Genomic DNA, 144,179 nt, shown 5'->3' with positions numbered 1-144,179 from the left:
AAGGACCAGATGAGTGAAACAGTGGGTAGGCGTAGCAATGTGAAGATTTCCCGGGGCATCAGGGACAGTGCGTGTAAAGGTGCATTTATAAGAGAAGAGAGAACACATGGGGTGAGCAGTGTGAACATTTCAAAGAAAGTCCTTTCCTCTTTCAACCAGGTCAAAATACTTATTGGGCATGATTATGATTAAGACGTGAAGCAATATCACTTCCCCAAAGTTGCCATCTGAGTCTGAGGCATGGAGAATAAGTAAGCTGTGTGGAGGTGGAGTGCGTGTCGGGGGCGGGGTGAACTTAAAGAGCAAAGAAAGGAAAAGAAGCTGAATATTGCAATAATGTAGAGAGAAATCAGTGAGGTCCGATGATAAAAGATATTAAAGAAAAGAGCAGGTCCTGGTAATTTGGAGGTAGGGCCAATGTGATGCGATTGTGGTTCATGAAGGAGGGGCAGAACTAAGCATGATCTCCTGTTTGGAGTCTGGGCAACTGGAGAGAGAGGGATCGTCATTTCTTAAATAAAAACTCCAGAAAGCTTATAAGGGTGTGCGTATGTGCGCAGGAGTGCGCACAGGTTACAGCGGGTCAAAAATAAAGCTTATATTTGGCTGTGGCAAATCTCAGGTGCATTTTATAAATTTGTCATTAGGTCGATCATACATATAACCCCACTTAGTGGAGTGGGTTAAAAAAAAAGACTGAAAGAAATGAATCTGTGAAGACATAAATGGATGTTTTTCTTTAAAAGCAAGCATGAAGCGAGAATGAGCAAACAGGCCTATTCCTGCCCGAAGCAGGAGTTTTCCTGTTGGCCCACTCAGAACCTCCTTAGGACTGCTCTGTAGTCTGAGGCTTTATCCCTCACATCTTTTATTCCCAGCTTATGATATCAGAACTCTTTCTGGATCTGAGGATCTTCTCATCTAATTTTTCCTTAATTTTTATAGGCATTTCTCACTCATAATTTCTAATGCGTCTAACTGTGTTTTGGCAGCTACTTCAAGGAAGGCATGCAATAGTGCCTGAGGGACAGCCGAGGGGCTATGGAGCTTGGAGCTCAGCGTTCCAGGTTTCTCAGGAACTCACCGAGTTCGTAGGCCTTCCTTTGGTTCTTGGGTCTGATCAGAGATTTTCTGGCTTACCAGAAGGGATGGTTTTCCATACACCAGTCCTGTTACCACAGGGATAAGGTACCTTGTACACCAAATTAGGATTGCCATATTAATAACACAGAAGAAAGTCAGGAAAATGCACTGAAGTTTTATTCCATACCAGGCATTAGTTTGGGAGCTCTCTTAATTGTTCAGAAGACTTTTCCTTATCATCGGGAGTGATGGATGGGACACCATCCTGAGTCGAAATCAGACCAAGTGATTTTTTTTTCTGGAAATGTCTTCCTGCCTTGCTTATAGCAGCCCCATGTATAAAGTCAGCGTGCTCACCATCTACCATCTAAAACGAATTCTCTGTGCTGTTCTGCTGACTAGACTTCCCCTGCTTCTCTCAGCTGCATCGCAATTTTCCTCCCTGAATGGCGCTAACAAAGAGTCTCTCTCTTGCCATTGCATGTTGTGGATGTTTCAAAACTGACAACACACCTCCAGGATGCTTGACTACGTGGAAATCAGCACCTTCATAAAAGGGGCTTCTTGTGTAGCCCACTTCAGGAGTGCCTGTGTGACAGGTATTTCTGCTGCTTTCCCAGTTGGCGGCACAGCCTGAGTGAAAGCAGGTAAACATTAGCCTCTACCTCACAAGAAACAGTGCCTAGATTATAGACTCCTTCTAACTATTGGATTACGTATTTGACCTTTTTCTGCCCTCTTTTGGCAAGGAGGCTGTTTAAAATCTCAAACATCTGCCCACCCTTTTATTTATCCCCTTAGTGGAAGTCTTAATTGGAAGCAAAATGTCTTTGCATCATAATCACATTTTAGGAGTTAACAGGAGTGCCTAGACCCTACTCGGTGCTAGCAAAATGTGTTATAGGCAGCAATTTGCCATCTCCTAGAACACAGATGGAGAACCGGGAAGGGGGCAGTGAAGGGATGTCTCCCAGGCAGAGAGCCTAGCAGGAAATCGTACTCTGGGAGATTTGTGTCCATGCAAACAACAAAATAGGAAGGGGAGTGACAATCTGAGTGAGATAAAAGATCGATCATATAGGAAACCAACACAAGCTGGGCACAGAAATGATAAGGGGCTACCAGTACATGCAATAAAAAGTGATGATGTAAGACTTGGCCAGGCAGAAATTGGATTTACTGATCTTAAAAATCTACTCAAAGCTCACTGGGACAAATGTTCGTGTGTGTGCTCTGCCATAATGTTAAGTGTTTAGTAAATCCACCGCTAAACACTTGGAAGTCATTTGTTATGGATGCTAGCCATAACACTACATAAACAGACCTTTCACCTTGACTTGCCACTCCCAAAAGCATGTGAATAAATTTGGATTATTAATGTCAGCATTAACTGCAATGACCGAACATTTTCAACCAATGGAAATTATTTGGGGGTTTACAATACTAACTCAAAAGGTATTATGAAGACTGTATTTAGAAAGTTATTTTTATGTTGCATCACATTAAGCAACTCTTTACATCTTGCCTTCTAAAATTCTATAGATGAGAAATACACTACAAATAAATATTTGACTTTCAGAAGAGACAGATGGTAGATTTAGAGGCTGCATCTGTGTTGCCCAGTAAAGGGAAGTCAGTTTGAAAAGGATAGATTCTATAGACTCTATTCGTACAAGAAAAAGAACTGAAGAACTACCCAGAATCACACAAACAGGTTGGCTAGATGGCTCAGGGGAGAAATGCACTTGCCTGGTGACCCGAATTTGATCTCCATGATGTACTTGGTGAAAGAAGAGAAGTGACTACAAGAAGTTGTCCTCTGAGGCCAATACATGTGTGCCTGGGCATGGTGTCACACGCCTGTAATCCCAACAGAGGCAGGCAGATCTCTGAATTAAAGGCCAGCCTGGTCTACAAAACAAGTCCAGGATGGCTGAGGCTACACAGAGAAATTTTGTCTTGAAGAAAACAAAAGTAAGTCCCATACATGTATATCACTTGCATGCCCAGACACATATGCCCGCACACATAATAGATAGATGATAGATAGATAGATAGATAGATAGATAGATAGATAGATAGATAGATACTAGGATTTTTAAAGGAAAAAAACTACCCAAAGAAGAGTAGGAGATGATGGAAAAAGTAAAGATAGATAACACAGAAAATGGAAACAAGCCAGGGTAAGATACACAAACTCTTCCAGGGAAAAGTAGACAGTTGAGGCCACCAATTTGTACCCAGTCATACTGTGCTGCCCGTGACCCACTCAAGTAAGCAATAGCTGTTAGGGATGTGTAGATAAAGAAAAACAGGCCAAGCTGTGGAGAAACTACCGGGGTGAACACAAGGTGAGCAGAGAAACAGCCAGAGAGGCGCTGTGAAGCCACACAGTGGCAACAAGGTGCAGGTGGCAGAAGCTGAGATTCTCTCAGAATAGCATGGCATGAGTAACTGAGAAGTGTGTGGAGGCACCAGCAACAGACAGCACAGAATATGAGAAGTGTGCAAAGGCAGACGCAGCATAGAATGCTTCTCATGTCCCTCAGGCCCATCACTGAAAGCCATGTGGAGAAAGTGGGTACTTTCAGACTGTGGGATTCATGCCTAAAATGGAATCCCACAAAGACTCCCCTGTCAGCACTGAGGACATGCTGATATAACTACCTTGAGTTATTAGACCAGTGTCCACACTCAACCTCAACCAGTTACAGAAGATGATCAAACCAGTGGGGGAAGTTCTGTTCATCTCAACGAGGAAGACTGCCCTTCTCCTGTCTGCACCTGTCCTACAATGGCCTCACTAATATTTCTCTGACCTTTAATCCACATTTAATCTCGCCGTTCTCTTCTCTTTTTACTTTTAATTATCAATACCCTTAGCTCTAAAATACTATAAACTACATTTCCAGTCAACGCCTAGTACTGCCGTGCCAAACTTTAGTAGGTATACAACAGAAGTGCGTACATAACTTCTACTGTACGTTAACTCTGGGATTTCCATCAGATCATTGTGTCTGTTAGTATAGTCAGCTTTTCCCACAAACAATAGAAAGCATAAACCTAAGCCATGACAACTCAGCAGGGATACACACTGAAATAAAAAGAAATGAATGGGGGAAGAAATGACAACTGGAAGACACTTTCCTCCCAACAGACATTCAAAACACAACAAAGAAACCTGGGGGAAAATATGAGGAAGCAAGTATTACATTTCCATAGCTCCCGACTCCACAAAACCAAAGACCAAAGACTAGGAATAGATGAAAGGCCAGGAAAAGATTTTATAATTCTACTGTCTTAAAAAAAAAAAAAAGAAAGAAAGCTGTGTGTGTGTGTGTGTGTGTGTGTGTGTGTGTGTGTGTGTGTGTGTGTCATGTATATGTGAGTTCCGATAGAGGCCAGGAAAGGGTATCAGATCCCTTGGACCTAGACTTGTAGGCATTTGTGAGCCACTGAATGTTGGTGCTGGAACCTGAACTTAATTCCTCTGAGAGAGCAATAGGCATTCTAAACCACTGAGCCATCTCCCCAGTCCCTCGCAATTCTACTTCTAAAATCTCTAAGTTACCCTGTACAAATTAGATATTAATTAAGCAAGGAAATCAATTCAGACCTAGATAAGAAAGTTAGCTATGTAGATGGAGCATACAGAATTTTTAGGACAAATTTGAAATAGAAGGGAAAACTCAAGCAAGAAAATTGAGATTCTGAAAAAATAACCAAACAAGTTCTAGGGGAAAAAAAAAGAATAAGTCAGATTTAAAAACACAAGACATCAGGGATGGATGACAAAGTTGAGGCAACAAAACATTTATACTTATTTAATTAAAACATCCTAGAATCTAGGACATATTTCAGAGGCCAAACTTAAGAATTCCCACATGCATGATAAAATCTAACAGACAAATTACTCAATAAAATTATCATGGAAAACTCCCAAATAAAGACAGGGGGCATCTAAGCACAGAATCATTTAAATCCAAAATGGGCAGGACCAGAGAAGAAACTCTGCATCACTAATAGATCAGAATTATAGCAGATGTCTTATCAGTGACATTCAAAGCCAGGAAAGCATGGAACATCATTTCTAGCTCTGAAGTAAATGTCAATCAAGACTGCTATACCCAGTGAGGCTATCCTTTTTATGTGATGGCAAAATAAGAACATTTTAAGACAAGCACATACCAAAGCAATTCATACCAACCAAGCCAGCACTGCAGAAAATACTTAAAAGGATACTGCTTAAATGTATAAGAAACATAGAAGCCAACAGTTTCTATTCCTCTATCTCATTAAAGGAATAAGTGTACAAGGAGAGTTAGGAAAGAGTTTACCATGCCCAACATAATAAGTGAGGACAATGGACTACCAATATAAAAGAAAAGAGTTAAGAAGAATCCAAGCAACCAAAACCACCACCACCAAAATCATAGATTAGCAAACCCCACTCCATAATGACTTAATTTTTTATATTAATTTATTTATCATGTACAGGAGTCAGAGGAACATGTGTCGGAATCAGTTATTTCCTTCCACCATGTGTTCCAGAGATTGAACTCAAAGGGTTAAACACCTGTACTTTCTGAGTCACCCCATCAGTCCTTGATAATAGCTTTAAACTATAATTTCCTCAAACCATCTCTTTAAAGACCAGCTAAGATACAACTAGCTGTTGTCCCAAAAAAACAGACCTAATATCTAATACGTATATAAGTCAACCTACCAAGCAAATAGAAACTGGAGAAAAAAACTGGCCTCTGGTTTTAATGTTGGTCGTAAGCCTGACACACCTAGAAAGACGAAAACTCAGCTGAGGAAATGCCCCTATCAGATTGGCCTAAGGTCTTGTTTGTGATGCTTTTTCTTCATTGCACTGGTGTCAGAGGACCCAGCTCACTGTGAGCTGCTCTTCCCCTGGAAGTGGGCCTGAGCTGTTTAAAGAAGCTAGTTAAGCAGGCCAGTAAGCAGCATCCCTCCATGGCTTTTGCCTCATACTCCTGCCTTGAGTGTCTTGGCTTCCCTTGATGATGGACTGTCATTTGTCACAGGAAATAAACCCTTTAGTCAGTATTTTTTCACAGTGATAGAGAAGCGTCTAGAGCAGCAACCAAACCAAAAAGTATAAAAATGCCACTATCTATTAACAAAAGGAACAATTCATCGAAAAGATGTAACAATTGTAGATATACATGTGCCAAATATTGGGGCTCGTAAGTTCATAAAACAAATCCTAGAGTCTAAAGAGATGGCTCAGTCAATAAAATGCTTGTTATACAAGCATGAAGGCATGAGTCTGAGCCCCATGACTCGTAAAACAGCCAGGCACCATAGCTTGCTCTTGTAATCTCAGCACTGGGGGGGGGGGGGGGGGAGACTAAAATGGGCAGATGCCACTGGCTTGATGGCCAAATAGGCCAGCCTAAACAGTGAGCAAATCTTGTCTGAAAAAATAAATTATACCCAAGGTTGTCCCTAGCAACCACACAGATGTGTAGACAAACCCGAGTGCACCAGTACATGTGTGCACAGGCATATCCAAGAATGCACACACAAAACAAATGAATTCAAAATAGGTTGTATAAGGCCCACCAGTTTCCTCTGCAGTAATAGTGACTTTAAGACCATCCTTATTCTTAGGTAGACCATGCAAACTAAGACCCAGCAAAGAAAGTTCAGAGCTCCATTACTCCACAGATCAGTAGTAGTTACCAGATATCTACAGAATAGCCCTCTAATGTATACAAAATGGACATTCTCAACAGACCAGGAATTGTCTTTAAAACTGATCACACTGTGGGCTATTTGTTAGCCAAGTTTTAACAAACAAAAGAATGACAATAATTCTTTGTCTCTTATAAGATCATGGTGAAACCCAGATTGTGTATGCGTGTGTGTGCGCGTGCCTGTGCATGCATGCGTGTGGGTGGGTGTGAGTGTGTGTGTGATTGTTTAAACAGGAAAGGGAACCAGAGGAGGAGGGGGCACCTAGGGAAGGCTAATGTGAGAGGATAATGAAATACAGATGACCGAAAAGCAGAAAGTGGAGCTATGAAGAGAGCGAGAGGACCATTAGGAAGGAAAGGATGGAGGAGGAGGGGGGCAAATAAGAACAAAGTATGCATAAAACCACCATAACGAAACCGCTGTTTTGTATGCTCACCCTTGGTTGTTGAGAGGAGACCACAAAAATCTTCACACAAGGATACTTAGCAAGTGAATTTTTAGAAGAATGTCAAGTGGAAATTTCTGATCCTAACTTAATAAGAATTGAAGGAAGATTAGTGTGTCATCACCCTGAACATGACAGCTGTGGTGTCTTTAGGAATTTAGATTGTCAGGTAAGGGTGTCAAAAGACTCAAACAAGTAACTCTGAACATCTCATTTCCTAAATCAAGAACATGTAACATTGTATGTTTCAAAGATGTGAAAGTAAGTATGCGCTCTAAACTACAATTTTCTTTCCTTTTGTAAGTTGATGTTCTTTTACACAATCAAGAAAGCCCATAATTTCAGCTCAAAGCAAGGAGATATAATTTTAAAATATTAGCAATATAAAAACTCCAAAGGGCGTGTAGAATGTGGCTGAGTGACTTATACCAAAGCAATGCTTTGCAAAGTGTTCTTTCATGGAACACTGTAAGATGTCCTATTGCAAAAAGAAAAAGAGATACACAGTCATGGGCCTGAGCGGTTTGTATTTATTGTCTTCATAGAGATTCACATTTGCATTGCTGGAAGTTTGGGAAGAGAAGCACTTCAAGTTGGAAACTTGATAATGTTGGCAGCACATGTGATATACCTGCCAACAGCATCCAGTCTGAATTCCATGATGAGATCAGCAAACACTGTGAAGTCTTTGGTATGTCTTCATAAAGCTGGGAAACCCTCCTTTCCCTTTTCTGCCTGCCTTCCCATCTTGTTTACAGTGACCAAAGTTCATAATAAGAAGCTGGATATGCTAAATGGAAGATTAGAACCAAACTTGTATAGAAAAAGAAAAAAAAATGAGGAGTTATCCCAATGTGCAAGCTGAGTCAATTTGTCTCCAGACCCCATAAGATGAACATGTGAGTCAAGCCTTCACCTAGGAGGAGAGCCTCAGCCTCAGCCTCAGCTCAACTGCCCACTGAGAAACTTAGCAGGAAGACTGGCTGAAGACACAGCTGACCCACTGGCGACCCAGGAAGTTAAATAGAAAGAGACATTCATACAGGCTGCAGATGAAAACAGGCATTGTCTAGCTCTGGATTGGGGTGGAAAGGAGAGACGGTTCTTCAAACTTCCCAGGGGGAAAAAAGGTATCCTGCATTTTCTATCATGGGGAAACAGACACCAGCCTCGTTTGCAGGCAGGGTGTAAAGTGAGAGTGTGAAATAGCATGAGGGGAGGAACAGGAAGTGTGCCTGAGTGGACTGAAAAACTGCTTGCCAAGCTCCATGGAGCACTGGTATATCAAATGAGCATCGAAGGCCCAGGTCAGTGGGCTCTACTCCCTTCAGAAGCAGCAGATGTTAAAGATTCATCTATGCCGCATCAAAATGCACAAAACCTCAGCCTCTCTCCAAAATTTACAGACGGGAAGGTGTGAGGTTTTCCTCCAAGGATATGGCAAATAGCAAGGTCTGCCGTTCAAGATCCATCCTGGTCTAAATCTGGCTGAAAGGAAATGACTTCCTGATTAGTATATTGTAGCTTTTACCTGTTTGATTCTGTTTTTTTCTTTTTCTTTTTTTCAGATTTATTTATTAATTATATATACAGTGTTCTGTCTGCATTCCACCAGATGTCACTATAGATGGTTGTGAGCCACCATGGTGGTTGCTGAGAATTGAACTCACAACCTTTGGGAGTCCAGGCAGTGCTCTTAACCTCTGAGCCATCTCTCCAGCCAAGGAAATGGCTTCCATTTGACTACCCATAAAGCACATGTGCTTGCTCGTTTCTGGTGTGCTTCATTTTGTGATGAGGTCCCATTCTTTAGGCCACACCGGTGCACACTCACTTTGTATGCCCGGCTGCCCTTTAACTCGGCTTCCCATGTTCTACGGGTTTAAGCGTAACCACGCCCAGCTGCGAAATCTGCTCTATGTCTACTCATGCTCTGTCTCAAAAGAATAAAAAAAACAAAACAAAAAACAAAAAAAAAAACACCTTAGTCTGCTCATTGGCAATGTCATCCTCAAAAAACCTACACATGGAGGCAGCTGCTTTCCTCATGCCGTATTTATAGATGAGTAAGTTAAGCAAAAAGAATAACTAAAAGGGAGGCCAGAACTGAGGAAGCAGTCCTTTTTCTTTGCTTCAGTTATGTGAAGGGAGATGATGTTGGCATCTGGAAAGTGCAGGTCAGGAACAGTTCAAGGCATCCTATGACAATAGGGAACACGGCAGCCTTCATACCAGAATTATCCAGCCCCCAAACCCAATCGTGCTAAGACTGAGAAACTCCAGCTAAAATGAATCCTGTCATTTTACACAGGAGAACACTGGGATGCAGACAGTCTAAAGTATCACAGTGGCAGAGAGCTTGGGCAGTTGGGCCCACAGAGTTAGCTCAGTCAGTATGCCAGGCATGTGAAAGTGAAAAAATATGTTCTCACCCCAAGCACCCACATAAGAAGCCTTGTTACCCAAGACAGGCAGATCTCGGGGCACTTGTGGTCACATAGCCTGGCCAACTGCTGATTGCTGGGTTCACAGGAGACCTTTCTCAAAAAACAAGGTGGAAGGCAAGAGAAGAGGACACTGAATGCCAAGTCAAACTCTGGCTCCACACATGGGCACATGCGCGCGTGCACCATACACACACACACACACACACATACACACACACACACACACACACACACACACACACTTGTACAATTCCTTTATTTCTCCGATCATCTACTGCCACATTTATAAGTAGGAATAACAGTGAAAACATTTGGTAAGGTCACCTAAGCTCCATAAAATGCTACCTGAATAAAGAGGTAGCACTGAGACTGGCCTGCAGTCACAGTGAGGAACCATTTTCTGACCCAGCTCCTACGTTTTTGTTTTTGTTTTTGTTTTTTTAGGCATGGGTGTTTTGCCTGCATGTATGTCTGTCTACCACTGGTGCCTATGGAGCACAGAAGAGGGCGTTGGGTGCCCCAGAACTGGAGTTACTGATAGTTGTGAGCTGCCTAGTGAATGCTGGGAACTAAACTTACATCCTCTAGAAGGGCAGGCGGTGCTCTTAACAACTGAGCCATCTCTCTAGCACCTACATCCTACATCTTTAAAGCTCCTAGGGAAAGCCACCAACAAACACTATTCTGAAGCACCTACCTCTTTCATTGGTTTAATCTACTTGTTGGCATCAAAAGCAGAGCGAAAGGCTGAGCGTCGTGGCGTACAACTGTTACCCTCAGCACTCAAGAAGCAAATACGCAAGACTTGTGACTCTGAAGCCAGAGTCTGCACTTCACAGTGACAAGACCTTGTCAAAATAAGAAAAGGAGGAAGCAGGGGGGGGGGGGGGAGCTGGTAAACCGCGCCTGGGAGCTGAGTGACACTCAAGTAAACTTAACAGGTTTGAGCAAGACCAGGCCAGCAGAGAGGAAGAAGATTGGTAGGACAGGAAAGATTGGGGGGCGGGGGGGGGGGGCCGGGGGGGGGGGGCGGGGGAAGGCTAAAAGACAAGAGAGAGGAGCTGTGATGTGGCTGGAGATCGGTAGCAGAATGCAAAGAGTCACCAGCTAAAGCTGGTCACAATCTGGTTGGGGGGGAGGGGGGGAAGCAAGGCAGACACACCCGCCAGGTGAATCCAGCTTGGAGTTGGCAGCGCTCCGGGAACAACAAGAGGCCCTATGCATTTTGAGACAAGGGAGACGCCATGTAAACACACTCGCCTAGCGCATCAAAGTGCTATTTACTCGCCTTCCTGAGGAGGAGGGAAAAAAATCACTGAGGCCCCCTGGTGGGTGTGCTTAAACATGCGTTTGAACAGCCCCTTCAAAGGACAAGACTTTTGCTTTGATAAACCGACTGGGGTGAAGCGGCCCCTTTCTGATTACACTGCACTCTCCATTCCCTCGTTGATACCAAAGCACATTTCTTGCCCATTAGAATAGCAGCCATTTTTTTTCTGACTCTGAGGAGCGTTTCTAAAAGGTTTTCTTTTCTTTTTCCCAACCAGAGTTCAATTTGAACAGAAATCTTTCAGATTAAAAAAAAAAGTCTGAAAGCTGCCTTTCCACGACTAGTAACCCCGCGCTTTCCCCCCGGAGCTGTGCTGAGCAGCACAGCCCTCACAGTAAGGTTAGAGTGTGGTGCATTATTCCGGGGTCCTCACCTGAAAACAGGACCAAAAATCCCTGAACCAAACCTCTGTGGGTATTCACTGCGGCTTGTCTAGGAGACTCTGAGCCCAGTAGCTCACGGAGCCGTCCTTTCTTGGAGGTTTCCCAGTGGTGTTTGTGGTGCCGTTTTTATGCAAAAGGCGGGATTAGGCGCTGCAGTGAACGCCTTTTGATGATGGCCGGCATTGTATGACAGCTAAATCTTTAGAGGAAAGCCATGCTAAATGGCAAGAGAATAACTCCACGAGGTAGACGTGCTGTCTCTACCTAAATAAGGGCTGAAATTTGAGTAGGAAAATCCATCACACATTGTCCTCTCTGAATCAGGCCAGTTATGATTTCTTCAGGTAGAGATACAAATGCAATGAGTCATGCGAATGACTTTACCTTTAGGAACTGATTACTAGTAGTAGCTAGCACTTACTTGGTCCTATACTGAGCAGGAACGTGCTAAGAGCTCTAGGCAAGATCCTCACAATGAATACTCCCAACAGGGGAGACTGGCAACAGTTAACAAGCTTTTCTGTTCCTTTGGTGACTTTTGGTTCATTTATTGGTATTATTTTCTGAGACCAAATTTCATTATGCAGCCCAAATGATCTTAAAGTGACAAGTGCTGGCCGACAGATGTGTGCCACTATAGCCAGCAAGAGGTAGTTTGAAGGGTGCTTCATAAATACTTCAGGTTTCTTCTGAAGCTCATATATAAAACTTTATTTCTGGGTTGGAGAGATGGCTCAGAGGGTAAGGGCATTGACTGCTCTTCTGGAGGTCCTGAGTTCAATTCCCAGCAATGATATGGTGGCTTATAACCATCTATAATGTGATCTGATGCCCTCTTCTGGCCTGCAGATGTACATGCAGACAGAACACTGTATGTAATAATACACAAATAAATCTTTTTAAAAAATATTTACTTCTGCCTCTTAGAAATTAAGCACAGCCTTGTGACTTATCTTAGACAAGGAATAGGTAGGCAGGTTGTTGGATATCCCCTAAGCAGACCTGTCAGAGGCCAGAATTCTGTTTCCGAGTTCTCTTTGGCTTCAGAGCGTAATGGATGAATGGCAATGAATGGGAGGATCAGAGGATCTAGGGGAGCAGGGCGTGGTGGTTAGGCTCAAGTGTGCTGGACTCAAAGGATAAGAACGCCGCTCTAATTAATGTGAGTCAAGGCAAACTTGGTGTTAGGTTCTAAGTCTCTTGGAATCTAAAGCAGGAAAAATTTTTTTAACTATTTTCCTGTAAGCTACAAGTAGCCTGCAAAGTTATCAATTCATTTGTTTGCTAAGATTGTGTGTGTGTGTGTGTGTGTGTGTGTGTGTGTGTGCGTGTGTGTGTGTGAGCGTGTGTGCGTGTGTGTGTGTGTGTGTGTGTGTGTGTGCGTATCTGTGTGTGTGTATGTGTGTGCGTGTATTCATTTCCTTTTCTTCAGCATTCTTATTCCCCTTATTTCTCAACTGTCCTGCCTCGACCAGTGTCTCTCTCAGTCTCACACTCGACCTCTCCTTCTCCCACTACTGGAAAGGCTGTGTGTCGCTTACTTCAGATTACTGAGGGAGAGAATCTGTTTGGCTCTAATAGGTTCCCTTTGGCCAGACATAAAGTGCTGGTCCAATTAACTGACAAGGAGAGGCTGCCATGGATCATAGTGATGTCTAGGCCAATCTCTTCAGCAAGAATAGGATGAGCTGATAACTCCAGAGGAAAAAGGATGTGGTTAGTGGAGAAGAGTGATTTAAAAGGAAAGGGGTGAGAATGTGGTTTAGATAAGCATAAGAAATATGGGCCAGAGCACGGCGAGAGGAAACAGCAGAGAGGATACAATCCATGCCAGCTCTGCTTGTTTGCAAGCAGCTAGCCAGCCCCCGGTGGATTCAGAAAGATGGAGCATGCAGCTAAGGCGGTGGGGACGGGAGAAGAGGCCTCAACAGTGGTGACCTCCACCTCTACCTAAGCTTCTTTTCCATGTCAGCTCTCTTCAGCATGGCAGCTCTCTTCAGCATGGCAGCTCTCTTCTGGATGGTTTCAAAGTTGTGCTGTGATCTCTAGATCAAAGGGTTCCTTAAGTCTCACCTCCAAACCAGGCCGCTTCCTTCACTTGACTGTTTCTTTGTCATATTCAATTACCCTTTTTAAAGAAACTGAATACTCATACGCCCTACACCTTGAAGGAAAGAACTGTTTTACACCTGTTCCCAGCACCTAGCTCAGATTCTTTCACATGGCAGATATTCATATATGCTTATTGACAGAGTAATTAAAAGCAAATAAAACTTACATTGAGAAGAACAAAGAAAAATACTGGCTTATGAGTTCTTTGAGGAACCCCAGCTTAAACTGCCTTTGAAGAAAAGAGGTTTCTATCACACTGCAGAGACCCCCTCCTCTTCAGAGCTCCTCCTAGAGATCCCTCCTCCTCAGAGCTCCTCCTAGAGACCCCTCCTCCTCAGAGCTCCTCCTAGAGACCCCTCCTCCTCAGAGCTCCTCCTAGAGACCCCTCCTCCTCAGAGCTCCTCTTGAGACCTCTCTTCCTCAGAGCTCCTCCTAGAGACCCCTCCTCTTCAGAGCTCCTCTTTTCCTTAGCACCTATGCATAGGGTAGACATAGGGCTCCCTGCTAGTTCCCTAAAATTAATAAAACACTTTTTAAAACATTGTGTTGTTTTTTAATATTGTCCTAATTACTTCTTAATAGGAAGCATGCATATATGTAAAGACCACAGAAAGAACATCCTTTTGAATGCTTTATTAATAAAATCTGTATGCCAAAGAATATAATTTTAGTCATGTTGAGAGTAATATTTGAATGAATTGCTGAGTACAGAAAAGTATATAGATAAAACATAGGAGATATTTTCTACTGTTTCAGATTTGGAATATATTAAAACCTATTTCTCAATAATTCAACATCTCTAAAAGTAGTTGAACAAATTAATAATGCCATATATAAAGCTTTAAACAATAATTTTAGTAGCTATATTAACAAAACAAATTAAAGTAGGCGTGTTATGTGCCCTGGGGTTGGGGTCACTATATTTTTATTGTGTTATACAGTAGTGTACAGTTACTATAAAAAAAGCCTTAAAAGAAACCTCAGTTGTGTTAAAACAGAGAAATAATCCACAACACTGGGGGAGTAACTTCAGAAAATTAAGTACTCGCAAAGTACTAATTAAAACAGAATTATACTTTGAAGATAGAACACCAAAATGTTTTCAGTTTTAAAATAGTGCATTGTGTCAATCATCCGGTTGGAGTTTATAGTGGAACACCATGGTCTATTTTTCCGTTATTAGCACTTTTGACATGTGTTGCTATAGTGTCTAGAAGTACTAGGAGACTTTTGAGCCACGGTATGAATCCCCCAGCTTGACTTCATCCTTCGTAACTTACTCTCATTTTAAAAAAATGGAATAAAATAATATTTCTTATATTTAGTATGGAGAGTATATAGGTAAGAAAATAATTCATAGTGCTTTGGCGTACAGATGTTAAGGAAAGCTTTATTCCTCTGTTCCTTTTCCTTTGATGGTCTTTTGCTATGTGAGTGATATTACATAACTATGTACCATATTGCTCTCAGGACAGATGGACCAGCTGCAATTTAGACTGCTGAATAGAATCCCCAGTGCTAAATTGTACAGCCACTCGGGTTCTGACGGCCTTTGATCTCTCCACAGAGCTTCATCTTCTCTGGTCAGTGGCTGTGCCTCCTGATGGGTCTGGAATAACAGAAGGTCAGAGGAAGGCCTCACACTATTGCAAGTGACAGACCAGCCTCGGCATTGCAATTAGGCACATTACACATATGACAATGATGCTAACAAGAACTGAAAATGACACAATGTAAATCTGTTCTTCTGTCTAAATTTTTAATAAAAATGACAAATTTTGCCGGCGCTGTTTTCTCCAGGAAAGGCTTCTTGTTAGAATTGTGTGGAGTTTTATTTTTCTTTATATCCTATTTTCTACAATCTTGCATTCAGACCTTGGTATTGGTATTTGGTGTGTTTGGACAGTCAGGAAAACAAGACGTTCATCTAGTAACAGAGATGGACACTTGAATAGATTAAGATAACAATACCAGCAACATTTTCCTTTGCAGAACTAACTTGCCTACATAATACATTTTAACCTATTAAGTAATAGAACATTCTAGTCCATTCTGTCAGAGCTGTGTTTCCCAGTGGGAGCGATTTTGCATCTCTCCACATCCAAAAGACATTTGGTAACATCTAGTGATTTTCTCTTTCTTGTTAAATTTTGGGGGGAAAGGGTACAACTGTTGTTAGAGGCTAAGATTGCTAAGAAATATCCTGTAATAAACAGGTTAGATTCCATATCAAATAAAATTTTCTGGCCCCAAATCATGTGTCTACATTGACAAGTTTAAAAGCTTGTGTTCAGTAGGCATGACAGCACAGCCCTGTAACACCAACATTTCCAGAGTGGCACTTACATACCAAGTTCAAACCCAGCCGAAACTTGTCTCAAAAGCCTAGCATAGCTGTCCTCTGAGAGGTTCCACCCAGCAATGGATCAAAACAGAAGCTGAGACTCACAACCAAAGATTGAGCAGAGCATAGAGTGTTTTGTAGGTGAGTGGGGGAGATGAGAGAAGGACTCAGAGAGAACTAAAACTCCACAAGAAGACCAACAGAGTCAACAAACCTGGGCCCAGGGGGCCCTTGCGGGACTGTGTACGGACTCGACCTAAGCCCCCTACACAGATGCAGCCAATGGAAAGCTTGGTGTCTATGTGGGTCCCCTAGAAAGGGGATCAGAGACTGTCTCTGACATGGTCTCTGTTGCCTGCTTTCCTAATAACTTCCCCCAAGGCGGGAGTGCCTTGCAAAGACACTGTGAAAGAGAAAATGCTTGGTCCTGACGCAACTGGATATGCTGAGATAGGTAAGAGGGGGGTGGCGTGGCAGGCAGTGTTCCCCTTTTCTGAAGGGCTGGGGAAGGGCTATAGGGGAAAGAGGGAGGGAGGGTAGGGATCCAGAAAGAGAGGAGGGAAGGGGCCATGATTAAGACGTAAAGTGAATAACTAAATAATAAATTTTTAAAAGTTAAAATTAAAAGGGGCTGGAGAAATGTCTCAGCGGTTAAGAGCACTGGCTGCCCATCCAAAGGTCCTGAGTTCAATTCCCAGCAACCACATGGTGGCTCACAGCCATCTATAATGTGATCTGATGCCCTCTTCTATCTGATGTTCTCTTCTGTCATGCAGGCATACATGCAATAGAGTGCTTAAATACATACATAAATAAATATTTTTAAAAATTAAAAAATTGAAAAACACACTAAGCTGGGCGTAGTAGCACACACCTTTAATCCCAACACTTGGGAGAGAGGGAGAGGCAAGTGGATTTTTCTGAGTTCAAGGCCAGCCTGGTTTACAAAGGGAGTCTAGGACAGCCAAGATAACATAGAGAAACCCTGTCTCAAAAACAAAACAAAACAAAAACCCATGAAAAACAAAATAAAAACTTGTAAACAAAACAATAAACAATTTAAATATCTGATTTTCAGTAGCCACTCTGAATAATGTAAGCATATTAGTTAACATTTCATTAGTATGTTCATAAAATTGTCATTAGCATATTCATACTTTCTAGTGCTTATACTCTACACCTCCCTTGATCGCCCCAGAAGACCTGTGGGGTAGATAGAATTACTCACAATTTAAAAGGGACAGAGTAAGATTGAGACCATAAGTGACTGTCCCATGAACCATGGGTAATAGGAAGAGCTTGGAACAATGAGAAAAGCCAATGACTGGGCCAGGCTGAGCTTTCCAGTACCTACTATCAGCCAACCCAGATTTCTTTCTGTACCTGCTAAACCTTGGCAGCTGAGCTGTCTCACCACAGTGATGATGCTGGCTGGCTCCGGGGGTCACTACAAGGACTATACAGCCTGACGAGTGTCTAATGAAGTGACTTGAACTATACAAACAGACACAGGGCTAGCAGAGCACCACAGCTGAGCCAAGTGTCCGATTTCCAGCCCAGTGTCCTTTCCTATGTCCTACAAGGGCCCACCATGTGTGTTTAATACAGAAGGCATATGAAGTCACAAATTTCAGTAGCCAATTTGTATATAACACTTAAAGGAAGGAAAAAGAAAAAACAGAAACATCCTAAAATCACTTACTAAACCTTTACTTTCAACAATATTATTCAGAATTGCCAAGATATTTCTTTCTCATCCAGGACAAGATGAGCAGAGTCACTGCATTTTCATGGTTGACTGAGCTGCACATACGTAGTGTTGAGGAGTTGTAGGGAGGGGAGCCATGAGAGCATTCTAAAGGGAAGAAGACTTAAGAGAAGAACACACTTCTACTTTTTGGAGGGAGTTCCCAAGGAAGTATAATTTTCACAACTTCCAGCAAAATCATCTTAAGCCTAAATAAAAAAGAAGCAAGAATTTTTAAAAATATATATTGAAATATTGAACCAGTGATTCCTCTTCAGGGAATTAATCCGAAGAGAAAAGTGGGGGGGGGGGGTTAGCATATAATAATTAAATGTTTAGAGACAAGTACAAAAATTATAGAATCTTTAATAAAAATAAAACTTATGAAACAAAGTACACAGAAGAAACAATGGAACAGTCATTAAAAGTTATGCTTAAAAAGAACTAGGACGTCACAACTGATGACTACTGTAACCGTGCAAATAACACTACAGATACAAAATCAACTCAATCGTACTTTTTAAACTTGAATTAGCTGGTGAGAAATAACAAAAAGTGTTACCATGCTAGGACGATGAATAATTTTCCATCTTTCTTGTTAATCATATTTACCTTGTCATCTTTTGAAAAAGAAAATTATGATGAAATTAAATGGACTTGATAAAAATGAGAGAGGACTATGTAGAGAATTGTATATGGAAAACATGCTACTGTGAGTAGCATTGTTCAGTAAGTTGTGGGAAAGAAAGACCTGATTGTTATACTCCTGCAAAGCCCTAAAGACCAAATTCCTCTCAGCCCATCCATTTCATATTGATTTCATCTTGACATGTAACATGCCCCTTGGTACTACAAGAAAAGAAATCATGAAATATCAATGGTGGCTTCCAGAGGACATATATACACATGTTGATTGAAGATTAATTTCTCAACAGGATGACTCATCGTCAATATCCTTGCCTTTTCTGTGGTGTGGGTCAAGTGACCTTAATGATTATTAAAGGAACTTATTTGAGTTGGCTCAAATTTCTAGAGAATGTGAGCTATTGAGAATTATAAGTCAAAGAAAAGTCTGTGACTTGACTATATATTTTATTGTGGGAAATTCCAAGGAAGAGATTATGTGTTCGTCTTAAAATCTACTGAAAGCTTCTAATTGTATAGCCTTTGATAAGAACTAATTTTTAATTTAAGGATAAGCTTCCCAGATAATGGTTTTACTACCTGTTGGCTTGAACTGTGTTCATGGCATAGCTGCATCCACTACCAGCCCCCTCCTTTCTCTCTCCCTCTTTACATAATTTCCCAGCAAAACATTAAGTAGCACTTACATATCTTTTAAGGAAATGAACATGATTGTTTAACTAGATAGTTTTCAGAACTCCATATGGGGCATATAAACAGCTCTAAGAAGTTGTAACTTAGATGAAATGCTGACTCATGGCAACAAGGAGAGTGCCGCCATGACAAAGCCACTTTTTGATCAGCTTAATGAAAGAGGGTTCTTGGTCCAGAATACCCAGGCCCTACCATAGAAGACTTCTTCAGGCAGTTAACAACCACCTCACTTTCTAACTACTATTTCCTAACCCAGTTCATATCTATTTATATACCAAGCACAGGCACCCTTCCCCAGGGCTTCACGGTTTGCTCAGCCAAAGGTCACATCCAAGCAAAGACAAATCAATCAGTAAACTGCTGTATGGATTTGGATTTGTGATTCATAGGCAGCCACTCAGTTGCTGCCAGTGGCTACATCTAAAGGGTGTAAATACGCTGATCCTTGCCATACATATGGATGATCAGAAAGGACTAAACTGTAGTAGATATGGAGGAGAGAGAGAGAGAGAGAGAGAGAGAGAGAGAGAGAGAGAGAGAGAGAGGATGTTCAGAAGGCACCATATGAATACCTCTCTCTCCTACCCAAATCCTAAACCAATTTGTATATACGTGAATGAAAACTGTTTCTTGGTCCAGAATATCTAACACCGTGTGTGTGTGTGTGTGTGTGTGTGTGTGTGTGTGTGTGTGTGTGTGTGTGCATGTATTAAAATATAGTCTTTCAATATACAGTTTAGAGATTATGGTTATAGATATGTGACAAGACTGCCTTTCCAGTCCTTAGCCCCAGGTTATGATGTCTCATCCAATAGTGATTGGATGCCACAGTGCTACAATGCTACAGGTTTTCTCTGGAGGTGCCTCTCAGACACTGAGCAGAAGAAAATGCCTGTCTTCTTCAAGAATACAGATTTCTTTTTTGAAAGGCCAAACAAGTCAAGCATGTTCTTCCAAATTAACTTACTAGATATGTCTCCCTTCCCAAGGAAAGAGCAAGTGAGGTGTAGAAAATAGGCCAGAGTTCTGCATTAATTAAGCTCTTTCCGTATAGGTACAAAATGAGCAGTAAGTAATAAATGGTGGTGGTGATGATGTCGATGATGAAGACGGTGGTGATGATGATGATGTTAATTATGATGGTGGTGGTGATGATAACGATGATGATAATTCACTTACTGTAGTGTAGCCAGCTTAACCTTGGGTTCCAGGAGATACTATAGTAACCACCTTGTGAGTTCCCATTGCCCGGATTAACTGAGTTGTTTTCTATTGCTTGTAATCAAATTCATCCAGAGACTGTTTTCCATGATCGTCACACAGCCCTGGAATACCAAAGGGCAAGACCAATGCTAGGCCAGTAGGCACATAACTTCTACCTTTTCCACTCTTTCTTTTTATTTTTAAAGAGACTTTATTTTATCGCAGAGATAGGAGATCTGTGACTTCACCATTATTTACTTTTGCCTTGCTAGGACCATCATTTGAGAGACAGATAACAACGATACTGCGAATCTCTTAAAGCCCTGCTTGAAAGAATCATTAGAAGAAAAGTGTGCTGGGTCACCAGATCCTTTGGGTATCAGCAGCGAGCAAGCACAGCATAGCTGCGCAGAGCCACGCAGTGGATGGTGTCGGATGCCACCCTTGAGGAATAACCAGTGTTAGCAGCTGACCTCTCATAGCTGAATCCTTCCCAGTTTCCCCTCCTTTAAAGAAATCTATTTCCCTCAAGTGATGTCTCTTCTTCTGTAGGAGGACAGAGGAAAGCAATAGTCAATGGTTGTTCACATAGGGCACACCAACCTGCCCCCTTGCCTCAGTTCTAGATCCTACTGAAGGACTATCCCAATACAGAACTGTGCACGATATACCGAGGTTACTTTTGTAACTATATAATTGTTCCATCACTTCCTTTGCCTAATATTGCTTCCCTCACTCCCTTACAGATGCGTTCCCCAAAGCATCTCCCAATCAATTTCCTAAATGTAAACTGCCACCTCAAATTCTATTTCCTAGGGGACCCAATCTATGATAGTTGAGATCTGAGAAATAATGTCGCTAGTCAGGTTTGCTATCCTAGTAGAAGCTGCTAACCCCACGCGTGGCTATTGAGTACTTGAAGTCTCTCTGCTGCAGCTGCAAACAAATAAATAAATAAATAAATAAATAAATAAACCTTTTAAATTTGTATTTACACAGCCATATCTGGATAGTAGCTACCGTGCTAAGCAGAGAAAATCCAGAATGTTTGAATGTGAGTGACAGTTTTTGTGCCAAGTCATGGTCATGAAAAAGAAGTCAGACAAAATTGGGAAGGAAAAGAGGTATTGGGCACGGAAGAACACAATTGTCCAGGTCTGAAGACAGATAGTAAGAAACATAACTATAACTACTGAGCCCCTGTGATGAGTAATATGATCCCCATTCACAAACTGAGAAGAAGATGGCTCAGAAATTTTCACATATGCAGGAAAAGTGAAACCTTAAACTGACACTGAAGTTTATGCTTCTTCTCGTGTGTTCCAAACAGGATCTCTGACAGGAAGAGCGTGAACCCAAGGCTACCTGAGCATCTGATGTCTTCGCATAGTCTTATTCTCGCCCTCTTATTGCTTTCAACGCATAGCTGAGTAAGAGGTGTGTAATAGGGAGGACATCCAAATGGAATTTTCCAGCCTCTACACAGTGAATAGCTCCCATGTACAGAGCATCCCAGTGTTGCAGGTGCTGGATGAAGAAGAGGTAAAGGCACAGCTGTAAATAATGAGAAATGTCTGGAGATAGTGTCCTCCCTGCTAACTGTGGAGCCTGGGCCATTGCTCAAAGATGTACAGGCATAAAAGGCTGTGCTTCCAGATCCACCGCATTTCCTTACCCTGGCGGACTGGCCACCCCTTGGCACACAGGTGACCTCTGATGAGGGAACAACAGGCATTCATAGAAGTAGCTCCAGGGTGCACAACTCATTCTCTGCTATGATAATGGTGTCCCCTGACTCTGCAGTGTTTGCCGCTGTATGGACTGACTCATCCTTGTGTCTGATTGCCCTGAGAATCAGTCTGGTTCTTCTTTGACAGTGTACAATGAAAGATAAGGAGGGCTCGTGGGCATGTCTCAGAAAATTAGAAGCACAGAAGATGTGATAAAACCAGAAAGGTCCTTTTTGTGTAAAACAACCAAAAAAAAAGTGGGAGTCAGAGGTTTCACTGCATCTTTTTCCCCAGGAAAGCTTCCATTCCTAGGATCATGGCTTTTAGCAACTCTTACATGTGATTTTGAGCCACCTATGCTATTAGCAGTCTGTGCGCACTAAAAAGTGCACACCAAGTAGAGGCTTAGCAATATTTGTATAATATTGCTCTACAATGGTGGCTTTTATAAGAAAGTGATGTGCCCAACTTGAGGGAGTGCACCATCAGAAATGGCCAGATTTCTTTCTGTTATAGAATTCAGTGTTCAGAACTGTACTCGAAAATTAGGTATGGGAGCCATTAAACAGTGGCCCAGCCCACATGTTTGACCCATGGTAGTCTTGAGACGCTCCCACCAGTCAATCTCACTTTAGGAAGTCAGTGCTTACTAAGGGCCGGGCTTGATTGATGAGTGTTTTGCTCTGACCCAACCTGAGCCATCTGTCAAACAAAAGGAGAAAGCATAAAATGCAGACTTCAGGGTTCCATGTCCTGTACAAAAGAATGTACGAAGGAAGCCAATAGCTATGCACCTTCTAAGGATATATATATATTTTTTTTTTTTTAAAGTATTCTCCAAACAGTGCTGTGAAGCTCCATAAGGTCATTAGTCATGAACTTAAAAATAAGGCAAAGGGTGAATTTCCCAGATCATCCTCATTGGTGGTACATGAGGAAAGACCTGAGTAAATTTGCTACTGCATCTTCAGTTTCCCAGATGCCTGGTTCCAATACACTCTCATCATGTGCCGCCTCCTTCCCCAAGTGCTGTTCAATCAAGTGCATAAACATGTATGGAGTCTTTTTGTACATAGCGTCATCCTAAGGACTGAAAATAGAGAAGGAGGGCATGCTGGTTCGCTATTGTCCATTGCCAAACAAGCAAAGGGTACTCATTAAATAGTCCTTGAGTTGAATCACTGACTTGAGTGGTCCAGCACGGTCAGGCTCAGAACTATCCATCAGTTTAAACAGCAGTCTCCAGTGACCTGAATCCAAAAGACGGAACTCAAGATACAAATGTTCCTCAGTCAAAACCAACATGGCTGAAAATGCTCTTGCTACATCTAACTTCCCCAAACAGCCCAGCTTAGCCACACAGCACTCGGCAGAGGCCAGTCGATTGAGTATTACCTTGCCATCATGAGACTGAAAGGCAGGCAAATCATGCTGCTGCTGCCGCCGCCGCCGCCGCCGCCGCCACCGTCACTACTGCCGCCACCGCCCAGCATCACAGGAGAGAATGTTACTGCCTGCTACAGGCCTATGAAAAGGTTAAAATTCAAATTTTAAAGTATGCTTTCTGCTGGATGGATATTACTTTTGACTTCTTTTTATAAAGCCAAAACATTTCCAAGTCAAATCCGTACTACGTCGGGGACCCCCCCCCAAAGATCTGAAGGATAGTAATTATGCATGCCACTTAAATTTCATAACCACTCTAGTGTAACAAGCTGTCTTAATCCACCAGTGCTGCTGCCTTTCTCCCTCTACCCTCTCCCTGCTCTTTTCCCAGCAGTGAACTCTGAGATGAAGACTTCGGCCGTATGACACACAGACACATGGGGCTACATGGGATTTGAACCATGTCCTTCCTTCGATAACGTCACCTTCTCGGCAGCTGGGCCCACTCACTGACCGTGTGCCAAAACAGTCACCCTCATGCTAACACAGCCTTGCTGCAGCCTCCTCACTTTAACCTAGAATTGCCCTTCTGCATTATATTGAAGTATCATTAAAGCAGTTTCACTTCTGTGTTTCCTGACTTGGTGAGAGTGCCTGTAAATTAACATCATGGAGGTTACAGGGGACTTCTGTTCCCCCCCCCCTCCTCCTTTGGCACTTTTGTCTATAAATCATGCTGTTTTTATATGTTTGCCCCTAATTGTCAAAGGATACTGTCCTTGTCACTGGAAAATAAGGATGAATGGTCATATGGTAGCACAACACAGCCAATCACAAATGCTCAGGGAAACAAAAACTAGCAGCAAGATGAATGTTCTGGAAGCAAGCGGAACAAAGAGAGGTGGCAGTGAGCACGGATCAATGATTGCTTCCGCTAGGCAGCCAGTGCCCGTGCACATAAATGCTCAGCAGGCTTCAGAGGGAGAACTGGAAATAAGTTTATACCTGAGGCGAAACAGACTGTCAGACTCAACTCAAGGCCCAGTCGAAGAACAGGGGAAGGCAGGGGGAAGTGATTGGCAGAGGCTGCCTGGTTCCGACTGCATCACACCCAGTCTATGCCTCTCAAGAGACACAGGCCTCCTGAGCACCAGCCAGTGAGTGCATAAGGCCTTTCCTGTTGCTCTCTCTCTGTGCCTCCCATGTATCCGTCTAAATAAGGTGATCATGCATCAAGCAGATGTTTCAGGGCTCAGAGTTCAGTGATAACCTGTGACCCACAAAGAAGCTGGTGCATGTTCTTTTGTAATTAGATCACAAGACAGAGAGGTGAACCATTTCCCATCCTGGCCCTGGATGGAGCTGCCAACATTTAGCTTGTTTTGAAGCCTGAGCAACTTTGATGTTTCCTGAACACTGGCAGGTGCTTCGTTAAAGCACCACAGAGTATACCAGCTATAGTTTTCCCTGGGGTAAGACGGATGCACGCCAAGCTGGGAAATCACACAGACACACACACACACACACACACACACACACACACAGAGAGAGAGAGAGAGAGAGAGAGACAGACAGACAGACAGACAGACAGACAGACAGACAGACACAGACACAGACACAGACACAGAGACACAGAGAGAGACAGAGACAGAGACAGAGACAGAGACAGAGACAGAGAGACAGAGAGAAACTGGACTTCCAAGTGAGACAGGCAGGAACTTCCTCCAATGACAGCAAAAGAATTATTGCAAAGAAAAAAAAAACATACAAAAACCTTTGCTCCTACTAAACACACTGGGAAAACTTAGTTTGGGTGAAAACTGTCCTACTAGAGTTAGAATTGTCGTAATTGAACTGGATTAAAACAGAGGCAGTCATCAGGGAAGGGTAAAAAGAATGTCCTCAAATTACACATTCCAGGCTTCACTCAGGACTGTACCAACACAAGGAGTTGCATCAATTCGACATTTCCCTTTATTTCATATGGTAATTTCTGACTCATTTATCTATTTATTCTTTCCATATGCATTTATTTTCATTGTGTTAGGCCCTAAGGACATAGTAGTAAATACAACAGGTGTGGTTCATTTTCTTCCATTCCCAATCTGTTAACACAAAACACTGTGGGATTTAATGAAAGAGTGCACACAGAAAGAAACACACATGTGGATGGGAGGATGATGCGACTTACTTAAGGTAATGAGGATGCCGTCCCAAAAAAAATGAGGGGAGGGGGGATCATTGGACATAACAGCCCTAAAGCTCAGAGATTTAAAAAGACAAATGTTTATGCCTTGTTAATTTTAGATATCTACTGTGGCTCAGTAGAGAGAGACCTCTACAAATATGGCTACTTGGAAACCCAGGCTGATGAAGCAGGTCCATGGATGCCAATGGCATCATATACTAAGTCAGAAGGACCAAATGGTCTCTCTGGTTCTAGCCTTGCCACTGAGTACTCTCCCAACAGAGTGGCATATCTGACTGTGCTCACATCTCGTTGGATAGGACCAATTGTGCGGTCCCACTAAGCTAGGAAGTACAATCCTCCCAGGAGCTCAGTAATCATTGGAACTGTAATGACTCTACTGGTTATGATATCTGGGTACTAGTTAGTCCTATAGAGAGTGGCAGGAGCCTGAAGAAAAGAAATTGAAAGCAAAATAACATTTGTGAGTTGCGTGCTGGGTCACAGTTCTCTTCTATAAATACAAATGGACACCTACCCTTAGTTCAAACTGTAAGTTCCTAGCTCAGAGCTTGGCATGAAAGAGGTGCTCAATTCATGTTTGTATGTAAAGAAACCAAGATTACATTCCAGGTCAGGTATAATGGATCAGATACACAGAGATATACATAAAACTTGTTTATAAACCCTTAACCGAGGACTGAAGAGATGGCTCAACAGTTAACAAAACTGACTGCTCTTCCAAAGGACCCAGGTTCAAATCCCAGCACTCACATGGCAGCTCACAACTGTCTGTAACTCCAAGATCTGACACCCACAGACAAATATGCAGGTAAAACACCAATGCTCATAAAATGAAAATAAATTATATTAAAAAATAAATAATAAACCCTTAACCACTGGAGCAGATTTTATGCAAAGATTTTTCTGAATTCCCTCAACCCCACACCCTGTAATATAGAACGGCCCTTCCTCCCTCCCTTTCTCCAAATATATGCTCTAAAACCTCTTTTTGTAGCATTGTAACTCCTTTTCTCTTGAATGTGTTTGTCACACTTACCTATTACTAGGTGCTGAGGCCAGAGTCGGATCTTATTTATCTCTGTACCAAAACATGAGACAGAGCCCAAGACATGCGAGGCATTCTCTAAATATCTTTTGAGTAAACAAATCAATCCGAATTTCAAGCCATCAATAGAAGGGTAGTTGAACAGCAATGGAAGCGTGGAAAACCTAGGTGAGTCACTCATTATCTAACGGAGCAAAACAGGAAGGTAAACATGATGTTTGGGCACCAGTGTCTATTAAGGAGAAGTGAATGCTGCAAGTTATCATGGTCTAGTTTGAACTGGGCTGAAATTACCCTTTAATGGTCTGTGTGTTGTTACATATGACACTTGGGACAGAACATTCTTTTAGCTGGTCATTCTGATCTCTCCAACACACTGTTTTCTTTCCTCTTCCGTTTGCTTAGATGCACCATTTCTGCCAGAAGCCAGCCACTGATAGCCAGATTACTCCAAGATGGCTAACAATAGCACCGACCTTGCCTTTGTTCAGCACTTGGGCATCGTATCCCCTGTTACACCACCCAGAAAAACAACTTTTGTGTTGTTCACCCATAAACAGCAACTTGTCATCATTATCAATCAGAGGAAGAGGGGACAATGTGTGCACTCTTCTTCATATCTCTTTCTGGTTTGAGATTACAGGATGACTGAGGTTATTATGCAGTGTGCAGCTCTCCCTCCCTCCCCTCCCTCCCCTCCCTCCCCTCTCTCAAAGTGAACACACTATTCTGATTTTCAGGCATCATGCACGCTCTTAGGAGACCTGCCGCTGGTCCGTTATTGTCAGCACAGTTCCTCAAACTATGACTTGTGAGCTACAATTTTCCATGTCATTGACACCTTGCTTACACCAAAATACAGCTAGCCATCTGTGGGCCATGTTTGAGCTTTTGGTGAGAAGCCTGGAGACTTCCCTGCAAAGGCCATGAAAGGTGATCCTTGGGGGACCCTGGTGAGGAAGTCTACACAGGAAGCCAAAATTACGTGCGTGTTTACCGTAGCTATGCTTCCTATTGTAATGAGGCCCCTGATGGCTTGAAGGATTTTTGCATTGCTGCACTTCAGTGGAATGAGAAGGATGGCAGCATCCGCTTTCAGTGTCTTTCCTAATGACCCATGAACAATGGTTTCCTGCACATGCGCCTCGAGACTACGTGACTCACTTTGAAACTGATGCTCACAACTTTCTACAAATGCTCACCTCCGAAAAGCCCAAGGCGTGCTGAGTTTCTGTCATGAGTTCTGTACCGTGTGTTGATGGTTAACATTTACTTTCGAATTTTGCTGCTTACATCTGAAGTCTCTGCTTCTTATGTTTCTAATTCTAAGACTTCAAACAAGCTACACTCTTTCAAAGGCTCAGTTTGTTCACCTTTAAAATGGGGATAAATAATAGCAGCTGCATATAGTAGAGGCTAAAGGAGAAAGCAAAGCACAGTACCAGACTCGGTAGATTATATTTAGTTTCATTACTTCCTTCATAGGGTTTCCCAAGACAGAAGACAGAAGTAGAAGTTGCCAGAAGAGATATTTTAGGACAGAGCGCTACCAAGTGTGGAATACTGCCCTAGAAGAGGGCACGACTCCAATAAACACTTACTGCAAAGCTGCTAGAGATGAGATACTCTGCTCCACGTAGAAAAGTTGTTTGATAATGAAGATAGACAAGTGCTCAGTGAGAGCCAAGGCACAGTGCATCCTCCGCTGCGGGATGCTCAGTGCAACCAAGGCAACTCTTCTAGGGAGACATGTAATCAGATTTCAAAGCTAAATAATCAGCTCGCACCTACGCAAGTCAAGCCGGCATGGGCCAGTTTATTATGAGAGGTACCTGTATTAGTAAAACAGAATGAAGGTGAGGAGATGGGGAACAGCAGGAAAATTACATAATTGCCTCTTCTGATTTATTTGAAAGCTTCACCTGAAGAACTATACATCATAATTAAGGCCTCTGGGTTCCATTTAAGAAAGTTCTGAAACAGCTCAACTGCCTTGCAACCTCCAAGCACTCTGAGTGTTTCTTTCTACCCTTGCCATCATTATTTATTTATTTTTGCAGTCTCTGTGGCTTTTACTTAAGCACAAATAAAGTATGCACATGAGCCATCTACTTGTTCTCTTCACTGTACAGCCTGGTGTTGGGATTAGTGGCTCTGAAGGCTGGCTGTGCTGTTCTTTCCACAATGGCTTTGCAGCTCTCGGAGGAACCGTTGCAAGAGACCTCAGCAGAGTGAGATTTGTTGCACACTAGCAGAACTTCCACTTCCTTGACCATGGGGATCAGGAACTTCCTGAAGTCACTGAGCAGGATGTGATTTGTTTTCTTGTTGCTCGCATAACCAATGCTGAGCGCCAGGATCTGGCCCTTGCGTCTTCTCCACAACCCATTGTCCATACCTGTGGGTTTCCACCATTTTGACTTCTCAGTGGAGCTTGTGATGGATAAAATTCTTGTTCTTCTTTCTGATGATCTTTGGCTCTACCACAGGCCAGAGGGCAGCTTTGATGATGAGAAAAATCTGGCGGACACCTCTCAGGCATCACCAAGAAGGAAGCTCATTGCTATTACCATAGTGCTTAAACTTGTGATAATTATTGCAGACTCTTCCATAGGCCAATATGCAAGGAGAAATGGCCTCTGTGCCTTGAAATGCCTTTTCCATATATACATTTGACTCTTGAGAGAGGTGCTGCCGCAGAGGGAGTGGGTGATGTGCTGGGATGCCCTGTAAATAAGGCATGCCATGTATTCAGCAGAGCTGCGAGCAAGCCAAACCTTTCTCATCTGACAAGTTCCCAACGACCTCCCATGAGGACCCAGGAACTGGGGAATGAGCAGCTGCTCGGCTAAGGAGGTGGCAAGGCAAGCTGACAGCCGAAGCAGAGCGTGCGGTTAGTGGGTGAGGATGCGCCAAGGGAAGAAAAGGCTCACAAGTTACATTCTGAGAACACAGCCAAACCCAATAAGCACGACACAGTATCCTCCCAGATGTCTCGCATGTGCTAGCCATCTGCAGCCATGGTTTCACAAATATAAATACATATGAATCTCCTGGAAGTCTGATCCTGATACAGCAAGCCTCGGGTAGAGCCAGAGCCTGTACTTTGCAAAGACTCCCACATGAGGATAAAAATCTTAGCTTCTGCAGACCGCAGTTTTAAGAAGCAATGTGCTAAGTAAGAGGATGACAATGGCAGCTGGAGATACAGCCAGCAGGCCAAATCCATCCAATCACTTGCTTCTGCAAAGAAAATATAATCAAAATGAAACCACATTGTTTCATTTTGTAACACACATACACACACACACACACACACAAATGTATGTATGTATGTATGCATGCATGTATGTATACCTAGGGATGCTTTGGCACTATGACAGCTGAGTAAGAAGTTGGTAACACAGACCTTATGTTCCACAATGTCTAAAAAAAATTCACTATTTGTTCTTTCACAGAAAGAATTTCTAACCCATGTCCTGAAGAATGTTTAATATTAATGCTAAAGGAAGAAGAGGAGGACAAGGAGGAGGAGGAGGAAGAAGAAGAAGAAGAAAAAGAAGAAGAAGAAGAAAAAGAAGAAGAAGAAGAAAAAGAAGAAGAAGAAAACCGTGTTGTATTTAGTTTTATTGTGAATTTCAGTGCATAAGGAGAAAAGTTTTTGCTTTGGCATCAACAACAAAAGGGTTTTTCAGAGAAACATAAAGAAAAATTCACCATCTGTATATGGCTTGAAAGAGAAACATTTCAGAATTCCATAGTCCTAAAGGACATGCCATAGTCTTCTAGAAGCATTCTAGATGGTTGGAAAGAACCACAAAAGTCTTGGGAGTTGTTAAGTGTTGATCACTAGCTGTGCTCAGAACCACAAAATATCATGAAGTATTTTATATCAGTTTCAAATAAAGTTTCTGCTCTTCATTTTCTTTCTGTGGTTTTTTCAGCTGCTAAGAGGGTTTTCTTCATGAGGAACTATAAAACAATAATTTAACCTTTCATGGCACAGCCTTTCCAAAGTATGAATATGACAATACCTTTCCAAAAGTATTGTCATATTCAATGTATAATATGCGTTTTCACATTAACCTTTAATGTAGCTAATATAACTCAATCTGAAAGCAAAGTCACTGGGACTCGCCATGCAGAGGCCATAATAGTTGCCCTATAGGAAGCAATGAGGAGGCAGGAATGTCCTGTTTCTAAACCATTTGAATTGGGTCAATGTTTTAAGCAACAGTGACTCTCTGGGGGACAGGTTCATATAAGCCATTAGAGTCAGGTAGTTACTGCTGCCTGAAGTCCCCATGAATATCAAAGATGAGAAACAATAGAGGAAAGTCAGCCATTACTACAGTAACTTGGTATTAGAGGGGCAACATGTGGTGCCCAGGGAATTAGGACAGATAGGACTGTGTTCAATGGCGAGCTCAGGTTGACTCCACAAGGGCCTCAGCACTACTGTGAGGCCTAGATAGTATTTCTGGGCCCTATAGTGAGTGAGACATGACTTCTGCAATATAGCAGAGAGGAGTGAGAGGAGGAGGGGTGAGAAGAGAAGGAGGAGGGGGAGGAAGGGGAGGAGGAGGAAGAGGGGAAGGAGGGGGAGGAGGGGGAGGAGGAGGAAGAGGGGGAGGAGGAGGGGGAGGAAAAATCAGAGGATGGGAAATCAAACAAGGGAGTCTGTCCAGATCACTCAAAGTAAATGTGACATGATTTACAAGGAACCAGAATTCACAGAGAAAAGAAGAACAGAAAGTCAGACACTGTGCTAATGAGCTTCTGAAAGGCTTCAAGCCTACGCAACAAAAGGCGTGAACCAGTACAGGTAGAAAAACTTCAGCTTGTCCTAGGAGTGGGTAATTGTCCCCCAAGAGTATGCAGTTTTCATTTTTCCCTGGCAAGAAAATATACGGGAGATAGAGGTTGCTCATCCAGCCTGGAGCCCTTTCAAAATCCAGTCTGCGGCCAGTGGAAAGGAAGGGTCACAGTGATGGACCAGAGCCTATCAGAACCAGGGAAACAGCTCCCGTGAAAGGCACAGCAGGCTAGGATATAACCTTGCCTGCCCTTGGGCTTGACTCAGGCAGAGCAGTGAAAGCCACCCATAGCTGAGACCATTAGAGCTGGAAAGACACACAGAAGCCCTGCGGCGGTGACAGCAACACCCAGGATGCAGAGACCAGATGGCTCCTCGTAGAAAATGACTACAGACTGTGGAGGCCTAGCTGGGCTAGTGTCCCCAGTCTGCTCCATTACGCCCCCAAGGTTATACTTTTGAGGAAACAAATGGTAAGATCTTTTTGCGATTTTTTTATTTGCTATTTTTAAAAACCCTCCCCTGCCCCCACACCCTCCTCTCCCCCCCCCCCACCCCACCCCCAGCCACACAAGAACAGTTAGAGCTTGCTTTGAGCTGAAAGTAACAGACCTTCAGAGATATTGCCACCCTCTGGAATATTGGAAGGTAGTGAAGATAGCAGTTGAAGAGTGTGAACAAAGGCACCCCACACTGGTAGAAAGACGCGCCTCCTTGAGCCCCAAATTCTTTTGAGTAAAAATTCTAAAGTCAGAGCTAGCCTACCTTCCTATGAGTTAATAACTAGTCAGGCTATTGCCTCTACTGTTATTTACATGTTAAAACTAGGTAAGTACCTTTTGCTGCACAGATCATATGCTTTGCCTGTAGGACATGGAGAAGAAATAAGGCTAGGATTGATCAAGAAGCTCGCTCTCTGCTGGCTGGCTTTCACGGTGTCAGAAGGTCTTGTTTAAGCTGCTAGGGGAGAGTTGTTACCAATGGTTCTGCTCAGCTATGGTCCCCGCGTGTTATGTACTACCAACATCCAGGCTAAAGCTTATCGAAGTATGAAATAGCAGCATGACTGTTACGGATGCAAGCAGGAAAGAGCTCACATCTGATACTGTAAGCCAAGGCAAAAGCCCAGGACCATAGATGACATCAGTTCCAGCGAGGATCAAATGGATACGATGTATCTGTCAAAATCTCTTCTAACGACCTATGTTGAAACCTACAAATTCGCAGTGCTGTCGTCAGTCTTGGTCAGTCTTGGTCAGTCTTGGTCAGTCTTGGTCAGTCTTGGTCAGTCTTGGTCAGTCTTTGTCAGTCTTGGTCAGCAAACAGAACTGTATAACTAGCCGGCTTCTGAGAGTAGTGACGGTGGCTCTGACACAGTAACCCAGCGCTCAGCCTCAGGCAGACAAAAGTGGTGAGACATAGGTGTTCGCCCTCTCCAAGGCTCAGGGGGCATAACGGAAGAAGGGGCAGGAAAAAGTATAAGAATCAGAGGAAGGATGGGGTTTTGTAGAGTTACTTCTTCAAATTAAAGCATTCCTTCTGGGAGGCAGGAGGGGAGCTCCTAAGACTGACCAGCCAAGCTGCATGTAAGTGGTGTTGGGGTCCCAGAGGTACAGCTCTTTTCAGTTGACACCCATGCCGGGGCAGGCTTTCAGTGGTGCCACTGCTGCCAATAAACTACTGTCTTAACCCTAATACACACACGGTTCGCCAAGGTGGAGTTGAGCTTGGGCGGAATTGCTCCCTTGGTCATTTATTGCCCGCCCCCCACGGTCTGAGATGAATAATAATCATTTGTTCACATTTTCTCAGGAAAAGTCACACTGCACCAATAGACTGATATCACATGTTAAATTTTAACTTGGTATAATTAGAATCTATCAAATCTTTCCAGCTGTCGAACAAAAGACTACGCTGCTTCAGAAACAACGAACAGTCTGTCTTAAAGAGAGCACCTCCACTGAAGCTGAATTCACAGAGGTGCTACAATAGAGGATGCTTTGTGCCGACTACAGTCAGGCCCTGTGTATTCTCCGAAATGTCCCAATGCGTTTGCCAAGCCCGCACACTGCTGCTCAGTAACTCATCCAAAGCCGGAACCTGCACCTCCGAATTTCCCTCAAGAAACCTTCTTCTCCTGTCACTATCGTAACAACGTCACCAGCACACGACAGAGCGGTGCAAGAAGGCAGCTGCATTGTATCCCTGCAGCAGAGACAGTAATGAATAAATAGCTGGCATTTTCAGTGCAACCCCGTAAGGGGCCTACTGAGCCTGAACTGAACACCCGGGAAGTTTCCACTGATGTTATTAAGGTCCCATACTCAACGGTGATGTATATATCCCAGGACTTAGGACCCTCATGAGTTCAAGGCCAGCCAGATCCTTTCTCAAAAACAAAACAAAATAAGATAGCATCTTTCAATTGTTTTCCCACTCAGAGTCATTCTCGGTTCTTATTTAAGAAACCACACAAGCAAGCAGCATACATTATGTTTAGGCTTTATTTCATTGCTACTGTAAAAACAAAACAAAAAAATCAGATACCATCAAACAAAGCTTCCTGTGTGGTTGTAATTTAGCTATGGAATATGTATGAGGAAGCTGAGTATATATGAAACACGATAGAGAGAAACCCCAGGGAATGTTGTAGTCTTTCATTTTACAGTGTGTTGAAGCACTTTGTAATACCATGGCATCAGCTGCATGTTTTCTTTATGGAGTGACCTCTCAACCCAATGCTCTTGCCAACATAATTCAAAAAGCACTTACTGCACGTCTCAGCCCTGCACCCCGTATCCCACCAGGTATGTAAGTAAAGGAAAAGCATTGTATAATGAGCTTGGCACTGCAGTCTCTAGGGGTTCTATTCTCATGGAGGAGATTTGCCAGCAACCACCAAAGGAAAAAGTAACATCTTGTAAAGCAGAGGGCTGGAAGTGAAATGGAAAACGAGCACTATGGTAGGGGAGTCCATGCTGAACAGGAATTTAAATAGCATTAATTTTCATGTTCCAGCCACATTGTAGGTTGACTGAAATACCCCCTGATAATCAATTAATTCACTCTCTCTAGACAGCAATCCAGCTTTGCATCACTTGTCAAGCCATGTAATCAGCATACAAGAGCCGCGTTCCATTTGACTGAGATTAGCTGGTCTTTTGTGGCTGCATTATGGTTTCAACCCCTGCTCCCCTATAATACTTCTGTAATGCAAAGCCTAATGATTTTTTTTTCTTCAACCTGCATGGTCTCCAGAGGTAGGTGCATCTGATTCAGCCTCTAAAGTAACATAAACAGTGTGGTTTGGGGGTCACAGGGCAAGTTCAACAGCAACAGAAACAGCTGTGCCGCTGAGTGTGCTTAAGACTCTTTTGAAGCCGGTGTTTTTTTTTTTAAGTGCTAGGGGGAAAAAATTAAATCAAAGGTATCGGGTACTCCTCACCCTCACGCTAAATATAGATTTTCATAAATTAGTCAAACACGGCTCCAAGAACTGCTTTATCTTGAGGTTAATATCAGATGAGAAATTAATGTTTAATTAATTTTCTTCAAGTTAAGAGGTGGAAGATATGCTTCCTTTATTTTTGCTTAATTGGAATCCAATTACAAACAGGTCACTCATTCCTTTATTTACTAGGCAAATATTTGTTTATCTGAAGCCATTTTTTTTAATATACTAAAGTAACACCCATTAGACGGTTTTATGTTGTGTTTTTTTCCCCCCTTAGTTCTAAACATTTGCCCGTCTCTACAGTGATAGCCCTCTACTTAAGTGAATATTGGAAGAAATGCACACAAAAGGATTTGCTTGCCACCTGTGCATTTGGCACTCTATGTGACTTTTGATAGGTTGTCTTTCTTTTCGATGGTGAAATGAGCTAATTAAAGACAAGTTTATTTATATGCAGGTTCATCGGGAGCAGCTCTCAGCACGTTCACTGGTCCCAAAGAATGGGACCAGAGAAGTCACCACGCAGAGGGAGACAGGGAAGTGTGCACGCAAAGAGAGAGGGAGGGAGACAGACAGACAGACAGAGACAGAGACAGAGAGAGAGAGACAGAGAGACAGGAAAAGAAAAAGAGAGGGGGGAACCAAACTATCTGGATAATACAGTGATAAGCCTCTGGGGGGGGGGGGGGGAAGCCCCGCCCCTGGGCTAGGGAGTTCCCAGCGGAGGGCAGGGTATGCCAGGCACGCCCCGCTGCCGCTGCCGCTAGGGACCTAGGGAATGCTGGGAGAACCCGGAGGTCAGGTCTGCCTTGCTTCAAAAAGCATCTTTGCTGCTTGTCCCGGCTCTGAAGCCCAACATCTTTGGCATACCAAGCTGCCCTGACGGTTAGTTGAAGTAATCCTCAGGCTGCAAAACTTTCTCGAATGCTGTGCTCTATTGGAAATTTAACACTCATCATTCTACACTTTTATGTTTTTTCTTTCTGAAGATCGAAGATTCGAAAATGTCATTTGGACAACTTTACCTAAGACCCAAAACAATTGATGAAACCGGTTGGCACTTTAGTCCACTGTTCTAGTCCGCCCGGGGTGACGCAACAAATATTTCAAACTAGGTAACATAAAGAACGGAAATTACCCTTCCAAGCCCTGGAGGGTGGAAATTCCATCAGGCAAGAAGCCAGCAGACAATGTGCCATCACATGATGGGGAAACATGGGAACTCCCTCAGATCTCTTTTCCTGAGAGTGGGCCCTTGATTGCTTAAGCAGTGCCCCAAGTCCCAATGCTACTAGACCCCAAGATATGGATTTCAGTTTTGTTTGGAGACAGGGTTTCATTATTCAGCCCAGTCTGACCTCTAATTCATGGTCCTCCGGGGTCAGGCTTCAGGTAGTAAATCGTAGGTTTGTGCCTCCACAACCGAGCAGGCATATGAATTCTGAGATAGCACCCACATTCAGATCGTAGCGCCCAGGTTCTTTTAAAGCACCCTGTGTCTTTCAGATATAGATTGAGACTAGGAACTGCCATTCTGAAGACAGAGATACTAAATATATGATCCTAGACCCTTTTTTTGTTAGCACACCTTCAGTGTTCCCTGGGCATGCTGGGTAAAGTCCCGGAACTCCTAGTGGGACTGAGCACACTTAGAGAAGAAGCCAGTGTTCATCTCTCCTCTTCTATCCAGTCCAGCTTTCCATAATGCAGTCCTTACACCATGCCATTCTGAAGTCTAATCCCAGCTCCTAACCAAACTGAAGGGCTGATGACCCCAAAGCCTCAGGGGGGGATAAGACACTCCAGGCAGGAAAGCTGACACACTAACTTCAGTAGGATGTTAGGACCTGTGCCGCTCCTGACGAGAATCAACATACTAAGCGCGCCTTAGTATGTACAGCTCTAGAGATGCAAGGGAGCAGGACACACGATGGGATCTTCCACCTCCTGCCCTGTAGAAGCCAAGCCCCAGTGACTGGGTGCACATCGCTACTCGCAGAGAGATTGCTCTTCTTCACTGTCTGAGGAAAGGCTAGCCTGCTGAAGTCGGGGTAAGGGCTTTCCTCTTTTGATTGTCACATCACCTTGATCCATCCCAAGTTAACACTAGCTGTTCTGGTTGCTGGGACAGTCTCCTCTCTTTCTCAATTTCTATGGGCTTTTTGTTTTCAATAAAGCTTCCTTAGTTAGAACTATTTCTATCCTACCTTGTGTCGCTCAGCCTAACAGTGCTCCCCTGTTGTACCCGGCACCTCACCTGCTTATAACATGGGAATAGAGGGGTGTTGAGGAAAAGAACCTTGTGTAGAGCAGTGGCTTTGCTACTGTTTGTCTGGGGATGTGATAGTTTGATTATGAAATGCCAGCCGTGTTCAGAGGCGTGAGTCTGAGGAAGTGGTTGGCTCAGGAGGGCGTGGCCTTCATCAAGGAGCTGATCTGTTGATGGATTCGGATGTTGACTTGAATTTTGGGAGATGATGGAACTGTGACTGAAGCGGCCTGATTGGGCATGGGATGATTTGTGTTTGCCGTCTGCCCTGGGGCTTTGCCACATGACCCTGCTTTCTGGCTGTTCCCCTGTCATACACTCCTGCCTCACCATAGGGCACAGCAATGCAGTAAGGGAGCCAAGGACTGGTGTTGGCTCTGTTTTTTAACAATTAAACTTTATTACACAACCCAACTAGCTTACACAAGAGGGGAAAGAGGTTAAAGGGAAAAAAGAGTGAACCTTCCCGTATCCATTCCACGGGACAGGTCCCTTGGTGTCTCTGGCCTGCGCGCTGGTCCGGCCTGTTCACTGATCCTCTTCCTGATCCACCTGTGCTCAAGCCCTGTCTGAACCTGCTGCTCCTCTCTGTCCTCTCCGCCTGCCTGTCTCTCACGTGCAAGGGGGAGGTCTCCCTCTCCCATTGAGGGTTTATTAGAAACACAATAGTCCAGGTGGAGTCCCCAGGTTGGCTTCCTGCATTTCAGGCCCATGATGACTCCACTCAGTCTATCTTAAGGTTAACCTCAGGGAGTATCTGTGGTGTGTCCTAGGGCAAAGCCCGCCAAGACTGCTTTTGTAAGACCCCCAGCACGGTGGTCTTAACGTGGAGACCCCCACCAAGAACCAGCGAGACCAAGGTTTCGGTTGTAACACGCAAGAGGCTTTATTGCAGGGGGTCGGGTACCCGGGCGTCTCAGTCTCTGGAGAGGCTGGCGCGCCGAGCGAGTCTTTCGGGGGGCCTTTTATAGGGATTTTAGCGGGAAGCGCGGGTACAGAAGCGAGAAGCATAGTTACAGGGCTCTGATTGGTAAATTTAAATGAGGCGAGGTTATGGCCCGGTCATCAGATGGGCTCTAGGAACAGGGGAGTTTACCCGTTCCCTGGGCCAGATGGCCGACCATAAATACCCTGTTTGACAAGGACAAACTGTTTCTGTTATCTCTGGGCCCCAGGCCTTATCTTATTCCGGGAACCTATTATTCTAGTCTTGCCTTGCAAGATAGCGTTACTGCTGCTATGCTTGCTATGGTGGGTGCACAGGGGAGGGGGTCTTACAGCTTTCACCTGTGACAAAGCTTACAATCCTTCCCACAGACTGGAGCTTCTGAAACCCTGAGTCCAAATAAACCTTCTGTTCTTTGTTTCTCTCTTGTGCTTTTCACAGCAGTGACAACTGGAATGATGCGAGCGGTCTCCCACTGTGTTGGCAACGAAGCCAGCGTCCATGGACTATTTGGTATTGACTCAATCAGGGCCTAGTCTCGAAAAACAAAACAATCCAAGAACCAGATTTTCAGTAGGAAAATTTTAGATAAAAACATCTTAGCCAGTGAAAAAGATTACCTATTAAACAAGCTATAAAGCTCCCATGGAAAATGCTGGAAGCACAGCTCTACAGTGAGAGAAGATCTAAAGCTCCAGAAGAGCACCCGCTCTCAACAAAAGGTAGTGTTTAGTCCTGAGCAGAAAGGTAAAGCCAGACCTGCTGAAAAACACAGTCTATCACGGGCACTGTGGGCTGAAGCTGATCCGCAAGGGACATTTCTGGAAGTTGACAAACTGGGCTGGGGTGCACTGAGGTACAGCTGGCCGGTAGGAAACTATTTGCTGGGTAACAGTAGATCACAAGGTTCTGTCACGAGAATCTCGTGGGGTGTTGGAGGAGACTCCTGGGCCTCTCACTCGCTACAGAGGGGGATGAGGAGAGCCCAGAGCGCTTCTTTGCAGTGCCTGTTTAAGCTTTTCCCCTCCCAGTGACAAAACCTAAGCTCCCAAAGCTGACAGCTCTAACCCCAGAATCACAAAGTAAGGGGGAAGGCAGAGGTATTAGAGCAGAAAGGCAAGTTAACACTATTCTAGATGGAGAGAGAGAGAGAGAGAGAGAGAGAGAGAGAGAGAGAGAGAGAGAGAGAGAGATCCAGTAAAAAATGAAGAAAACACACTAATTGCTTCACACATATAACCAACCATATAGCCTACTCCATAGAAAGGTGAAAGGCCGACCTCACCTTTCCCTATCTCATTTCCCTGGCGTCTTTTCTATCCATATTCAGAGTCGCAAGCCACCTTGGCGACCGCAGTTCCACTTATCCTTGTTAGAATTGCACCTCTCTAGCCACAGATCCAAAAAGCTATTTACCTTGGATGAAGGAAAATCTTGGATTAGGGACTAGATGGTTGTGCTTAATGGAGAGATGGACACTAAATCCCCTTCCATTCCTGTTTTTTGTTTTGTTTTGTTTTGTTTTTCGGGAGACTTAGACAGCAACATCTCAAGGAGTGAAAAGCATATGCCAGAGAAAATAAATTAATCAGGATGTTACCAGTCATACTTTCACATAATTAGGAATATCCAAGTGCCAAATGAAAGCTCTGATGAAAAAATTGGAGCAGAGAAGTACAGGACTCTTAGGGTTCCTAATCAGTGCTCGTAGCTTCTCCAGGAGACCAACTGTAGCAAGCAACGATTAGTCTGCCGCTGTACTTAAACTTCTGCTTTATTTAATAAGCAAATAGTGAAGATAGAATGTACACAGCAAAAAGATGATCCTCAGCTAGTGTCAAGGACTGAATCAATAACCATCCATTCAGCCTTACGCATCACACAACCATGTCATTGACTCACAATCAAGCCAATTTCTGAAAGCGATTACATTTTCTTTAAAAGACTCACACATTTCTGCAAGTACAATCTATGGCACACCCTTTCGAAAACCTTTTTCAAAAGCAATTAAGTAATATCCATAAATAAGAAAACAATCTTATAAGGAGAAAAAGGCTTTATTATAAATGTATCAGCCCTGAACTACTGAAAACTTACTCTCATCCCATCTCATGCAAAGAAATTAATTCACCAATAACAAAAGAATTCTGTTGCCATCCCATGCTGGACATTAACACTGCATTGAAACTGACACATAAAACCTAAGGATCGTGGGTGTGGTGACGCACACCTGTCATCCCAGCCCTTGGGAAGCTAAGACAGGAAGGTCACATCATGTCTTCAAAGCCAGTCTGGCCTACCTAGCAAGGTCCTGTCTGAAAAAGGAGGAAAAGGTTTAGGAATAAGAAGGGGTGTGGGGAGGCGCGGCATGAGGGTGGGACTGAGGGGGGGGAAAGGGGGCTGGGATCAGGCTGTAAAGTAATTAAATGAATAAAGAAATAAAAGAAAAATATTAAAAGAGAAAAATATCCCAAAAAGACTGTTTTAGGTGGGGGGAAAATGGATTCAAGACTATGTCCCTTGTTTAATCAGAAGGGACATAGCACATTCTTTAAGAGCACAGAAGAACCTGGTAGACCTTTAAATCTTTGTCATTTCATAGAATTATGGATATCAGGAGTGGGCGAGTGTGTGCGTGTGCGTGTGTGTGTGTGTGTGTGTGTGTGTGAGAGAGAGAGAGAGAGAGAGAGAGAGAGAGAGAACAATTAAAGAAGTAAGAGGCCAGAGGTCATTAGTTTGAGGAAGGGGATGATGACATAATATTTTCATTTGAAAAAATACAAAATAAATAAATGGTAGGAAATTTTTAACTGACAAAATTTCTCCCAAAAAGCTTTTATCTCATATGTACTTACTTGTTAGCAATACACTTCCCATATCTTTTTCATGTTATATAATGTATAGCTAGTTACACGTAAGTATTATATTGAGTATATATACATATATAATTAATATGTAAATGGAATATATAATTATAAATAGCATATGTTGAAGAAATATAATTTATACTTTGTTTTAAAGCTTTTACTCTTCAGTTCTAATGATAACACCAGTCCTCTCATGCACTGAGTAAGAATAACTTTTGATGTCTTAAGTAGCTCAGAATTTTTGAGAATACAAGATCATATGTTGGGCATCAATCTGTGCAACTTTTTCCAAATACCACGTTAAATTAAGCTATATATGCAAGTTGGGAGGGGACAAAAATGAATCACAACTAGATTCTACCCTTAAATAACTCATAGTCTAGCTAGCTAGAGAGAGGCTCCCCACGGAGGTGATGCACCTACAGATGTTCACCATGACTTGAAAGGCAGTTAGCGGCCTGGGAATCTGCAGAAAATCCTGGAGAATCTCTTGCCAGAAATTCAAAGAAAACCGTGGCAAAGCTAGGAAGGTGCTGTTACAGGATCCTCGTCTTTGTTTTGTTTTCTTTTGTTTGTTAATAGTACTCCTTGGTGTGATGTTCCAATTCAGAAATATGTTGTTGTTTACTTTCATTCATGGGACTCAACTTCTAAGTCCAAGATGCAAGAACTGATCCTCATGGTAAGACAAATCCTTTAAGGAAAAAAAATAAATCGAAAAGAAGCCAACAGTGCTCATGTGTTGTAGACAGATTCGTTGGGCAGCACTGCAAGCCACGAGACACCGAGAGCCCCCACCGCACCAGCAGGACCACGCACAGTGTGAAGGCTGAACTCACAGGGGAAGAGATTTCTTGACCAGTTAAGGCTAGTGTATACCTTACCTAGATGTGCATCAATGGCAGGGTTTGTCCCGGTAGTGGGAAGTCTGTAAGTACCTGTTACATGCTAAGAGGTCTGGCATCTTTCTTCCTCCTCCTCCTCTTCCTCTTCCTCCTCCTCCTCTCCTACCCTTCCTTCCCTTCATTTTGGTTCATGGGCTTCCCTCTCCCCAGCTGCTCATTCTCCTTATAACCTTCTTATTTCTGCTATTCTCTCTCTCTCTCTGTCTCTCTGTCTCTCTGTCTCTGTCTCTCTGTCTCTCTCTCTCTCTCTCTGCCTCTCATATGCCCTGGCTATTTCCAGTCTACTGGCCACATTTAGTTTACATTATTCCGTTAGCTCCCTGCTTTGGACTCTTTCAGATGCCTCTGGCTGTTCATTCTCTCTCATATCCACAATTAAAAACAAAACAAAACAAAACAAAACAAACCTTCTCCTTAACCACACCATGGAGCGGTCATGTCATCAGATTATACAGTTTCCAGTTTTACTTCAATAACATTCATACACATTTTAAGAAAAGTGACGGTGGAGACGATTACAGCCTGCAGTGCTGAGAGAGGCATGGCTCATGGGCCAAGGAAGGCTTCCGGAAAGGACTGGCACTGACGCTAAGCTTTGGAAAAGTAGGTAAGAGAAGAGGATGCTTGTGCCAACCACCTCACATCCTGGACTTGGGTGAACCTTCGAACCGTGCCCAGTCTTCTCTCCCCGGGGCCGACATGTCAGCTCGTCCTGCTTTCTCACGTTCTGCACTTGACTACGTGGCATTCATGCATCACAGGGCGAGCTGTCTTAACTGTAGTTCCTGTGTTTCTGATGCCCTGCGATGGAGCCCTAAGGAATGCTGGGAGAGACTTCCCCCTCCCAGAAATAGCTAATTCCTAAAGAGGATAGCTTGTTTAAGAGTATGCCTTTCATGTGCAAACCAGCCGAAAACCTGTGCAAAACCCTGTCTTTACTGTTTGTTTGTTTGTTTGTTTGAAACAGAGTTTCTCTCTGTAGCTCTGACTGTCCTGGAACTTCTTGTAGACCAGGCTGACCTGGAACTCAGAGATCCACTTGCCTCTGCTTTCCAAATGCTGGGATTAAAGGCACCTGCTACCGCCACCCAGCCATTACCTTTTATCTCATTCATCAGGTCAGTATTTCTTCTACCTTAAAGATCCTACCTTAAAGATTCAGACAACTAGAAAGACTACTATTTCTACAGCTCAAGCGCACAGGAGCCACTCAGTTCAGCCGTCTAGGCTGCCACTCTGCCCTGCCTTCGTTTTCAAAGCAAACAAAGAAACAGACAAAAAAGCTGCATCCGTTTAAAAAGCAAAACAAAACAAAAACCCCAACAACAACAAAACAGAAAAGACCAGAGCCCTGCACACACACACACACACACACACACACACACACACACACACACACACACACACCACCACCACCACCACCACCACCACCACCACATCCCTGCTTCCTCCGTGCTCCTCTTGCGCCCTCCCTACCTACTGGGCCAGAACTCCAGGTTCCTAGAACTGTAATAACACTGAACTTCTCTTTCAGTGGTTCTGACCTCTTCTCTTGCATTGTTGGTTATTCACCTCTACAAATTAAGAGCAACCTCAGTCATTCTTGGCACAGCGTTCAGTAAAAGCTGCTAACATTTTCTTGGCATTTGTGGAATATCAGTTATGCTGGTAACTAAAAGGCCCTGAGAACTTAGAATACTGTTTTAAACTCTGGTTCTCCCTTACTCTATCAAAAAACAAAACAAACAAATGAAAAACATAGGAGCTGCTTAACCACAAACTACAGTTGTTCTCAAGGTCAATTCTGGTTGAATTTCCTAAATGAGCCGCAGGTAGGAATGTTCCAGGAAACTGACTGAGCAGTTGTCCTCGGGACATAGGAGGCAAGGAAGCACAGCAGGCCCCAAAGGGCAACTAATAAAGCCGCCTTCTTTGCTGGAGTCTCTGCTTGAATCAGACCCTTCCTAGGGCCTGGAACAAAAGTGCACAGTAGATGCCTCTCACCTTTGCATCCTGGGATCAGTCTCTGGCTGTGCGTGCCAGGTGTGTGAGCTGGGAAATGCCTATTGACGGCCCACAGCTTCCAGGAAGAAAGGAGAAAGGAGGGCTGTGATCTATTAATAACCAAAGGGTCCTCTGGCACCAGGACACCTGGCATTTGGCAGCACCTCACTCCTTTCTCCCTTCCCCTGTCAGATTCTGATCTTAAAGCTTTAGGACAGGGTGGCGTCCGTGCCTGTAGGAAAAGGCAGACAGATGAGTAAGATGGCCAAATAGTAGACATGTATTCCTTGCGGTGTGTGTGTGTGTGTGTGTGTGTGTGTGTGTGTGTGTGAATAACAAAGTACACAAGAGTGGGGGGCATTAGGGAGACAGAGAGGCTGGCTCACTGGAAAGCATATTTAGCTTGGTCATGTGTTTTCACACAAGGGTGACATCAGTAGATCTTTGAAATGTTTAAGAGAAATCACCAATCTCCATTTTAATGTGAATGTTACAAATTCCTGACTGTAGCACCCAACTGCAAATAATAATTATATGAACACACTTTGGAAATTAACCTATGAGGAAGAAATAGGGCAATTTCTACCTTAAGAAAGTAAGGAAAACATAGTCATTCTCCACAAAAAGTTTCTTGCATTATTGGAGTCAGTATTTGTAAGTAGGCGGTGTGCAGGCATCTTGTTTGTTCACTCTGTTGTATAAACTAAGGATCGAGTGGAAAGTGACATGAAATGGAGACAGAGTTATAGAGTGGTCTCCAAGCATATCAGAAATGACCTTCTTGCCTCAGGAAACTTCACACTGCCATGTAACCTAACTTCCCCATGAGCCATATGACCTCCTTGAGAATCCATGTAAGTCCCAGCTTGTTTTCAGACACACGTGGAAGTACACTCGTCAGATTTGCACACAGCCCCTGAGAGGCTGGGAAACGCTGGAAGGCCTGAGTCCACCCCAGGCCCTGAACTGCTGACTCGGAAGTAGACAGAACTAAAAGCCAAGCAGATGAAGAAGGGAAACAATCAAGGGTCCTTTCTATTTGCAGAAAAAGATGGTTTCAAAAGGCTGCTAGGAGTCTTAGGCCTCCTCTAAGGCCTTACCGTCTACACAGATGGTGAGGAAGCTGTGAAAAAATGCTCTCAGATGAGCATCACCTTGGGAAGATGACTCCAAGGAAGCCTAGACCTGCAACCTCACGTGCAAAGAAAGAACATTCTGGGTTAGTGTTTAAGTATCATGGGAGAAAAGGCTTCTTTGTGACGTAGCTGTTGATATTTACTTCATTTCCAAAACTTACCTATGTAAACTCAAGTGAATTTTCCATTACAGTGTCAGGAGTAAGGAGAGGGTTGAGCAGGCTAGCACCAGCCAGGTGTGTGAGGTGAAATGTCTGTCATGGTGCTAAACACCAGCGCTACACTGCTGTCGTGATGGGACTCCTGCAGGAGCCCTGCGTCCATGGAGAGGCCTGAGCCCAGAGCCCTGAGCCCAACTGTCAACTCTGGAGCCCATGCATGGCTTACTCGGGATCGAGTGCAGAAGTGTGGTGCTATAAGCAACCAATCATTAGCCATGACGGTGTGCCCCTCCATCGTTCTGTGCCTTAAAGTTCAAATGTGTAAGATGGAATGACAGTGATCATAGAACTGAATCTGAGGCACACAGCCCCAGGGGTAAGGAAGGATGCTCCCAAAGGAGCATGCCACAGCTTGAGTAAATGTGCTGGGAAAGCAGTGGTGTTGCCTGGCTATTTTACAGACAGTCTGCTGTTGTGGTCACCAGTGGGGGGTCCACTGGTTCCTGTTATTCCATACCATCCCTTTCCTTTTAAAGTGTGTGAACTAAAGCGCTGGTTTCTTTCTTTCTTTCTTTCTTTCTTTCTTTTTTTTTTTTTTTTAAGCAGAAACCAAGACTCTTTATCACTATTTGGTGTATCCTTATTGAGACCCAAACATATAGATTTCCTCGGGCTTTTTAATTGAGGAAGCAATTTTAAACTCTGTCAACATCGGCCTTATTAACCCAGATGGTGTTAATTTGCACAGCTCTACTTAGCATCAGTGTGTTTCCTGTGCATTAAGCAGTAGCTGCCTCCTTATTCCAAGCCTCGCTGTCGCCCACTCCTAAGATACACACTGTGCTAGCAGCAGCCTGCATAGTATGGTGAGGAGCTCATAGAGCTGAATTGAAATCTCTTGGAAGGTACAATAATGTAGCCTAGAGATGCCTGTATCCCACACATCTGTACACATCTGTATGTATCCAGAGGGCCAGGGGCATTAAGAAACAATACAACTCACACTGTGATTCAGTGTCACTGTGCTCTCACATTGTTTCTGAGTAAACGCCACTCCTGACAGTCACCTGTAATTGATGATTCTTCTTTGGCCAGCAGATTCTATTGTTTTTATTTGTAATGAAACAGGGAGCCCAATTCTCAGCAACACCTTAGGGTCTCTTAGAGACTATTTTATGAAATTAGGGATTTTCTTCTATTAAAAAAAAGGGGGTGCTTTCTAAGTGCAAAAGTCTGAAGTAAGCCTGGCTTGGTAATTAACTGGGAGGCATTAGTCTGCATACATTCTTACTGCTTAATGAGCATGTAAAGATAAACTGACACTGCTAAGCATGCAGTACCCACAAGGCTGTGTTCAAACGGCTTTATATATATGCAGAGGCCTTTCTATTTGTATTGTCACAACCAACTTTGCACAGTGGTGCTGCTGTTAATTCTCGCAGTGCAATGAAACCAAGTTTGAGGCTGTTGTACACCTCGCTCTGCCTCTTATGGGCGAAGTGAGTAGAGTATCATGTCCCTCCTCCCTAAGATGGAGAAATGTGGTACTCACTGCAGCCAGATCCCTTCCACTAAGATTGTAGGAGCATGCAGGCAGCCATCACGCTCAAAAAGGCAGTTCCCCTGGGATCTCTTGACCTAAACCTTGAGGAGTGTATGGGGGTTGGAGAGGGTGGGGCACGTATGCACACACCACACACACACACGTGTGTGTGTGTGTGTGTGTGTGTGTGTGTGTGTGTGTGTGTGTCTGTGTGTGTGTGTCTGTGTGTCTGTGTGAAGTGCACATATTTGAATTATTTCTTCACCTCACTCTCAAATACACACCCCCTGTATTTTTACCCTTCCCTTCCCCCCCACCCCCACCCCCGGCCTCCCTTGTCCACTCTTCTGCCCACTCCCTTTCATCTTCCCAAGCAAAGGTTATTTCCTTTCAGGCTGCCAACTTCCTTTCCCCAATTTTGTGACACAAAGAACATGACAGCTGTAAGAAGTCACTGGGCCCTGTGGAAGGCTGGACCAGTATTATAAATGTTTTTCTCTTTAAAACTTTAGTTTGATTTTTCCCCCCTTGGAGAGACTGCATATGCATGTACCACAATCCAGCTAATGTGAACCCTGCGGATCTGAGATGAAAACCTGTGCCCAATGACTCCCAGCCAGCCTGTTTCAAGACCAGGAAGTGACGACCAGCACCAATACCCTAAGAGGGGCTGATAATTACACGTGTGACTCCTTTTGGTTCCACTCAATTACTGCAATCACCTTGTTTCTCTAAGAATCGACACACAATTTTCCATGCCTGTTTTCTTTCTTGGTCTTTGTCTGCTTATTGGCTAGAAAAATCAATGTATGCGCTCCACTCGTACACCTCATGAATCTGAGAAAACTGAGGAAAGTAGCACTTCTGTGGCACAATTCCTGTAACTGCTTAAAGGTGTAGTTGCTCACTGTCACTGTGGTTTTGTTTTCCATTCTGTGACAGACATCAAAGTAGGGAGGGTCCCAGCATCCGGGCTACTTTCTCTGCGTTAATCTCTACACGGACTCACTTTCAAAACCCTGAAAGGCAGGCACTGTCCTCTCTCTGTAGATGAGGAGACTGAGAAGCATTGTCAAATAGGAATTGGAAAGGAATGAAATCACTTCGTAGCAAAAGAGATGCGGGAGTTAAAGTGGAAATGCTGTGGGCTTCACTTCGAATAAGGCTGAACTCACGCACGAGGCCCTCACCAACTGAGTACCCAAGAAGGCTTCGCCTAGTGAGAGCTCAGGTTTTTTGTCATCTCTCAAATACGATCAATAATTCCTATTGCATGCAGGTTACTGTAAGAGTCACTGTGAAGACCATAGAGACCTCCACGCATGCTCATGCCCTTCCCTCCCACATTTAGCAGATAGACAATTTGGGTATATTATGTATCTCAGCCAACTAGCCTTCCAGGGTAGAGTTGACTTCTGTCTCCCGACCAGCTTTGAAAATATGTATTTATCATACAGATGCTCTTCAGGGCTGTTATAGCTTCGTAGAGACCTGCGGCTTATAAGTCTTGGCTCATAGACCATTGGCCCAAGTAATCGCTGAAAGCTTGATAAGAGTGTATTTTGTCAACCTGATGTCCTGCGTGAGCACTAAGTCTTTGCACTACAAATCTTCTTGCAGGAACAAAAACATAACAAAAACCAAAAAAAGAAAAGAGAAACCCACCTCATTCCAGCAGCAGATTTTTAAACGTCTGCTGTCTTTCGGAATAGTAATAAAAGCCAACCCCAATGACCCACCCCTTTTCCAGAGGTTTTGGTGTGGTGATGCAGAAGCCCGTGGGGACCATGCATGTATGCATGTGTGCGTGTGTGCATGTGTGCATGTGTGCGTGTGTGCATGTGTGCATGTGTGCGTGTGTGCATGTGTGCATGTGCGCATGTTTGCATGTGCGATCCTCCGGCTGAACCCGCATGTCCCAGGCAAGCTCACATCCTCGAAAAATAAAGGCTTAAAATAGGAATGCTGACACCACCTTAACTCAGACAGCACAAATGCAGGGCTGTAATTTTCTATGCTACTTAGTCTCCTGGTACAAAAACCTCTGCTGCTCAGGGGAATTCTTCATCTAGTCTGAGGAAGAAAGAAAAAAAATATTCTCTCAAGGATGTAATAAGTTAACAAACCAAATTAGTATGTGGTGGGGTCTGTGGCTTTTATCATCCACATTAACCTCGGGGCTCTCCAGGGCTAATATCTTTAGTTGTGCTGTTTCTTGCTTGCTGTCTCCAGACCACTAACCTTATTTCTCTGTTTCTCTATGGGAGAATTGAAAGCTCTGGTCTTGCCAAATATCTCTCTCTCTCTCTCTCTCTCTCTCTCTCTCTCTCTCTCTCTCTCTCTCTCTCTCTCTCTCTCTCTCTCTCTGATTTTCATTCTCTTTGGTAGAGCTCAGCCTCGGTTTCCAAGGTCAAATAAGCTAAGCCCCTACCAAGAGAAGCTTACATCTGACTGACACAAAAAGGGGCTACACTTTTTAGAGGACCCTTTGCACCCGCATCATTAAAATACTTCGCCATTAGAAATGCAACTTCCTTTTATGCACGCGAGGTCGTCTTGAAGAGAAGTAACGCATGGAGCAGCAGCGCCACCTACTGGCTCACTCATAGCAGCAACCTGATCTTTGCTGCAGCATTGTCTGAGGATCGGCCTAGATTGTAAGCAATACCTCACCTCAGTGTGGAATACTGATGCTCACACGAGGGCCAAAACCATGCCACGTTAATATCCGTTATTTCCCCCTCTCCAGTTGCTTTATTTATCCAGGGTCCATTTTTTTCACATAGAAGGGAAAATAGAAGAGGCAAACCTGAAACACAAACTGTTTCCTGTAAATCCCTGAACGGCGTCTTCTCCAAGATCCTGTGGGCACTGCTGTTCAACTTAATATGTATTCAACCCCTACTGGCTTATCAAGGGTCTGTCTGCATAGTGGACGCCATGGCATATTGTCAGCTTCTGTGTCTGTACATAGAGGCAAACAATAGTTCGCTAAGTGGTTTTCACCTCTGGCAGAAAAATCTGCTTTCCCTTAACTCATAGGGAAACTGCCTGATAAAACACCACATCACTGGGCTGCATGAACGGCTAAGCAGTCCAAAGCACATACTACTCTTTCAGAGGACCAGAGTTCAGTTTCCAGCATCACCACCTAAAACTCCAGTTTAAGGGAAACCTGATGTTCTCGTCTGTGCTCTACAGTGCCTGTACTCACACATGCGCACACACACACACACACACACACACACACACACACACTTAAAAATAAATTTAAATTTAAAACTTTTAAAATTATACCACATCACAGCTCATAAAACATCACAAATGAGGCATGCGTGAGGCAGGGTGCATGGCTCAGTGATTGACTGGACGCGGTCGATGCTGTTGCCAAGGAAACCAACGTAATAAATGCACCACCACCACCCCAAGAGAAAGTTTACAGATGCTCTGCATCCTGTGGAGGGAGAACTAATATTTACATATGTAACGCGCCTTTAGGGATATGTGCTATCCCCCTGAATTAGTAACCTAGTCAAGGAGAACGTCGTGGTCCCCATTCACAAAGAAACCAAGGCCCCTGGTGATGATCAGACTTCTGCCTAAGGAGACACAAGCCAATAAATGATAAGCTGGGGATTCAGCTCATATCTGTCAGAGGTGTGTGATGTCTCAGCACTGTGCTCGCTTGACTCTCAGGGACCAGTCCCCTAGTGACAAGGAGGACACTGTGAGGAACGTTAAAGATGCTCTGAAAGTGTCATCTGTTTCTTCAGCAATAACTCCACAGGCCTGCTCCAAGGTGATAAATAACATCACCTTCATCAGTGACAGGAAAAGAATACACCAGACAGCAGCAGCGACAGCACAGTCACTTAGAACACACCCTCCCTAGAAAAGAGAGCACAGCTCATTCCCAAGACCTACAGGTAGGGTCATTCAGCTCTACCTGCCCCTTGCTTGATGTCACCGTGGTAACCATGTTCTCTGTCCTCAGGAACAGAAGTAACATGTCTCTCTTGAAGATCATAAGCCAGTTATTTGCCTCGTTTCTTCCATCCAGTCTCTGCCTCCCCCACCCCCACCCCAGCCCTCTGGTCTTCCCGCTCTCCCTGGCAAAGCTTTCCGGAGACTCATGATCTCAGACGGTGTTCATGATTCAGCCCTCTGCTGACGCCGCTCCCGTCCAGCAGGAAAGACACCAACACCGGGAACTCTTCTTGTAGCAGGTTTTATTCAGGATCCTGGACTACCGGAGTGACCCCGGGAAAAGCTCCCACAGAACCTTTATAGTGTGCCTGTCCTATCAGAAACTGCCACGTCGTCACTCCTGGTTGGTGCATTCGGATCACACCACCTCACGCCATGCCTTGTTCGAATCACGCCACCTCACGCCATGCCTTGTTCGAATCACGCCACCTCACGCCATGCCTTCAGGCATGTGCATAAAGGGCTTGCTCACTGTGCATGCGCATAAGGTTTACTCACTGCGCATGCGCAATAGGGGGCGCACTGCGCGTGCGCAAAAGGGGCGCATTGTGCCGGTGAAGCAGCAGGGGGCGCTGCTATCTGTGGCTCTCCACAGCCCTCCTCCCATGTAACCGGAACAACTGAGATCACTGACCTGGCTGGGTGACGGTGTCCTTGAAGTGAGTAAAGATAAGCCCATCTGGCAACCAGCATCATCCCTGCTACTTTTGGGTCACCAGCAACTTCCACCTGTAAAAATCCAATGATTAACGCTTTGTTCTCAGCAGCTCAGGAGACATGGTGCTCTGAGGTCACCAGGCATTAGTCAATGATGAAGCTACCACAGCCTTCGAGTGAAGCTGGCCCTCTTGGCGGATGGCGAGCCTTAGGATACACCGTTGCTTCCATATTATAAGACAAGGCAGGTATAAACATGAAAATTGCAGTAGAAAGTTGGCATGGTGGCTCATGCCTTCAATCTCTGCCTTTTGGAGGCAGAGGCGGATTGCTCTCTGGGTTGGAGGCCAGCCTGGTCTGCAGAGAGAGTTCCAGTATACCAAAGCTAAACAGAGAAACTTTGCCTTGAAAGGAAACAAAACAGTTACAGTAGGAGATCAGGACAAACATAAACACCAGCAGCTCACCCAAATGGATATTTTTCATGGTTTGGTTTATTTCCTTTGTATATTTATGTATGAAAGAGATAAGTTAATATTTCCTTTAGACTAGGTCTCACTTTGTAGCTCAGGATAGCTTCAAACTCATGCCATCCTCCTATCTCAAATAATATATATATATATATATATATATATATATATATATATATATATATTATTTGAAATGTTTCAGATAGATAGATAGATAGATAGATAGATAGATATGTATATGCTGGGCACATATGTGTTTCTGCCTGTTCTTTTGTATTCTATGCATATATGCGAATATGCCTATACATATGGCATTTGCGGAAGGATCCAAGATGGCGGCGCCTAACACACACCGTGTTTGAGAAGCAGGCCAGCAGCGCACATTCAGCAACCCAAGGACTGATCTGAGACCCATAAAACAACAGCACCAGTAACCCACAGATGAAAGGGCTCCAAATAGTGTGGAACGCGGTCGCGGTAAAGACCCGGTTCCCCACGGCACTGAAGGCTAGAGCCACACATCTGACTGGCAAGCAGCCACCAAGATCCTGGGAGCCCGTGCATTCCCCAGGCGCTGACTGGCAGTGTTTGATTTCCCAGGGCGCAGAAACAGCCTCTGCCCCCAAAAACTCTAGGGTCGGTGGGTCCTAGCACTGAGCAGACAACACAAACTAGAGCGCTAGTGGATCTGACTACAGACCACCTAGAAAACCCATCTGTAACTCCGGCTGGCCAAACATATGGCATTTGCTAGATAAGAAAAACATTTTAACTTTAAAGTAAACTCTACAGTTCATGTCAAAGAAAGGACAGGGTTTTTTTTTTTTAAAGCAATTTTTAAATTTAGCATAGGAAGTAAGACCTCCCCTATTTTCTACCCTCCCCTCTCTCCCTACCCAATCTGACACTGCAGTTTATGGGAAGATGGAAAATTATTAAACAAGAAAGGGATGTGGATCTTACGAAGGCAACAAAAAAGACATAAGCAGACAAAAGGGAACCAAGAAAAAAGACAGGGACTCATTGTAAGGGCAGAAAGCTACCCAGGGTACCAAGAGCATTAAATCCAGTCAGCTCACCCACATGTGTAATTTTAAGGGATGGAATGATAGAAGAGATGATTTCCTTCAACAAAGAGGAAGCCAAATCCGAAGACCGAATTCAGGAAAATGCATCCATCCCTTCAGACCAACAGAGATCCACGGTGCTTCCTAGTTCCACAGTCCTTAACTTGGGAGAGTTGAGGTGATTTATTCAGACAGGACGCCTAAACTAACACCCGAGCTCAGGCACTTGTGGGTACACTGCTGGCAGGCTTCCGGGCTTGCCCCACAGTGTTCAGAGCTAGCTTCTTTGCATGCCTTCCTGGGAGATTCCACAAACAATCCCACCTCCTCGCTCTTTGCATCGGATGGATGTCTGAAGGCTCTGGTCTAGGATTGTTAGAGTAGGAAGAAGTGGTTTGGCTTGTGCAGAGCAGTAAGCTGTAACAGGGAGGCCATTGCTTAATGAGACCCTCTAAGAGCTGACTTCCCCCAGCCCCCGTTGCTGGCAACAAAACTTACCCAATGCGGAAATATTTTCTGTGACATGAACACAAATACAGGGACCCTAATTAAAGGACTCGGCATCCAGAATTATTTCCAGTCTATCAAACTCTCTGCAGGAATGATTTCACCAAAAGCAAGCAAAGGGATGTCCAAGCCTTTCCCTCTACCTTGTCCTTTGTACGTCCATGTCAGACAAGCCTTAGAACGGATAAGGGGCACGTGCAATGTGCCGCATGTGAGATGCTAAGAGCTCGAGTTCGGATGGTGTAGTCAGGGGAAGAAGAGGCTTAGCAAAGACAGCTGGGAGCTGCATGCTTCTATAGATACAGGAAAACAAGGACTAAGGTTCCACCTTGTGCCACCCAGCCTCGGAACTCAAAATAAGTAACAGAAATTGGGAAAGAAGGGCAGTGCAAAGGAAATACAAAGTTTGTTTTCCGTTCACTGTTTTTGTTGTAGATGCTTCCAGCGAGGGTACATGGGACTAATGGAGTCAGGAGTCAGATGAAAGGTGAGATGAAACTGACAAGTCAGTCAGCACAGTGGGCTACAAGGCCTCCACACAGGCCAACTGAAGTCAGAGGAGTGGCCCAGGCCTCGGGAGTGGGGGTGTAACCCACGCAGAGCACCAGTGAACTGTTTTATGAGGAGTGGGTATTTTCTCCTCTTCCTAACGGATGCTCAGCTGAAAGCACGGGATAACGTAGCAGGCTTTCCGTTGCCTTATGGGAAAACAGACCGCAGTCCTGGGTCTCTGATGTACTTGACTGAGAGTGCAGACAAGGTGATGAAAGCCACAGGAGGACAAAGGGAAGCGCTCTCTTAGTCACTTCCCTAGACAGGCTTTGAATCTTCTACCAAAACGGGAAAAAGAAAATTTTTAGCTTTGCCCATTAACAAAAGCAAAAAAACCTCACTTTGTGTCTTTACCTCTGACCCTAATGTAAAGAAAGAAAATGTATAGAAAGCTAAGACAAAGTCTACTGTTCTTTAAGTCACTGGACCTTTCCAGAAACCCCAGAAACAGTTCTTCAGCCAACAAAGCATGAGGCTAAGAAACAGGCACAATGATGCAAATAAAGACTGCAGGGTGCCAGAGCAAGTCCTGCACTTACTCACACAGCCCTGTGAATCCTCGTGAATAATCTGTGTCTGTGTCTGGGGTTTATAAGGGAGGTGAGCACACATCTAAAACCAACAGCCTGGCAACCGCATCTGATCTCACCATTGATCTGGCAACTATGTGTAACACTGCCGCTCACAGTGAACAGATCACTGTAAAAGAAAGGTTCACAGTATCACAGTATGCTATAATATAGTCTCAAAATTAAAGGAAATTCTTTAAAAGAAAGGAAGAAAATAAAGACTTAGCAGGGCCAACCCCCTTCCTAAATATTTTTTCTGGGAAAAAAGAAAAAAGAAAAAGAAAAGAAACAGCATTACTCCCCTAATCTATGCAATCAGTCAGTTCTCCGGGTGTGGGAATCCTGCAGTAAGATCACTGGAAAGCTCTTATTAAATGTGAATTCCTATGCTCCAGAAATACTAATACCACTTCATTGTACACTTCCCACTCATTCTTGTGTGTGTGTCAATCTTTTTGAGATCCTGCTCCATTCATCGCAAAAGTAACAAGGATGACCTTGAACTACTAATCCTCCTGCCTCCACCTCAGTTGTTTGTATGGAAGGCATCTTGGCTTTCCAAAGGCTCCCCGTACAGATAGTTAAGGGGAAATGCAGTTTCCCCTAGGTCTTTAGCTCAAACATTAGCTACTCTGCAAGATTTACAGAAGCTGAGGAAACCATTAGATCTTTTTCTTAGACTGGATGGATGCAATCTTTAGTCTAGGGGGAAAATGTGATTCTTTTTTTTTTTTTTTTAATTTATTCTTGTTACATCTCAATGGTTATCCCTTCCCTTGTATCTTCCCATTCTTCCCTCCCTCCCATTTTCCCCTTATTCCCCTCCCCTATGACTGTGACTGAGGGGGACCTCCTCCCCCTGTATATGCTCATAGGGTATCAAGTCTCTTCTTGGTAACCTGCTGGTGGCACTCAGAGGAAAATGTGATTCTTAAGCATCTATCTCAGAGAGATTTTATTGTGAGGTAGATTCTAACAATTAAGTTGTAGAAAATAACTGATTCATCAATTAGAAATAGAGAGGGAGGGAGGGAAGGAGGGGGGAGAGAGGGAGGGACAGAGGGAGGGAGGGAGGAAGAGCAAGCAATGAAATTTGGGAGTATCCTAAATGATGGCATTTGTTATCTCCATCTTGCTGCTGTTTTTAATGAAGTGGAATCTTTATCATCTTACTGTGGACCAGTTACTAAAAAAGAGGAAAGAAGGAATTTAGAGTGAGGGATGCAGGAGAAAATAAGGTAAACTGCTAAAGTAAAACCCATCTTAGCCCTGAGTAGGCAACGTGTGCACTGCTGTCCTTACTGCCCTGGCCCAGAGCATCACTGCCTAGCTCTGCTGAGGAACATCTGTCTCCACTCCTTTCCAAATTTGCAATGCTCAGTTTTTTTTTAACTTAAATTAAGTGGGTTTTTTTCCCCAAATAAGGTAGAATTTTACATAAATCATTTCCCCTCCTACAAGTATGTTCCCTGTGTCAGAAAGCCACAATGGCTGCTATTTCCTGAGCTGTCACTGTATTCTGTCACGAAGCTCCCTTCCCCTCAGCAGAGCTGAAGGCTGATAGTGCTTTCACAGTAATGCGTTCAAAGAATACAGGCATTTTCTCCTTTAACCTGTGAGATCTAACTGCAGCTCCTCTCTTTCCTTTTCTTGGATGAAGCTCACTTTAGGCCCAAAGAACAGTAGCTGTAGCCCAGTTTTCACCAAAAATTCTGGGGCTGATACAAACAGCAGGACTGGGTCCCTTGGGTGTTTATGGCAGAAAGTGTCAGGAGACAAAGGAGGCCGTGGTACCTGCGAACCAAGACAAGCCAGTGGCCATGTAGCAGTCAGCTAAGTCAGTATTAGAACCCTGGGCACTTCTACCAAAGTAACCAGTAAAAACTGGATCTCACGTGCAATACTGAGAGTGATAAGCAGCGGGGACCGGTCAGGAAATTCCAGTCTCTTAATCCATTGGCCACTGTGTGGACCAAAGGCCATAGAGGCTTCATAATACCCCCTTGACTTCTCTCAGCCACGACTAAGGGACAGAGTTCCCTGGTGACTAGGAAGAAGTAAGCTACCATTCTAAAAAGGTCAAATGGGGAAGATATGTGAGTGGCCTCCAGGCAGAGTTAGGTGCTCCCAGATGACAACCGTGGAGAAAGCGGACCGCAGACCTCTGCCAATAAGCTTGTGAGCTCGAGATGGGACCCTGAGGATTACCGACTCACTGGAAATTACACACATTGCAAGCAATGCTAAGAACTCTGCCCCAGGTCCATGCCAGAATAAAGCGTGACATTTCCCTCTGTGTGACACTTAACACTTGTGTCTTGACACAAGTGGACGTGCCCCTAAATACACCACAGACATTTCACAGCTAAGCAACCAGATATCACACAGAGGTAGACCAGTTATCCCAGTTTTTCAGCATTTAAGATGTTCCTCCAAGATGCTGCATAGTCATTCATAAAATCAGGAGGCACACGTGGGAGATGAGGAAAACATTATCAAAGTATGTCCTAGGCTGGGGATGCAGAAGTAGAGCTAGGGAGCAAACATGGATATAAGGGAAAATCCTAGATGCAGAGTGTTCTCTAAGAGCCAAACTTTATTTCTTAGGCACACTCCTATGTACCCACCTTGAAATATGCTCAATTTAAGTAGAATCTGCCCACGCCATCCTTTAGAAAAATCACGACTGAGACCCACTTATCTACCCAACAGTCGTCTGCAGACCCGAGTCCCTCACTCCAGTATGCTGAGTACAGGATGTAGGGTTGAAAGCTTATGTACTTTCCATGTAGCCATCAATGCTCTTTGATCCATCTAATACCAAAATCCCCAGAGAATAGAGTAAACATCACAGAGGCGTTGTTGCTCTGTTGTCAGCCTCTAATTCTGACCCAGTGAGTCCTTTATCGGCTTGCTAGAAAGATCTCAGCAGTAATTCTGAGCTCTTGTAATTTCATAATTCCATATGCTGGGGATAATAGGCAGCGGTAGGAAAGGCTGCAGCCTGAGGGAGCATCTAATCTAAAGTGTATATTGTTAATTATGAAAAAAACATCCTTGTCACCTTCTGACTCGGAACTGGCCACAGGGTTTGGGTGAATTATACTGAGGGTCTTCGGCCATGGTGAACCCCAGTGTCAGCATTCCCCCCCCCCACTGGTTCCAGCTTGTGCTAGGACCCAGAAGTAGCCTTGCCAAGCAGCCAAACCTGTCTAACTGTTTTTTCCCCCCAAAAGAAAGAGCCAAGTATTCACAGTACCAAAAATCATGACACTTCTTTTGGCCCAGATCTCTGAGAATGCACATGGATGGACACCAAAAACTCTGACTACCAGATGGCCACATCTGGGAATTATGAGTCCCCCTTATAGTGTCCTCACTGATATTTAGTCATTCCAAAATAAAATTAGCTCCAGCAGCCACAAAGGGGGCTTTCATGCACAGCAGGGGATAACTGCCTCTAGACTTAGCTCTCCTACAGCCAAGCCATCACCTTCAGATTTCAGCATCACCAACAAATACTATCCTTTTCCTCATTTGAGTGCTGGATAGCCAAAGGAGCAGCAGACTAAAGCCCAAAGTACCATTATTATCATCCCCAAGGGCTCAACTGGAAGATATAGCTTAGTAAGGGAACCAATGATGCCTGAAAATGAGGCGCTGACTTGGGCAGATTTCACTTTCCTCCTCATAGAACTAGGATTGACCTCACCCTGTAGAAAGCTAGAGAATTACTATCCAATGCAGACCATTTCCCAAAGTTAGGGAGAAAGCCAGAACAAGCTTCTTTCTGACCTGTTTGCTCTTCTCCAGTTTACTAGTTAGGTCAACCAGTCCCTGCCCCACCTCTGTGAGCAAAGGGGCCCATGGTAGGTGGGAGGAGTTAGGGTGCTTGGTTTCCCTCCACTTGAAGAAAGCACCAAATATAAATAACCGCAGATGCCAACTCCATTAAGAAGTGCCTGTACCCAGGGCTGGAGAGGATAAGGGCATTGACTGCTCCTCCAGAGGTCCTGAGTTCAATTCCCAGCAAGCACATGGTGGCTCATCACTACCTATCATGAGATCTGGTGCCCTCTTCTGGCCCACAGGTGTACCTGCAGCCAAGCACTGTATGCATAATAAATAAATCTTTTAAAGAATTCAGGTGGTGGGGCTGTATGTGCACTTGGAAGAGAAATGGGCCAAAGGAAGAGGAAGGCAAGAGGTCTGCAAGCTTCTGAGATGGAGACACCTCAGGCAGGCTGAGAGGGCTGGCAACGGTCTGAATAGCTAAAAGAAGACAGACCCTGGAAATTCTTTTTCATTATTAACTTACTTGTGAGACTGGAAGTTCTGGTAAAGAAATGGCCAAGTGGAATGGAGGTGCATAGACTGGAGGAGAGTGGAGAGCGGGCACTTGGAGAAGGAGAAGGGCCTGTGTGGCCGCTACCCAAGAAGCCAGGATTCTCACTAACTGGTCCATCTAGGGCTCCTGCTTGCGAAGGATTGAACCTGTACGAAACAGAATGGCTTACAGGCTTCTAGGAAGTATAAAGTGGTATAAGTGCATTCAGAACCTGAAATACAACTGCTTTGAACGTTCACTTAAATGCATAATCATAATTTTTAAATCATGAATAGAGTTTTCAAATCTGTGCAATTCAAAATGACTATGTGTGTGTCTGTGTCTCTCTGTCTGTGTATGTGTGTGTCTGTCTCTGTCTCTGTGTGTGTGTGTGTGTGTGTGTTTGTGTCTGTCTGTCTCTATCTGTGTGTGTGTGTGTGTGTCTGTCTATGTGTGTGTGTCTGTCTGTGTCTCTCTGTCTCTGTCTGTCTGTCTGTCTCTGTCTCTCTGTCTCTCTGTCTCTCTGTCTCTCTCTCTCTCTGACTCTCTCTCTGACTCTCTCTCTCTCTCTCTCTCTCTCTCTCTCTCTCTCTCTCTCTCTCTCTCTGTGTGTGTGTGTGTGTGTGTGTGTGTGTGTGTGTGTGTGTGTCTCCTTGTTTTGAAAGCCATTTGTTACTCTGTCTTAATTCCAGGGAAATTTACATTTCTGCCAGGGCAAAGCTTTCAAACTAGCTTTGGTCATGGTTCCAAGCCATGCTTGGCACTCAGTTGGTGCTGAGTGGTGCTGGGGGATGCCCAGGAGGAGCCCTCTGGCCCCCACATTCGGAGAGGCAGGGCAGGGGTGGAGAGGACCCTGGAAGGTGCGGAGGGGGACTCAGCCTCCTCCCCTCCATGTAGCCAAAATCTCACAGTCTTCTAAACCAGAATTTCAGAGAAAACTCCGAGACAGGCAGCATTCCTTACATCCTGCCTTCTTTATCCTTCAGAGTCTCTCTCCTCCTTATAAACACCTCAGAGCTCAGCTTCACTAGCTTAGATGAAGGTCGAGAGTCATGTGTCTCTGACACTCATGTGAAAGGCTTTGGGCTCCCCGAAGCTAGAAAGCCTAAGTTTTAAAATCAGCTTTCCAGAACGATACACAGCACTGGAGGAACAATGCGTCATTCTCAGGCACGCCTCTGGGCTTCCCTTACCCATCATGCTCCAGTCTATGTCTACACCTCTTCTTTCTGGTCCCTAATCTGGCTGTGTCATCTGAGGCTGTGCTCCTTTCTCCTGCCCCAGGGGGAACATCTGCCTCCTTCATGGAAGCCACATCCAACCAGGGCTGCAAGATTTGCCTGGCTCCCTGCCTCAGTCTTCTCCCTTGGGAATACCATCAGCTGCCTCTGCCCTAAAGCCCAGTGTGCCTGTGCAGAGCAATCACATCGCGCCCCAAGCCTGAGGGAGAAGGGGAGAGTGTGGTCTGAACTCATACAACTGGTCACTGTTGAAAACTCCCGAGGGAGGAGCCTCTAGTTCTCTGATTCAGTCAACAAACTTAGCAAAGCACTTCACTAGTGCAAGCATAAAATACAATTCTACCATTAAGAGCTTTAGATACTAACATTTTAATATTAGAGGGACTTCAGAGTTCATCTGCCTAAATTCTTACAACAGGAGTGATGTTTGCTACATGCCTAGGCAGGCACTGGGATAGAGGTGGGCATTTCCTCTTTGGACAATACTAGTTATTAGAGATTATTTTGCTATAGAGGACTAATCTGCCCATATGTCCACATATTCCTATTGTCTGCAAAATAACTTCAGTTTGACACACACACACAAACACACACACACACACACACACACACACTTCAAATATTTCTGTGGCTCCTTCTCGCCTCTTCTTAAAGTGTTAGACCTCCACAGGGGTCACATGTCCAATATGCTGCATACAAAATATTTACATTAAGATTCATAATAGTAGCAAGATCACAGTTATGAATGAATTAGCAACAAAATAGTTTTGTGGTCGGGGATTACCACAACATGGGAAGCCGTTAGGAAAGTGGAGAACCACTGCTTTGGGCAAACCCGAGGCTCCTTTCCCTACCCCAGCATGTTCATCCCCTCTGCCTCTGCCTTTGATCAAGGCCTTTGCACCTGTTTCTCTTTTAATCTGAACAGTGTTTTCTGCCTCTAGTTTGCCTAGGCTTCTATTCTAGGCATTCCAAACCAGTAGCCACCCCACTTAGCAGGATTCTATCACGGTTGTCCACACCAACTGCTAAACCCGGGCCAAGTGCTTTCTAAAGACACACGCAGCCCTCTGTGTGAAGCACCGAGTGGTTCTTGTTCTCTGAAAGCACATTTCTGTCTCTCTCAGATCACCAGCATCGCTTTCCCACAGCCTCCGACTCTGTGCCAACAGCCAACTCAATTCATCTAGCTTTTGGCTTCCTTGCTGTACCACAATTTAGGAATGCCTGTTTAGTGTTTGAAATTGCATTTTCCCCCCTCAATTCAAACAATCAGTACCTCAGTTTCTGATGCTCATAGCCATGGCCCTAACTCTTTAGCCTCCCACCTCCCTTCTCGCCCTCCTAACTCCTCTTTCGTCCCCTCTCAGTCTAGGTCAGTCCCCTCCTACTCAAGCTTCTGCCATCCTTCATTCAGAGTAAAGCAGAGCTCCACCATCTCTGTCTACCCAAGCCCTGGCCAGATCCTATCTGCCGACAGTAAGCCTCTGATTCTTTTCCCTGAGTCCTATTTTTAATCCAAAGACCCACAAAGAGATGCCAGCCCTCGCCAGTGGCTGTCAGGTTGGTCACTAGCTCTGCCCCAAGACAAGCAGCTCTAAGACAGGAGGCGGGATTGGCTCATCTGAGGCCTGTCCTGCGCACACACAGCAAGAGAGAAAAGCTCCCAACTTGTGTTTTGGTTTTGGTTTTGTCTCCCTTGTCCCCACCAGAGAAGTCTTCTTGACTGATGCACAAGGAAAGAAGAGGAGGAGGAGGAGGAGGAGGAGGAGGAGGAAGAAGAAGAAGAAGAAAAAGAAGAAGAAGAAGAAGAAGAAGAAGAAGAAGAAGAAGAAGAAGAAGAAGAAGAAGAAGAAGAAGAAAAGAGAAAAACGCTCAGGGAGAACAAGGGAGGAGTTCCTTTCAGAGATGAAACTGTTAACCTAAAGGAGCTCTCAGTTCTGTTCTTTGATCTGTTCTTTGATAGGCGCAGAGAAGCCTGTGGACGGCCGAGGGTCCAGCTGACTAAGTGAGCTCCTGCATCTGTACTAAGCATAGTGTGGAAGTGGACACCGCCAACACAAGAGACCCTAGCGACCCTGGAGATGCAGCTCGGGGACATCAGACCCTGAGTTCAACACCGGCTGCTTCAAGCATGTTCTGTGCCTTAGGAAAACACAAAGGAGCCAATCTTGAGACCTTTGACTTTCTGTTCAGGGGATAGCAAGTCTGTCCCTGCTCACCTGGAGGTGACAGGTGGATGTGCCCCGTGAGACAGTTTCGTTCACCTGTTGTACTTGCTTCTGCTTCTGGTAGCACTTCCTGCCCTGTCCTTAAAATGAATTCCTCAGACCTAGTCCTCTGGGTCCTGACCTGGTGCATTCTGTTAGCTCAGAAATATATCTGGCCACAGCCCTCTACTTATAGTGAAAGCTAGAATTGGCAGAATTACTAAAAGAATCTCTGCATACATCAAACCAGAGACATTTGCAGACTCAGTGCATTTTGAGGACATTCAAGGACAAACATTCCATCTCAGTCCGTGACACCACGCTAAGATGAAGCTGATACCCAGAAGACCTGTTATGCACACCAGCATCTCCAAGGACAACAGTAATTTTTCCTGCCGGGAAATCGTTCATTGACCTAGATAGATTTACTACGGTCTTGCTGAAGTGCATTCAAAGACAAATACTTCCTCGACTTCCTTAAAATATTTTTTAAATGCCTGTGCTTCCCCAGTAACCCAGCTTTTTTCCCCCCAAAAGAGCAAAGACCTACTAAACGTGGTAAACAAAACCAACCTCACTTATGTTGCCTTGACTGGGGAATAAAAATCACTAAGAGCTTTTATTCACATCCCTAATCACCATAGCCTCTTCAGTGTTATCCCAAAATTCTCTGGTCACTCAGGCATTATATTAAAGATCATCACAATGGTTAAAAAAAAACCACACAGGCTGAGCATGGTGGTGCGCCCCTTTACTCCCAGCACTCAGGAGGCAGAGGCAGGCACATCTCTTGAGTTTGAGGTCATCCTGGTCTACAGAGTGAGTTCCAAGACAACCAGGGCTACACAGAGAAGCCTGTCTCAAAAAGTCAAAAAGGAAAAGGAAAAAGAAAAAGGAAGAGAAGGTAAAAGAGAAAGCTACCTACATGCCCCAACTGCAAAGCTTTTTATTTTCACTTTCCAAATCTCACATACAAATGCATGTGGGTATAGCTTTAATACCTTTTTGGTAATCTTTTTTTCATTTTATGATACAAATATTTTATTATACAGTATACTGTTTTACAAAGTTATTATAAAGTTTCCAGTTATCACTCAGGATGGTTACATTGGGGTCCATTGACTTGATGAACTTAACTTAGTTCATGCTTTCCTGAGTTTAGATTTTTCGGCACTTTTCAGGTCAACTCTAAAACAGACAGTGCTGCAGCAAATACCACGGTACATAAAGCTCCATCACTTTGTCGCATCGTTTCTTTAAGAATAACTCCCAAGAGAGAAATCTTTCCATCAAAATGTAAACCTCCCATAGCTCTTAAAATGTGCCATCTCATCCTTTTTCAAAAAGACAATATTCTTTGTCCCTGATCACTGTGACACTTAAACACCAGGACGGTGGACATCACTGTGCAACCTGTGTGCAAAACAACTTGTTGTTAAAAATGTGATCAGATATTCAAAACAAGGCTTGGTCCCAGGCAGGTTCCACACTGTCTCTCTGTTTCCCTCCTCCCCTCACTGATGTGTGCTAACAGTGCTTAAACCTTGTGTTCCGTGGACCTTTCTGCCCAGCCTCTACCCTGCGACACTCTTCTCTGTTATCACCAATGTGAAGAAGGAAACACCCTGACATTCCATACAAGACAGACAGACAACTCTGGCACTTCTGGGCCATCTCTTCTGAGTCGTGTGTTTTCAACCTGGGCTGTGCTTCCATTCCACTTGGCATGAGTATATCTAGAAAAAGCTTCCCAGTTGCCCCCAAGGACTTCATGCCAACATTTTCACGTGGAAGCATATTGTCCTGGCTTCTTTGGGACCCAGTGCCTCTCAGTATGGCCACTACTCACTGGTTCTCATACCTAGAAAAAGTTGAGCCTTTCTCAAAGGACACAAGACAGTAGAAGTTTTCTAAACCGTGAAGCAAAGAAGGTTTTGAGCCAGGTTTGTATCTCTCCAAGTGTCAGCCAAGAAAACCATACGGGTGGTCTTCCTTTTAAAAATGATAAGGGACTAGAGAGGTTGCTCGGCAGTTAGAGCACTGGGTGCCCTTCCAGAGAACCCAGGTTAAAATCCCAGCAGCCACGTGGCACCTCACAACTGTCTGTGACTCCAGTTCCAGGGGATCTGACACCCTCACACAGACATGCATGCGGTCAAAACACCAATGCACATTAAAAAAATAATAAATAAATAAGAAAAATTGGTAAATTTAGAAGTTAGGCTTCTGTCCAATTAATGTAAATTCACAGGCAGCCAAGGGAAGCATTGGCCTCTTACAAAGATAATTCCTACTGGCATCTCCAAGCATGATAAGAAGTCCATGAAACTGGGCAGCCTTCAAGAGCTGACTAAAGATATCATGGACATCTCAGCTGAGAGTCTCCACAAACACTGCACCGTCGTAGCCTAGCTGGCAGGCACAACTGGCAGAGTTTGGCGATATGGGTAAGGCTCGTCACCTCAGGTCACCCAGTCAGACAAGCAACGGTCAGGATGAGTGTGCTTGGAGATGATCCCACATGGTGAAGCACATAGCAGTGACCTTTCTAACGCTACTGCTACCAAGGGTTAAGAGAAGAGAAGGGTAAACAGGAACATGTGCTGTGCCATGTCGCCTTCATCAGGTCATTGGATAGAATGCATTGTGCTCATCACCAGCAGGCAAGGAAATGAAGGCACATAAGACAGAGTGGACGGCAGAACTGCATTTGAAGTCCTGTCTCGTGTGTTCCTCTCCTGCCACTTACCCAGGGGCTGGTTTCGTGTGACAGAATAAGTGAACTTTGGGATAATTACAGAAACTTTAGAATGTAAATTCCTTAGAACATACACAGAATAGGCAGGGGTTGTGCACTTGCTCAATAAAGGTTAGCTATCATCATTAAGGAATTATATTATATTATTTAATAAATAAGATCTTACTCCTAATAAATTTCATTTCTATCATAATACTAGATACCATTCCCTGAGTTCTTCTGACTATCTCTCTCATTCAGTTTCCACATTTTCTGAAAATTGGACATTGATTTTACAAGTAAAAGAACTAAGGACCAGAAAAGGGAAAAAAACTTGTGCAGAATTCTCCAAGAACTAATATATATGTATATATACATTACATGTAATATATTGCACATGTATAATATATACAATATCATGTTGTATACTATATATGTTATGTATTTTATATTGTATAGTATATATAGTAGTTCTTACATATGTATACAAATTTTTAAGTCTTTAGAAATCAAAAGTGAGGGAACTTGAACAAAAGTAAATGATTAACCCGAAAGAGTATTTCAAATTTGCTTGTTCCCTGTGTTCAGGCCCTCAGTCTCTCCACTGTCCTGCCCCCACCAGCCGAACTTTTCTTATACTATATCAGGGGGGTGTGATATTGATCTAAAGGGAGAAAGTGAAGGATGAATTAACTTTGCTTAAAGTGGCTCTACCCCCTGAAGCCGCAGCATGAGGAACCGTAGAGGTGGGAAGTGATAGACCTTCAATGGGAGCAGGCTGGCTGTCACAGCGCAGAGTTCAGGCATCCTCTGTCACGCCTCAGCATTTTTTTTAAATGATGCTTTAAAAAAAAACATATACAGGGCATTTCGAGGCTGCTCCGCTACACTTCAATGACAGCATGAGCTTGAAAAGTTCTCTGTTGAGAGATGGGCATCATTTTACAAATCTGGAGGCGGAGAGAAAGATGATTTAAAAGGCACAGTGCTCCCAAAAGAGTCTTCAGATGCATGTGGAAAGGAGAGCACTTACTTTCAATGACACACGAGTCTCACAGATAAGACTGTTTTAGAAGAGATGGCAGTAAAAGCAAGGAAGATCAAGATCCCAGCAAGGCAGGCTGCAAGTGAGAAAGCGTTTCTTTTAGAGAAGAAAGCAAGAGGAAAGGGCTGAGGAGGGCTACGCCTCTGCCCCCACTGTGTGCATTTTGAACGCAAATATCTGTGCTCCCTGGTGGAAGCCGGAAACAGGATGGACATGGCACGCTATGGTGTACCACTGTAAGGCTTGCTGGAACCACCAGGGTGCAGAAGAGTGGTCAGTCCTCAGACAGGCCCACTGGTCCAGGGAAACTGGGTGAAGTAATGTGACAGTAATGCGGCAACACTGTGGAGCAGGGAACACAGTGTCCTTGGGGAGAAACACCAGACTTGAGTACAAAGGAGAGCATGTTAAGGCTTCATGCCACTTGCCCCAAGGCCCCAAAGCTGTGCCATCATGGCAAAGAAGGAAATTCACACATGGAGTTTGGTGTAGTTGGTCTCCAACTTCACATGTGTGCTCAGGCATCTGACTGAGATGTATAGAGATATATCCTAAACCACGTAGTGTGTCGTGACATTTAAACGTATTAGCTGACAAACATTGTGTGCGACCATCTGCCACCCTGTCCTAAACTTCCTGTAACTAAAGATGCATGAACCCCAGAGAATAAGCATTAGGTAAAATAGATTCATTTCATATAATTGAACATAATTGTGCATGTAATGTTTTAACGTGATATTACCCAACAGCTGTGCAAATAATAGAAGGGTTATTCACGCAGACCATATGCTGGCAACAAGACTCAGCAGCAGTACCACTAACCGACCAGTGAACTCATAACTTCACTGGGATGGTGTGTGGCTTGCTTTCAAAAGAAGTTCAAGTGGAAAACAGATGCTGGAGCAGAGCTGCACACAACTCGAAAGCAAAGGGCAGCACCACTGTGGCTCCTGCAGCAGGCGATGGCAGTGTGCCTGCATACTGTCTGCCCGGACCCACCCACCAGGCTTCCGGGAGTCAGCTTTGCCACACCTAAGCTCTTCCTTCTCCATGGCTTCTAAGACACGTTCAGGAGACCCCTTGTAGTGTTGCACACAGAGGAATACATATAGACAGACTCGCTCTTGGTTTGAAGCAATAAGCAAGTGAACTCTAGTCTAGAGCCAGAATTCTAAATCCACAAAAACTTTTGCCTTTTCATTAAATTGTTTCAAATATCTTCAAGTAAATCATACATTGCCCCCATCCCATGGGTAGGGTTTCTTTTTTATTCCAACCTTAGAGATGAGAAAACTAAAGGCTCCATATTTCAACCAGTGAGAGACTTATTGAATTTTCGCATGGAACAAGTTGAGGCAAGCATGTGTCAACGGTGAGGCAATATTAGATGCAACACCTACCTCATTCTTTCCCTTAGTTCCTTCATTGCTCACAGTTAAATGGCCTTGGACAAGCTGCTTAGGATGCTCAACAGTCATGATCAACAGTCATGAAATGGGAACAAAAAGCAATTAAAATATATCTATGTACACACACACTCCTTTGTTCATATACAAATGCTCCTTTTTTATATCGGACAAAAATTAGTCCGTAAATATAAAGTCAATGTATTCCGTTTCAGTCCTTGATACTATTAATTTTATTCCACATCCCCGTACCACCTGCAATTGTTATTTCCAAGCCGGATTGCAGTAGCAATTTTAAGTCTATGGAATAAGATAAGATATACATTTTTTTCATTGTATTATACTAAGAAATGTCTTACCTTAGGCAAACCAATGTAAAATGCCTCAACATCCACTTTATTATTCATTTCACATTGTTCTGCTTCTATTATTAAAGCTTGGTTTCTTGGGAAATATTAGAAGAGAATTTAACTATACATAAATACTAATATGTGCAGTAAAATAAAAACACCACAGCAGTATTGCCATACTAAAAGTTAAATGTGCTGTCAACTAAGAAAACTCCTTTATTCTTTTTTTCTTTATTCTTTTTTCCTTTATTCTTTTTTTAATGACTTTTAATCCACATAAGATAATGAAGGGATAATGATGAAAATAAAAAATGAATATTATAATATTTTAAGGAGAAGAATCCATGATCTAGAATGCCCAACATGATAAAGAAAGTATAATAGTCTAGAAGCAGAAGAAGTCACTTACAATTGCTCAAATCCCACTCTCTGTCACAATATAATGACATTTTTACTGACACTCACAGAAACATAATAATCTCAGAGTGTTTTGAGGTTGAGAGAAGGTTATGAGAAAAAGTAACTGAAGCCAATAAATATCAAACTTGGGGCTGACATTTGGTCTCAAATCCCCAGTGTTTGCGAGAATCTCCGCACAGGTGTTAAGCACAGGCCCCTTATGTTCAAATCAGAGGCTGCCACAGACTCAAAACCAAGAGACTGTCATCTTAAATACATGTTTTAAATACACGTTCTCTTGTGGGAGGAAGTTAGTCATTTTAAGATATGGTAAAAATAACTTTGCTTAATCTCAAGTCACCCAAAACCGTGGAGATTAACTCAATCTGTCAAATAGAATCCTTACCCCTCGGTTTCTTTTCTAAATCCATTCTAAGGGGGTCTATACATTTGTCTGAGGGATTATGTTAAAAATATAATTAAACAAAAAGGAGCAAGTTAGTAATCCCTTAAGCTCTTGGATCTTCGGTTTCCTTACTAATAAACTAAGCAAATGGAAATTACATTATGCTTCTGTAACAATTCTACAATTACCTGAAAACCACGAAAAGCCAGACACAATATAACCCTTTTTTTTGGTTGTTTCACATCCAGCTGGAAATGAGTACCTTGCTTTAAAAAGCAAGGCTTTGCCACCTTTGCCCAATTAACTTCAAAAATACCTGCTAAGAAAGAAAGAAAGAAAGAAAGGAAGGAAGGAAGAAAGAAAGAAAGAAAATGAGCAAAGCTTTATAACTTCCAGAAATACCTAACACTTAGCCACCTCTCCACATCTTTCTTCAAGAACAGACCCAAAGATGTGATAGTGACCCACCAGTCCTCCGTCTTCACTTTCCCAAGTTCACACTACATAGTGTCCCCCCAGCAATGGTACTGATCACAATGTGCTCTGAGAGGTGTCTGCTCAGTCACACCCCTCTTTGTCTCCCTGCTCCCCCTCTCTAGTTACAATTTACTGGACACTTAATCCTAGCTGGGCCAACAGCCTCCTGGATTCCTAGAGTCTGAGATTCAAATCCATAGCCCCAAGTCACTCACTAGTAAAAGCCATACATTTGATAGCTACTGAAGTGTCCGTCTCCCACCATATACACAAAAGCCAAAAAGAAAAAATAATAATTCAATCCCCAGAAAGAGAAGATGCAACCCATGCAGACAGGAAAAAGAAGAAGAAGAAGAAGAAGAAGAAGAAGAAGAAGAAGAAGAAGAAGAAGAAGAAGAAGAAGAAGAAGAAGAAAGAGAAACACAGAGGCAGAAAGAAAAATAAAGTGAAAAGGAGAATGACACACATGTTGCTTGCTGACTCCAGTCTCTTGCTGAAGCCCAGGACTGTATGTCGTTATCTCTATATCCTTATAAAGTGCCCCCTCTGCTAAGCAACAGCAGCTTCAAGCCACCAGCAGGAATACAGAGGCTATCGGCTTCTTTCACTTTATCAGTTCCTACCAGTGGGACAACTTTGTGTTCCAAATCACTTCCAGTGCCTCTGCTTCCCTGACAGAACGCCAGCTGACACACCAAGAGTCTGCACTTAGACCGTGCGTCCCTGAACCTGTAGTCGAGAGGGTCACTTCTCAGAGCTTCAGATGTTGTCACTATTGAAAACCGGAATGCAATTCCCGCTTTATAGGCCTCTTTGAAGGGGAAATGTATTGGAGGGTGCACTGAAAGAAGAGATATATGCACACCATGTAGCTTATGCCACGTGAGCTATCGCATCACCACTATCTTCCTGATTATTCAAGCAGCCCTGCAAATCTACTGTGTGTTACAAGGTCAACTTACTAACAAGCTTAGACTGTTGGCCATGTCCTTCAATGATGGAATTTAGGCACTGTCGTTTGCCCTTAATTTTAATTCAGAGTTGGTGTGTCTCAGTAAGAAATGATACTCTAGGCTACTACAGTTTTGTGTTTTGTTTTGAGGTTCGATTTTGTTTTGGTTTTTTTTTTTAAGTCCCTGACTTAAAGTTAGAGTTGATGGTCATCAAGCTATGCTTTGATTCCCATCCTGAGGTTTTTTTTTTCCTTTGCTTTTTCTCCCTTAAATTTCCACTTATTGGAACTGTCGTGTGGCACCCAAGCAGAAGGAGACCAATGCCGCAACAACGGAAAGTGCTGACGTGACAGGCACAGTCTAGCGCGCTAGCGGCCACTGCAGTGCTCACAGAGTTCAGCCAAAGGGCGTCAGTCAGCACAGCAAACACTCCATATCGGTGGCAGATGGACCAGTGACCACAGACAATGGCTCAGAAGGAGTCTCCTGGACATGCTGTGTGGCTCCAACAAGCAAGGTGCTTCCTCTGCAAGGGCTGTTGGAAGAAAGTATAACTCTGACACGGCTGTGAGTCCCCGGAGGGTGTCCTCTATTTCTAAGTTCATGAATTTCACTTTCCTAACTTGACAAAAGGTTCCATGTTGGATGACACACGGATGCAGGATGATTACACAGGAACCATCAGAGAGACAAGGCTGTCTACTCTTATTAGGTTTGATGGCTAGGCAAGACATATGCTGCTGTTCTATAAAAGCCATGAGGACAAGAAAGCCTTAAATTGGGCTAAGGTGACTTAAGAAGGAATTTGAGACGCTTGTAGCTTTAGAAATAAAATCGAGCCAATGTCACCTCTAGGGAAAGAAGAAGGACAGGTGCTTGAATCCTAACTGGAGGCCATGCACTGAACAGAAATCTATTATGAAGAGAAAGATCCAGAACAGAGGATAAAAGAGTAAGCAGATAGCACTGCCTGCATTTCCCCATGGTAGAAGGGAGCATTGGAGCATGACACCCACCCCACCCGTGTCAAATTTGCCAAGACACTTCAGGAAATAATATGAAGAAACACACAATATTGTTGGTGCTATGCAAACAGGAGGGGAACCAGGAGTGACTGGCTTAGTTCGTGTACCAAGTATTTCTTAGGGTCCTACTGTGTGCTGAGCTCCACATCAGCCTCATTTGGAACTACATGAATAAGACTCTCATATTGAAATATGTCTCAGAGGGGTCCAAGCAAAAGGCCCTGGAAGTTTTACTCAAAGAAGGAGCTTTGAATCTGTTCTGTCAAGAAAGAAGCTAAAAGCCTAGAGGGTTGTGTCATTTAGAATTAAAGGGTCCATTTTGATCTGAAAGCATAATAAGAAAGCTTTATAAATACATCTATAAGAACTCAGCCTGGTCAAATATAAGTAGCCATATAATTCCTGATAGTGTCATCATTTTTGCATAGGTAATCTATTGTATATGTGTGTAATAATATAAATGTGTATGTAAAAAAAACTATAAAATAGGAAAAAAAAAGAACTCAGCCTGGGGATGGAGGGATGGCTTAGAGGTTAAGAGCACCAGCTGCTCTTCCAGAGGTCCTGAGTTCAATTCCCAGCAACCACATGGTGGCTCACAACAATCTATAATGAGATCTGGTGCCCTCTTCTGGCAGGAAGGCACACATACAGGCAGAGCATTGTATACATAATAAATAAATCTAAAGACAAAGATCTTAAAAAAAAAAAGAAAGAAAGAAAGAAAGAGAGAGAGAGAGAGAGAGAACTCAGCCTGTCCTTCCCAGAAAGGATGACTTTAGGTAGACTTGTGTCCCTGACGCTTTGTGACGCTGACTGATGATGACATTTTGAAGGAGTTGGTTCTCAGCTACTTCATCTAAAATCTCCATCTGTCGCCTACTGAGCTTTGTCCATCCCTCAGCCTGGCGCAGCTTCTGTGAACTCCATCTGTCTTCCCCTTAGTGTCCATCCTCTGAGACAAGGTCTAGCGACCAAACTAAATGTGAACCAGACACAAGTAGATCCACCCTAGAACACACTCAGATTCCACTTCTGGGACTTGAGAGATAGCTCGGTGGTAAAGAGCATTTGCTGCTCTTTCAGAGAACCCAAGTTCCATGCCCAGCACTGACAGGGAAGCTCACAACTGTCTACAACTCCAGTTTCAGGGGATCTGATGCCCTCTTCTCGCCTCTGTGGTCATCAAGAAAGCATGGGGCACACATAAGTGCACGTATGTGCATATACGAGTGCAAAACACTCATACACAGAAAATAAAAATAAACTTAAAACAACACTTCCATACTGCAAATGAAGACCACATGGGAACAGATACGTGTGCTGGTATAGGAAGAAAGCATTTCTCATCATCTAGGACAGCATGCCCGGTGCGAAGCACACACATTCTCTTTTGTCTTCCTGGTATAGTCTTGAAGGGAATCTGTTTGCCGGAAAGCCTTTTTGCTAAGTTCCAACTTCATTTTTTAATAACAAAAAAAATGTCATAGTTAAAATATGCCGAAGCTGAAGCTCGCCTCTAACAAGCCACTGCCTCTCCATGTGCCTTAGTTCCTTTTTTGTTGCTGTGATGAGCACCATGAGAAAAGCAACTTATGAAATTTAATTGGGCTTACAGCTCCACAGGGTTGGAGTCTGTAATGGCGAAGTGACGGCATGGGAACAGGAACAGATAGATGACAGCTTCTACCTAAAACTGCAAGTGGGAGGCAGAGAGAGCACACTGAGAATGGCGTCAGTATTGTGAAACCCAGAGCCCAGCCCCAGTGACACATCTGCATCAGGGCCATACCTCCCAATCCTTCCCAAATAATTCCACCACGTTGGGACCAGCTGGGTCAGTGGGGGGGTCATTCTCATTCAAATAACCACATTCCACTCCCTGACCCCCCCCCCAGGCTTATTGCCATATTTTAATTCAAAAATACACTTAACCCACTGTAATCCCAGCACTCAGGGAGGCAGAGGCAGGTGGATCTCTGTGAGTCTGAGGCCAGCCTGGTGTACAAAGTGAGTCCAGGACAGCCCAAGGCTACATAGAGAAACCCTGACTCAAAAAGAAACCAAGCAAACAAACAAACAAAAAACCCACTTAATCCGATCTCAAAAGTGGCCATTGTCTTTCCATCTTAATACTGTTTAAAAGCCTAAAGTTAAAAATCTCTTCTGACACCCAAGACAACCTCTGTTAAGAGGTTATAGCCTCCTAAAAATTAAAATTACATCCAACATATAGTGGCACAAAATATATATTACCATTCCTAAAGGAAGGAATCATGGCATAGTGAGGAAATACCAGATAAAAACAAGACCAAAACTCAGGGTAAGCTCCAAATCTTATAGATCCATTACTGATAAAGGACGTAGATGGCTCCTCCCTTCCAATCTCTACTTTGAGCTGGCTCCACTCCTCCTGTGCCACCCTCCTTGCAGATATCACACAGCTCTGGCCTTTTTCATGTCTTGGGATCTCCAACACGCTACAGGCTTCACGTCCACAGCTTCACACACTGGCATCTCATGGTCTCCACTCAGAGACTGTCCTCCCCTTCTGCCTGACCTCTGTGGCTCTATGTAACCACAGAGGAAGGTTCCATAACCTTGCTACTTGTATAAAGCCAATACCGCAAAGACAACGCTACCAAGTTTAGCCACCAACTTGGGCTGAGCCCTAGCACCCTTGAATCATGTCTGTAGCAGTTTTGATTTGCTACATTTTTTAGGAGCAAAAGTAATTAGTCCAAAATTCTTCAATTTAGCTTCAGGAGGATTCTTAGGATGGAGAAAGAAAGAAACCACATTCTTTGACAACAAATCACAAGAATAGTCTCTACCCCAGTTTTAACATTGTTTCCCTTTGAAAATTCTTGAGCAGGGCCTCCGTAGTATGCATCGCTCTCAGAACTACTATCTTCCAAGCTCCTCCTAGGGCGGCCCATTAAGCTCTGTGTACAGCATTCAACCAATCCCAAACATGAGTATGTCTGTCATAGTAATAAGCCCACTTTCTAGTACCAATGTGTCTTAGGGTTTCTTTAACTGGTTTTTTTGTGAGTTTCACAGCATGCACCCCAATCTCACTCATCTCTCTGTCCCTTTACATCCTCCTTCTGCCCTTGCAATCTCTCCCTCAAAAGAAAATAGAAAACAAAACATAAGAAATATTGTCCTTCAATCATACAGAGGAAGAAATTAGGAAATCTCCACCCTTCACATTAGCCACAAGCAAGTTAAAATATCTAGGAGTAACTCTAACCAAGCAAGTGAAAGACTTGTTTGAAAAAAACTTTAAGTCCCTAAAGAAAGAGATTGAAGGGGACTTGAGAAGATGGAGGGATCTCCCCTGTTCGTGGATCGGGAAAATCAACATAGTAAAAATGGCCATTTTACCAAAAGCAATTTACAGATTCAATGCAATCCCTATCAAAATACCTACACAATTTTTTAAAGACATTGAAAGGTCAATTCTCAACTTTATATGGAAAAATAAAAAACCCAGAATAGCTAAAACAATCTTATACAATAAAAGATCCTCAGGAGGAATCTCCATACCTGATCTCAAGCTGTACTATAGAGCAATAGTACTTAAAACAGCATGGTACTGGCACAGCAATAGGCTGGTTGATCAATGGAATGGAATTGAAGACCCAGATATGAATCCACACACATATAGTCACCTGATTTTTGACAAAGAAGCCAAATCTATTCAATGGAAAAAGGATAGCATCTTCAACAAATGGTGCTGGTCTAACTGGATTTCTACATGTAGAAAAATGCAATTGGACCCATACTTGTCACCATGCACAAAACTCAAGTGCAAATGGATTAAAAACCTCAATATAAAACCAGAGACACTAAATCAGTTAGAAGAAAAAGTGGGGAAGAGCCTGGAACACATCGGCACAGGAGACAACTTCCTAAACAGAACACCAACAGCCCAGGCCTTAAGGTCAACAATTAATAAATGGGACCTCATGAGGCTAAGAAGCTTCTGTAAGGCAGGAGACACTGTCAAGAGAACAAAGCGACAGCCTACAGACTGGGAAAAGATCTTCACCAACCCTACATCTGACAAAGGTCTAATATCCAAAATATATAAAGAACTCAAGAAACTAAACACCACCAAACCAAATAACCCAATTGAGAAATGGGGCATGGAACTAAACAGAGAATTCTCAACAGAGGAATATCAAATGGCTGAGAAACACTTAAAGAAATGCTCAACCTCCTTAATCATCAGGGAAATCCAAATCAAAACAACTCTGAGATTCCATCTTACACCCATCAGAATGGCTAAGATCAAAAATTCAAGCAACACCACATGCTGGCGAGGATGTGGGGAGAGAGGAACACTCCTTCATTGCTGGTGGGAATGCAAACTAGTACAACCACTTTGGAAATCTATCTGGTGCTATCTCAGAAAAATGGGAATAGGGCTTCCTCAAGACCCAGCTATTCCACTCCTTGGAATATACCCAGAAGATGCTTCAGCACACAGCAAGAAAATTTGCTCAACCATGTTCATAGCAGCCTTATTCATAATCACCAGAACATAGAAACAGCCTAAGTGCCCCTCAGTAGAAGAATGGATAAAGAAACTGTGGTACATATACACTATGGAATACTACTCAGCTATTAAAAACAAGGATTTTCCAAAATTTGTGGATAAATGGATTGAACTAGAAATGATCATAATGAGTGAGCTAACCCAGAAGCAGAAAGACTCAAATGGTTTATACTCACTTATTACTGGACACTAGCCCAAGGGACAGGTCCCATGAAAGTCTGCACCTACCAGGAAACAGGGATAGAGGTGAGGACATCCTATTGAGACTCTAGATGAGGAAAATATAGGGGATAGGCAAGTAGGGGGATCCAGAGGGTCCTAGAAACCTACAAGAAGAACAATATGATGGGTAGATCTGAGCCCAGGGGTTCTGCTTGATCTAAGGCACCAACCATGGACAAAACGTGCAGTCATCATCAAACCCCTACCCAGATCTAGCCAAGGGACAGAAAATTCTCCACAGTTAAGTGGAGACTGGGGACTGACTTTTACAGGATCTCTGGTGCCCCATATTTGGCCATGTCCCTTTGTTGGGGAGGCCCAATGGCACTCGGAGGAAGGATAGCGGACTACCAAGAAAAGACTTGATACCCTAGCACCATATTCAGGGGGAGGAGGTCCCCCACAGCCACAGTCATAGGGAAGGGGGATTGGGGTGAAAGTGGGAGGGAGGGAGGAATGGGAGGATGCATGGGATGGGATAGAAAATGAGATGTAATATGAATTATTTTTAATTTTCAATAAAAATGTGTTATTATTAAAAAAAAAAGAAATATTGTCCTAGAAGCTATAGTGTATAGCCTTTTGTCTACACATCTTTACTTGCAAATGTTTACTGAAACGAGTCACTGGCCAGGTTCGAGGCCTCTGGCTCCTGCTACGCTATCAGTACTGGATCCTCACCAGGACTCCTCTTGGACAGCCTGTTGTTGCCCTGTGTCATGGAGACCCTGCAGTGTTGGATCTGCAGAACCAGACCTTTCATGTACTCCAGCAGCTCATATATGAGGTAGATGTTAGGCGGGCCAACTCAAAGGCCTGGATCTGGGCATGAGTGGTAGGTGAGTTGGTCAGCTCACCAGATCTCTCACACCGACACCACCAGGATGAGCTCTCCAGCACTGCCCTGGCTAGCTCGCCCATTTCTGCAGCTGACAAGTAGCAGGGCCAGCTCTCCCACTGTCATGCCCTTATAGCCTGCTCACCTGCACCCACACCACCAGAGACAGGTCTACCGTGTTGCCCAGTTGTGGTGAGGGACCTGCTCTGCCGAGTGCTGAGGTGACCAGCCCTCCAGCTCTCATACCCTCGGAGCTGCCTTACCCATGCCCTCATCATCAGGGCCAGCTTTGCTGTGCTGCCCAGGTGAGATGCAGGGCCCACTCTCTCACCTGCTGCAGGTGAACAAGGGTGAGGGAGGGAGGGCACTTCCCCCTTGCCCACACCATCTCACAGCAGACAGTTGGTGGGTCCAGCTCTCCCACTCTCACACCCTCAGGAGGCTTACCCATGCCCCTGCCACCAGAGCCAACTCTACTGTGCTGCCCAGGCAAGGTGCAGAGCTGGTGCTATAGCTAGTGGAAATTGGAGACAGAATGCAACAGCCAGTGAGGGGCAGGACAAGCTCTGCACAGCTCTCAAACATCAACACAGACTCCAGCAGTATCCCAGACTAGGGGCATGCCCTTGGTCTTTCAGTGGTAATATCAGCCATAGCCATTGACTGACACTCCAGGTCCGGAAGCAGTCAAGAGGAGAGAAGAGAGGTGGGTCTGCGGTAGGGAGAATTGAGCAGTTGGTGAACGCTGGTTAAGGGAAGCCAACCATTGGTTGAACAGCTAGCTAGAGGAACTAGTTGTTGAGGAGAAGTTGAGGATCGTAGGAAAAAGAAATACTTGGAGACTCAGGCATATGTGGTATAACCTGAAGGTCTGAAAAGCCCAGAACTTTATTCTTTGCCTCTCTGTCTGTCTCTGTCTTGCCTGCTGTCTGTGTGACTTCTTTCTCATTGTCAACCATCTTCCTAACTCTCTTCTTGCTTGATATTACCTGTAGTGGATGTAAACATATTTCTGTTTTGCCCTCAAGTATGGGATGGGGAAGAGACTTGTGTGAGAACAGGTGATGCTTATCCACTTAGAAGTTGAACCACTTCATTGGGGGGCGGCGCTTGGTTTTGGCCAGCTGGAACACATCCTAGTACAGACTCTGAGAGGAAAGAGAGACAGAGACAGAGAGACAGAGAGACAGAGACACATACACAGAGAGAGAGAGAGAATGAGAGAGAGAGGAGAGAGAGAGAGAAAGGAGAGAGAGAGAGAGAGAGAGAGAGAGAGAGAGAGAGAGAGAGAGAGAGAGAGAGAGGCTCAAAACAAGAGGCTTGGCTTCTTTGTGTCTTGGTATTGCTTGGCTGTTCATGGCTCCACTTAGAGACACTCCTATAGAGACTGCTCCAGAGAACGCTTCTGAGCTCTGGGTTCTGGCTGCTGTTCCAGGTTCCAGCAGCAACTTTGGTGGAATTGCTGGTCTGCTGAAATCCTGGTGACTACACCAGGGGAATCACTCCCAGGAATTGAATTCAAAACGGTCTACTTCTCCTGTTCCCATAAACCTCCTTTCTCTCCTATCTAGGGTAGGTGGGTTTGAAGGGAAGTATAGGCATTTAAAGAATAAGTAGGTTTGAGAAAGGTGAAGCCTACAGTTATCCATCTTTCTATCTTCTTGCTTGCTGTTACCCATCCTTCTATCTCTCTTGCTTGCTGCTCCTATCTATTTATCTCTCTTGCTGTTCCTCCTCTATCTATCCCTCTTGCCGTCTGCCTCACTCTAGCTCACTCTCTTGTATCTGTTACTTGCTTGCCGTTCTCCTTGGTCCAATCCCAGTATTTTGTTAAAATGAAATTCAATTTTTCCATTACAGATTACATCATGATTTTTCTCATCTTTTACAATCAATGGGGCATTCAAGAATCAAGTAAGAGAACTGTCTAACAAGGAAATATATAAAGTTCTGTATCACCTACAATAAAGCATACAACAAAAATCAATTTCCAAGCAATGGTCAGCATAACCTGATTATTATTTCTTAAACAATACTCAGGAAAGTTTAATCATAAATTTCCCCAGGCTAAAGCCATTGTGTTTACAAGATGATCATAGCAATGTAGCTTGAGCTAAATGTTCTCTAATAAAGAAAAATCTTGACTTACTCCCAGTTTGAAACCAACACGTGTCTTATCCAAGCCTAGGCTAACTACCAAGGGGTCCTCTATTGTAAAATATCTGTAAAGCATAACATTCCAAGCCCACCTTCTATTGCTCTTAATGCAGATTCTAAGGAAACATTTCTACAGTTAACAGTATCTAGCCAGGTACTGTGATGTCCAGATCTTAACTTTCTTTCATGCAGTTTCTGCTCATGCAGTCCCTTTGCTCACAGTCAGAGCAAAAAACTCTATCCTTGTCTCAAGCCTCTGACCAGATGCCCTCTTTCAACATTCTCTGTGGGAAAAAGTTTTCCCTGTATGGATTTCCTTAGGGCTGAGAAATAAAGAGAAAAAGACCATTTTAGGAGAAAAAAAGACAGATTTCTAGGCAAAAGTACACATGGACCATCCATACAAAATATTTAAGAACATTGGTGTTCAGCCAGAGATCTTTGGATCTTTTTCTAGTAAGGCCTCAACAGCTGTTCTGGGTGTCTAGAGATCATGCGGGACAGTCGGAGATCTCTGGAACTTTGTCAAGCAAAGCATCTATAACTTATCCTCATGTCTAGGACAATTGAGACAGACCCCTGCTGCTGCTGCATGGCCACAGAACCAGACACTAGCTCTCAATGGCAGCATGAGCTGTGACTTTACCATGACCTTACCTACGGGGCTGGCTGTTCACATCAGGCTGTTCACTTTACCCCCAATCACCTAACATGCTTTGAGCCATGTTCTCTTTATTTTAATTTTTTTTTTACTGCTCGATGCCAAAGGAAATTCCACAGCTGATCTATTCTGTCACTCTAATAGTCATCCTTTGCTAGAGTGAAATGGAAAGATCCTTTAACTGAACAGTGGGATGGACCCGACCCTGTATTAATGTGGGGTGGAGGCTTTGTTTGTGTTTTCTCACAGGAACATGATGCTGCACGCTGGCTGCCTGAGAGGCTTGTGTGTCAAGTGGATGCTGGCATGGATGAGTTTGCCAATGATCTCGAGGTCAGAGGAGAAGTGCTATTTCTATGCTAACAAGTCTAGGATTGTTCGCGATAAGATTAAAAAGCTACAAGAAGACCTGGAAAAGCAGCAAAAAGAGCTCCTACATAATCCCCTTTGGAATGGGCTCCACGGGTTCCTCCCATATCTTGTCCCTCTTTTAGGTCCCTTGCTTGGCTTATTAATATTACTATCACTAGGTGCCAGGGACCAAACGGCCCGTGGCTGACCCCCACCCATTCAGCATCTGCAGCAAACATCCTGCTTGGCCACTCACTAGGCATGCAAGGCATCCGGCTTATCCCTGAGAAGAGAGCGATCCGATCCTGAGATAACCACAGAGACATCCTGCTTTGCCCCACCTAGGAAAACCCCTCTCCCTGCAGATGTTCCCGGGGCTCAACCCCAGAAGATTCTGTACTTTTCCATTACCCTCCTCGCTTACCCCCGCCCTCCCTAAAGCAGGTTTTAAAAATCCTGCCCTTACCTTCAATAAACGGCTCTTGACAAGCTACGGTTTCCCTGAGCCCTGCCTCTCTCTCGCCCATTTTTTATCCACAGGTTGCGACCCCCCTCGGTCCCCCAATAACTGACCAGCCGGACTGGTCGACTAGGACCCTTTCTCTTTAAGAAACTCATGGCCTTTGTCAAACAGCAAGTGGATGCCATATGGGCAAAACCTATAAGGTCCATTTTCACAGGCTGGAGCTTGTGGACTAAGGTTATTCAGATGAATAGCAGGCCACACCTTGCGTGACCCCACCTAGGACAGGGCCAAGGGTCAAAAGTCTACCCTTGGACCCAATGACGGGTTATAGAGGGCACCAGGGGATCCAGAGCCTATAACGGGATTATGCACAATTGGGACTGTATCCAACCTATAACAGAGATGTCAAACACTTTTCAAAGACATCAAGCTGTTGGCCTCTCAATGATGGATAAGGAACGGTCTGATGAGGTTGATATAGCCTAAGACAGGCCTAGACCACCCATCCAGCTTAAAAATATATAAAAGAAGGAGATCTGTGGGGGAAGGTCATTCTAAGACCCCCCAAGCTCATAGTAAGAGCTACTCCTTTCTGGCTATAAACTAGCTTTTCCAGTAAGACTACTGGTAAAATCAGATTAAAGGCCAGCTGCCTGTGAGCAGCAGTTCTGGGAACTTTTTCCTGACTAACCAGATCTTTTACAACCCCCCCCTCTCTCTCTGGAATTTTCCCCCCTTCTGTGGTTATAGCAGCCGTAAAGGTAGACACCTGCTGGAGCATTTCACAGTTAGGTATCCAAAGCAACCCTCACTTATGCAAATAACCATGCCACTGTGCCTATAAAAACCCTGTGAAATTTTTCAATAAAGGGGGCTTGATCAGAATCCAGACTTGCCCTCATTTCTTCATGTCTCCTGTCCCCCACTCATCTGCCCCCTCCACAGGTACCTGTTGAAGACTCCACAGGCCGGAACATGTTCCTCTCCATCCTCGCATCTCCAGTTCCACCTCTCTTCATAATGCTCAAAGTGTTCTGTTACTCTTTCTCTGCCATCTCTCTATCACATCCTGGCACACTGCAATAGCTCCCCCTGCAAGCGAGCCATGCAGCTGGCTGGCCTCTGGGTGTCTTCTGCTCACCTTTGCTGCATGGTGTATGGGCAGGCAGGCATGGTTCTGGGTGTCTTCCACCTGCCTGTGCTCCATGGCATGGCTGCAGGCAGACCTCTAGTGTCTGTAGGCCCTTAATGATGCTTTTATTGCTATGATCAAACACCATGACCAGGACAACTTATAAAAGAAAATATTTAACTGGGATTCTTCCAACAAGACCACACCTCCTAGTCCTTCCCAAATATAGATCCACCAACTGGGGACCAAGTATTCAGACATACGAGCCCATGAAAGCCTTTCTCATTCAAAGCACCACAACATTCTAAAGCCAATGTTATCAATAAATATATGTGCTTTATCCATTATATTGTTCACAAAGTGATATGTGCCAACACACTTGCTAGTGTTTCTCATTTGCATTTTAGAAGCTATCTTTACTTCACTTAATATAAAATGAGAAGTCACTGACCCTGTTTTGACACAATTGTAAGTTGCATTAATCACTACAATCAGGTATAAATAACATTCCGTCACCGTTTTTCTTTTAGAGAATTCCAAACGTCACTATTAAGATCATAAGGTGTTTGAGAGATGGTTTAGTAAGTAAAGTGGTCTCTGCACAATAAGAAGCCCTAAGTTAGAATTCCCAGCATCCATGTAAAAAGTTGATCATGATGTCACTCCAGCACTGGGAAGGCAGAAAGAAACAGATTCCTGGAGCTCACTGAGCAGTCCAGCCCAAAAATGGTGATCCCATGTATCCAGGTGAGGAACAACGCTAGCCTACACACCAACACATGTTTAGGTATGTGCACATCTATATTAAAGCACAGACAAACACATACAGGCAAATACTACCACAATCTTACACACACACACACACACACACACACACACACACACACCACATTTACGTTTAGAATACCTTTTTGAATTGATTTCTCTTCTGCCATGTGTTTCTGTCCCGCTGTTAAATGTTACTATTTTTTTTATATTTCTCCCTTGCCTTTCTCTATACATCCTTCCTTTCTTACAATCCACATTAGTACATGGAATAAAGGACCACCATTGTTAGCATCCAGGACAGAGCTACTGAATCTCGTGCTCTCTGTGATGTTTGAGAAACTAAGATCAATAATTAACCAGTATTAAATTTTTCTGTCAACCTGCTGCCTCATTGTGGTGAAAAGATATTTATAACCATACATAACACTTTTCAAATTGGTGGGTCTTTGTGGAAGCACAAATTCTTTCCATGAAATTTATCATTTTTCTTTTACTTCTGAGTATTTAGACTAAACCTAGGTTTTAGCAATCAAGTGCCCACTTGATTCTCTTTGTTTCTGACTTTTTCATAGATGTTTGTTCCATAGATAATAGTGACTTCAGGTCTGATTATTAATCCACCCATAGAAACATGGAGCACTGATTATGTATAGGACATAAGGCCTGGCAAAAAGTAATCAAATAATAACATTTTAAGTGACTTTTCAATAAACAAGTGTTCACTGGTTTCATGCTACGTATCAGGAAGTTGGTTGGGTTCTAGGATTGGATCACATTCGCACACTCACATGCATATACGCACATGCACACACACACACACACACACACACACACACACACACACGCACACGCTGCCAATTGCAAAGGGACAGACTTCAGAGTTAAAATCCAGAAGATTGGGTCTGACATATCTTCTTGGTTCAGTAAGAGAAACACTCATTTCAATCCATTCTCTGGCTCTGTATCCTTGACTAATAAAGGCAATAAATTAAGCCATGTTTGTACTCTGAAATATACTGAGCAAAATTTGGGCTGGTGAGGCACTGTTAAATTGCAAGCCATAAAAATACTGAAAGAGTGTGCACTACCTTGAAAGTAATTCAGAACACTGATGAAACCATCTGAGGAGCAAGAACAAAGGCTTCCAGAACCTTTTACAGCACTTTCTTATAAATGGGAGTCACCTTAGCCATCACTACTAGCCCCCCACTGAGAAGAAAGGTAACTTGTACTTCAAAGTTTATAAAGTCTACTTAAATGTGACCTTGAAGGAAATGCTCTCCTTTAAACACCTAGCTTCTCTGGACCATAATCACTGTGACATGGCAATTTCTACCCAGTCTATCTTAAATTGTGTTGCATACTGTATCAAGTAAATTTATTTGAGTTCTCAGCGTCTGCTCTACTCAAATCCCATTGCCCCTGCCCTTGACTAATGAAAGGTTTAGAGGGTGTCTGCAATACCCCTTAGCTCTCAGGTCCGGAGATTTGAGCCAAGCAGATGAATGCACAAATGTTATGGCTCTGAGATCCTAAACACCTAACCATGATACTCCTCAGAATGACAGCAGGACTCACCCCAACTCTACCATGTGGGTGACTTCTCCATAGGGGTTGGAGTGCTGGCCAAAATGAGTGTCAGTGGCTCCTTCAACACCTCTCGCTACAGGAAAAGATGAGGCAACGTCTTCTGGTATGGTAGCATCATTTCCAGGACCTCTCCAGATGAGAAAATTACCTCCAACTGCAGATATGTTACAACTTTCAGTCTCTCACAGCTGACTTCTGTTTTCTCACTATTTAACAGAGCATGGTATTTAATTTGAAAGCCTTTTTAATAGTCTCGCTTTTGTTGATAATCATAGTAGAAATTTAAAATACATACTCTGACATTTGTTTAAGATAAATGCATCGTGACCATTCTGTTAACATAGGTAAGCAGGCAGGAGCTTCACTTATTCAGTGGTCTGTGTGCAAGTAGACACAAGACAGTCTTTTGAGAAGAACCCAGTCCTGACTCTTAGACTCATCAGTAATCCCATATATTCTTTTTAAATTACCTGTATTATCAGAGGGCCTGGCTAGCGATCAATCAAGACACTGACACTTGTTATATCTTAAGATAGCTTTAGTTAACCTGGAGCAGGGCAGACATTAATCCTCTAAACTACCTCCCATCGTGGGGCAGGCATGGGATCCCTGTCTCAATCCCATGCCATCTGCTTCCAATAATTTCTATCAAGCTACCTCCCATCCATAATCCCAAATACTTGCTAATGTCCTTCATTTGGGCTGAATCTCCATCCATCCATGCCTGCCACGTGTTTCTCGTCCATCTCACCCATGGTGGCCTTCCTCTCTTCATTGGGTCTTTCTCCTTCTCCTTCTTGCCGGAATTCTTCTCCCTTTCTCGGGACTCTTAGCCACACCTATCTCATCTGCCCTGTCCAGGTGGGATGGCTTTTTATTAATTAGCATCAAAATGCATCAGACCATCCCCCAACACCCACATGATGAGAACACCAATCAGGCATGTTTTATATTGCTGTTCTGCACCCAGCCCCAGAGCATTCGTTTCCTTGACTACCGATGTATACAGCTAGGACTTACACAGTCACTTCCTTGTCTAGGTAGTTGATGGAAATCATGGCAATTATTTTCTCCCCCAAAGATCTGCTGCTCAGAATCAGGTTTGTGAAAGGCCCCAAAGCACACTCGCAAATCCATTGCTCCAATCCTTTTAAAATTTGTCTTAATGTCCATAATTCTCTACCTTGTTAAAAAATACACCTGAATTGTATTGTTTGAAAATAAATAAGTCAAGAAAGGAAAATTGAATGGAAGCTGTCACTATTAAATTATGGACATCAGGTACTTCATCCTTAGGGATCACTCCTACACTGTTAGCAATAAAAATGACAGAAAATTCCCTAGACAGGCACATGTAACTACATCAGTCATAAGCTCTATTTTTTTATTTTGTGATGTGTGTGTGTGTGTGTGTGTGTGTGTGTGTGTGTGTGTGTGTGTGAGCGCGTGCACTCAATCACCCCTTCTGTATCAAAGTCCAGCTTCAACATCAACTGGGGAAACTGAGGCAGGGCGTAGATCCGGCTCCTGGCTGGTGACCCTGCAAACTCTCTCTGAGAGCAACCTTCCTGGCAATGAAGCTGGCAATGGCTTCCACTGATGGTGGCAAGTGGGGGCTAGAGCTGATGGCTCCTAGCAGGGGAGCAGGGGCTTCCACTGATGGTGGCAAGCGTCTAAAAAAAGAAAGGGAAAGAAGGAGATAAAACACACACACACACACACACACACACACACACACACACACACACACACACATTTACACTTGACAGACTCCAATGGGTAGGTTTCAACAAATTTCTTCTTTCAAGCTTCTTTTACTTTACACATTCATACACATACACACATACATACATGCATACATACATACATACATACATACACACACATATTGGGTGGGAGGAAATGGATTATAACAACCTCATGCACATACACACATCTTTGTGGATGGAAAAGATTCTAACAACCTTATTATTTCTCCTACATCCCAGCAAGCTCTTTCAAGCAGTATAAAAATCACAATGTGGTTTCATTCTATTTAAGTGGATGATTACAATGAGTATACGTAAGAAAAACATGTTTCCCGATACCTTCACATGATCAAATGTTTATGCATTATGAGTGAAAAACAAACATGAAAAACGAGTTATTTCCAAGAACCCACATACATTTGTAACTAAGCAACTCGTTATATATTAACAGATAATAAGAAAGCAAGGTAACTTCTCAGTCAGCTTTTCTTTCCTCGCAGGCTGCAATTAGCAGTTACAAAGAAAGAATCAACTATCTTAAAAAGTAATCTTATAAAGATATTAAAGGAACCACAAATCTAAACTTCTAAATAAAAAACAATCAGCCATTTCTACTTTAAATCCTAAAGATGCTCATCTACTTATTAATATTTTATTAAATCTTACCAGGAAGCTGAGGGCAAAAATAAGTATAAGAAATTGGCCACCATGAAGTTGAGCTTCAGTGAAGGAGTCACTTCAGCTAGTGCTACATGAGAATTGTCTTTGCTCACCAACCTCAAAAAGCCCCTCGCTTTACTATTAAGAGTGTACTTTTTCTTTTTTTTTCTTTTTTTTTAATTTTTTATTGAAAATTAAAATCATTCATATTACATCTCAATTGCTATCCCATCCCATGCATCCTCCCATTCCTCCCTCCCTCCCACTTTCACCCCATTCCCCTTCCCTATGTCTGTGACTGATGGGAACCTCCTCCCCTTAAATATGATGCTAGGGTATCAAGTTTCTTCTTGGTAGTCTGCTATCCTTCCTCCGAGTGCCGTCGGGCCTCCCCATCAAGGGGACATGAGTGTACTTTTTCTTAACTTCAAATTGTTCCCTAAGATTTTCTGCTTCAGAGCCAATAGCAAAAAACATCTTTACCTAACCTTGCTAAGCAATCTATTTTTCCCCTGCTAGCAATCTACACCTGCAAGTTCATTTCAAGGGTGATGGTTGGATCATTAATCTGCTCCAGCAGCAGTGCCTGAAAGAGTGCAAGCATTGTTATTGCATGTGCCAATGATACTGCCCAGTGAGGGGCTGGAAGCCCTCCTTTAGGACTCACACAACTCATATATTAGGAGGATTACGAAGACCAAAAGGGTGACAGGCAGAGCTATGCTCCATAGTAGCATGAAGTCCTCAGGACACGTAGTTCATGGGTATATGCTTTGCCAAGAGACGCCCATCATGGGAATGCTAACGGGTGGGCCGTATTCCAGGAGTCCTAGAGCTGTTCTGCTGAGCCACATGCATGGCCCCCGACACTTGTGTTTTTGAGTGTGCCTGCTCATGTGTGTATATGTAGAGGCCAGAAGTCAATGTTGGGTGTTTTCCTCAATCACTCCTCCACCTTACTTTCTGGGGGATGTTCTCTCACTAAACACAAAGCTCATCGATTGGCTAGACTGACTGACCAGTGAGCCCGTGATTCATTCGTCTCTACTTCCCAGCCCTTTATTACAAGTGTGCACTGCCATACCCAGCCTTTTACATGGATGCTGAGGATACAGACTCCGGTCCTCATAATTGCACACTGTCATCACCACACCCACCAGCCAGCAATGCCTGTGGGTTGGTGAAGAACGTGGAGATAACCCACTCTGTGGACACTGTCTGGTTACTGCACTCATGAAATCATTTGTAGCGCGGAAGCTCACCGACTGTGGTTTGTCAGCATATTACCTCCGATCAGATAGTGAGTGCTCATAGCACCAGGGTCTCTATGCAATGAAGCACATTAAAGGAGGTGTGGAGAGTGCAGGCTTGACACTGCTTCAGAATTCAGTGCTCTGACTTGAACAGTGTGGAGAGCAAGGCTTCTTTCAAACCCCTACCCAGATCTACCCAATGGACAGGACAATCTCCACAGTTGAGTGAAGAGTGGGGTATGACTTTCACACGCACTCTGGTGCCCCTGAATGGGGAGACTTGATGGCACTCAGAGGAAGGATAGCAGGCTACCAAGAAGAGACTTGATACCCTATGAGCATATACTGGGGGAGGAGGTCCCCCTCAGTCACAGTCATAGGGGAGGGGAGTAAGGGGAAAATGGGAGGGAGGGAGGAATGGGAGGATACAAGGGAGGGGATAACCATTGAGATGTAATACGAATAAATTAATAAAATAAAACAAATGAATAAAATTTAAAAAATAAAAGCACAGTGTGCCAGTGGAAGGCTGGCCACCAGGTCACACTTCTATTTTCTCCTACAGCAAACCAAGCTTGAGCCATCTCTCCAGCCCTAATTAAATTTACACGCCCTCCCATATCAGAAGTGGATTTTATGACAACTTAAAAGTGTGCATGGTATGAAAAGTATGTTTACCTAATTCTCTGAATCTCTTATGGGCATGATCATAAAACATCTTCCCTGGCTTCCCACAAGAATTAGAATATTGAGCCACAAACCCAACACTTCCCATTTCTGTATTGTGTCCAAGGACACTCTCACCATTAATCTCCACATCCCATTATTATTTTAAACCAAGCAATGCTAATGCTTTCTGATCACACTCTACTATTAGGCAAGTGTTTTGTCACCGAGTTATGCCCTCTGTCCTTCAAAACTGAAATATCAATTTAGTTATATATCTTTATGTACTACTCTTGTTACTTTGAGGACTGAGTGTGAGTACATGCCTTGACTGTTTGGTTAAACCTGTAGACTTCTGGCCTATAATGTCCTCAATGATAAAAATGAATGAAATTAGAATTTTAATATTTAACCCAAAATTAGGTAATGATAGTTCCTCTTATTGTTTTATTATTACGAATCGTGAGCACTTGGCATCCCGTCTCTGAATATTTCCCAGTTTTCATTACTTGCTAATATGCTAATGTTACACATATTCTGTAAAACATGAAGATCAAATTTATCAGTATAATAAAAGTCTACTTCAGAGTTCCAGACTGCCTTGAATTTTCATATTCCTTCACATTAGCATTTGTATATGTGTCAGGTAGGTTAGGTTTTAAGAACACATTAAGTGATAAAAATCAAATAGAAATTATGTGATAACTCACAGGCATGACAAATAGATGTGCTAGTTATTTAAGCACTGCACATCCACAACAAAATATTCACAGTGGTTCCCTCTATATACAGTATGGGGGGGAGGGTTCCTCTGCATTTATCTTCACCCCATCCTTTTATATAACTATCAAGAATTACTTATGTGCTTAAAAATCTTAAATTCTAAACAAAAACCACACTTGTTACTTTGGTTTTTAAGGCTGGTAAATGAATGATTTGGCATGTATAATGTTAGGTCCAAAGTGGCCCCCCAAAATGCCAGTGTTAATGACAGTATCCTAAACAGAAGGCCTCTAATTGGTAAGCAGAAGGGTTGTATTGGGAAAACAGAAGCCAAATTCAGCATTCCTCGGGAATCTTGCAAAGTACGCCACTGTTTACCACGACCTCACTTAATCTACCCCGAGAAGGTCAGCTGTCTCTTGCAAAGGCATCTAGTTCCTAATGAATCCAAACAGCCTGTACCAGCTCAAAGATCCCACCCTGCAGACTGTCATATAAAATCCACCTGTCTTTCTGCCATTTTTGCTTTTCTCTGCCTCCCCCTACACACCCCAAACACAGCCTTGGCAGTGTGGTCCAAATCTTCCTCTTTACACACACAGTGGTCTGGTTTAGTGGTTTTACTGCAGTCTTACTTACACATAAAATTCACAAGACGTTCTCTCATAGTTGCATATGCCTCTCATCTCATTGTCTTGGAAAAGGCTGGCACAATCCTAAGGTCATCAGATCAACACTCATTAGTTCTGTTACCCTCTTCTCATGCACTTCTTATAAAGCACAAGTATTTCTGCTGTAAAAACAGCACGCAATGCAGAAAGGATTCTGTGCGCTGTTTTTTTAAAAGAACTCTTTTTCAAAATATTCTTGTTGACTGGAATTTCAGGATTATAGATTTCCTCTTGTTTGTTTTATATATACTGACTCAGGTCAGTAACAGTAAACTGGCTAAGGTAGGCCAGATTTTGGCTACATCCCTTGGGCAGCACTGATGGGACACATATTCAGAGTCCCACATCTGCCCTACACCACTCTTCTCCAGGATCCTATAGTCTCATGTCTCACACCCAAGACTTCTGGAAGAGTGCTCTATTCACTAGAGATGGCCATTTAGTTACAGTAGGGGCATTCTTGGTAGCTACACTTTTAATGAGTAGTTACCATCTGCAAGGAGCATATATCATCTCATTTAGCATTCATTTTATAAAAAAGGCCCTTGATTAGTAATACAATAATCCCAATTTACTGATGGAGAAAATCTACCACTCAGAACTGATGTGCCCAATCTGGTAGTGGTGAAAGTTAGTAGCGAAGTCAGTGTCAGGTCTGAGGGAAACTCCATTGCCCCACATTCCAAAAGGCACAAGGGACAACTGTCTATCTATGGTGTCCATTAGCATGCCCAAATGCATGCTGGCCTCCAGGCTCCCTAAGTATCCACGTACCTGTTACACAGTCTTCAAAGTCCATCCTAGCTCTTCTTGCCGTCTCCACTACTCTAAACTTCCCCAGCTCCCAGCCTTCCATAACCCTACTATTTTAGCCATGCTCCCTTAGCCTCTCTCCGTCTCTCTCTCTCTCCTCCCTCCTCCTTCCTTCTCTCTCTCTCTCTCTCTCTCTCTCTCTCTCTCTCTCTCTCTCTCTCTCTCTCTCTCTCTCTCTCTGGGTGTGTGTCTGGGTGTGTGTGTGTCTCTGTCTCTGTCTCTCTCTGTGTGTGTGTGTATGTCTCTGTCTCTCTGTGTGTGTGTGTGTATGTCTCTGTCTCTCTCTGTCTCTCTGTCTCTCTCTGTCTCTCTGTCTCTCTTTCTCTCTCTCTCAGTTCTGCTCCTCTTCTCTCATGACTAGGTCTATTCTGATGCCACATTCAGTCTACTTCTTCTCTCTCTGCTCTGGACTCTTCCAGATGCCTCTGGATGCTCTCTCTCTCTCTCCTATCTACAATAAAAACCTTTAACCATACCATGGACCTGTCGTGCCATCGGTTTATACAGGCAGGACTGGCATCCCCATAACTTATCTGCTTATCATATCCTAACTTGCTATTCTCTACTGCCTCCCAACTTCATAAAAATCAACACTGCAATTAACTGAAAGTTAAAATTACCTTCAACAAATGTTACTCTCAGCCTTAGTCAAAGAAGCTTCCCTTTGAATGCACGGCAATGAGAGCAGAGGTACAAGGCTGCTCAAAGTCAAGATGACTGAGTGCTCAGCCCCAGACAGGAAATACGGCTGGTCATCTAGGCTTAGGACAACATGGAGGAAGACCCTGCAGAAAGATAAGGTGGACGATGAAGAAGAGGTTATGAAATACTGTTTTCGGGGCATGACGTAGTCAGTGTCACCATGACCTCACAGCAGCTATAACTGCCTGCAATGGGCCTGCATACTGCACAGCAGCAGGCGGCCTACACAAAGGGAACTGAATGCCAACTTTGGAAGGTTTTTGTCTCATAATGCTTGGGTTTTTTTAATCTTAAAGTTCTTTTGCTTATATTTTATGATTTCTGATTTTGTGTAGTTGTGGGACTTTTGTGTGTACAAGTGAGTGTATCTCTGTGCCTGTGTATATTCCTTGTAATTTTTTTAGCTCTATTTTTTTCTTTTTCTTTTGTTTTTTGTTTTGTCCCATTCTGGTTTGTTGCCAGTTTGTTTTCTAATGAGAAGAGAAAAAAAAAGCATGTAGATTTGAGTGTGTAGTGAGATGGGGAGGACCAGGGAAGGCTCAAGAGAGGAGAGACCATGATCATAATATATTGTATGAAAAAAGCTATTTGCAATAAAAGTTAAAATTATGAAGGAAGGAAGAGAAAGACTATTTCAAGGGGCTAGTCCTCGCTGCAGTCCCTGTGTCATTTTTGGTCTTCTCTGGTCATTTACAAAGAAAGAAAGAAAGAAAGAAAGAAAGAAAGAAAGAAAGAAAGAAAGAAAAAAAAAAAAAAAGAAAATGCTAGGCTTGTCAACAACCAACAAGGAGGGGCTGGGGCCCTTGCCTAACTTTCTACCAAACTATTGGCTTTGTGGGGTAGGAGTAGCCATTGTCTTAAACTGTGTCCCCACTGATTACTGATAAACCAACCAGGTTCTAAGGGATAGCTCCAAACCTTTGCTCACACAGATGGCTCTGGTTAGATACAGTGAATCACAAAACAAGAAGATATCGGTGTGGGAAAGAGACATCATAGAGAGGTGGGAAGATTAGAGATGGAAGGGAGACATGGGAGGGTGAAGGGTGAGGCTAGTCACAATAAATTCCATACACATAGGAAATTGTCAAAGAACACATTCAACGTGTTACTCAGAAAAAGACTAAAACAATTATTAAAACTTTATGGCAATAGGAGAAGAAAAAAGTACCTATGATAGGTAGACAAATTCTTTATGAGCATTTTACATACATGTCACACAGTTATTATGACTAGATAATATCATACAATTTTAACATATAAATGTTTCTCCCTGGAATGATTTCTTCTTTCTCTTTCAAGTTGGTAACGTTGTCTACTTGTTACTTCATAGATGATAAAGAGTTGAGTTTTTCAAAGACTGAAATTTCAAAGATGCTGCCAGATTTTTTAAAAACTGATTTTCAGTTAAATCTGAATTTCAAATATCTCACATTTTAGCCTCTGTCCCATGTGGTGTTTTGAACAAATGACTCATGCTTATCAGAGTAACTGGGCACCCTTTTCATTTCCTAAGAACGGTAAGCCCATCCTTAGCAAAACTCAGCTCATGGAGAAAGTAAAAGAGAAGCCAGCAGACAGGGCTTAACCACATGTGAGTGGGCAGGGGCTCAGACAAGTGACTGTGCGATGAGCCTATCAACAAACAAACACAACTGAAGACCAATATGGAGACCGTTGTAAACCCTTTTGGTGGAGCTGGCCGCGGCAAACGTTTTCTGGAACATGTACAGTCTGAAAAGCTGGAATTTCCCACAACGAAAGTCCCCAGCATCCAGGGATAGCATGGAAACAAAGAGCTGCCTGCCCTGAAGGACTATGAAAACACGGGCTTTTTTTTTTTTCTTAATTTTATGTGTATAGGTGTTTTGCTTGCATGTACATCTATGCACAATTTGTGTATCTGGTGCCCATAGAGGCCAGAAGAGGGCATTGGAACCCCTGTAACTTGAGTTAAAGACAAGTTATAAACCACCGTGTTGGTGTTTGGAATCAAACCTGGGTCCACTAGAAGAGGAACTAGTATTTGAACACTGACTGAGCCATCTCTCCAGCCCCAACAGATGCTTCTTGACCTGTCATTCCTCATCTTCCTGGTACCATCAAATGCCACACAGTAATTACGAGTGGCAAATTTCAGATTCAAGCCCAATTTAGGAGGATGTGTTCTTAAAAAGTACCGTGGACTGCTGTATATATAAACTGTTACATATGAACATCTACAAGTTAACTGTTGTCACCACTATTATTAGTAGGGTGCATTCTGCTGTTTTGTTTTTGTTTGGTGGTTTTGCTTTTGAAATAGGGTCTTAATAAGTAGCTCAGGCTAGCCCGGAACTCACTATAATCATCCTGCGTCAGCCTCCAGAGTGCTCGGATTACGGGCCGTCCACTAGCTTTTAAATGAGGGAAATAAATAATAAGCTTCAACCTCACAAGGCTGAAACAGTTTAAGAAGTTCTTTGGCCATGAATAGCCAGGACACATGAAGAAGAGAAACCACAGAACCAAATTCTAACCCATAAATCAGAACTTACTTGGATGTCGAGTGACCAGCCCTGTCCAACAAAACCAGGAATACGGAGTGAGAGACACTGCGTTGTGATATCTCTGAAACAGAAAATAAGCCTAAAGAGAGAAATAAATAGCCAGGCCATAAGGCTCCTGGGATATAAAACTGCTTATCAAATATTAGCACATATACAGATCATCAGTGACCTCCATTAAAATGTGGACTCTGATTCAACAGGCTTGAGGGGGAGCCTCTGGGAGTCCTCACTTCTAACAGCTGAAGCAAATGCAAAGAAGCCTCTGGAATGGAAAGGCCTTGTTCCAAACCTCAGATCTTGTACCTGGTCCTCCAGGTGGGAGTGGGACATTTACGGCTTTTGTAGCCTGAGAGTGACCATATTGCAGAAGGCTTGAAGCAGGCACAAGACTACTTCTACAGTCCAGAGAACGGGAAGCAATCAAGACATTTTCTTGATTAGTGGCTGATATAGGAGGGCACAGCTGGCTGTGGGCAGTGTCGCCCATGGGCAGGCCGTCCTGAGTGGTATAAGAAAGCAGATGTGGCGAGCACTGTTCCTCCATGGCGTCTGCTTCAGGTCTGGCTTAAGGTCCTCCCCTGGTGGACTATGACCCAAAAGTATGAGCCAAATCCATTTTCTCCCCCACACTCTTTTAGCGACAGTGTTTATCACAACAACATAAAGCAAACTAGGACAAATACATTGTGGATTCAGTCACGTGATGCTAAGGCCCCTCTGGATATAGGCTCTGTCTTCTAAGATAACAACATAAATTCCTCTTGGACAGGGATTACCACCGCTGAGCACGTGCTGATACCTCGGGCTGCAGCTCTGTTGATATGCAGACATCTCTTCCCTGATCAAAGACTGTTTCGCAAATACTAAGGCACAGAGAAACCTCAGCGCATCAGTCCCCACAGCGCCTCGCCACTTATTTTCCCTCTTCTCATTTTTAAAATTGGAAGCAAATGAGATTTCGACGCCAGTTAAACAGCTGAGAGCTCCTTCATTTCTCAAGTCCGGAACAGCACCCTGTGCAGCGGGTCCCCGTGGCCTTCCTTGATGACTGATTAGCGTTCCTCCCTTTGCCACCTGCTGGTGATAACTTGCCTTGATAAGGTGCTTAACGCGTTGACTTAGCACCTGTGCTAATTGCCTTATCCTGTTACAAACCGACTCTTAGTGAGGTGAAATGTTAGCCTCCGCCAACGGGTTCTCAGTCCTGCTTAAATGGTAGAATCATCTATTATCTTTTTTTTTTTTTTTTTAAGAAGAGTACCCAGATTCTACCCTGACCCTGGGGAGCTAGTTTGATTGGGCAAAGGTGGGACTCAATTATAAATATGATTTGTAAGCTGCCTAGTTGATTCCATTGTACAGCCAAAGCGGCCGCCCACTGCCTAATGTACGGCTACATGAGGATTTTGTATTCCTAACATCGCTGCCTTTTGGTAATTCAATCTAAATCTGTCTTATGAAACCTTACCTATCAGAAACACCAGTAAGAATAAGGAAGGAATCCAAACTACCCAACAAGATGTTAGAAAGCCTATAAAGAAAGCTGTTAAAGTTGCAAGAGCTTAGAGTTAGTGGTTTTAAAAACCAAAAACAGCTCTACTATGTTCCTGGTTCAGCAATATTGGAGGAGCCGATTTCTAAGCACAATCAGCCGCGCTTGGCATGTAGACAGAAGTTTCCTGCACCACAGTTTCCTCATATGTCTAGCATGCTTCTATATTTCTCCTGGAGTTGCTAAGCAGTTGTAATGAAGGTCATTACATGTTTAGGAAGGCTTGGTGGCATTTCAACTCTTCCCGGACGTTTTTATAGTACTCTGGGTGAGCAGAACCTCAGAGCTGGCACAAGACACCCCAGGACCAAGGTCTCATCACATAGGAGATTTACTTGCCCCAGGGGGCCAAAAGGCCAGGGGTAAGGGACAAGGAAGAGGGGGAAAGAGAAAAGGGGCAAGGGGGGGTGGGAAGGGTGTTTGTCCAGGAGGACAAAGGACTGTCTCTGGATAGAGGAGGGGAGACAAGGAAAATGGGGTTTATAAAGGGAAAGGGGGAAACCTTGTGTTAGGTTGAGGTGTTTAATTTTAACTGGACGTGTTCATTGGGTGAGCCAAAGAGGGGGCTTCAGATTGCTGGACTCTAATACTGTGATAGCTGGACCTCCCTCGGTAGTCAGCCTCAGGAGGAGGAAGTGGCCAAACACGGACTAGACCACGAGGACTAGCTGTAGGAATGTAATCTAATGGGTTTTAGCCAGGCGGAGGGAATGGGGGAAGGGCAGGGCCTGCCAGAGCCACGCCCAGAGCATCTTCACTAGGTGTACTTCCTACATTCTCCACATTTGAAACACTTTAAAAATGTGTGTAGGGGATGGGGTTGGAGAGGGTGCAGGGCCACGTGGGGGTATGTATGTGGTGTGGCGGGGTGTGTGTGTGTGTGTGTGTGTGTGTGTGTGTGTGTGTGTGTGTAAGGGAGCCTGCGATTCAGTGCAGGTGCACACAGGCTACTGTGCGCATATGCACCTCAGATATGACTCTTCACCTTCCATCTTGTTTGAAGTAGGATCTCTTGTTTGCCACTTTGTATCCCAGACTACCTGGCCTAAGAGCATCTGGGGATTCTCCTGTCTCTTTCTTGCATGTAGATATGAGCGTACTAAGATTATGAGAGCATGGTGTTGTGTCTGGCTTTTACAGGGGTGCTGGGGATCCATACCCAAGTCCTCAAGCTCAGAAGCCAAGAGCTTTACACTATGACCCATCTTCCTAGTCACCTAGGATTTTAATTTAACCTATCAATCTAAGAATATTTGCATCCAGGTGTGATAGTGTATATCTTTAATCCCAGGACTTGGCAACCAAAGAGAGGTGAACTCTGTGAGTTCAAGGCCAGCCTGGTCTACAAAGTGAGTCCAGGACAGCTAGAGCTGTTACATAGAGAAACCCTGTATCAAAAAAAAAACTTATATATATATAACTAATTTTAAGTTTTTTTCTTTTGGAAGGAGGTGAGACTGGGTTTCTTTGTATAGCCTTGACTGTCTTGGAATTAGCCCTATAGACCAGGGTGACCTCAAACTCACAGAGATCCTCAGGTGTGTGATGCCATCACCCGGCTCTTTTATTTTGCTTCGTAATTTTATTTTTCTAATGAGCAATATCATGTGCATCAGGATATGAGTGGCTACACTGTTGTGTACATCTGTGGGCATCTTGTCTCGTGTGTGTTTTGTAAGTACTTTTATTTTCAAGGTCTCTGCATCAGTCAGGGAGTTTGGTAGCCAACAGACTGATCTGATACCAATGCCAATTGGACACGAGTATTCATTGGATATTCCGGTCATTTGGTAAAGTGGCTTGCTGCCAAGATTTAGTCTCTGAGGTAGCCAGCCCTTGGCTGAAGACTCTTCTATCCCACAGCTACAGTAAGCAGGGCTTTGGAGCCTCAACGCAGACTGTCACATGTGAGCAGCTGGGTAGAAATAGCCAGAAGTGTGATGGTGATCGTAAGGTCCGTCATCCCTGGCAGGGGTTTAACAGGTGAAAGAATACAGTAACCTCCTCACCAGAGGCAACCACGTGGCTGTACAATAGTATCACTTTGTGTTTCTATATGAAATCATTAGACCTGCTTTCTAGAAGTTCTGTTCCAGTCTCTTGTGAAAACGAAGTGTGCATCATTTCCGTAGCCACATGCTTATATTTGCAGATAACCGAGCTTCGTCTTTAAAAATTGAAGTTCATTTTTATCTTAAGCCTTTTGTGCATGGGAAAATGATCTAGCCACAACCAAGTAGGCTTAACCATTCCGCTAAGTATGTACTTATGTCCTTAGTGTGCAGAGTCTGCTCATGAACTGTTCCTTCCTCCCTGGGATTGAGTGGCGCCCCAATGATTACGCAGCTATGTGTGAAAGAGTGTTTCAGTGGTTGAGAGCTGAGCGCCACTGACACATGCAATCAGAACACCTGCTCCTTCCAGCTGTGGCCCCTCCAGCTGGCCTCCACTGACGGCCTGTACCCCTCACTCCATCTACCTAGACTTGGACTGCATGACCTGGACCACCACTGGTGGCTACACCCCCTTATCATGACCTTTGGACCCTTTGACATGTCCAGATTTCTCTGTCCTCTGAAATGTATGTGTCCTTATGTGGGTCTTCCAGAAGGTTCCTATCACTATGCTCTGTGTCCTTGAGCCACTGGGGCCATCCAGCCCTACGGCTCCAAGCTGAGAGGTGTGAGAACCTTTGTTACGTCTCCAGGCACACACATGGAACGCTCATCCTGGATAGGGTAGGGACTGTAATCTTAAAGACCAACAGAATTCATTGTGTGTTCATGGAAAATCTGTTTCGATTCCAGGAAAATTTTCTGTGATGCCCGTCTTTTACATGAGAGCTCTGCCTTCCAAACTAGCAAGAGAAGAGGCAGGCTAGGAAATTGTAGCAGCTGAGATTAGATGTCCCAAGCACAGAAATGATTTATGGCACTTTCCTTTATTCTCTCCTGCCAAATGTATATATAGGTATGACCTTGATAACTTGAAGGAAAAGGAGACATCTAATGCTCTGGGGCTCCACAAGCAGAGCAGAGCCACAGTTTCTGGCACTGCGACGATGCTCCCTGGAGCACCAGCTCCTCTGCTTCCGTTTAGTTTCAGCAGCTTTATGCCTATGACTTGAGTCATCACTCACTTAGAATTTGGTTCCAAGGGGTTCTCAAGAGCTCTAAAGCCATTGTCTGTTTTATCAGTTTCCATTTCTTTCCCTCTGCAATAGGGAGAGAAATCTGGTGAAGAGGAAAGGTGAAGGGAAACCATGGGGTGAAGCATCCTTTACCTTTAGGACTCAGGGATTTGGCCTTTGTTTGCTTGACTTTTGATAACCTTCGTCGTTCTGCATGCTCCATTCCAGACCCTCAGTGTGGAATGTCAGCCATAAAGGTCTTCTGACATATCAAACAGACTTATGAGATTGAAAGTACCTGTGGGGGGGGGCGGCTGGCAAGATGGCTTCGTGTACAAAAACACCTAAGACGCAAGCCTCACAATCTGAGTTCAACCAGTGGAGACCTCGGTGGAAGTTTCTGAACCACTACTCAAAACTGTCCTCTGACCTTCAGACATACACTATGGTAGGAGTGCACCTGTACTTAGAGAGAGAGAGAGAGAGAGAGAGAGAGAGAGAGAGAGAGAGAGAGAGAGAGAGAGAGAGGATAAAGTAATTTAAATAAATAGACATCAGTAGAGGTAGCTGAGCTTCATCACTTCATCTTTCGCTGCCGTCCTCAGGTTGGCTCTTGTTCTGTAGACCATATGACTGGCCAACTATGCTTACCTTATCAATACATAGATCAGAGAACTGGCCTGGAAAATATGTGCCTCCCGAGGAGCTTGTGCAGAATCTGTGAGTTACACCAACATTTTGCTGATTGTGCTGAAAGGCGAGGAAGGACATTGAGTGTCCCCGCCAGGTGTGGTGGTGCACACCTTTATCCCAGCACTTGGGAGGCAGAGACAGGACAAGTTTGTGAGTTCAAGGTTATGCTGGTCTACAAAGTGAGCTCCAGACTAGCCAGGACTTCCCAGTGAGACTTTGTCTCAACCTCCTTCACACACACACACACACACACACACACACACACACACACACACACACATAAATAGGCATTCCAGTTTAGACTAAGAAAAAATGGAAATGGTACCTCAGCACCTCAGCCATTTTCTTCCCCGTGGATTATTGATTTGAGAGCTGAATCTGTTCTGTTTTGAATTAGAATGTCACCCATTGGCTCTGACCAGTGCCAGCTCTGGTGGATTGGAAGGTGTGATCTTGCTGGAGAAAGTACATCACTGGGGAAGGGCTTTGGCATTAAAGGCCTCAAGCCACTTTGTTTGCTGTCTCTGCTTTGTGCTTGCAGGTAGGATGTGGGCTTTCAGAAGCCTGCTCCAGCCACCATGTCTCCTGCTGGCTGCCATCCTTCCTCACTGCGAAGGACTGTTATCCCTCGGGAACCGTAAGTCCAAAGAAACCCTTTATAAGTTGCCTTGGTCATAGTGTTTTATTACAACTACAGAAAACTAACTAATACAACTCATGACCACACACACACACACACACACACACACACACACACACATTCACACATACACACACATACACACACACGCACACACACACAAAGAAGCTTTTCATGCTTAAGAATCTATATTTCAAAATATGCTTACTAGAGTTTCAGTTATCCTTCCCCACACACTGTTAAATATGAACCTTCAGTTTCTCTCCAGTTCCCACACTCTCTGGAACTACTGTTCATAAATCCAAGGACCCAGTGATGGCATCTAGTATTCCTATTATTTATTGCTCCAAGTTCAATGAGTATCAAAACTTCAGCAGCATCCCATATGTGTGTATAATCACTTGTTTGGGGCCAGCTGGGTATCAACTGATCTTTGCAAGGAGTCTTTTCATAACTGGGGTCACTTTGTTGCTGAGAGTGATTTAGGTCAGCTTCAGGTAGTGTGACATTCTTATACAGGTGTGTGCTTTCCTCCTTGTGGGAGCAGTGTCGCCACTGCATTAACAAAGGCAGGAGAGCACGAGAGCAAGCTCAGACACATGTGCAGTTTTCAAGGCTCTGCTTCCATCACCTCTGTTTATAGCTCATGGGCCAAACTCAGAGTCAAGGCAAAGAGTGGACGAACACAAGGAGAGTTAGAGATCCGAAGCCAGCCACCTGTTTAATCACATCTAGGACTCTGTTCATAAGACCAGCCCGCACATGGCAAGAGCACCGACTCCAGGAAGGGGGCTGGGAGTGAACACGGGACACTTCTCTGAGACAGGAGAAATTAAGAAGCCCCTGGTTGTAGAAATCGAAGAACTGCTAGGGACGATTGCGAATAACCAAAGCTCACTAGTCTTATCTGCTCTTCCCCCAAGGGGAGGTGCCCTGTGAATTCTACGGTGTTTGGGTGTTTTTCTCCTGCACCACAGACGTGCGGTTCTGGTAGGCGTGGCCAGGGAACGTGGGGCCATTGCGCATGGCCGAAGTAAACGGGGAGAACAAGTGACAACCCAAGCCCACACTGAGCCTCTTCCTTTTATTTCACTCTATAATGAAAACTATTTAAAAATAGACATAGAAGCAATAGCATTTAAAACATCTTCCCTGTAATTCTCCAGCATAAAGGCCAAGATGCCAAGTGTCATCCAACGCAGAAAGGCAGAAGCAAATTGGCGGTTGCCATGGAGCTACCTCAGCACTCCCTGGTTTGTGAAGTAGGGATGACACTGACAGCTATTAAAAGTTAAAGGGAAACAGGAGCCAAGCTCACATATTTTCTAAGTAATGACAAAAACACGATTCTTACGCAACTGGAAAATGGTTCAAAATGTTCTCAAAATAGGTGGAGTAGCAGGTTAGGGTGGAAAGGACCACGCAGCAGTAAAGGGAGCTTTTGACGGGGTGGGGTGGGGGTGAATTAAAACAAAATCTATACATTATGAATATACAATCTAGTTCAGGGATGGCAAAATGTTGGTGGGAAATATGAAAGATTAAAAAGAATACAAAGATAAAAAAAATTATTACCACAGCGGAAGAAATAAATTAGCCTAAAGCTCAAAGAAATATCAAAAGCAGTTGAGAATTTTTCTTCAGAAGGTGGAAATAAGAATTGTTTTGGTGGTCGGTTGCTTGTGGCTGTGTCCCTTGTAACCTAGGCTGCTCCTGTGCCTGCTCTGTAGCCAAGGCTGGTGGCGGAGCAGATCTTGACGGGGATCCACTTTTCCCTCTACACTGCCTCTTTTCCATGTTGGATCAGACCCAGGGCTTTTTACATACCAAGCAAATGTTTTTCTGCTAACTTATATTCTCAGCTCTCTTTATACTTTTTTTTTGTTTATTTGTTTGTTTTTGTTTGTTTGTTTTATGCTTCAGAAATGGCTCAGCTGTTAAGAGCACTTCCTGCTCTTCCCAAGGACCAGGGTTTGATTCATAGCACCCACATGGAGGCTCATAACCATCTGTAACTCCAATGTCCAGGAACTCAGCATCTTCTTCTAGCCTTTAGGAGCAGCAGCCACACAAGTGATTTACAGACATACATACAGGCAAAATACCCATACACCTAAAATAAAATTTAATCTTAAAAAATAAAGTAAAGCAAATATTTTAAAGGAGGTTTTTTAATTATTTGCTGAAAGAGGGCCAAGGAGCTGGGAGTGTAGCACCTTGTCCTATGTAATGTAGGACAGGGCAGGGAACAGAAGGCAAGGATGAAGAGGATCTGCAATTGGGAGACACACTTGTTCTCTTGAGGTACATTTTTTCATGTATAGTTTCTGGAATATACTTCACACCTCACAAAGGAGGCCATCCAGACTGGCCAGTATAGGATTCTAGAACCTTGAAGAGATTCTTTTGTTTTGTTCTATGCTTTATTTTTTGTTTTTTGAGACAAAGTTTCTCTGTGTAGCCCTGGCTGTCCTAGAACTAGCTCTGTAGACCAGGTGCTGGAATTAAAGGTATGCAATGCCACCATCCGGCTGATGAGATTCTTAATATTGCTGAATGTGACCTATCTATCAAGGTTTAAATGGTTAAAAATAAATGGAAAGGTTTGAATCTAATGCCGGGGTTATACGCTATTGAAATGACCTGATGAAGAGGGAAATTAGAATAGATTTGGTCTCTGAAACTTGATGTCTCAGGAAACACTAGGATTGGGGGAGATGAACATGCTTCAGAAGAGTTAAGAAAAGAGACCTCTAAGAACTGGAGCCTATGGTGGGGCATGTGGACTGTGGACTGTGCAGTGCTGAGAGGAAATACCTTACTGTGAGCCCAAACCTGGTGGGTAACACCAGGTAGATGGTGTCCCAGAAATGACCAGTGATGCACCAAGACTGCCACCAATTGAAATCAATGGGTGTTACCAGTCCTTGGGGCCTGACCTTTGCCCAGTCCACGATAGACAGAGACATGAGAAAACAAACACACAAAAATGACACAGGCTTCAACACCTCTGTAAGCTGTTACCTCCCGGGGTCAATCCTTGCTTTGGATAATAACTTAGATACAAGCTCAGGAGAGAATGTTAATCAAGTTATTTGAAGAAATGGCAAACAAGTTAAATAAATAAATAAATAAAATAAATAAGAGGAGCGGTTGAAAAGAAGCAGTCTTACAGTTGTTTCTCAAGCTGATGTGAGCCTAGAGGCAGAGTCGGGGAGCATTGGACCTCAGCCCCACCAGTAGTGGAGAATGTGCATTCACTCCAGGTCTGCCTCTGCCACACAGCACACATCTGGCTCATCACGGACCCTCAGTCACCTAACACAGGCAGCTAGCCCACTCCAATTCAGGCGGAGAGCCCTCCATTGGCAAGCCCTACCAGCAGATCCACTGAGCAGTCCTAAACACAGGAACTCAAATTCCAGTGCTGCTACTCTTTGAATTGTACCAACATGCATGACCTTCTGCAGAGCAAAAGGATCCTTGGATCCACTGGTGAAAGAGCTCAGTGAAGTACATGAGATGGAAATTTCCAGATATTTTTTTTCTCCAGAGCTTACTTTGCCCAGGGAGTTTGCATTAGAGTATTTCATTATCCCTTGAGGATTGGTTGGTACCTTGGAACCAGACTAAACAGTCCTCAGTAACCCACACTCGAGGCCAGCCAAACTCAAGTCCTGGAGAGGCCCAAGACACACCCTGGTCTTCAGGTTCCAAGCAAAATAGACAAGGAGGCGATCAACAAGATGCTCAGAAGGTCCTCACTCCCACCCCTTGCAGGATAACAACTTCCCTAGGACCTTGACAATATAACAGAGTAAACAGGCTTCTTCCCTAAGTGAAAATGTTAGGAGGCTAAAGGAAAAAAAAACTATCTTGGAAGGAGGTAATTTCCAAAACTGGAGGAGGAGTCCAGGAACAAAGCCAGGATCATGACAAGGAAAATCAGTGCTTTGATGGAGAGCTAGGTCTGTGCTGGGTTCATTCATAGCCTGGCGACACGCTGTGTCCTTCATGTCTTCTTTGCCAAGGGCACTGAGGAAAGTCTTTTCTTTTATTTCTCCCAGTATATCAACTCTAGTACTTGGACATTACTGAACTTTCTTTGTGTTTTGTGTGCTTCTTGTATGTTAAAAGAAGTGATTTTAAAATAATGCTTTAAACAGTTAGAAAAAAAATAAACAGTCTTGAAAGATGTGAAATTGGTAAGAGGAATTCAGCCAGGACAAACCTACTTGCTAAGTATATGTTCAGAGACTGGGTGGTGGTGGTGCATGCTTTTAATCCCAGCACTTGGGAGGCAGAGGCAGGTGGATAGCTGTGAGTTAGAGGCCAACCTGGTCTACAAAGTGAGTCCAGGACAGCCAAGGCTACACAGAGAAACCCTGTCTCAAAAGAAAACAAAAACAAAAACAACAACAACAAAAAAGAAGTATATGCTGAGAGAATGAGTTACACAACTTGATGAATGACATTTAAGAGTGTGTATATGGGAAAATGAACTCTACCTGTGATTAGTACTAGGGTCAGTGTCAATACACTTTCTTGTTCATGGTGGGATTTTCTTGTCATTTGGAGAAGGTATATTTATATATTTGAAGCACAGTCTCTATGCAGACTAGGCTGGCCTTGAACTCACAGAGGTTCTTCTAAGACAAGAGAAAGAACAGAAAGAGAGAGAGAGAGAGAGAGAGAGAGAGAGAGAGAGAGAGAGAGAGCCTAAGTGCTGATATGAAAGTGTGAGCCAACATGATTTTAAACCTCTTTGAAATCAAGAATTTCTTTAAGAATATGGGTAAAATTAAGTACCTTAGAAACACATATTTCTCCATTCTTTGCTTCAGGAAGTCCATGGTGATCCTGTGGGGCATCATGAAGAATTTTGTGATTCAGAACCTGAGGCTTGTTCAACATGTCTAAAACCCTCCAAGGGCCCCACGGTGTCCCTGCTGCTCTCTTTCTTACTGAGATTTAGAATGAAAAATGGGAGAGGAGAGAGGAGAGAGCAAGGTGGGAAGAGAATAAAGAGATAGGATACAAGTAATCTGAGAAGGAAAAAAGAAAGGGGCGCTCCTTGGGGAAGGAGGAGAAAGGTAAATAAATATAGGAGAAGGAGGGAGGGAGGTAACTTAACAACATGAGTCACTTAAAGGGACATAAGAAATCAGACTATTAGCAATTTAACTCAAAAAACTATAATGGACATAATTCATATATATATATGGGAGTGATCTCCTTCTTCTTCTTCTTCTTCTTCTTCTTCTTCTTCTTCTTCTTCTTCTTCCTCCTCCTCCTCTTCTTCTTCTTCGAAATGACACTCCCTCCAAGAGCTAAAGACCACCTAATAATAAGCCAATACCAGACATGGGAAGCCTTTGTTTGAGTTGTTGGCCAGGGCTATCTAAGAGACTACCAAACCATACAGCCTACTGTCATTGCCATTGGTTACCCCAGAGATGAAATGTAAGAACATCACCAAGACAGGATTGTTTTGCTGCTGAGTCAAGAAAAACTTGTATCATTGCTTGGGGCCCTAATTCACCTTCTTGGCTTCAGGACATAGCAGATAGATTCAGTCGGGGAGTCAATGATTCTGATCTTCTTCCAGTGACTTGCCCCCTTTCAAAGTGATCTCCTGAATAAGATGGAGCCAGCCATCATGGCACATGTCATCCTCCAAACTCCTAGAGCAAAGGGAATGATATCTGTCCTGTGTTTACACTTTTAAAAGAGAGAGTCCATAGAGTGAATCGCTTTGCCAAACTCACACGGAAACTAAGAGCAAAGGCCAAATTTTAAGCAGCCACATCTGGCTCCAGAGCCCATGTGCTCCAGAGCCCGTGAGCTCCAGAGCCCATCTGCTTTGTCTTGCCTCCACTGACTGCCAGCAGGTGCCCTTTGATGCATTCCTGTTAGATCCACCATGATGGTGTGGGCCCACTACCTGGATTCAAGAAGGAAAAACAGCCCCACAGAGAAAAGTGGATGTGATTAGGAGGCTGGCTGGAAAAAGAGTAGGTTGACAAAATTACCACCTGCAATTTTCATTTCAGTCTTTCTCTGTAATTTAATTCTCATTATAATTCTAGGTAAGCAAACTTTGACACTTCAGTGTTCTGTAGATACGGCCTCTGCTACATGGCAGAGTATTGCCTGAAGCTATTGCCCTGTAAAGATACAGAGACAGAATCCCTCCAAAACCAAAAAAAAAAAAAATTAAGAAATAGATTGTGTTGAGCCAAGTGGCATTAATTACACCGTCCAGACAAGCACTATCCTTTGCAATCTTGTCTGAGAGAAGAGCTTGCCCCAGATGGCACCACTTAGAAACCATTTGCCTCTTATCTCAGACTAGAAATAATTGAAAATCAAATTTGAAAGTATCACAGAAAATCAGAAGAGGATTCCACAAAGAGAACTGGGTGAGGATTATTATATTGCACTATTGGTTCTCAATTTCTCTTCTCAACTTTCCCCTTATGTTTCCCAAATCTTCTCAAACTAGTTTAGCTCTTTTGTCCACAGTTGCTGAATTTCTTAAAGAGAGAGGAGCATGAGGAAGTGAGTGAATATAAGTAGAGAAAGAGTCGGGAAACAGAAAAAAATAAAAAGAGAAGAGGCGTCAGGGAGGAGAGTATCTGCAGAGTTAAGGTCTATGTGAGGCTGATTTCATCATAGCGAGACCTTTGCTCCAACAGAGTCCAAGAAAAAAAAAGATACACATGGGTTGAAATATAACTGATTAGAAACAAGATAGAGGGGCTGGAGAGATGGCTTAGTAGTTAAGACCAGTGACTGATCTTCCAGAGGACATGGGTTCAAATCCCAGTACTCATATGGCAGCTCACAATTGTCTGTAACTCTAAGATCTGACACTATCACACACACACACACACACACACACACACACACACACACACACACACACACACACACACCCCTTCAGTCCAAAACAAAAAACAACCCAAAACAAAAACAAAACAAAAAAAATCCACCAATAAATAAATGTTTAAAAAAAGGAAAGAAAGAAAAGAAACATGATAGGGCAGAGATTGTGGAAATAACCAACCAATGCCTGGCCCAACCTGAGACCCACCCCATGGGAGGGAGCCAGCCAGCCCCTAACACTATTAAGGATACTCTGCTATGCTTGCTTGTAGATGGGAGCCTAGCATAGCTGTCCTCTGAGAGGCTCCACCCAGCAGCAGATCAAAACAGATGCTGAGGCTCACAGCCAAACTTTGGCCCTGAGCAGAGGTAGCCTTGTGGTAGAGTTGAGGAAGGACCCAGAGGAGACAGAATTTCCACAAGAAGATGAACAGAGTCAACTAACTTGGTCCCAGGGGAGTTTTTGGAGCCTGAGCACTAATCAAGGATGATGTATGAACTAGCCCTAGACATCATAAACATATGTAGCCTGTGGGCAGCTCAGGCTTCATGTGGGTCCCCTAGAAAGAGGAGTGGAGACTGTCTCTGACTTGCACTCTGTTGCCTGTTTTTGATCCCTTCCCTCTGGTGGAGCTGCCCTGCCTGGCCACAGTGGGAAAGGATGCACTCAGTCCTGATGTGATTTGATGTGCTGGGGTGGGTTGGGGAGGAGTAGGTGACAGGGTATAAAGGGGGAAAGGGATGGAGGGTGAGACCAGGAGGCGAGGAGGCTACAATTAGGATGTGAAGTGAGTAAAAATTTTTGGAAGGATGGATGGAAGGAGGGAAGGAAGGAGGGAAGGAAGGAAGGAAGGAGGGAGGGAAGGAGGGAAGGAAGAAGGAGGAAGGAGAAATATCATGTAGAGAAGAACTCACCCAACCTATAGACAGCTCAATGTCCATCAGGAATTTTCTCTAGGCTTCCTGAGGAACAATAGCTGTGCATCCTTTAGGGTCCACAGTGTTCCCAGTGCTATCAGCATGGGAAGGCTGACCTCATGCACTCTGAAGTGTAAACTGGTTTAGATGCTAAACTGAGAACCTTTGGAGCTGGTATAGTATACTTTCTTCATGCGCGCACTCAATCAATTTTTAATAATTGATTGTAAAAAGAGAGGAGTAAAGGGAGCACGAAGAGAAGGAAGGAAGCAGGGCAGGCAGACCTTCAGGACGCGTCTCACTCAGGCTGAGCAGAGAATAATCGGGTCTCCCGTCAGCTGTTTCATCCTTTCAAACTCAGCATATATTTGCCCTGACAATTAAGAGAGGGGAGAAAACAGGCAAAGTGATTTATATTTTATCTTTCATTTGGAAGTTTAAAAATGAGCAGCAGAATTAAAACTCAAGGGCAGATATTATAAACTTAATAAACCATTATCTCTAAAGTAATTGTTCTGAATGAGCCTTTAGAAATGGTTTTATGCCTTTTTACAGTCCCATCTGCACCATGTTAACAGCTTAAAGTCTCTTATCGCTTTGCCTTTGAAGTCATAACTGGGATGTTCCGATCAATTACTGATGATTTTCCAACTTTGTAAAAAATGAGAAAATGCAATAATGGCAAAACTTTATAATTGAGAAATATTTTGTTTTTCAGATTAACTTCTTATATTTGGGGCATGACAGCCAGTGTCTGGTGGGAGAGCATGATCAGCCCACAGATGTAGAAAACGAGAGAAAGGAGATAATAGCCTAGTACAAGCTAATGACTGAGCAAAATGAAAACTTCTTTTTTTCATTTTAAGATGCTGAATCTTAGTTTAAGTGATACCATTCTAGAATTTTCTTTGACTACGTCTTTGAGAGAAGAGAAAGAAGAAAAATATCACTTGGCCCACCCGCACCTCCTTCTCACTTGTCAGTTATGTTCCTGCGTGTGTTTATCCCTATTTTATAAGATTGATCTTTATTCCCACACAGCTGTGGTTTTCATATTTCTCTTAGCAGCAGAACCTTCTATTAAAATTCCATGCTGCAGCCCTCTCTACAAAATAATGCTGACTGGAACACAGAACAGAGACCTAGAAGTGGTTCAGCAATAAGAAAACATTAGCAGAACATCGCCAAACTCAGAATGAAGCCAGCTCATAAAGATGTCTGGTTTTAGGTAGAGGAGACTGCCCACAACTTTGTAATCCAACCCATACCAATGTCAAGCCTTTAAATTGCCCACTCCATGCATTGAAGACATCATCAACTTTTCTAAGCCCAGTTTCCTTGTCTACAGATGAGGGTCAGTAATGGCGGCCAGGTGAGTCTGTTGTGATCCTGATGCTCTAAGAGAGCCATGGGCTGTGGTGCCCAGAATGTAGCAGGAAACACAATACTTTCTTCTAGAAAGACCCTTCCCAAACCTACACACTTCTGTGACAACCCAAATGCGTTACCATTTTCTCAGAGGGTATAAATTCCATTTGTTTTCTTATGTCTAGCTCACGCCATTAGCACTTCAGAGCTTGGAGGACTCCCTCAAACGTTTAGCATTTTCTATTCAGTCAGCACAGCATCAGGACTTTAAAAGCAGCTTGAAAAATAAACTTGATTCCAAATATGATTTATAATGTCCCAAGAAACAGCTCATTTACCCAAGAAAGCGCCATCAAAGCGCCATCAATTATTGACAGACGTGCCCTCGGAGGAGAAATAGCATTAAGACTTAGAGCTGGAGAGAAAAACATGCCTCGACCCTTTAAGCCAATTATCCAAGGTGATTTTGGACATTAAATTCTTAGATATCCTTAATTTACTGGCCTTGCCTGTAAGCACAGAGAGAAGCATGTGAAGGGGAGGAAATTGTAACCAATTTAATACTGCTTTTTAAAAACAAAGAGAAAGAATGGCACAGAGGGAAAAAGCACATAGGAGGTAATACGTGGGTGTGGAAGGCATGTTGGCTTACAGAGCGAACATCCCAGCCTGTGAACCTTGCCCCCTTACTGCAGAGCCAGCTACTCCCCATCTGTCTTTGTTCAGTAACGGAATAATTGCACTTACCTGCCCCTGACTTAATAATTACAGCAGTGACTGATTTTATTCTCAGCATGTTTACTCTGGTCCCATTTCCTCAGTCTTTGGTGGGAAGGCCTGACAAAGGATGCTAGCATTATTTCCTTTAACATTAAGCTAGTGACAAGGCTGTGCAAAGTTCTGTATAAAGCCAAGAAGCCAGTATGAATCCAGCTCAGGAACCTTGTAATCTGAGTGTGACATGCAGATATTACAAAATCTTGGCAAGGTGGGAGGTACATGTGCAAGAAAGGGAATGTGTGAGGCCAGTGCATTTCAGAATGCTAATATATTTCTCCATAGTTTTCACCAATGAATAAAGTAGGACAAAAGTCTCCCTAAAGCACAAATTAAAGAGAAGAAATGACTCATTATGGTTGCTTGACTTAATCTGCATGTGCTGGTCATAAATGCACATATGTGCTCAAATACACATAAGCAAGGGTGTACATTGCATTATGCTGCAGGTGACTCACATACCCATATGCAATGTGTGTGCATTGTGTTGTGCTGCAGGTGACTATTGGTAAGTGAAAAGAATAAAAACTGGCATAGGGAAGATGACTAATTTATCCAAAAAATTATAATGAATTAAACATTTCAATATGGAGAAAATAATACTGTCATAGAAAAACCTAAAAAAAAAAAAATAGCACTCTGACTAAAGGCAACCTATGGCTTAAAGTATAGTTGTCGAACGTTCTAAAATTACCTGCCCTTATCTCATGACCTGACAGAATAATTAAAGGTTAGAAGCTTCCTTCCTTTTCACACTGTTTTATTATGGATTATGGGATTTGCTGTTTAGGATTATTTAAAGACTGACTTTTTCCTGTGTGTATTTTGTTCTTGTTATTACACTGTGTATATAAAAATTCAGTAAGTCTTGACTTTTATAGCTGCAAGTTGAACATTTAAGATTCAGAATCAACGTTCGAGGGTCAGGAGGGAGTCAGACCCTGGGTACATCCTTTCAAAAGCACTGCCTCACTTGGTCAATACCCAGATTCCTAATCAGGTCTTCTGATTCCAGTACAGTGTGAACCTCCCTACAGCACATCCTTCATTGTCATTGGGTCTTTGAAGAAGGAAACGGGCAGCATAGGAAAGAGGCAGTCTCGCCCATAAGGTGGTGCATAGGTGAGGGAACAGGCACAGTGACTGCTCTTTCTCTCCGATACAGCACTGGGTGTGGAGAGCCACAGATAGCAGCGCCCCCTGCTGCTTCCCTGGTGCAATGCGCCCCTTATGCGCATGTGCAATGCGCCCTTGAGTGAGCCCCTTATGCGCATGTGCAATGCGCCTTTGAGCGAGCCCCTTATGCGCATGCCTGAAGGCATAGCGTGAGGTGGCGTGATCCGAACACACCAACCAAGAGCGACAATGTGGCAATCTCTGATAGGACCAGGCACACTATAAAGGTTCTGTGGAAGCTTTTCCCGAGGTCACTCCGGTAGTCAAAGTTCCTGAATAAACTGCTGCAAGAAGAGTTCCCGGTGTTGGTGTCTTTCCTGCTGGTCAGGGGTGGCATCGACAACTGGGTGCTGCTGTGCTGGAGGCATGTGTGGTTACTCTTTAGGGACTCTGGCTTCTCTATATGTGAAGCTGACGCAAGAATACACAGGCTTCAAAAAATAAGAATACGCAGACTTTAACCACATGCGTGTGACACTCACCTAAGCAAACCATCAAGGTACAGACGTCCCTGAGTAAGAAATTAGATATTTTCAACTATGTTGCAAATTGCTCAGAAATCTGTGCTGGGAACAGAGACCGTCTGGGAAACTGTTACCATCCCAGGCTCTGTCCTCAGCATCCTCAATTTCTCATCTTTTAGGAGATGGAAAGTCTTTTTTCCAAAACTTTATTTCAATGGTTCAGCAAATATATGCATAGATATGTACGTGCATATCCCATGTGCATGCATATACACGGAGATTAAGACACAAAGAAAACAGTAAGACACTAAAATTGGGAATCTAGCTAAAAGGTATGGAAAAGTTTATTGTACAGAAAAGCCTGGCAACTTTTCTGTATCTTTGGGGTTTTAAACATAAAGTCACATATCTCAATGGTCACATAAAGCTGACGTACACTGTTTACAAGTAGAAACACAGGCAGTAAAGTGATAATACAGGACAATGGGATTCTGGGAAGGATAAGCTTATGAGGGAGAACCTCACAGAAGCTTCAGATACTGCAAGTATCTCCACTCTAGTATGAATGCCGGATTTTCATTTCTATTTATTAACCATATAGGCTAGACAGCTTTTCTAAGTATAGATTTCCAAACTAGGAAAAGGTAAAAAAAAAAAAAAAAAAATGGAATGAAGTACATAACAAAAATTTCAACTTTTTATTGATTCTTTGTGAATTTCACATCATGTACCCCAATCCCACTCATCTTCCCTCCATCTTTGTAACTCCCCCCAAAAGAAAATAAAGTAAGATATAATAATAATAATAATAATAATAATAATAATAATAATAATAATAATAATAATAATAAATCTTGTTGTAGAAGTTGTACTGCAAATGCTCATTGCAGTGAGTCACTCATCTGGTTCGAGACCTCTGGCTTCTGTTCCACTATCAATACTGGATCCTCACCAGACTCTTCTCAGATATCCTGTTGTTGCGCTGTGTCCTGCAGATCCTGTCTCTTTGGATGTTCCAGTGAGGTGTTCAAGTAAGCCAACTCAAAGCCCTGAATCTGGGCCTCAGAGGTCTGAGCTGTTCTGTTCTGCACCTGTACCACCGAGATGAGCTCTCCAGCATTGGCCCAGCTAGCTCACCCAATGCTACAGGTTGCAAGGGGGCAGGGTCAGCTCTCCTGCTCTGCCCTCAGGGCTGGCTCATCCACACCTTCACCACCATGGCCAGCTCCACCATACTGCTCAGGCAAGGTGCGGAGTCAACTCTCCCAAGTACTGCAGCCAGTGAGGGGCAGGAACAGCTCTCCTACCTGCTACAGGTGGCAAGGGACAAGGGCTGGGGAAGGCATCTCTCCCTCACTCATGTTACGCCATGGCAGACAAGGAGCTGGCCAGCTCTCCCTTGCTTATACCCTAGGTGCCAGCTCACCTGCACTGCCCCCACTCCACAAAGGTCAGCTCTACTGTGCTGCTCGGGCAAGGTACAGGGCCTGAGGAGATGAAAACTTTTTATACTTGAAATCACCAAAAGCTATTCAACATCAACTGTGAGGAGTCAGACTGAATATCATTTTGTAGCAACTTATAATATGTGGCTGTAAAGTAATTTAAATCTTAAAGAATATTTGAGCTTGGTGTGTGTGTGTGTGTGTGTGTGTGTGTGTGTGTGTGTGTGTGTGTGTTTGAGATGTGTAGTCATGTGACTATGTGCATTTATGTACACAGTTACAAAGTAGGCAAGCCTACGGAATACTTTAGAAACACAGAACTGACTCCACTTAGTTTGGGCTATGCACACATCTCCTAAAAATGGACTCAGAAGCCTAGTACTTTTACCCGTACATACTATGTACATATACCTCTCTCTGTTCAAGACACTTAGCAAACTGTTAGTAACCTAGGACCCCACCTGCATCAAGATGCATGTACATCCAACTTTGAATAATGGAATAAGCTTCTTCTCCCTTTAAAAGTGATCAAATTTAGACAGATTATATTATATTATATTATATTATATTATATTATATTAGTCATACTTATAGGTATGAGTATAAGAAAAGTGACCAGTCCTGAGTGATTATGTGTACACACACAATCAGGCTATGTACTGAAAAACAATTTGTTTCAAACACAGTATTTTTATTTATTATTTGAGAATTCCACATTATACACCCTGATCACACTCACTTCGCAGTCCTCCCAAGTCTGATGCTCCCTGCCCTTGTGGCCTGACCCCCAATACAAAAGAAGAAGAAAAAAAGTCCAATTTGTATTGCCATATACTTACAGGAGCATTACCAAACTCCCAGTGTCCAGTCCCTTACAGAAAACTGAATCCTTCCCCATCCACAGCCACACCAGAGCCATCAATTGTGGAGAGTAACACTTACGCATCCTTATCACAATTCTTTTTTTTTTTCTTAACAATTAAACTTTATTATACAACCCAACTAGCTTAAGAAAGCTCTTAAATGGCTTTATGTCTAGGCTGTTACTTTTTTTGAGGGGGTATGAAAGGGTTTGGCTGTCACAGAAGCCTTCTATGCCCCCTTTTCCCACACTTTGAGTCTGCAGTTATGGATACCACTGCAAAAGTAGCTTCTTTGCCCTTCACAGTCAGCTGGAACACAAGCCATGGATTTCCACATGATTTCTGGCAATAGCATGGACCAAAGACTGTTGTTTTTAACAAAATCTCAAATGTTCAATTTTACCAATAAAGACTTGGGAGTCAGATGATGGGGCGAACGCCTGCTAGCTCAGAGAGGCAGAGAAAGCACCTAGCTGGCCTTCCTCCTTATGCAACAACCCAAAAACAGGAATTATCCTTCTCCATGTCTCAAAAATCCCTGAAACTGAAAGTCCCTCCTCTCTTCTTCCTGAGTGTCTCTCTACCCATTGTCCTGACTTCCTCTTACTCTTTATGGTTTGGGTTTTTTTTTCTTCTTGTGTTCACTTCCTGTCAACTGGTTGCTTGCTACACCTCTTGACCTAGGGTCAATTTATTTAATCCTGATTACAATACTCAAGCAGAAAGCTCTTGGATTAAAGGTGTGTGCTAGGGCTGAGCCACACTTCAAGTAGAAACAGATTTTTCCCAGTAAACAACACAATCTCAAATATTCTGCCACCACAGACATCCACGTGGTCTTTGGCCTCAGCATGCGCCACAGAGATCATAAGCCCGTGGCGGAACTCAGCCCACGGACATCAACGTGACTTCAGATGGCAGCCCAGACTACAAACATCTGCCGCAGACATCAGCACAGCCTCCAGCTGCAGTACGACCATTCACATCAACATGGCCTCCGGTGGCAAGCCAGAACCATGGATTTTGTGATGGCCTCCTGCAGTCGCACAGACCACGGTTGTCCACATGGCCTCCAGTAGAAGCACAGACCACAGACATCCATACGAACCTCAGATTTTAATACGGCCTGGGGCAGTGGACCAAGGATACCAATACGGCCTCCAGGGACAGAACAGACCATAGAGGTCTTTCGAGGGAGTCAGATCCAGGAAATGAACCATTCCGTATTTAGGATATCCTGTCATTCTTCAGAGCCAAGGCAACCATGTACATAGGCAGCGTGTATGCGGGCTACATCTATGAGAGTTCCAGCCTTCTGAACACGCCCCCTGCTGACCCTACTTGGCAACAGCATGTTTACCCTTCAACGGCAGCCTTCTCTCACACCTGTCAAGGTTGTTTCTAGTTCTGTCTCTCTACCCCACGCTCACCTGCTCCGTTCCTTAATCTTTCCCATCTCTCCATCCCCTATCTGCTCATTGAAACTGCAGTGTGTCACTGTGTGTGTGTGTGTGTGTGTGTGTGTGTGTGTGTGTGTGTGTGTGTGTTTCCCAAACATGCAAATATGTATCGCAATGAGTTGTTGGTCTGGTTCAGGTTTCTGGTTTCTGACACGTGATAAGTACTGCCTTATTGCCAATACCCCTCCTGGATATCCTGCTGTTGCCCAGTGTCAGAGTGATCTTGCAGTTAGGCCGGGCATCTGGGAACAGGTTTCAAATGAGCTCCAGGCTGCCATGCATCTCCTGGCCATCAAAGTGCTGGATCTGGGTCCGGATAGCAGCCACTTTGGTCAGCCGGTAGTAGCCCCCGGGTGCCTCCGGCCCACTCAGGCCTCTCGCAGGTGCCCCCAGCCCATGAGGGCCTCCCTCAAAGATAATTTTGAGATAATTCCCAATTCATTGTCTTATGCCTATGTATAATTGGTCATGCATATGATTAGGATTAAGTGCATTATCAGAAGAGACATGAACTATAAAGAAATGGTTACGTAACTTAATATATTCAACTTAATAATCAAAATAGTGAAGTGCTTAATCCATACCCTAATTAATCAGCCCCTCCTTCCTATAATGCCATAAGAAGAAGCATTAGGCAATGACCCAGAGCCCTTACGTACCTTTAACCTGTGACCCGCTGTCAATCTTGACAGTGTACTCTTTCCTAATTTGCTCTATGGCTTCATTGTGAACGTTGCTCTTGTGTAACTTGTTGAGCCCTTATTTTGTGCTTGAATAAGACTCTAGGACCCTGGATACACCCAGCACAACCCTACCCACTACTGGGTGCAAACGCACATACATATGCGTGAAGGGCAGAGGCAGCATTGACTATCATGTTTCGTCTTATTTTTTGAGATAGGGTCTCTCACTAAACTTGGAGCTCATCCGGATATCTAGGCTTGGTGGCATCCACCTGTCTCTGCTGCCCCTACCTCTAGCACCAAGATCACAGATATGCACCACTGCCATGCCTAGCTTTCATAGGGACCTGAGTGCAGGTCCTTGTGTTTGCATGGAAGTCGATTTGCTTGCTGCCCTGTGTCACCAAGCCTGGTAACATGGCTTTGACAACAGTTGCAAAAAGGATTTCAGAGTACTGCACATGATTAACCAAACATTTCCCTTCTCAGACTATTTCAAACAAAGAAGACATTTCAAGAACACACTTTTTCTATTAAGTGGACAGGAAAGTGAGTCAGAAAACTGAGACACTGGACTGGATCGTGTGTGTGTGTGTGTGTGTGTGTGTGTGTGTGTGTGTGTGTGTGTGTGTGTGTTTAAATGTACATGTCTGTGTCCACATCATCCACTGACTCAGGCATCATCCTATGTTAGGCTGTTATCTTTTATCCAGTCCTGAACTTTCTGCACGTCCATAAAGCCCCCTCAGAGCAGACTGATATTTATGCACTTGGTGAAGATTTTATTTTTGTCTTGGAAAAAAATAACTTTTAAAGACGATGTGACTTGTCCTTTTCTTTTCATTAGAACTACACACAAATAATTACATACCATATTCAAATGTATTAGGCCCTAGGAATAAATAATACATATGACCAATATTATCTTAGTCCTGTAGAGTTACATCAGTGGGAAATACAACCAAAATAAACATTCCAATAAACAAAGTTAGTAATTCACTCTTCTCCACAGAGAAAAATTCAAACACTCCAAGAGGCGCTTCAAATTAAGGACATGGTGACTCCTGCACATGTTGTATGTTTCCCAAACACATATACCTATGATAAATTTAATTCAATAAGTACAGTAAGAAATTTATTTTTTAAAAAACCGGGGCTGAAGAAATGGTCCTGTAGTTGCACAGCATCTGCGGTTAACAGCACCTGCTGTCGCTAGCTGTGGTGGTGCACACCTTTAATCCCAGCACTCAGGAGGCAGAAACAGGCAGATCTCTAAGTTCAAGGCCAGCCTGGTCTACAGAGTTCCAGGACAGCCAGGACACAGAAACCCTGTCTCGAAAAAGAAAACAAACAAACACAAAGCACCTTTTGCTCTTTCAGAGGGTCTGCCTTTGTTCCCAGAACTCACACAGACAAAAACAGTCTGTAACTCCAGCTCCAGGGCACTGGTGCCCTCTTCTGGTACTGCATGCATGTGATGCACTGTTATACATAAAGGCAAGCACACACCACAAAAATAAAAATAAACAAGACCCTTTAAAAAAAAAGAAGTTAACAAGAATTAACAGCAAAATGGGATAATTATAACAATACACCATACTAGAAATTTTAAAATTTCTGAACTGTGTCTCAAGTTTTCTATGTAATATACATCAATCACAATTTGTTAAAGGGAACTGAAACTGTGGAAAGCAAAACTATAGATGAGAGATGCAAACACTACCCCAAGAATAAGTATACAAAACATGGACTCACAATGCAAAATGCACCATGGACGCTACCAAGTAAAAGGCAATTAGGGGCTAGGGATGCTGTCAGGCAAGAAGGCCCTAGGTTCAGAATAACTGAACACATAGTTGCATAAGCTGAGCACAGTGGCAACCACCTGCATTTCTAGCACTCAGGAGACGGGAGACTCAGAAGCCAGGTGTCATGGTTGGCTAGAGGCAAGCCTGGAATGTGTTACATTAAATTTGTATCATTCGGTCTACACAATAACCGACACAGGGAGACCAAAGCGTACTTTTAGTCTGTCAGCTCTACCCTGGGCAGAAATCTAAACGGATACAAATCTACTAGTAAACGAAACACACTAACTACTCTGAACCTCATAACTTACTTATACCCCAAGCACTTGCCACTATGGTGACCCTAGGGCCATTTCTCTCCCTGTCCTCGTCAAAGCTCTGCTGTCCTCTCCCAACTGTCAAACTTTCTCCTCCCCTCCAGGAAGGTCCCGCCTTCCACTTCCTGTCCTCCTGCCCAGCTGATTGGCTAAACAGCGCCTTATTGATGGTTGATACATTCACTCAGCATTCCTCCACCGGAATGCATGAGAAAAAAAAATATGTGTGTGCACATGTGCCTTCTGCTGCATATGTATATGTAAACAGAAAGCAAGGGCAGTGAGAGTAACCCTGCTTTAGATGGAAGTCAGCCTGGGCCTCTGAGGAGGTGGTCTTCGAGGAGAAGCAGGCAGCCACGCAGAATCTGGGGCTCATCTCCCTCGGAGCAATCAGCAAGTACAAAGGCAGCGTGTGCCAGGGTGGCGGAGGGGCGTGGGGAACTAAAAGCAGCCTGGCACATTTTGGGAACTATCGGAAGGCGGGGAATGGGGACACGAAAGGAAACCACAGAGGAAAGGTGTCCAGGGCTACCACTAATGGCTTTGCATGCAGGGTTTTTGTTCTCTGTGGTGAGACAAATTACAAACATTACTATCATTTTACAGCCGAGTAAGCTTAATTCTAAGGGGTTGCACAGTTGGTCAACATTCTCCCAGCAGCCAAGCTTTCTACTCTCCCCTCCTGTCCATAAATACGCCTGAGGCACGCGGTACACGGTAGGCACATGGCTACGTGCAAGAAAATAGGCCTAAGCTATGTAGTAAAGGCTAGGCACACAGCTACTTGCAAGACAAAATATAGTCGTAATGTATTGGATCCTGTCTGTTGATGAAAATTGATCATGGGAACAAACACAATAAAATATGACAAACTGCAGAAGTCTCTACAGATTGTAAGAAAGGCCCCACCTCGGGGAGTCAACGTAAAGGGGACAAGTGTCCTGGTTTGCTTTCTATCGCTGTGATAAACACCATGACCAAAAACAACTTGAAGAGGAAAAGATATATTTCATCTTTAAGGAAGAGAAATCGGTGCAGAAAGTCAAGGCAGGAACAAGGAGGCAGGAATGCGGAGGTAGGAACCCGGAAGCAGGAACGCGGAGGCAGGAACGTGGAGGCAGGAGCATGGAACCTATGCGGGAACTGGAGGAACACTGCTTACTGGCTTGCTCCGCTTGGCTTGTTCAGCTGCTTTTCTTACTTAAGCCAGGACCACTTGCCCAGAGTGGTGCCAACCAACATGGGCTGCTCAATGCCCACCCAAATTAATCACTAATCAGGAAAATGCCCCCACTGTCTTACCTATGGGCCAATCTGATGAGGGATTTTCTCAGTTGGCATTCTCTTTCCCAGATGACTCTAGCTTGTGTCAGGTTAAAAAAAAAATAACAAGGCAGCGTAATGGTGTTTTAAGGGATAGCAAAAGCCGATTAGGCAAAGGGACAGTACAACAGCCTGGCGGACCCTGGTTAAGCAGGATGTTTCTGGAAGATCGTGAAGGTTGTGGGTGTTGGGGAGTATGATGATGGGGTTGAAAGGTAGAAACGGTTAAAGGCCAAACAATGATCCTTCATGTGTAAAGCTGAACTTGAACTTCATTCTAAACAAGGGAAGCCAACACGACTTTGGAGAAGGGCAGCAACACAGATCTGTTTCAGGCACGCCATTTTGACAGCATCGAAGAAACTGTTGGAGATGTAACAGAGACAATGGCAGACCCAGGGGAACCTGTGAGGGGATGTGTGAGGTCTCAGTCAGAGGTGGAGAGGCCTGAGGTAGGAGACTGGCGGGGGCTGCAGAGGTGGGAAAGGACTGGGAGATGGTAAGGACTGAAGGAAAAGTGAATTTTGTTTGTTTGTTGGTTGGTTGGTTGGTTGGTTGGTTGGTTGTTGGTTTGGGTTGGGTTGGGTTGGGTTTGGGGTGGTTGGTCGGTTGGTTGGTTTGGCTTATGTTGGTTGGGTTCTTTGTTTGCTTTCATTTGTTGTTTTTTTGTGTTTATTTAAGAAGGAAGAGAACTACGAACTCGAGGGTGATTTGGAGGACTGAGGGCAAATTCTACGTTTTATGATTTTGACCAATTCCTATTTTAACGCTTCTGATGGAAACGTGTCCTGACTTGTGAGAAAGCTCCTCTTACTTGTTGCAGACAATTCAACATGCCTCCCCTGTGAGCTAAGAAAAATTCACAGAGACAATCCCATTTTAAATTATTTTTAGGGAGACTTATAACATGCTTTTCCTGACAAACTATCATTTAGGAAACGATGAAACTCTTTAAAAAAAAAAAAACTTAGATAGTCATCACAATGTCCTCCACTGAGGTGTGGAGCAAATTCACACATTGCCTCTGGCAGGACTGACCTAAGCAGAAAACAAAGAAGGGTAGCTGCAGCAAACTGAAGGTTCCTACAATTTAAGTTCCCATTGCCAGAAAACGTATTAGTGTTCTGTTTAGGAAGGCAGCACCCTCTCGGGGATCCTCCAGAACTGTAAAATAACAATTCCTTTTCCGCTCAGACCTGCCTTGCAATGCCCTCCTACCATCACAAACACAGTACACACGTCTAGACTCAGAAACTGAACAGTAGTAATTCCAGGTCAAGTAAGAATGCATTTGAAAGACTGGATGCTAGCACAGGGTGCCACAAAAACAAATGCTTTAAATTGCATTTAAACATCTTTCAAAATAAATTGACTCTTGGGGCAAATTGCGTGTGTGTGTGTGTGTGTGTGTGTGTGTGTGTGTGTGTGTGTGTGTGTATCTGTGTGTCTGTGTGTGACACTTATCCACCAATTATTCTGAGGGTGTTCTTAGGAGAGCTCCCTGTGAATTCTCCTTCCCCTTCAGTCTCTCTTCCCATGTCTCCTCTCTCTCACGTAAATCATTGTGTTTAATATTTTACATAGAATGTACTATATACTCAGAACTATTTTTACGTGTATTTATATGTATGAGTTGTTGGCTGAATGGCTGTGCACCACGTGTGGTCCTGATGCTCTTGGAAGCCAGAAGAGGCCATTGAAGGCCCTGGGACTGGGGTTTCACATGAGTGCGAGGATACGCAGGAGCACTGAGCATTCTTTTTTTTTTTTTTTTAGGTTTTTTTTCCTTTATTAATTTATTCTTGTTACATCTCAATGGTTATCCCATCCCTTGTATCCTCCCATTCTTCCCTCCCTCCTCTTTTCCCCTTATTTCCCTCCCCTATGACTGTTCCTGAGGGGGATTACCTCCCCTGTAACCACTGAGCTATCTCTCCAATCCCATCAACCTGTTTTTAAAGCAGTACAAGGCCAGGGGTGAGGCGCACTCGGTAGAGCACTTCCCCAGCGTGCACAGGTGCCTGGATTTGAGCTTTGGGGTACTGAGGGAAGGAGGGCCACCTGTCTCCAGTGCGTGGAAGGTGGAGACAGGAAGATTCAGAATGCAGGGTCATCCCTGGCTACAGAGGAAGCACATGTTTAACCTAGCCTGCCTGAGATCTTGTCTCAATCAGAAGAAATAAAAGCCTGCCTGAGCATGTTCAGCTAATATCATCTGCTGATGTTTTGAGTATGGAAGTATTGTGACTCCTGAGTTCCAACACACACACACACACACACACACACACACACACACTCACATGCACACATGCACACACTCACACACACATGCACACACACACCCACACATGCACATACACCCACACACACATGTACACACACTCACGCACACACACACACATGCACACACACACACGCACACATGCACGCACATGCACACACGCACGCAGACATACACCCCTCAACATTTATGAAACTGTATTAACTCCTTATGCCACCATACAACATGCTCTTTCATTTTTCTTCCTTGCTTTATCTCTGTCCTGATTTTTCCCCTTGGAGCTGAGTAAAGCTGCTGCTCATGTGTGTTTACAGGATTTGGGGTCTGTCATAAGTTTAGAAGCGCATATTCATCCCTGAATGATATTACATGCATTAATCCCAGCACTCTGGAGGCACAGACGGATGTGTCTTCATGAGTCTGAGTCTACGTTGAGAGCATCAGGCCAGCAAGGACTACATTAGGAGATCCTGTCTCAAGAAGAAAAAAAAAATGTCAAGACTCTAAATTGCCTTGGTGAAAGCATCCTTTTCATGGTCATTTGGGTTACCTACACCAGGTACATTACAGATACAAAATAAGCTAAGGAACTCACTCTGCATAGCCATTAAGAGATGGATTTGGAGTTCAAGCCCAGCTCCGTGACTCCAAGGAAGATGGAATGTGTGGGTAGCAATTCCTAATACCAGTGAACCTCCTACCACTAACGGTATGGGGAAATATCCACAAATATAGTCTGAGCCATTTTTTCCTTTTTGCAAGCACAATTGTGAAAAATAATTTTGATTTATATGCATGTAGCCTTAATTGGATGCCATGCTTACTTGTTTCTGGAATGCAAAGGCATGATTATTAAACCTTCGGGTATTTTCACAAGTTGGCAAACAAGACAGAAATAATGGACGTAACACACATCTTGCAATAGCCTGCAATGGATGGGAAGGGCTCGCATACCCACGGTTAACTCAGCTGTAAACCCATATCCTCCCCCCGACCCCATCTAATGCCATGAGCACATTTCTGAGTAAACAAATGAGTCAATTTGCTCTCTGAGCTAAAGCGAGGCAAGGAGAGGCCATTCTTTATTAGTAAATAGTGCTAGAGTTTGCTAATGACGGCCTTCAAGTAGCTCAACATTATGGTTTCTTATGACAAATTCAAGTTTCCCAAATCTAAATTTCAGACTCCCTATACCAAAAGAAAAAAGAAAAAGAAAAAGCAATCTCTTAGGGGAAAGAAGTTGTCAGCACAAAGTATGAGAGTGGAACAGAGGTGGTTAGCATATTTTAAAAATACATTTTGATATTATTCAGTCATTTTCCAAAGATAGGATGCTTGGGTCAGATAAGTGTCTTCCCCAGCCCCCTCCCAGCCTTGTTAGACTCATGTTGGGCATGTCATAAAAATTAAACAGCACTATGAGATGCCGTTGAAATTGCTATATAGTACCATAGAAATTATAGAATAATATTGGGAGAAATTATGACTTAGATGGTGGGATAGGATACCATAGTATATACTAAAGTCAGGAGGATTTAAAAGAGGAGTAAGGGGAAAATGGGAGGGAGGGAGGAATGGGAGGATACAAGGGATGGGATAACCATTGAGATGTAATATGAATAAATTAATAAAATATAAAAAATAAAAGGGGAATATAAGAGCAGGGAGGTAAAGAGAATCTGAGCAGTGGAAATTTCAGTCCTACACATAGAGACCTCCCAGTGGTGGTTGCCGAGTTACTGTCTTATTACTCCATTAACATACTTAGTGCCTTAAAACCATTCAAATCTATGACCTCGTCTTTCTAATGTCACAGGCCAGGTGTGCTGGGATAGACGCTCCACTTAGGCTCTTCCATGTCAGATAAAATTCCGGGCAGGTGTATTTTTGTTTAAGGCCTTACAGTAGGGCTCACTTAGAAGTTCATCCAGGGTGTTGAATTCAGTTTCGTAGGATTAGGGATTAGAGAGCAGAGGTCCCGGATCCTTCTCTCCTGTAAACTGGGAAGACATGCTCCTAAATGCACGCATCCCTTCTCCTGCTTTTTCTGTGTGCTTCTCTAGTCACCAACATAGAGCCTCTTTTACGATAGATGCTCTTCTGACTTCTTCATCTCTGCCTCTTCCGGGTTCTTTAGAAATGCCTGTTTCTCGGTGCTCTTGCCACTGGACTCCATCCGTGCAAGTAATCCTATTCTAAGGGCTTATCCTTGACTACATCTGCAAAGCCTCTTTGGCCAAATCAAATATTACCGCAACACACTACCCTAGACAAAACTCACAGGGGCCAAAATCCCTCACGACACTAGCACTACGGTTCCCTGAGAGACCTGCTGCACACGTAACCTATAGAAGATCACGGCTGCCAAAAATATCCAAAGAGTTATTAGTGTGAAAAAATAAAAACATGCAAAAGAGCTTGTCTGCTCAGAAGGCAACAAAATCAGTTTGGTTTAGCTCTGAAAGTTGAGTGCTTTAAAATGATGCCCAAGTTAACAGAAAACATACATATCTTATGATTAAGAAAATATCATAAAACAGTGGGAGTAGATTCACTACTAAAAATAACTATTTTCTTATTTTTGTGGTGGCAAGTAATACATAGTCTTTAACATGACTGTGTGTGTGTGTGTGTGTGTGTGTGTGTGTATGCATGCATGTGTGTGTCTGTGTGCCAAGAGTGTACTTACCCATGTGTGCGTACGTGTGTGTGTGTGTGTGTGTGTGTGTGTGTGTGTGTGTGTGTACCAAGAGTGTATCACACGGTGGAAAGAGATTGTGCATGACATAATGTCCTGCTGCACAGACTTGTCCAACAGAGCAATCGTCAACTGTTGTCACAGATCCCGACCCCGGTCTAACATCACAGTCTGCAAATTACAGCCTATGCACAGACACAGCTCACTGGCTCTGGCTCATTCATTTTCTTATGCAATAAAATCATTTCCCAGCATGAATGCAATTGCATGAGAGTTGCTTCATAGTGAGAACTATCCGACCCCACGGTTAAATTCCACAAGGATTGCAGAAGTAGAAATAAAGTCAAATGCTTTCATTTTTGAGTTGATATTTAAAGGGCCAAGCTGCTTAATATCTCTAGACAGTCAAAGCAGTAACTTAATAAGTATAGAATTTCTCTATCCCTATAGGTACCTAAAACTAACCTTATGAATGATGACTATTATTTTAGGCCAGTTCTAATGACATGAATGATTTGGATTGCTGGAGATAATAAGTTCACACCATACTGAGTTAAATCCACTTGTAATTCTAGGGGCTCAGGTGGTGTGTCCCAGGCTTTCCTTAGATTCTACTTCAGGTTTGAGCCCCCAACTCCCTGCGATGTAAGTTTCCACTGTTGCTTTAATTAGACTCTCAGATAAAGGGAAACACAAACTGAAAGCTCCCACTCCACCCTTCCGTGCTTTCCCTCCTGTTCCCAGTGACAGGGAACTATAATAGGAGACTAGTGTGTAACTTTAGAATAAAATCTGAAGCCCATGGTTTCTCTTCCACACACCCCCTAACTCAGTGCATCTCCTCTTGCTATAAGTGACTAGAAGACTCAAACGCTTGTACCCACATATACAGCCCACCCCACACACGACTATCTTTATAATTAAATTTTTTAAGTAAAATTTTATTGACACTTTAGCACCTGAACTACAGCCATAAATAAAATACAACATAGTGTATGTAGCTAGATTTAAACAGTACATAAATCACATCACTTTTTTTTTTGTATGACAAACAAGAATTTTAATCACTTTAAGTTACTTTACTACTTGGGTAGAAAATGAATTCAGTAAAGATATGATCAACTTTTATATAAAACCTGCCAAGTGGAGGCTCTCTAATGGAAAACTGTGACCTTTAACATAGTTTTTTTTATTCAAATTACACCCAGATTTTTATCTTCCCAGCACCCCCTCCCTCCCTCTTTTTTTTTCTCCTTTATTAATTTATTCTTGTTATATCTCAATGGTTATCCCATCCCTTGTATCCTCCCATTCTTCCCTCCCTCCCATTTCCCCCTTATTCCCCTCCCCTATGACTGTTCCTGAGGGGAATTACCTCCCCCTGTATATGTTCATAGGGTATCAAGTCTCTTCTTGGTAACCTGCTATCCTTCCTCTGAGTGCCACCAGGTCTCCCCCTCCAGGGGACATGGTCAAAGGTGAGGCACCAGAGTATGTGAGAAAGTAATATCCCACTCTCCACTCTACTGTGGAGAGTGTTCTGAACAGAACTCCCTCCCTCTTTTACCCTATTCCTCTCCCCTAGAACTGAGACAGAAGGAGACCTCCTCCCCCACTATATGATCACAGCCTATCGGGGCTCATCCAGATAGCCTGCTTCCCCTTCCTCTGAGTGCCACCAGGTCTCCTCACACCAGAGTTCATGTCAGAGGCAGTCTGTTCTCTCTCCACAACCATGGAAAATAAGCTCTCCATTGGATAGATCTGAATAGGGGGTCTAGGTTTACTGCATGCATTGTCCTTGGTTCGTACAGCAGTTTGTGCAGGCCCCTGTGGGTCCAGATCCACCAGCCTTGATAGTCTTCTTGTGGGGTTCCTGGACCCTCTGGGTTCTTCCATGTCTCCATTCTTTTATACCACTCTCACCTGGAGTTCAATAACAAGTCCCAGCATCTGTCCCAATCCCCACTGAGTGAAGACTCTCATTCTCAAAAGAAGAATATCGAATGGCTGAGAAACACTTAAAGAAATGCTCAAAAAAAAATGTTCAACATCCTTAGTCATCAGAGAAATGCAAATCAAAACGACTCTGAAATTCTGTCTTACACCCACCAGAATGGCTAAGATCAAAAACTCAAATGACAGTACATGCTGGCGAGTATGTGGAGAAAGGGGAACACTCCCTCATTGCTGGTGGGAGTGCAAACTGGTACGACCACTTTGAATATTAGGAATAGGGCTACCTCAAGACCCAGCTATTCTATGCCTTGGTATATACCCAAAAGATGCTCCATCACACAAAGACATTTGATTAACTATGTTCATAGCAGCTTTATTCGTAATAGCCAGACTGTGGAAACAACCTAGATGTCCCTCAGTCAAAGAATGGATAAAGAAACTGTGGTACATTTACACTATGGAATAGTACTCAACTATTAAAAACAAGGAAATCTTGGAATTTGCAGGCAAAATGGATGGAACTAGAAATGATCATCCTGAGTGAGGTAACCCAGACCCAGAAAGATACACATGGTATACACTCACTTATAAGTGGACACTAGCCCAACAGGGATGTCCTTTAACATAGTTTAACAATCTGCAATAAAATCTTATTTTTTCATTCTCTGCTCTACATTTTTATTCATGAATTATAAGCCCCAGACAATGTTCAATGAAAATAATTTCATCAAAGGCATCTTAATATAAATTGTACTCAAATTCATTGAAAGTCATGTATAACTTATACAGCTTCTTTCTTCTTGACATGATTTTCATATATTGCTTGCATCCAATCTTTCTTTTCTACACATCCTCAAATTCATACTACAGCTGTTATAGACACAGCTAATTTACATATAGATTAAAAATTACCTAGAATCCCATTTACACCCTGATGAGTTAAAGACAAAGTAAGTCAGAGCTGTTGGCTGGTTTTCATTAAATCCGAATATTATGACATATTAAACCAGTCAAAATACAGGCTTCAAGTCCATGGCTTAAGTTAAGTTTTAAAAACATTGAACAGAATGACGGCAGCTCTTCAGATAGCCAAATTCAGATACATTTCTAAATGTTGCAACAGCTCTTGACTCACTGTCCTTTAAATTTACTCATCTCTGTTGATTCTTTATGTCTAATTCTAAAATTATTAAACATGGTTGTTTTTAAATCAAATAAGCCAGCAGGCCACTGGAAGTCTAGACAATTTTAATTAGACTTGGGGAAAAAAGGGCATCCTTTCAAAATGATTGAAAATTTGAAATTCAGCTACTTACTTTCCCAGCTGTGTTCTATCTGCCCTTCTACCAAATATTTGGGAAGCATAAATGACCCCTGCCTAACAGAACAGATTGTTCAACATCTAGTAAGCAGAAGTCCATTCCTAGTGAGCTGTCACTCGATTGCCTGCCATGTCCAACTTCTATTTAATTTGCCCATTAAAGTACCTACTTGAAAGGGAAGGAAAGGCTGGCCATATTATAACTCTATAACTCTATGGCCCTTCCCACACAGGCCATGGTATTGGAGAAAAAAAATAGACAATTTTCCCCAGGCTTATCAGTCCAATGGCCTGTCTGTTACATAGCTCTTCTCTATCTTGAAAAGTAGAACTTCAATATGCATAGACAGCATCTGACAAAGCTGAAAGGCCATGTAGAACTGAGACCAGAACCAGTGTCAAGGCAACCTACAGTTCAATAGGCTAAGCCTCTTGAGAGGACAGTGAAGGACAGTAAGAGAATGGCAGATTTGAAAGAAAATGCTGTACAATATAGACAAGATGAAGGGGAAGTAAAGACAGAGACAGCAGAGCGCACAGAGAGATTCAGAGTTGGCAATGGTCACTGAGAGAAGCTTAAGCCCCTAGAGCAGTGGTTCTCAACCTGTGGCTCACAATGTCTTTGGGAGCCAAACGACCCTTTCCTGGGGGTCACATAAGACCATCTGCATCTCATACACTTACATTATAACAGTAGAAAATACACAGTTATGAAGTACCAGTGAAATAATTTTATGGTTGCAGGACACCATAAAATGAAGAATGGTATTAATGGGCCACAACACTAGGAAGGTTGAGAACCACTTCCCTAGGGGTTTTCTGTTGCTTGACTCGGTTCCCATGAATGGTATGTCTCCAGGTTAATTACTCTTTACATTCTCTATGTACCTCTTTTTACTTGGATCTATTCGATTTGCTTTTAAGCAAACAAATTCTAACTAGAACATGTTAGATGATGCTCTGAAGATTAAGTAGGTCAGCTACTTTGCATAAAAACTTAGGAAAGGAAGCAAAGTATACAGTTGGCTGGCTGGTTGGTTGATTGGCTGGCTGGCTAGCTGGCTGAGGATTGGCTGGCTGATTGGATGGTTGGATGGTTGGATAGTTGGATAGTTGGTTGGCTGGTTGGTTGGTTGGTTGGTTGGTTGGATGGCTGGCTGGCTGGCTGATTGGATGGTTGGATGGCTGGATGGTTGGATGGTTGGATAGTTGGTTGGTTGGTTGGTTGGTTGGTTGGTTGGCTGGCTGATTAGATGGTTGGATAGTTGCCTGGATGGTTGGTTGATTGTTGTTAGAAGAGGGAACAGTTTCTAGACTTCCTGGCATGGAAGAACTCTGACATAACACTCAAACATAAATTTCTCAAACAAAAAGAAAATCCTGATGTTCATTTTTCTTCTCTTAAGAAATACTGAAATCTCTGGAGTTTTTAATCCATTAAAGTTTAAAAAAAAAAACTATGGTATTATTACATGTTTGTGTTCCAAAATATGAAAAGGCCTTGGAGATAATTTTGAAGTGAGTTCTGTCCTCAACAGTCACACTTAGGCAATTACTCAAAAGATGTTTCATCTCTCATGTTTATCTCTTTATACCTTGCTCTCTGCCCAATTCATAGGCTGATTATCTTGACATTTCCTTGTTCTAGTTTCCTTGTTTTGAACAGAGTGTAATTTCCTTCCACCTCAGATAAACCAGGAAAGGTTCCCAGTTCCCAGACAAGACTGTAACAGCAGTTTCAGTGGATCTGGACTACTGCCAAGCCTAGCAAGTTAAACAGCAACTAAGATAAAAAGAAAATTAGACCGTGGCTGTTTTTTGCAGAAAACTTTAATCAAGGGGTACTATTACAAATAAGAAGATAATTAATTGAGCCTGGAATGAACAAAATAAAGAATACACATAAGAGCAATTTTAAAAATATTTACCCTATAATTCCATTTCTCTGTGATTTACTCAGGAAAAAATGAGAACAGATGGGATGCCCACACAACAAATTGTATTTTAAAAATTGCACAGCTTTATTCATCTAACAATATCTTTAGCCTTTGACTTTTTCAATCATCTATACAGCATACCTTAATTACATCCACCCCTCACTGCCCCACCTTCAGTTCTCAATTCAGTTCTCATTAGTACCTCCAAAACGATCTCCCAACAGCATGTCCTCGATATATATTTTTTTTTAACCTACTAGTTCTTTAGTGTTCTATAGTGTTACAGTGCGATAAATAAAGGCATGGATATGGGGACCATTCCCTGGGAGGAACCTACCAATGGCCACACTACTGGAGAAGAGTAACTCTCGGTGCCCAGCATCACCAGCTGCCAAGAGCTCCTCATCTAGGGGTGGAAGCTCAGGGCCTACTCAGCAGTCCACGCTGGAATTTCTAACTGGCTTGACCTCACACAGATCTTCAGTAGGTACTTCTCTGCAGTTTATGACGTGGGTTGACATAGCAAGGCTTGGTAACAACATAGACACATCCTGAGCCCCGCCACAATTCAGACCTTGCCGGCAGAGTGGTTAGCGGGTAGAGAGGAGGTGAAGTGCTAGTTTTTATTGCATAACTAAACAGCGATAGTGATGCTGAAGTGAAAAATGCCAACACTAGGTAGTACAGATTTTGAGTCTACCTTCAGGAACTGTAGAAAAGGTAAACTTATTTCATAGTACTAAACAGTAGCTAGCTGAGGCCAGAGTAGGACGGAAGAAGGCATCGGATCCCTTGGAGGTGGAGTTACAGGTGGCTGTGAGCCACCGAACGCAGAAGCTGGGTACTAAACTCTGGTCCCTGCGATGACAGGACATGTCTGGGTTCTAGGTTTGCATCTATCTGTACAAGCTCCAGGCTGCTGCGCACCACCCTGCCAACCCTATTAGGCAATTACATGTTCCAGTGTCAACTTCAGCCCTCTTTCACATCTGTCACCCTTTTAGTCTCCAGTTCGGCCTCCCTCCACAGAGCTGGCACCGCTCCTCTCTTGAATCTTTACTGCCTCTCCATTACACATTCTTTCTTCGTAATGTTGCCGGATTGGCCTGCGCAGCTTTCTCTGTCACTGGATCCTGCGCTGAGCAAGCACTGGTTTCAGGGCGCATGCCACTCCGCTCCACCCCATGACCCCGCCCCCAAGCCCTGCCTGTAAGCATCCTTTAATTACTAGAAAAAGCGCCATCTTCAGAATGTCCAGGTGGTGTCAAGAAGCTACAGAGAGCATTTTGTCTAAAACAGTGAATGAAAGAGGGGCAGTTTGTTTGTTTGTTTGTTTGTTTGTTTGTTTGTTTTAGTCACTCTACAGCCTGATCCCAGTCCCCTCCTCCTCTCTTCTCAGTCCCACTCTCATGCCCCCTACCCCTGTTTTCCTCTCTCCTTCTTCCCAGAGAAGGGGAGGCCCCCGCGGGGTACCAACCCATGCTGGTGCCTCAATCCGCAGCAGGACTAGGTGCATCCTCTCCCATTGAGGCCAGACAAGGCAGCCCAGCTAGGGGAAAGGCATCCAAAGGCAGGCAGCAGAGTCAGAGACAGCTCCTGCTCCAATTGTTAGGGGACCCACGTGATGACCAAGCTGCACATCTGCTACATATGTGTAGGGGCGCTAGGTACAGCCCGTCCTGTTGGTGCTTCCGTCTCTGTGAGCCAAGAGGGAAAGTTTTATTGAATTGACGTATGTCGACAGTAGCTTCATTTAACTCAGTACACCGCATCAGTATCATCAAAGTGGCTCAATGAAACCTCTTACGTTGCTGATTTCTATGGACCTGAAGTGGGGTCAGAGACCCTGTACTTCTAAGTTCCCGCTTGAGACTGTCTCTACTCGCCTTCGGTCACAGTTGGAGAATGAGAGCTTCAACTGCTTTCCTTTCCTCAGTGTCAGCAGATCCTATGCTCTCGCCCCGCCATAGCAGAAACTGGAGCCTCGGTACTCTGCCCCATGATGCATCCTGGATCCAAAAATCAAAGGTCTTTCTGGTTCTGCCATTGTGGGTTGTTTTTGTTGTTGTTGTTTTGTTTTGTTTTTGTTTTTGTTTGTTTGTTTGTTTGTTTTTTAATGAATGAACAGGGAGGATTGTTTGTATGACTACACACATGTCTATGGGTGTGCATACACTTGTGTGCATGTGTACAGAAGTAAGGGGGACAACCTCATCCTCGGGTGCTGCCCCTCAGGTGCTATCTGCCTTTCTTTTTTCTCTTTTTCTTAACAGGGTTTCTCACTGGCCTGGAACCAGTCAGTGAGCCTGGCACTCAATTACAAAGATGCCAGGGTGCCCAAGTTTTTGTTTTGGTTTGGGTTTTTTGTTTGTTTGTTTGTTTTTTGTTTTTGTTTATTTTTAATTTGGGTTCCAGGAACCAAACTCGGGCCCTTGGAATTAAAGGGCAAGCACTTTACTATCAAGCTTTATTCCACCCACAAGGAATCTTATCTTAAGTGTATTTTGTGCAAGTTAGAACTTTGCTGGTAGAAAAAAACGAGCTTACCATTGAAAATACCTTTCCAGCTCTCAGTCTGGAATTCACACATGCCTTTGCGCCCAAGATGGGGGTTTGTTTTTCCTTTCAGTTCTGCCCTTGGAATTTGGCTACAAAAGCTGCACATGATGGCTGACGGCAAAACTTGCTGCTTTTCTTGGAAATTTTACTTTCCTTTGCACTTCTCAATAGAAGATACATTTTGTATCTCAAACATATCCCCCTCTCCCCAGGCTACACAGTTAAAAAGATCTTGTTCAGCTGCAGTGTCTCTTGAAGAAATTGGCTTTATAACCCACAGCGAGTTTTGCAGGGCGCATCTCCATCAAGTACCGGAGCGCTTGTACTTCTGGGTGCTTGAAGATCCCCAATTACAAATTCTCTTTAAGACCTACCTTGTCTTCTAATAAAAAGTATATTGCCATTCCACAAACACAGAATTTCAATCCAAATTCATATCACAGTATTTTTTTTTTGGCCTCTCTTCCTCTGTCTGATGCTATAAGACTATTCTTTTGTGATTATTTTTAACCATATTATTTCCAATAGGTTTATCATTATAATATCAAGAAGTAAACCTAAGCGTGAATGCACATCTCATTGGGCATCAGACAGTTGTATCTCATTTCTCATCCAGCATTCCCTTTATTCACACAATTAATCAACACATATAGCGTATCGTTGGTATTCAAAGAATGGGGTCTTTTTGGTATTTAGTGGCTGTTTTTCACAAAGAAAATGTGTTGCATTACTTTATGAATTAAAAAAAAATACAGAATCAAAGCTTTATTACAAAACAAACACCTGGGGCTGGGGAGATGTCTCCTTGATTACAAGCACTTCCTGCTCTCCCAGAGAAACTAAGTTTTGATACCAAGCATCCACGTAGTGGCTCACAACCACATTTAACTCTAGTCCCAGGCCCTCTGATGCCTCTTCTGAGCTCTATGGGCAACAGGAATACACAGATATATATGCAGACAAAATACTCACACATGGAATAAAATAACCACCTAGTTTGAGGTGTGAGTGTCAAAGCAAACTGAGAGACACTAACATAGTGATGGGGCCTTGATGAAACTTAGGAGCACCATGAAAGTAAGACAATGCCCATGGGGTGGGGAGAAGGGGGATACTGTGGAGCAGGAGAAATGTACAGGTAAAACCCGGCTTAGAATGTAAAAAAAAATCTGTCAAGTATGCAGGTGTACCCTGAAGGACATACCTCACTAACTCACCTCTACTTCTCTCTTCATTGCTCTCCCTCCGTTCTTACCAGCTCCCTGCCTGTCTTGAGCTTAAAGCCTTTGCATACCCCAGAAACAGCAACATGACTTTCTCCATCACATCAATGAAGCCTCTTGTCAAATGCTGGCTTCTTACACAACTCTGCCCTGACACATTTTAAATGCACTCTGTTTCCCATCCTAAGGCACACTGCTTCCCTCAGCCCTCTTTATTTTTCTTCAAGGTACTTACCATTACCAGAGTGCAAACTATTCCTTTGCTTGCCTGTTTATGATCTATCTCCTCTGTAAGAGCTAGGTGCCCCCAGTACCCTCCTCATCCCTATGACCTCAGTGCTACACTCTGAATGAGTGAACACAGAAACACTGATGATCAGATGCTGATAGTCAACTTAGCTTGACAACTTTGTCATTGTCCATATGCCTCACATTGCTCGTGCCTGAAGTTCTTGCCTGTACTTTATTGAGTACAATGTCCTGGATAAGAAAAAAATCTAAGGAGCAGGGTCTATGAAACACAGAGTTAAGTTAACAAACATTGGGAATGCAGAAATTAGTGAAAAAAACACATCTATGGTTTGGAAAAGGATGACCTTCAAAGGAACTATAAATAACCCAATATAATTTGACTCTGGCCCATACCATTCTAATTCTCCCACAAAGTTCAGTCGTTTGGACTCGTAGACTCTTTAGCATATATGTGGCTTTCCTTTTTTGATTCTCACCCCCACCTGGAACTTCAGTTGGTATGGGTTGTCAATTATCTCTTGGAAACAGTAGTAGTCATTAGTAGCTCTGTGATGCTCTTCAAATATTTGAAAGCTCATACTCTGGATGTCTTTTCTGAGCCAGACAGAGTGAGCTATAAAGTATCAGAGCTCAGCCAGCCTCCGTATCAGGCACTGGATCTCCAAGGCAGGCAAGGCTGCTGGTGGAGTCTCCCTCTAAAGGAGACAATGTAGAGGTGCTCTAGAGAGCTTGTTTACATTGGTTACTGAGAACAGCTTTTCTAAAGTCATTCTGGAAGACATAAAATGTCCATACACTTTAGAAGGGACCTGAGGCCACAGCGTCTGACATACCCATGACAGTGCCCTAGTCTAACACCAGGCATTCTCTTCAACTTTTTTTTTTTGACAAGCCAAACTCTCATTTGTGACCAAGGTCACACACTGTTCACCAAGAAACTTGAATTCACCCACAACCATAATCTCCTGCCAACGTGAATCCAACAGCTCTTTAGCAGCCAAGTGGGATTAGCCCACTTTAGCTATAAGGAAAGCAGCCCCGTCTTTTTGTTCTCACCGCAGTAGAACCAGGAACATATCTTTGTCTTCACAGTGTCTAAGCCAGGCCTGACCATCAAATAACCTGGAAAAATCAGGCATGAGTGGTGTAGGGGCTGCACTCAGTAGATATCTACGCTCAAGTCCTAGGTCAACTTGGGGAGATGCAGTATGAGTTAGCTGCCACCAGGCATTCCAATAAATCTGGAACCACCAAAACAACAAGAACTGGAAATCTGATGAGGGACATTCACCTCCTTAAACTCAAGGGTTATCGAGCACTAACCTCCATTCTTTGAACCCAGGAAACATTCTCATTTCAGTTGACTCAAGATAAAATCATGGCTTTCTTGTAGTCTGGGACAGTTATGAGGAAAATGCCATGTTGTTACTTGCAGATGGGGGCAAATTCACTCCTATAACACCTCACAGTAAAGTCATCACTCCTCCATGAGGATGAGAAACCAAATATCTCCCCATATACTCACCCTTAATGCTACCGCCCTGGTGGTTGATACATGCATATTGTGGTTGTACATAGGACAGAGAACACATGCTGAAACATACACATGAAACTATAAGATACTTCAAAAGCATGAAGAGTTGCTGCCTGGCCTCCTGCCTCTTGAATTTACAGGACAAACTGTGCCTGAAAGGGAATAATCGCACTGATAGTCACTCCTCAGACCCGTGATGAATGTGGGCCTCCGCTTGGACAGCTGCTCTGGGATGGTCCTTTCTTTCGGTGCTCCTTGCCTAGAATCCAAGTTTTCCCAAGCATCCTCACTCCTGGGACTACCTGGGATGCAAGCTCTGAAGGCTGGAAATCAAAGATCAAGACCCTACCTGCTTCAGCATCTTCTGAGAGATGCTTCCTGGTTCATGGGTAGACCTACTCAAGGGAGTCCATTTAGCAGGGCACTAAGTCAGTTCATGATGGTTCTACACTCACAGCATAACCCCTAAACTTCCATAGGCCACCTTGTAAGAGCTTGGTATGAAGGTGTGGCCCAAAAACATTTGTGTAGTTAGAGACCATAATCTTAGGGGCCAGAATTCCAGCTCTTCCTCTCCAGATCTGTTTCTCACTCCAGAAAACCTGGGAACAAAAGAGGTCCAACAGAAATTACACCACAGAGGAACTGGAACCAAACCAGGAATCCAAATGAGCCTGGGAAATTCCCTGAACTTCACAGGACCCTAGCTGAACACTGATCACAAACAAAAACAGCAGGGAACCCTCCATCTCAGAAACAGCAAAGTAGCTGGGCTCATTCTGACCTGAAGGCTACATGGAAGACAGCGAATCATATTAGGGCCACTCCATGATCTGCAAAAAGCCTGGAATGACCTCAGCTTCAAAGGTTCTGTGTGTGACTAGGCCTTTGTCTAAGCCTAGACAACATGTTCAGTGGAACCAGGATCTCACACTATGGTCTCAAGGGTGTCCATAACACACCTGACCATCAAATGACCTAGGTACAAACCACCTAACATCCAGGGTTTGTCTGCCATGTATGGCACTCTTCTGAGTTCGGGCCCTGTCTGTCTTGAACAAATCCTAGATAATGTGCAGGTCTCACTGTGAGCCAGGCAAATGCTATCCCTGAACAATCTTGACTCACAACAAGGTTTCTAGTAGTTATAGCCATAAGCTCCAGGACAGAGACCTTCTCCTGACATCAACACTGACTGGGCCATTCCTTGACCGTCAAGATCCTACGCATATCTTAGGTTCAAGTGTGTGTGGGATGGACCTTGTCTCATCTAATCTGACAGTGTTGTCCCTTCAAGGGAGTCAGGACCACATTATGGCCTTAATGCTTCCCTGGTCAAAAGCAATAACAAAGAACCTGGGAATGACCTTATATCTAGGGGACCTAGGCTATACCTTGAAATTATCCATTCTGGGTCTTATCTTGACTTCAGTAGATAAAAACCATAAACTGTCCTCAATTGTGACCCACACTAGAGGCTGTATTCTAAGAGGAGATGCTCAATCTCACATATACACACAAAAATGTCTGTTGGTCTGATACTGATATGGGGGAGAGGTTAGGTCTCATCCTGGTGCTCTCACGGCTAACACGTGAGTACTAGCGCACCAACAGCCTCAACCCTCACACACGAGTACTAGCGCACCAACAGCCTCAACCCTCACACATGAGTACTAGCGCACCAACAGCCTCAACCCTCACACATGAGTACTAGCGCACCAACAGCCTCAACCCTCACACATGAGTACTAGCGCACCAACAGCCTCAACCCTCACACATGAGTACTAGCGCACCAACAGCCTCAACCCTCACACATGAGTACTAGCGCACCAACAGCCTCAACCCTCACACATGAGTACTAGCGCACCAACAGCCCCAACCCTCATACATGAGTACTAGTGCACCAACAGCCTCAACTCTCGCACATGAGTACTAGCGCACCAACAGCCTCAACTCTCACACATGAGTACTAGCTCACCAACAGCCTCAACCCTCACACATGAGTACTAGCGCACCAACAGCCTCAACCCTCACACATGAGTACTAGTGCACCAACAGCCCCAACCCTCATACATGAGTACTAGTGCACCAACAGCCTCAACTCTCGCACATGAGTACTAGCGCACCAACAGCCTCAACTCTCACACATGAGTACTAGCGCACCAACAGCCTCAACCCTCACACATGAGTACTAGCGCACCAACAGCCTCAACCCTCACACATGAGTACTAGTGCACCAACAGCCTCAACCCTCACACATGAGTACTAGTGCAACAACAGCCTCAACCCTCGCACATGAGTACTAGTGCACCAACAGCCTCAACCCTCGCACATGAGTACTAGTGCACCAACAGCCTCAACCCTCACACACGAGTACTAGCGCACCAACAGCCTCAACCCTCACACATGAGTACTAGCGCACCAACAGCCTCAACCCTCACACATGAGTACTAGTGCACCAACGGCCTCAACCCTCACACATGAGTACTAGTGCACCAACAGCCTCAACCCTCACACATGAGTACTAGTGCAACAACAGCCTCAACCCTCACACATGAGTACTAGTGCACCAGCCTCAACCCTCACACATGAGTACTAGCGCACCAACAGCCTCAACCCTCACACATGAGTACTAGTGCACCAACAGCCTCAACCCTCACACATGAGTACTAGTGCAACAACAGCCTCAACCCTCGCACATGAGTACTAGTGCACCAACAGCCTCAACCTTCACACGTGAGTACTAGCGCACCAACAGCCTCAACCCTCGCACATGAGTACTAGCGCACCAACAGCCTCAACCCTCGCACATGAGTACTAGTGCACCAACAGCCTCAACCCTCACACATGAGTACTAGTGCACCAACAGCCTCAACCCTAGCTCCTGGTTCTGAATCTCTATGTGAACAGACAAGCTGGGATAACCAAAGAAATGAGGAAAGTAAAACAGGTCCATATGAGTATTAGATAGCTCTACAGAGGGAAATAATGGCATGGATACATGGGCTGGCTATTAAGGGGGAAATGGGGAAATTTGCCTGACTGTACCTGGGAGCATGGAGCGTGGGGGAGGGGGAGTTTTCAAATGGAGGCAGAGAGATGGAGAAAGAAATTCAGTAGAGACAAGTGGCACCAAGAGAATCATTAAAGTTAGTAATATCAATGTCTCGGGCTACAGCCACATTTATTCTACAATATCTCAACAACCCTCATATTTCACTTTCATGATATCACCAAAACCTGCTCAAATAAATGTGCATGACTATGAAAAGTTCCTGGTGGTCTGAGCGAAGTCCGCTGCATATGTTATGGTTGTGTAGCTTGGTGTTCTTGTGGGACTCCAAACCGTGGGACAGGGGCTATCTCTGAGTATTTTGCCTGCTCTTGGGAACATTTTCCTCCTACTGAGTTGTCTTGTCCAGCTTTGATATGAGGGATTTTTGTCTAGTCTTGTTGTTACTTGATATGCCATGTTTGGTTCACATCTCTGGGAGGCTTGCTCTTTTCTGAGGTGGGGGGAAGTAGATCTTGAGGGGAAAGCGGAGGTGGAGTGGGGCACTGGGAGGAGAAACTTCAGTCAGGATATAATGTATGTGAGAAGAATTTTAAAAGGTGACTGGTAATATACCAACTGCTCTTCCAGGAACAGGATTAGTGGCTGTACCATGTTGACCATTTGCACCAAGAATTACCTGGGTCATAGTCCTCTCTAGCATGGACATGGCTTTGCCTTCCTATCTCCCATGAAAACTTGCTGCGCTCACTTCAGCTCTATCACTGGGGGGTGAGGGGGTACCCTACAAGGAAAACCTTGATTTCAAGGGTCTTCTTGAGATGCTCACACTTCTCAATCAATGAGAGTGAATGCAACACAAAATGGAAGAAAATTCGGAGAAGTTTTATCCATGGGATAAGAAGCGGGGCGAGCCAGGACACAAGGGGAAGTTGCTAGGGGAGTGTGTGTTGTGGTAGCGGTGGTGGAAATGCCTGGGAGACAGCAAAGGAGAGCCACAGAAACAGAGAAAAGATCAGATTATTAAAGCTGGGAGCAGAGAAAATTCAACCATAAAAATGTAGCGTCAATGGGGCAACTCACACATGTAACCAGCTCTAGTCACACTGTAGAAAGAAGCACCAGCAAAGCGAGTCTTCCCGACTTCCTGATAGAAGGGACTGGGCATCCTTAAATGTTTCTTCGTACCATTTCCGGAGCTAGCACTGTAGCAATTAAATGCACATCTTCTCTAACTCAACTCCAAAGGACTCAGACATTTATTTGGTATAAACGGCAGCAAATAACAAAAACTCTCCATAGGGTGGCAGATGGGAGGGGATCTTAAAATACCTCAAAACTGACTTGAAGCACACATAGGTGTCACTAGACGGGCACCTGTTCATTAGAGGGACTAACGTATAAGAGCTACAACAAATAACTGTTTTAATGTAGCTGCAGGTGGCTCTGCCCCAGGATCCAGTGCTCAGCACCGATGCCCGTGGCTCACCACCATAGACACCAGCTTGCGGGATCCACACTGCCCAAACGCTCCTATGTCCCTCGACCTGTGACGCTAACGCAAAGCCGAGTGCCTCTGATTTCTGTGAAGGATGAGTTGTGTGGCTGCTAGAATTGGAGGCAGATACTGCTTCTGATAGTGGGGCGGGCTGGAGTGGTAGAAGCACTTAGGGAAGAGCAAAGACACATTAATTAACTTGTCAGCCACGGCATCTCAGATAACGTGAATGCAATAGACTCTTGCATAATGAAGTGTAGTTTCTCAGGAGTACCTTGCATATATTTCCTTCCTGTTCTCCTTTGTGGTTTTGAGGTTTTTTAATCCATTTTTGAAAAGGAAACACAGTTTTTAGAATACAATTTGCAGTAGCAGGCATTTCACGGCAGCCTTAAATATGCATGTATGTAGATTTATATGTAATACAAATATTGAAATATTGGCAGTTAGATGAGCACAGGACACAAGAAGTGCACATCCTTCTATTATTATGAAAGTATCTCACAAGACCTATTAAAATTAAAAATCTGAAATTAAAAATTCAGATTTATTTAAATGACTTCTTATTCAAGGTCCACATTTATTTGTTGTAAATTGATAAAATTTACATCAAGTAAGCTTGATAACAAATATTTGATAAATGTAGTGTTAGAAAAAAAGAAATGATATATAAAATAACTTTTAAAATTCTGTTAATATTTATTAAATTTTTTCATAAAGTCTTTTATACACATTAAGTAAAATAATACTTAAATTCCTTAGGCTAGTTTCACTTTGCTCCCATGAATTACTACTGTTAGTGGCTTTTTAATGGTACATTTACCATCTTACTCTTCTATAGGTTCGAAGTCCAAAATACTCTTCCCTGGGCTGGAATCAAGGGCTGCATCGCCTCTGCACATTTTAGGGAAGAGTCCAATTCCTGTCACATCTAGCTTCTAGAACCTTCTAGAAACCTTCCCACCAATCCTCTATCTCCAAAGCCAGAAAAGATAGGTTTACTCTTCACACAAGGTCTTTTTTTTTTTTTTTCCTTTAAGACAGGGTTTATCTGTGGAGCCTTGCCTATCCTGGACTCAATTTGTAGACCAAGATGGCCTTGAACTCACAGCAATCCACCTGCCTCTGCCTCCCTGTGTGCTGGGATTACAGGCAGACGCCACCACACCTGGCTTCATCAAGTCACATCTTAATGACCTGCAAACTCAGCTGGGCAACTTCCTCGCTTTTTACAACTCATGATTATAATTGTGCCCTTGAGGGTGATGTAAAATAATCTCCCACATCTCAAGGTCCTTAACATTCATCACATCTGTAAAGTCCCTTTTGACCCATTAACTTGTCAGGCCCTGCGTCTCAGATAACATGAATGTGATAGATTCTTGCATAATGAAGTGTAGTTTCCCAGGAGTGGGGGAGTGTCCAGAGTTGAAGGTATGGAAATCTCGTTGGCCTGCTAATTTTTCCTTTGTAACCAATCAGAACGAAGGCAAGTCGATTTTGTAATAATATGCAAATGGGGGGACTAGAGAGATGTTCTGACAGGTAAATCATGTGCTGTTCTTGCACAGGACCTGAGTTGAGTACCCAGCACCCATGTTAGAGAGCTTAAAACTGTGTCTAACTAACTACAGCTTCATGGAGAATCCATGGGCACACACACTCACATGAAAATGCACATATAAACATATAATTAAAATTAGATGCAGGGCATATCAAAACCATACACGTTCTCCCACCAGTGGATCTTGTAGTCTTTATACTGTCCGTCCTCAATGGCTGTCACATATAGGGTGGCCCAGTCTAGGACAACGGAACCATCAGGTGTCAGGCACTTGTCACGGTGTTCACCATGGACCCATAGAAGCAGCAGTAACCCATCCATCCACTCACTAATCATGACTTCCACCTTCTGCATGGGCAGCTCTGCCTCCTCCACCTTGCCGTTGATGATGGCCACCACATGGTCTAACTTGTTGGCTTTAACAATCTTCACAGCATAACCGGAGACACTGGAACACTCAATCCCAATAACCTTGGGGTCCCTGCCTCGGCTGCAAACACGCGGAGGATACCAGCGCCAGAGCACACGTCCACCACCACCTTGTCTTTGAAGAGATGCCGATGGTGAAAACATGGAGTCGCGTGGTCAAGGAGGCCCCCCGCTGGATGTGGTGGACCCAAGGCAGCTTGTCACCAATGCCTACCTCATTAAGGAGGTCAAGGTGGAGGACATGACCTTCACCTCCCCCTTCTGCCTGCAAGAGAAGAGGAATGACTCCATGCCCGCACGGGCGACCTACTTCAACAGCGAGTTAACCCAATGCTACAAGAGGACCGGCTTTTGTACCAGTCCTGAGTCCTCGTACGCACACTGGAAGCGGAGACTGGAGAGGAGGTCTTTGGCACAAGTGACATGAATGAGGGCCAACGCCAAAAACAACCGCAACTTGGACTTTACCATCGAGCTGGACTTGAAAGGTCAGCTGTGAACGTTCTCTTGTTCCACCGACTACCGGATGCGCTGAGAAGGTGCCATGCTGGTCCTTCAGCAGAAAGGGGCTCAGGGGCTGGGCTTGGGGGATGGGAGGGTGTACCTCGTGACTGTGTTTTTCATAATGTATGCTTTGTATATGGTTGCGTTTATGCCAATAAATCTTCAGCTGACAAAAAAATAAAAAATTAATTAATTAAATAAGAAAAGTAAAAATATTTTTAAAAGAATATACAAGTGTGAAATTCAAAACAAAAAAAGTGAGGAGAAAAAATAAACAATTCTTTCCTCTTATCTGATTCATTATTTCATGTGCATATACATATAAATATATGAATACAGTGTTGCTTTTTTGCGTGTTTTTAGAGTTGACCACAAGTGTTGGATAACCAATTAGTCATCTCTAGGGAAGACTGATTCTCCCTCTCTCCTGTGAGGTGGGGCCTTGAGGGTATTTCCCTCATCTACAGTGGCATGTCATTGCCCGGGTGTTGTTTAGGCAACCATATTGCTGAGAGTTCATGGGTACAGCTTCCCTGTCATACATGGAGGGCACGATCTCACAGACTGCCTGATTCTCTGGCTCTCTCTCTCTCTCTCCTCCAGGATGTTCCCTGAGCCTTAGGTAGAAGAGTTTTGCTGTCAATATAGAATTATACTAGGAAGCATTATTTTTCCAATTTATTTTTTATTGGAACACGGACAGTACACATATTTATGGGTGTATTGTCGTAGGGCTAGTGGACCGAGTCTCCAAGAGAACTGACACGGACCTAGAGAGATGGAGCATGTTCAAAGCCCGGAAATCTCAAACCGGAGTTTCAAAATCTCATCCTGAGAAGGGAAAATGTGGGACAAAGCCCCTGTTTCCATATCTGCCTCAGAAGCCCCTGACACAAGCCAAAAAAAAGGTGGTTACAGGGGCATCAGTTAGGTGAGCTTGTCACCTGTTATCTTTCCCCGTAAATAGAACATCAGCATCGTCCTAGTTCCAGCCAATGAGACGCATTCATCCTCAAAACCCCTCCCCACTGCCCAAAGTTTCGAAGTCCCTGTTTCACATGAAATAGAGTGTGTATGCACCATCTATTTCATCGGAGAGGGTCTGAGACTGGTTGTTTAATCTGAGCTGTTAACACTGAGAAACGAAAGCGCCCCCCTTTCTCCCAGACCCCCGGGAGACTGCTGGACCCCCGAACTTGACTGCTGGCTAGGCTGTCGCCACCAAAGAAGCTCAGTCTGTGCAGCCATCTGCTGTTCATCCACCCTGGAGTCCTGAGCTCCCCATTGCTGCTTGGCCTGCTTCGGGCAGCCCCGAAGAGCTTTGACACTACACTACCGCAGAGAGGGTCTTTCTCTCCTGCATGCTTACCCGAGAGCAGTGACACGCTGCGGAGAAAATATTTTCCCAAACCGACGGCTAGCCTGCAAATCCTGTAGCATGGACCAGCTTCAGCGCTCCTCTGTTCCCCACCTGGAGCCCAATGTTCCTGAGGAAAGTGAAACTTGGGACTGTACAGACTCCAGGGAACACAGAACTACACATTATGTGATGTTTTTGACGCACTGTATAATGTTCTCATTAGGATGAGCATATTTATTTCCTCAAATTTTCATTTCTCTGTGGCAAAAAAAAATAACCAAAGTTCTTTCTTCTACCCTTTTTGCAGACTATCAAATACAGCATCATTATCTATTGTCACCTTACAATGTAATAGAACACCAGAGAGTACTTTTCCTACCTGAGAATAACATAGAATCTATTAAGCAACCTTCTCAGCCTCTGATAACCATTAATCTACTAAATTTCTGAGATCAACTTTTAGACTGCACAATATTTTTTTGTTTTAAATCTTTGTTGTTTTTTTAATTTTTTATTGAGAACAGATTTTTTTTAATACAATATATTCTGATTTCAATTTCCATCCGCAACTCCTCCCAGGTCCTTCACACTCCATCACCTGCCCAAAGCTACACCTTTTCTGTCTCTCTGTATCATGAGAATACAAAAGGCATCTACAGATAGTGATAAAATAAAGATATAAAATAAAAATGAACAGACCAGAATAAGACAAAACAAACAAGCAAATGAAAATGTTGTGACCTGCTTAACTTGCTTAAATTCTACAGCCCTGGGCCGGGCGTGGTGGCGCACGCCTTTAATCTCAGCACGCAGGAGGCAGAGGCAGGTGGATCGCTGTGAGTTTGAGGCCAACCTGGTCTACAAAGTGACTCCAGGACACCCAAGGTTACACAGAGAAACGCTGTCTTGAAACATCAAAACAAACAAGCAAACAAAACGCTATAGCCCCTCTGTTGAGACCTACTTTAGTTCCTAGTATAATTAGGG

The 144,179-nt window shown here is 43.7% G+C and overlaps 1 long non-coding RNA gene across 1 annotated transcript; it reads right to left on the bottom strand.

Annotated features, from left to right (window-relative positions):
* Window positions 1-39,994: 39,994 nt before the first annotated feature.
* Window positions 39,995-109,670, bottom strand: LOC311604966. The gene is made up of 6 exons (XR_014781762.1): window positions 109,492-109,670; window positions 107,661-107,749; window positions 104,380-104,430; window positions 98,889-98,987; window positions 51,255-51,349; window positions 39,995-41,578 (listed from the first exon to the last, which is right to left on the bottom strand). It is a non-coding gene; the product is annotated as an uncharacterized lncRNA (long non-coding RNA).
* Window positions 109,671-144,179: the final 34,509 nt, after the last annotated feature.

The sequence above is a fragment of the Acomys minous genome (genome assembly GCF_964271855.1).
Source record: "Acomys minous genome assembly, chromosome: 1".
Taxonomy (NCBI): domain Eukaryota; kingdom Metazoa; phylum Chordata; class Mammalia; order Rodentia; family Muridae; genus Acomys; species Acomys minous.
This window is presented reverse-complemented; position numbering and strand designations above follow the sequence as displayed.